At 28.7% G+C, this 120,360-nt stretch overlaps 6 protein-coding genes across 10 annotated transcripts; 4 read left to right on the forward strand and 2 right to left on the reverse strand.

The window, feature by feature from the left end:
• Positions 1-20,997: 20,997 nt before the first annotated feature.
• LOC111027550 lies at positions 20,998-57,792 on the forward strand. Of its 2 annotated transcripts, XM_022305953.1 has the most exons (4): positions 20,998-22,233; positions 35,947-35,994; positions 55,369-55,529; positions 56,180-57,792. In XM_022305953.1, exons 1-4 carry the CDS (start codon positions 21,672-21,674, stop codon positions 56,237-56,239), a joined length of 831 nt encoding a protein of 276 aa, XP_022161645.1. In that variant the 5' UTR covers positions 20,998-21,671; the 3' UTR covers positions 56,240-57,792. The 2 variants fall into 2 exon arrangements, with proteins under 2 accessions (XP_022161645.1, XP_022161646.1); XM_022305954.1 differs by lacking the exon at positions 35,947-35,994.
• A 14,793-nt stretch (positions 57,793-72,585) lies between these two features.
• LOC111027543 (protein max) lies at positions 72,586-74,280 on the reverse strand. Its single transcript, XM_022305940.1, has 2 exons — positions 74,107-74,280; positions 72,586-73,128 (listed from the first exon to the last, which is right to left on the reverse strand). The coding sequence occupies exon 2, from the start codon at positions 73,086-73,088 to the stop codon at positions 72,663-72,665; it is 426 nt and encodes a 141-aa protein (XP_022161632.1). The 5' UTR covers positions 73,089-73,128; positions 74,107-74,280; the 3' UTR covers positions 72,586-72,662.
• A 123-nt stretch (positions 74,281-74,403) lies between these two features.
• Positions 74,404-80,080, forward strand: LOC111027542 (kinesin-like protein KIF23). The gene is given in 15 exon segments (XM_022305939.1): positions 74,404-74,638; positions 75,303-75,857; positions 75,931-76,083; positions 76,143-76,335; positions 76,523-76,661; positions 76,718-76,926; positions 76,991-77,095; positions 77,158-77,258; positions 77,314-77,453; positions 77,571-77,674; positions 77,745-77,849; positions 78,011-78,157; positions 78,820-78,999; positions 79,069-79,320; positions 79,384-80,080. Coding segments are annotated over 14 exon segments (2,595 nt in total). The 5' UTR covers positions 74,404-74,638; position 75,303; the 3' UTR covers positions 79,597-80,080.
• Positions 80,081-83,463: 3,383 nt separating this feature from the next.
• Positions 83,464-88,142, reverse strand: LOC111027544 (BTB/POZ domain-containing protein 7). 2 transcript variants are annotated; one of them, XM_022305941.1, is made up of 11 exons: positions 87,947-88,142; positions 87,196-87,360; positions 86,333-87,118; positions 86,119-86,254; positions 85,888-86,051; positions 85,589-85,815; positions 85,208-85,527; positions 84,531-84,693; positions 84,288-84,466; positions 84,001-84,219; positions 83,743-83,934 (listed from the first exon to the last, which is right to left on the reverse strand). In XM_022305941.1, the coding sequence occupies exons 2-11, from the start codon at positions 87,342-87,344 to the stop codon at positions 83,743-83,745; spliced, it is 2,535 nt and encodes an 844-aa protein (XP_022161633.1). In that variant the 5' UTR covers positions 87,345-87,360; positions 87,947-88,142. The 2 variants fall into 2 exon arrangements, with proteins under 2 accessions (XP_022161634.1, XP_022161633.1); XM_022305942.1 differs by lacking the exon at positions 87,947-88,142 and having other exon boundaries at positions 83,464-83,934; positions 87,196-87,344.
• A 350-nt stretch (positions 88,143-88,492) lies between these two features.
• Positions 88,493-93,068, forward strand: LOC111027553 (protein SHQ1 homolog). 3 transcript variants are annotated; one of them, XM_022305957.1, is made up of 2 exons: positions 88,493-88,712; positions 91,624-93,068. In XM_022305957.1, the coding sequence occupies exon 2, from the start codon at positions 91,632-91,634 to the stop codon at positions 93,000-93,002; it is 1,371 nt and encodes a 456-aa protein (XP_022161649.1). In that variant the 5' UTR covers positions 88,493-88,712; positions 91,624-91,631; the 3' UTR covers positions 93,003-93,068. The 3 variants fall into 3 exon arrangements, with proteins under 3 accessions (XP_022161649.1, XP_022161648.1, XP_022161647.1); XM_022305956.1 differs by having other exon boundaries at positions 88,493-88,708; XM_022305955.1 differs by lacking the exon at positions 88,493-88,712 and adding an exon at positions 88,930-89,030.
• Positions 93,069-104,301: 11,233 nt separating this feature from the next.
• Positions 104,302-113,297, forward strand: LOC111027547 (myophilin). The gene is made up of 4 exons (XM_022305945.1): positions 104,302-104,600; positions 111,948-112,084; positions 112,480-112,684; positions 112,793-113,297. Exons 1-4 carry the CDS (start codon positions 104,547-104,549, stop codon positions 112,961-112,963), a joined length of 567 nt encoding a protein of 188 aa, XP_022161637.1. The 5' UTR covers positions 104,302-104,546; the 3' UTR covers positions 112,964-113,297.
• The last annotated feature ends 7,063 nt before the right edge of the window (positions 113,298-120,360 follow it).

A 120,360-nucleotide genomic window follows, 5' to 3' on the forward strand; every position in this document is an offset into this window, starting at 1 on the left:
AAATTCAACATTTCTTGTTCAAAGGATACATATTAATATTCGGAGACAAAACTCATCATTGAATACAAACGAAATACTATAATTCAGTTTATTCTACTTGTCGTCTCATATAGACAACATTCTGGTAGACAAGGTTGCAGTATATTGACAACAGCGGGCATTACTACACTTTTATTTTATTTTTATTTTTTTTGTATCCACTGCGATTTATTTTACCATAGTAAGCTATTCGATTAATTAATAATTACAATATTATGGATCAGCAAAATGCATTATTACCAGCAGGCCAAGCTAAAATAAGTCGGGGTTTTTGAAAAATATGTTGTATTGTATATAAATTAATCCAAGAAATAAAAAAAATTCAAAGTATTTCCGTTAACATAACCGCTCTGTACGTATACTTATAAATCCTTTGTCGGTTAAGTGGAAGTTGTATTGTGTAGTAGTAAGAATAGAGAGATTAGGAGAAATGAAAAGGTAAACATTAGACACACCACATACATACTGTATTATATATAACTGAATTACAGTTGTATATGAATGTATGTCTTTGGGTTTATGGTTCACAAGGTCGGTAGCATGCGTTGGAAGGAAGCCGCTTGGAAATCAATTTGATCGAAACTGATACATCATATTCTGCGAATTAATACACGTAGTATACTTACCTGTACGGCACTTTGAGCGGAGAGAAACATAATAAACACGCGAGAAATGAATACGATCCACATTTATGCATTATTTTATTGTATACGGGTAATTTACGGTGCACCCTCACCGTACGTGTAGAGCTAATAACAGACATTGTGGGCCGACGACGACGACTCATCTGCGCAGCGTCCAATCTCTTTTGATTTTCCGCCAACGCCGATTTTCACCCCCCCNCCCCCCCCCCCGACGTTCGTGATTTTCAAATAGTTTTACGCTCTCGGCCGATAAGCCCGCCGCTGTTTAATGGGACGTAGTATTCGGTTTTAGTCTAATTTCGATTATATTAGATAGGCAGGAACCACACTATCACAAAATACAACTTAATATTTAATATTTTATCATTATTGTATTATATTGTTCTCTGTTTACCCACTCGCGAATCATTGTTGGAAGAACATAATGTAATAAATTGTACTTATCTCCGAATGCGTCGTATACATGCGATGAGTATATATTATATATATATATATATCAGTTATATACTGTTCTATTGGTCAATTAAACTAATTTACCAAACACTGAAGTCCCTACCTACCTAAAGGAATAGAAATCCTATCGTTCTTACGTATATTTATTTATTAGATGACCCCAAGCAATTCTTTGCGGTTAAAAATGCCAACTCTTATAATATGGTTCCAACTTTCAAAAGTTGTTATTCAATATTCGGACTAATAATGGCATTCAAAATATTTTCTACTATTTCTATTATAATATGTAACCAGTAATAACAACAAATTAAAAACAAAAAAAAATTCCATTAACCATTATGAATTTCAAAATAATTGTGCAAGTACCACTTTAAAATGTGAATTTTGGAAAAAATATCTTAGTGCACACTTGCATGGTGGTACTATGAAATCAAGTCTTCAGCTGTCATTGTTTAGGCCTTTATGTATTATGTTGATCAGTCAGCGAGTCAGTCAGGACACGTTCGATTATATCATATTATAATTTATAACCATCCCGCCAGGCGTTGGTCGTGCCAAATAGGTGGCCTGTGAGATTCGTTTGTGATTACTGCGAGCACCGAGCAGCATATTATTAACCCCGCGAGGTACGTCAATAAGTACATAATTTCTAACTCTAAAGTTTTAAAGCTTTACCAAGTTTGTCGTTTTTACTTAATCCAGATTACGGTGGATTGGATACGCGATGTGCCATCGCTTGTACCGTGGTTAATTTTGATATAGCTGTATAACCCGACAACGCCCAAGAAAAAATGATCAATTAATACAAAATACGACTTTATAACCGTGTGTCTCGATTTTAGTGCACCCCAGTTCAGAAGCATTCTGCATTTGGTATACTTCCGAACGTGGTTTAAACTACTCTCTAAACTTTTCTGGTAGCTCTAAGGACAATCTAAAATATATTCGTTATAATCAGTAGTGGTTTTTGAATTTATAAGCAACAAACTTATGGGCGAATCATTTTATAAATAAGCTCTTATATTTGTTTTATGATATAATTGGTTTATTCGAGGCCATACGTGTGGCAATTTGATACACGACGTGTTTACCTCATCTGCCCAAGTAACCAATGACAACTTTTTAAATTTTAAAAAAATTCTAATTTCTACATTAACAATTTACCATTTAATCTGTAACCAATGGCAGCTATTTATAAAAAAATGTCCAATTTCCGTCTCAAAATCTTGGTTTGTGCACCTCTTTACAACGTAAATTTCAGAAAATCCTTTCTCGTTGCACATCTATGTTATTTTAGGAACCACTACTTCAAATTTCAAGTTCGAATACATTTTATAGTTTTTGGGATGTAGCAATAGCTGATATGTGAGTGTGAGTGGTTTTTGACTTTTACTTTTAAATATCAAGTGTATAGATTTATTTCGCTTGTGTGTATGTGTAAGTAAATTAAGTGATATAATATTGAGGGTCTTACAAATGTCTCCCGAATGAAGACCATAATAATCCGTACATAATCTCTATACGACATCGATTGATTTCATGATATACGTGGATTTTGTATTTTTATATTTCATGGAAACTGCCTTTATTATATCCGCTGTCAAATCTGTATTCTGCTGGCTGTAGTTTTCAAACGCTTTCATACTTCGATTATTGACAGATAACACGTTATTTCAATATCATGCTGCGGCTAAGTGGGCCAATTTTTGTGTTCACGAAAGGTTAAAACTTCAGATCGTGGGTAAACATAACTCCGATCAGTTGTTCGCTTGAGTGTATGACGTTTTTGTTATGCTCTGTGCCGAAATATACATATTAAGTTGTAGCTTGTAAGTACCACTTGTATCCGCAAAACTCAATAAAACTCAAACCCTTACTAGAGTATCTGCTGAGAATCTAAAATAATGATCAATAACAAGTACGAAAAAATGAAAAGTATATTGTAGTGTTTCATATATTCGCTTGTATCTAAAACGATTTTATAAAAACATACCATTTGAAAGTTGAGACTATTTTGAATTACCACTCTCCTACTCATAACGTTATAAAATATAATAATAATAGTAGGGTACACTCTACTGTGAATGACTAAACGAAAACCGTATAGCCACACTAAGCCATACAGCCGCAATAATGGCCTTAAGATACAAATTATATGTACGAACAACGGGAACAAATAGAATTGCACTGAAAAACAAGTTTTGATCACCAACCTTTATTATAATGGTATGCGTACAGGTGAATGACCAATGTTTTTATTATCCTCTACTTATTTTTTCGTACTAAGTTTGAAAAAAATCAAAACCGTCGTATATCTAAAATAATCCACATCTTAAATATTTGCATTTTACTTATTCCTTTACTTATATATTTTTTAAACTAATATAATAATAAAAATAATTAAAAATTGTGTATACAATATAACATTATAATAATATGTAATAATATGTATACAATGCTCTTTATAATCTTATAGCTTGTGGCTTAAGGCTAAATTTATTTTATATGGGCATATGGATGTGGTACTATGGCAGTGTACTATTATATATTCTGATATTTTATGTTTTCAAAACAAAATGTTTACATCTCTCTCTCTCTCTCTCTCTCTCTCTCTCTCTAAACTAAACACAAAAAACAATATGTTTTCGTAAAATTCGTTTAAGTCTTGTATGTTATAACTAAAGCTGGGATTTTGCCAAACACGCGTTTATTTAATTTAAACTAGAAAAATATTAAAAAATTAAATTAAATACCATATATTATTTAGTTGATACGAAACGCATTTATATAATATGAAAATTATCTTTCTATCACATGCTCTCCTCCAGAAAAACATATGTTACAGAATCTAAACCGTAGTTATAAGTTATAACTATTATTTAGTGAATATTGTGAAAACCGTTTGTTTGTAGGTTTATGAGGAAAAAAATTTAAAAAATCTTTTAGACATTATAAATATGATATTCATCAAACTTACAAAGCAGTGGTATGTTAAATTATATATCTTGTATTTTAACTACAACTTCCAAATATATCATTACTTTTCAGACTCACATAAACACAACACATTAACGCATTGAATAAAATCCAAAATTATATATTTATTCACCATACAATTTTTGTATCATAGTTAGGCATTTTTCTAATTTTTAGTACAATGCCACTCATTTTTTCCATTAAGTTCCTAGTTGTGTGATAGGATAATTAGAGTGATTTGGAAACCTATTATTATAACGTATATATTTCTGCAAAATATTCATGTTGGTTGTATAAGGCTAAGAAACAAAATATTACAATGAGTGTTATTCACAGAGTCTTCTCAGCCGATTCATAAATACAATTCGATGACATTTGTTATTATATTATACGCCGTATTTTTTAATGTAGAAAAAAATACCAATAGGCTTTATAGAGGTACACAATAGTAGACAGCACACGTGTGTTTAACACACTTCGATAAAATTACGAAGCATTCGTGGAAAAAAGAAAAATACCTACTGCCTGCTATCTATGAACAATAAACGAATAATGAGAAATCACATTTTTGATAGAATCAATCACCAAAGAATCTTTTCGGCCATTTTTCAACAAAACAACTACATAATTGACCGAATGATTACACGTCACACGACACTGATTTTGTAACATAATCTGCAGAACATTCATAAGCTAATTTGACTTTTAAAAGAATCAGAGTATAGTGGTTTTAATATCATCAACATGTCAGATGCCAACAAAATCATAACATATTCGAAGCGTTGAAATATAGTCAATTATATTCTATTTACTATCGCAATGCAGCTGCCATACAGTTATTATTAGTCATTAATCACGAGTCACGATTATCAACAAACTCTTAACCATTTTTTTTTATTATTATTTATGGTTCTATATTCGCTCTCTTGTGTTGGTACTCATAGGTATAACCTCGTTATTAATTGTTGTTATTGATGATCAGACTTTCTTTGTAACCACATTACCGCATGAAGTATCGATTATTATATTTCTAATCCAGAAGTAAGAAGTAAAATATTAAATTTGAATTAAAATTTCGGGCGTTATTAAATTAAATTTTTTTTATTCAATTATAACAAATTGTGATACAATTTTACCTTAGGTTTATGATGTCATGTTATTTTTAATCATTTATGATGATAAACAATATTTTGATTTTACACAGCGAACGTGATTTTTTCAACCCATTAAAAATACTGAATGTTTGTACAGGTTCTGACTACTATGGGACCAATGTGTTGAATCTCTGGGGCTTAATTTAATGGATTTTGAACAACATACAAATGTTATAATCCGTACGTGTTCTTCAGTCTACATATAAAGAGGTATTGTTTTTTTTAATTCAAACTTAATGCTGTATAAACTATATAAAAATCTTATAAAAAATTATAAATGTTGTGTAAAATATGATTTATATTATAATATAAGACTAATAAAACAACCATACAATTTATTTTTCAAATATAATACACGTGCAGTATAAAGTGAAAGCTCGGAGTTCACTCTCCTGTATTGTAGGCTTCAAGTGTACCTCGTCATTAAGTAAGACACTGTACTGTAGTATTTGGATCATTCATTTAAAAATGAATGCATTCGCGTTCATAATTCATAATGTATAAATTGAATGTACTCATGAATTCATTAGTTGAAAAATGAATGCATTAATTCCAAATACTGATGTACTGGACGTATAAAATTTGAATTGAGTGATAAATCATTGCATACAATGATCCATTCCGAGCTGAGTGTATCTAGTATTAAGTCTAAGGACCTAATTTCTAATTTAATAACTTATTTTTCTGTGAGTAATACGATATAACAAACTTATTTTTTCTAAAAAAATAGCATAAATGTTATTTATATTATATACATTATACATTATACCTAAACTTAAAAGTTAATACTGACGTCGTGACATAACTTGTAATGGTATACTAGCACTAAGATAAGATCTTGGTGCTCAAGTTTTTTTAATTAAATACAAAATGTTATCAACATTCAAAAAAAAACTTTAAGTAAAAAAGGTCAAATGTCTATAAATAGCTCAAAAGTACCCAAATATTTTTGAAATTGAATACATTATGATTGGAACATTTGATGAAAATTTCTTATATCTATATGCTATAGATAGTTTATTTGACTATTTGATTTGAACCACAACAAAAATATAAAATCGATTTTAGCACAAATTATGTTGAGCAAATGTTCCCGTTTATCCAGAATTTTCATTTCTTAAGTTTTCCTGTTAAAATTTAGAAGTAAAAGAAGATCAAATTTGTCACATGAAAAACTACTCAAAATATTGGAGATTAAATCATTTTTACTATTTCAAAACATCACGCTTTTGACAGACACAAAAATTAAAAAATTAAATATTAAGAATATAATAGTGGTCAAATGATTTTGTCAATTAAGAAGGAACATGGCTGATTTTTAACATGCACTATTTGATTATTAAAAATATAATTTATGGTTATCAGCTCTTAAACCTTGAAAAAAGGTCATGGGGCGATCTATCCCCCTCATCACCCCACCCCACGTTTGACCACCACTGGTTGTTAAACCAATACATCCATCGGCCATCGCTCCACACAAAATCTAAAATCCTACATACGTTTATGTGCATTTGATTAAAAGTGTCGGCTTTTCTTTAAACAACGGAATGTATTTAAATGTTTATGAATTGAGTTTTATGATATAAACAAATTCTTCACAAAGTAAATAGTAAATGTAATTTAATTTTGAATATTTACAAACATTTTGAAATTATAAGACTTATTATGTTTAGAGAATATTTTTTTATTTGTAGGTACGTAATACAATTCGTCAAGTTTATAATAAGATAATTGACATGTTGTACAGCGGGTTGCTACACGAAAGTTATTTTATATCCTTTGAAATTTGTTTTTATATTACCAACATTAGCTTGGCTCGTTTATAGTCGTTTTGCTGACGTCATATTTGGCAGTGAAGTATATTGATCGCGTTCACGCCAGGTAAGATTTTTAGGTGCAATGTACTGATAAAGACAAAGAAGTATATTAATAAATGTATGGATAAAATAGTGTAGTATTGGCATGTAGTGTATTGATAAAAAAATAAGTTAGTTTCAACTTACAAAATATCAATTTTATGATTTAACGCTATATAGTTCCTACAGTGGGAATAATTCTGGGTTCATTATATGTACTAGTAGTGAAAACGCTACAGGTGAGTGCTGAGGGAAACTAGTAAACTATTGTAATACATTTTGATTTGTTAATTTCCTTGAATTTTTTAATTCTTATAAATTTGACTATGGATAAATATATAGTATGCGTATTTAAGAAGGTATACAACAATAACAAATTATTAAGTTCATAAAGTATAAATATTTTCAAAGTCCAGTTTATTAGCTATACTTATTCCCTACCCAAGTAAGCTTTATCAAAATTAATAATTTACAAAAACTTGAGGTTTTATTGTTGTCGATGACTCACATGCATTAAAGTTTACCCTTCACTATATGATATCATATTATGAAAGCACTACAATACTGTCATGAAAAAAAATTAATATTCATATGAATGGAGATATTGTATTGTATTTTTAATGAAGACTGAAGTGTACATTTGTTTATTTTAGTTTTGTGTACAGATGTAATTTTTAGTGTACTAATGCAAAGTAGTTTTCATCGCTTCATTTATAAAAATGTATCTTGACTTTTTTAATTTATTAGAACATTATAATAGGTTGACTGTAATGATATTACACAACTCATATACTGAATTACGGAGTACAAATAATATACTCTCACTTATAACCTACCTACTATCCTTATAAGATATGACATAATTTATACATAAAATGATATGTTTAACAATGACAAAAATTATATAATAATGAAAAAATGCTCAGGTAAATGTAAAATTAATGGTATTTTAATATAGGTACACTACTATGCTTTTTATTCCCTATAACATACAATATGTTTATTTAATTAAAAATGAATTAATTTATATACAAAGAACACAATACTCTCAGAGATTTTATATAAATTACATTTAACAAAAATATTAGCTCACGATAAGATTTAATATTTACTATATTTTCTTGATGCCGATAAATAAAAAATATCAAAATATTTTTAACATCGTATTGTAATAAAACAGTTAATATATTATATTTAAAAATACATTTTTTTTCTATAATTATATTAAACTGAAGCAATGTCAGTTATAACTTAAAATTACATTTATTTTTAAAACTATGTATCAATCATTAAGTTTTTAAACTGTTTTTCATTTGACCTCCAAATTAATATTTAAAAAAAAACGATATTTAGTTTTTATTGATTTAATACAAAGTAGGAACTCTTAATCACGCGATATAATACAGTAAATATTTTGTTCAACAACCAATTTTTATTTTTTACAATTATTAGGAATACGTAAATCAAATACAATTTATTGTAAGTATTGCTTAAATGCAAAATTAATTTTTAAATAAATCAAATTCTTACTTTCTCACAAAAACAATAAACCAGTTAATATATCAAATACAATAATATAAATTGTACGTATTTCAATCGTATCAATCTGATCATACTCGATCTTCAATCATACTGTTAGTATTTATAATATATTCGAGGATTTTTCAGTACTTAAAAATTAATGTTTATCTACGGCAAAGACTTTTTTATTATTGAAAATTATTTTCAAACTAGATATTAAAATGTCATTATCTCATATACGCAGTATTTCCACCATCCAGTCCTTCTTTCATAACTTTTTTTTTTGTTCATATTCTCATTACCACGTGTAACGACAGCAAAACTACAAATATAAATTCTACTATAAAACCATCGTCATATCGTATCTGAAACAAAAAGTTTTGGCTAGTTTTGTTTAACTTTTTTGTTATGCCTGTCCATTAGTGCTTTTCAAATAAATTGCATCATTATTATTGAACAAACAATGAAGATATTATAAATTTATGATTTCAAGACAATCCTAACCTAACCATTATAGAGCCTAATTCAATATTAAAAATTAACAATTTAATAAAAACTTCTAAATATACAACCGTTTATTAGCTTTGACTATTTTTGACAATTTTCCCGAAAACTACTTTTAAACTATATGAGTAATTATGTCTTAAATTATAACTTTGTTTCATATTCTACGATACAATCGTACTATACATTACACTTTTAAAACTTTTTTAATTCATCAAAAGTGGAAAAGACTGAAAATAGTGCATGATACACCAATGTAAATAAATAAGAAATTCTTCGTTCAGAATTAAAGAGGGAGATAATAAAATACAATATTTTGTCCTTAAGCTGTCATAGAAAATGTTTTTTTGTTTTTATCGCTGGCACTCAATGCGGATAACAAATAATACATAAAAACCTAATATTTCTGATTTCGTACACGATAACAGATATTGACCATGTTAGTTTACTTCTTACAAATAGACACAGCTAAGACATATGCACTATATGTCTATTTAAAATGCTTAGACATCACTCCTTAGAATAATATGCTACGCTCAAGTCTGCCTAATGCGATTAATATTTAATAATATAATTTTGATTACACGGCGATATAGATAGGCAAATCGGATACACCACTATCTTCCATTGTTTCCGGAATATCATCATTATGATATTATTTCTACCCACCAAAGTATGACATACTATTATGTTTCTAATAGAGAAGAAAGATGAAATTAGGATATAGCATTCCTATAATAGCAATAATAACATATTATACCTCACAACCACTTACTACTAAATTAAATTTTAGATTACTTATAATTAATAATGCAGTTATTACTATCGATAGTTTTTATTATTAATTCTGGAATTTTATTTGAAGTCTTTAAAGGTTACCAAACATTTATTTTTAATGAATTTGATCTTAAAATTGTATAATATTTACTTCTACACTAACGAGACGGGTTTAACTAATTTCCATTTTTTCAAAAGATATTATTTAAATTAAAAGTAATTATTTCTGTTATATTTTGGTTTTGTACCTATGTTAACTCAACATTTGGTCTACCTACTTAAAAAGAAATAAATAATTTCGCTTAAGAATTAATAAATAAAACAACTCAATCATTCAGTTTACACAAAAATTATTATTATTTACAGCTAATATGAATTTTAAACCAAAATGTACTTCCCACGTGAAGAATGTTAGCAATCACAAAAATTAAAAGAGCTACTGAATAAAATTTAAACTTTAAGCTTTAAACTATAAACAACCTCCCACGTAACTTATAACGTCATTAGATTTTAATGTATGGAATACAATGTCATTATAAGATTTGTAACTCACAATTTGAATGTTTCCAAATAGATACTTAAATACTGTAGCCCAACAAATATTTTCACTCAATTAATGTTTATAATGAAGTGGCCAACAAATTTTTAAATGGAAAACCAAATCTTTATGATGATCATATTTACCGTTTTAGTATAGTATACGCTAAATGCATACAAAATAATTGGACCCGGACGTTTTGGCGTGGCCACCTTGGCTTGTCCATATTGGCGTGGCCACTTTGGCGTAAACCATTCTGGCATATATTTTGGTCTTAGACTAACGCCAAGATGTTCTAGATCGAAAATTAGTTCTACAAGTATGAAAACCGAGTATCAAAAGTTCATAGCTAATGTTAAATTAGCCTTAATGAAAGTTTCCAACTATCAAAACAACAAAAACTTTGTTTTTCTATTAAAAAGAGACCCGATGTATTGGAGTCGTTCAATGAAAATTTGAATAATTTCTTAAAAAAACGTATGTTCCCAATTGTTTGTAAAGTTAATTTTTGTTTTCTACATAGTTTACTTTACCTATACATTTATTATTTTTTTGATTTTATTTAGAATTTTGATCATTTTTTACTTTAAAAATTGTTAAAATTGTAAAATATTTTTCGGTAGGTACCTAATAACTTTCAACATTTTTGTAAACCGTAATGTTTAATGTATACCCCGGAACCAAAAGATTGCGAATACCTATGATCAAACGTTACAGTCACAAACTGCATATTATTGCATACTTCCACTTATTGAATAAATTGAAATATTATCTTAAACGGAGCACCATCAGTTTTTCCTTGCGATAATGTAAACAACTGAGATATAAAATATAAGCTACATAAAGTTTTCGATTTATAGGGGTGTTACATAAAAATGTTGAAGATTTTTAACTGCTCGGAGAAGAAAAATATAATGAATAATTTATAATGTTTATTTCTATGATTTTTATAACAAATAATAATTATAAAAAAAAATAATTTATCTGCTTATGAAAACATCGAAAGAACTGAAAGTAAACGTGTTACGTGTTACGCTTTTGTAAAATGATTTTCCAGCAGTTTTCTTATGATAATAATTGAAAAAAAAACAGGCCACTGCAGTTTTCATGAAAACCAAAGTATCTATACAACACCAATTTTTGACCAGATCGATTTTATTTCTTTCTTGTATTCATAAAAAATTAACCATAGAAACTTGAAGTTTTTACAATGTTTACCAAATATTTATATAAATATTTTCGAAACATGGCACAATTTTCAGGTATACCAGATTATCTATCAGCGCTAGTGTACGGACAATTTTAATGTAAAAAAAAAACTGTTGTTCATCGCCTCATCGAATATGAAAAACACATTTTTTCTAATTGTTCAACAATATTATAATACTACACAAGTATAACAATGTGACATACTGAATTATTGTTTTAAATTTAACAATTAAATTTGTTTTAAACATTTCAATTCAAAACGTTATTTATAAAACTAATATTTATTTATTATTTATTAATTAGTAACTAATTACATAACCTACCTGCTTATATAATTCTAATATTTTTTACAGTTGTTCATTTGTTCAGAATTCATTTGTTTGTCAACTGACTGATACTCATCTCTAAATCAAATGCAAAAGTAACATCCTCAACGTTATGACATGACATTTTCTTCATATTTTAAGTTTTATGTTTGATTAAGGTTAATGTGATCACTGGTTCATAAAATCAACAAATTGTTTGAAACAAAAAATAAAACGCAAACTAAATCGTACTTTACTATTGTGGTAAATTGAGGTTGACATTTTATTTACTAATAAAAAATCTTTAAAAAGACGTTTATGGAATCAACCGGTTAATAGAATCAAAATGATCTACACCAATATGATCACTGATCACATTAAGCTTAACTCACCCCATATAACTACAAAGTAATAACTCTTAGTCATATGTATTATATTAAATAGGTGTATCAGTCAAGATCAGTTAATTTCATATTTGCACGTGCCCACCACCCACGTGTCATCTCAGACCTGTGATATACTTAATTTATTTTTGTACTTTTATAGTCATTCCATTTTAATTATTTTAATGTACACGTAGAGGCACGTTATTTGGAAACTCTTAGAATGCTTTGTAAACTTATTAATTAATTAACCAATTTTTAATAGTTGCAATTAAAGTAATTAATATTGCATTATTTATAGCTGATTCCAAGTAAAATAAGTTAGCTAATGATTTCATAATAACGTATATTTTTAATATTTTTCTTGGAAAAAATGTTATACGATGATACAATTAATAAACAATGTATGCTTTTAATTTAAATATTCAGAATTTTCTGATAAGAACTTATTAAAATAATTATTGTATATTGTAACATTACATTATTTTATTGAAAAATACCATGAAAAGTATTTAATTTTTATACAATAATCACTAATTAAGGGGGGATGTTTATGTAAAATCAGTATTTGACAAATATTGATTGACAATTGATTTTGTTATTTTTGTGTAACTCAAATACGAATAACTTTGAGTACTTTTTTCGCTGAATTTGTATATTATCCTCCTCCATAAATGATATAAGTTAAAAATTATTTCGACCATTTTTGAATTTTGTATAAACATTTAAAACTTGAAATTATTCACAACTTGAAAATATAATACTCATAAGTTGTTCATTTATCAACTAATGATTTTCCAAAAAATTACATAAACACAATATTTTTTTAACACGTTAAAAGTTAGAGTTTGGACAAATTTCTTTAAAATTTACAAATTTGTTGTAGTTAAAAATTCATAAAAATTTTTCCTTATGTATCTAAGATTTAAAATTGTATTACAAGATTTCTCATGAGTAATAAAGTACCTATACTATTGTGTGGTTCAACAAAATTCCTGCCACAAATCTCAGTCAACAACAAATCCTTTTTGCACCTCCGTTAACCAGTTTAAATTCTTTAGTGATGTACTGTACCTATAGCCAAATGAGTCTTGATTACCAGCGGCCCGACAACTTTCAATGCTGTTCGTTTTCCGGCAATTACGTGCCTGCAGGCGATGCGGCAAGGTAGGATATGAATACAATTATACCTCTATTATTCGCTGGTTACTTGTGAGCCGTCGATAACTACAATTTCTGTAGTTATATATTTATAATTTAAACGATAAATTCGAGTAGATTTGCAAAACCCTAAAAGAACCGTGGTAAAATAACCACTTAACACGCCTTAACACAAGTGTAAAGAGGTAATTCTTCGCTTCATTCATAAGACGTACACAAGTCATGATGTTGCGCACAGGTTTGTGTATTACAACCTCAATGCGGTGGTGTGTCAACTAGCACAACCGATCCAAACTTAATCGGTATTCTGGCCAACATCAAAAAATATGTAGGTATGGGTATAAGTTGAGTAACTGGCAGCCTGTCTATAATTAATCCCACAATGCCTTGTGTCTCATAAATGTTTGATTAATAATTAATAAAAAAATATTTATAAATATTATTTATGTGTGTATAAACATTGAACATGTGTTACATACATAAGATAGTTAGGATTAGGTTAGGTTAGATGTGTGTACAGTAAATACATAATATATTTTATACACTGAGGTAATATTATAAAATATGTCATTTAGACATATTTTAGGTATATGACTATAACTTTTAATGTTCAATCAAAAATTTCCAAAAATTCATATAATGTGACAAGATGTTACCCCCTAATGGTAAAAAATATTAGTATTGTTGTGCTCACGCGTTTGATTACAATACCAGAAAATGTCACGTTATATTATTTGATCTAAATTCTAAAGGGTCATACCCCTTCGAACCCCAGCTATCAACACAACCATGTATTATGATACATAATAGTTAAACCACGAGATCACAGTGTTTAATTTATAACAATAATAAACGGTGTGCGTAAACATGCTTGCATAAATATCACTTAAAACTATGTACACTTCACATTATTATTATTACATAATACTAAACATGTTTCTATACATGTTTGTGATGTTTGTGTATTGTACGAATGTATATTATTACGCCAAAGGCCAAACCAATAATGATAATAATATTATACTGCGAATGGCTATTAATCTACATTCATCCCTTCGTTTCAATTAATCCGCTACATACGTCACCCGTGATATCCACTGGTTTGTTATAAATTAAAATTTCCGGAATACAAAAAGAAGACCTGAAATTATCAATAATAAAAATAAATTCTATTAATATATTTACAAAATAAGTATAAAGCGTGAGTAGTGCACAAATAGAGTAGTTACCTATAGCATAAATTGTTCAAATAACTGGATGGCATTTTCATTTTGACATCACAAAAACATTTTCTTTTAATTTTGATTTTAATGTCGTATTTTGAAATTTTCACTCAGCTCATTTATTATATAGCTACTAATATTTCAAACTTTAAGATGGAAATATTTGCTGACATTATTTTACCCTGAATTGTTGTTTATCTTAGGTAATGTATTTTGTAAATATGTTTAGTAGCCACAGTAGTATATATCAAAGTTAAATATAAAATTCTTGATTTTAACAGACGATGGTATATTTATTATTTGAAGATATGGGTGTTCATTACTATAAAATGTTAAACCAACTCATATAACATTTTAAAAGAATTATTATTATTGTTATTGATTACAGAATAGTTCAACTATAGAATTAAATAAAAACAATTTATTAAATTAACTATTATTTAAACAAAAATTTAAAACTAAGTTTTGAATTTAAAATAATACAAAGTTTCGGAAAAGTTATGTTACTCAAATAATTTTTATTATGATGTCACACTGTTTAGTGTGTGTAGTATTAATGTTATGTAGTTTTCTGTTGGTCAATTTAAATTTAGAAACATAAAAAACTACTACTTGGACACCACTGTCAAAAGTTGATAAATACAAAAACTAAATTTAAATATTTTTAATTTAAAAATAAAACAACCATAGCGAGCACTAAATAAAAACAGTATATTTATTTTATCTACTTTGAATACAAATGAATTCAAAAAGAAAGAAAAAAATTCCACCTTCATTTTTATGCTGGTTGTTATAAAAATATATTTTAAAAATTAAAAACTATTTTCTCCGGAAATTGACAGTTTTTAAGTAATTAATTATAATTGAATATTTATGCATACAGAAATTAACTCGTCTAAACTATTCAAATCACCCAAACTATTCAAATAAGTATTATTTATAAAATAATTAGTTTGAAATGTAAATAATTGTAAAATAATATATTATTGAATGTTGTGTCTTAAAACTATCTTTAATACTAAGTATGTATTTGAAGGTGTAGCTGTAAATACCCTCCACCTCCTCCCGAAATGACTGGTTAATCAAAAAAATTAAATGTCTTACATGTTTTTATATTACAATTTTTTTTTATCATTATTATATTATCCGCGGCCATTTTTTCTTAGAAAAATATACCACATTATACTCTTATTTGGTAGGTAGTGTATCGACTGTCAAAAACTATTACATTTTATATCAATACATCACTGGTATAATACGCATAACACAGCTACAATGTATTCAACTAACTGATAACATATGACCAATATTTTTTTAATAAAAAAACAATTTTAAAATGGCGTGATCATTTTACAGTACAATTGTTAACTAGCTACGTATTTTGCAGTGCTATTAGTTTTCTATATATTATATTCAATTTTAGGACAAGATATTTACAAATTTTGTTTAAAAATTATTAAACGATTATAATTAATTACAAATAAATTTTTTTAAATATATTTTTCAAACTTAATTTACCTCTGAATATGAAAAAAACAACTAGCCATAGACGACTAAGTCAAACAAATTTACCCTCGGCTCATATATTATCATGCTGTATTTTTGAATATTAATCATTATTTTTACTAGTCCCCCAACCTTGAAATAAAACTCTAGAAACGCCCCAGCTTTTTCCAACTTCAAAATCTCTACTAAAGAAACTCACTATAAAAATAAAACAGTTTCCTTTTTTTGGTTATTATCATTTTGGTGAACTTAAGATACATCCAATTATAACATTTCATATTGTCCTTATTTTTTGTATCCTTGAGTTTACAGTGAAAAACCAATATAAATAAATACATTTTTTTATTTATATGAATTTAAATTTAAATAAAGTTTAGATAAGAAGCTCATACAACTCGGTGTATCATAACTTTAAATTCTTATTTAAAAAAAAAATTAATTTGAGTAAAAAGTATAACAGTAAAGTTGAATTTTATATAATTTTGAAAAAAGATTGTCCCTCAATAACTAATGTATTTATTCAATACATTTCAGAGTCAACACCTGAGACTAAAAATTTACCTATGAAAACGTAGGTGACACGTTCACTGCTGGTCAGTGGCGTAAATAGGAAGTTTCATTAGCTGGGGGAGGAGGTGGATATAAATATATAATATATTCATCATGGCCAAGATAAATCGCAGGGTAGTGCCCCTTGCAATGCACTAATAGTAAATATAAGAAAAAAGGTCATGGAGGAATCCATCCCCAATATCCCATCCTGTTTACTACCATGCGGCGGATGACGCCAGATGATGTCATTTAACATCGTTTGCATATTATACTGAATTACGCCAATTGGCATCATGTACCTTGTTAACAAATGCAATAAAATTTTAACATAATAAGGATTAAATTATTCAGTTTTTGTTAACTTTTCATACAAGGTTTTAAGAATTATTTCATAAGTACATTGGTGTTTTAATTTTTCAACTATAGGCATATAGGTACTCAAATAAGATACCCTGCGAATGCGAATGATAAAAAAATGGCAGTAATCATATTATTACAACAAAGTTATTAAATCCACGAATTTTCAGAACCTCCATAGTTACGTTGATTGAATTAAGATTAATAATTATAATTTAAATTTATTATCTATTAATTATTTTATTACATTAGTATCAAGTTAGATTAATTGTAATTTTATAGCTACTGTTAATAATAATATAAAACAAACTACAAAAACACTATGGTTCGCTGTAAAATTATATTTTTTAATATAAATATAGATTAAATAATCAGTATTACACAGTGTGTTTAATCTACGGCAGGTAGTAAAATGTAATAACTATAATTATTATACTATAATATGTTTAGTAGACCTAACTATTTTATAGCCATCCCTACGACCTTTAGTAATTTTAAATTATGGCTAATATTACTATTATTAGAATGATATTACCTAACTGGGTTGTTATTTTTATGTTTTTAGAAGTTTTATTTTCAAGGTTTCCATACATTGTACACTTACTATACAAATATATTATACCATATTATACATTATATATTTTGTTATGTAACATGTATCGTGCATGCCATTTACATTCCTACTCTAAAAATATGGAATCTAAATAATTATGAATGGAGACAATGAATTAAGGTACAATAAATGTGCAAAAATTAAAAAGTTTTTAATTCAAAGTTAATTGTGTAGAACTAATTATTTTAAATATATTAACCTAACAATAGTTAATAATCTGAAGATTTTACACTCTTTCATTGTGACCCGAGCTAGTTTTTATTATCCAAACGAAATATTTTTATACTATTTACACAGTTACTACAATTATAAATAGGTATTTTAATTAAATATTTAAATTCCATCTAATATTTTAGCTGTTCTTCACGTCTTATTTCACGTCTTACAAAGACAATTATCATTTAAATCTGAAATAATCATAAGTAAAGTATTAAATAATAAATAACAAAAAGTATTTAACGATAAATATTTCATTTTTATTTATTTTATCATCCAAACAACATTTATTTTGACTTATAATCAAAAATAACATTCAACTTACTATCGAGGAAATAAAAAAATAATATAATTTTCAATTTGCGTAGAATTCTTAGCGCAATTTAAAAATTAACAGTCAATTCATACTTTTTTCTAATAATTTTAAGTTGATAATTTTAATTTAAGGCCCTGTGACACTTGGTAACACAATTTTAAATTTTACTTTATGTGTACCTACACTTGTATGTGCTCTAAAAATATTAAGTAGCATTACAAGTCAAAGTCATGTTGATAAGTACTTTAATGAGGTATTTTTTCGATTTTGTTGAATAACTTTTTTCCATGTTAAAAAATCTTATACATAAATCCTAATATTTTCTTTGTAATTTGGAATTAAAGAAAATAATTTAAGATATAAAAATATTTAGTAATTATTGTTTTTGAGAAAGAAATCTATAATTCAGATATTGTGTTACTTTATAGTAGGTTCAAGAAATATTTATATAAATATTATAATATTAAATTGTTTACTTATAATACATGTTAATTATTAAGACTTAATAGAACATAATATCATATACTTGATTAAACATTTGAATAACTATATCGCACTACCATAATTTATGATTTTCAGTCAAAGTAAAAAATAAGGCCGCTATAATTTCTCAAATGACATAATTTTTCCCTGTTTCTTAATCATAATATCATTCAAACCTGGTTCACCGCCAACATTCTCAAATAGGTACCCCGCAAACCATCCAAGCGCTTCGTTCCAATAAAACCTTTTACCTATCAATCTCTGCTCCATGACACAGATAATATTATTGCCTTTGCAGACTTAGCACTGTATATATAACATACAGCATACTTGCCAATGAACCAGAAATACGCATAAAGCTAAAATACCTACACTTAGGTCCAGAAAGTAAATTGAATGGCTCTTGACTGATTTAAATGGCAAGTACTGAACATCACTATAAAATAGAAAAAATATATTAGCCCTTCGCTCGCAATATGTTTTAAAATGATTGGTCCAGACTAGCTTTAGGTCCAGTCTTGTATATATCCTAAGCACAGTTAAACAATTTTAAATTGTATATCAATAAAATCGTTTTACTTTGGTTATAGTTATTAGTTTTAATACTTTGAAGTATTTTACTACATATGATTTATACTTCATTTTCATAACGTAAATATATGCATAAATATTTAAAATTATTGTGTTTAAAATTTAAATATTTCTTTCGATATACTTTTAAATTCAGAATAAATCACCATACATTTATTATTTATTATTATTGTTAATAAAACCGTTGATTATTGATTACTTTCCGTGAACTTTTTCATCATTATTTTTTTCATTACCTACTTTGAAGTTTGATTTTCTTTTCATCCTTATTAATAATATTAATCAACGCTTTTTTGTTTTGTTTAAGGTCATTAATAAATAATGTTGTTAGTTTTAAAACATAAACTCAGGATCTAAAAATGACTTGGTTATAACTCTCAGCTTTTAAATCATTAAATCAATTCGTTATAGTTTTGGGACGTGCATAATAATATATATCTACGAAGTTTCTTCTTTTTTATAATAAATGAAAATAAAATATTTTTAAATTGTCAAACAATACACTTATAAATATAATTCAGGTTATGTACATGTAATTACAAAACAAATGTGCTCATTTTAATTCAAGTTTAATTAAATATAATTTAAGCTATTTGTATACAAATTACCCCCACAAAATTAATTGGATGGTTGTACTTTTAATTTTATTACTTAAGTACCGACATTATACAAAAAATCAGATGTATTTTGTTATTATTTTTAAGCTTAAGTACCTCTAAAAGTATTAAATAAGAAAAAAATAGGAAAAGTAAAAGGATTTTTAAGTAATTTCACGTATTTTAAAAATAATATTTTTTGCCAAAAATGAAGGTGTATCCTCAAAAATAGGGAATACGTTCAGCCATAATACGTAGGTACACGTTAACGTTGAGCTGATTGCTCGACATCAATCACATTTGCTGGGTGCAGATATCAATGACAATAAACGATAGGGTACTTCAAAAGATAAAAAAAAAAATAATAATGGCAACAATCTAATAGGTAATAATAAAAAAAAAATGTATATATATATGTGTGTCTATGTACTATTCAGTGCGAAATTGATTCTAGGGTATTATTAGGTACCCACGGCGAGTTTGTATAATATCACACTGTGTGTTTATAAGTATTTTGAGACGGTCCATTCGATATAAATCCAATTAACTATAGCTTGTTAATTAACTTAAATTAACCCCGGTGATTAACAGTGTTGTCACGATACACCCACGGGCTTTTCTCGTCGGGCCTAATGTAGATAGTTCGTCGTTCGCACGCTCACCGTATCATCCACGGCTTGCAGAAAGGGTGCCGGCCGAGGAAACAGAACACAGGGCGAGAGAGAGAAAGTGAGAGATATGGACGAGTGTGTGCGTGTGCGTGTGTACGTGTGCGTGTGAGGGTGAGCGGGCGAGCGAGAGAGAAAGCGAGCGAACGAGAACGGAGAAAAGGAAAAAAAAAAATATATATACATATCTCCCACACGGATGACCCATTTCCTCACCCCGTGCGCTGCGCGCGCACACTGAAGCCGGGCAATTTTAAGGGATGTCGCATGCGAGTAGGGTGTGTGGGTGTGTGGGCCAGCGGCCTGCCGGCAACATGGGGCAACACACACGCAGAGTCGTCGTTCCTTCAGTCCGACACATTCCAAACGAGCCGGCAGACGCGTCATGCCAACGACCGCGAGCGCTCCGGAGGACATCTGTTGAAACCATCGTATACCCGCGATTTTACGAGTACAATTTTTTTTCTCTCTCCGCAGATTCTCTGTCCCCTCTATATCTCTTTATCTCTCTCTTTCTCGCTTCACCGTCGTTGGATTTTTTTTTACTATTGCCATTATCGTTATTAGTATCATTTCTTTTTCTCACGCTTTGGGCGCAAGTCACCCGCTCACCATCACGAGAAGAAATCCCATCGCAGCGTAGGTTCCTAATCTGCCGTTATTTACACGCTATAGCGAATAGGTATTCAAAAAGAGCACTTTCACTCGCCCCAGCACTCACGTATCCCTCTGCCGCCGCCGCTGCCACCCCGAAACTATAGTAACATCAACGCCACTGCGACTATTGCAGCATTGACACACCGCTGCGCGCGGCCACTCGGCGACAGCGGCGGCAGTGGCGGTGGCAGCCGGCAGTCAGTCAGCCAGACAGTCAGTCGTTCACACCGCGGGCCACGTAACCGTCGTGCTCCGCGACCAGTCTCCCACAACGGCGTATAAAATCTCACGTAAACGCCGTCCGGTCACAGCCGCCGCCGTCGCCGCCGCGATCTTCGGATCGCCGTCCCGCGGTCATAACAGCGGTCGCGACATGCTGCTAAACCGAAGATTGCGGCTGGGCGGCGGCCTGTTGGCGCTGGGCGTCGTGGCGCTATTCGCGGCACACCCGTCGCCGGTCAGGGGCGGTAGCTCGCACAACCTGGAGAGCCACCAGTACAAGGACTCCAGGAAGTGTCTGTTGCAGCTGACGGCCAGGACGTTGGGTTGTGGCGGTGGCGGCGGCGGCGGCGGCGTCAAGCGGACGATCGTGACGACCGTCAAACGTCGGCCGGACAAGCGCCAACGTGGTGGCAGCGATGACGACGACAACGATTTGGATCAGAACAATAATAGTTTCGATTACAATTACGACGACGACGGAGGTGGCGGCGGCGACGGTGGCGACGGTGCCGACTCCCGACAGACGTTTTACGAACCGCCTCTGATCACCGACCCGAGGGACAGGATGTTGCCCGTCATCTACAGCCCGAGGCCCATGTACGCGCCGCCACGCCATCAGCAGCAACAGCCGCAGCAACCGCAGCAGCCGTACAACAGGTACGACGACCAAGGCGTCGCCCCGATCAGCCCGTTCGAGGTGCCCATCATCATCGGTGAGTGTGTACGGCACGGACACGTGCGCTTCCGGTTCGAGCGCAGGACGAGCGCTCGCTTGGAAGCGTTTTTTTGCAGCGTTCGTTTTTATCCGCATATTACCCGCGCCAACCTTTACCACCGTCCAAGCGTTTACCAACCCACCTTTCGTTTCAGTTTTTGGCGCCAAACGTACGTGGCTTTTGCAAACGGCCAAAGTGTGGTTTGCAGTACATCTGTTCCAGGCGAATCAATCTTGGGAAAGTAAATTTGGGGGGGGGGTGTTAACTACCTATAATAACTCTATGGGCCTGGTGATGATTTAATTGGTAACATTTTGGCGCCAGCAATACTGAAACGACTCACATGAATTTTACACAACTATAATACCTAAATGCATACATTATATATAACATAATAATAAGCTATTAACTGGGTAGGTAAAGTATTAGCCAATACACGAAATCGACATGAACAGTTTATTTATATATGAGAATAATGTGATATTTTAGGATGGCCAGGACAGCGTCGTGTTGTTAAATTTAATGTTCCCTCGAAGCCAATACATCGAAATTAAAAATTAAAATACATGAATGTGCAAATTAAGTGACAGAATTAAATTTGAATTTTAAATTGGTAAAATGTAATGGTATTTACTTTCTCGAGAAATGTGACGATAGAAAAAAGATGGGTACTTTTTTTCTCGTACCTGTTGCTCGAGTAATATCAAAAACCAACAACGTCAAAACAACGACAATATTATTATAACCGTTATAACCACACTAATTTAAATTGAATATATTTTATAATAATCCTCAAGAATTTGCGTCTTTTCATTTATCGACGCAACAATTTATACTGTCTACTGTCTTATGCCTGTCAGAATAAAAAAATGTTCATTTATCACCAATAACGACGTAAAATAATTTACCAAGAAAATCCTTTTGTAATATTATACTAAAACGTTTTTCTGTCGTATTTGATATGATTTAATTATTTTTATATTTCATATTTGAAATGTTGTCCCAATATAAATATATAATATTAGACATTCATATACTATTGTTATAATAACAAAAGTAATTTACACAAATAAATTAAGTACAATATTCAGTTTTCATACAATGCTTGTAAAAAATAAACGAATTCACACAACCCTTATGCGAGTGAAACAAAATATATCCAAGATAATAATTTATATAGATTGTCACATATCCAAAAATGTTGAAATTGAATTGTATAAATATTTTAAACCCAACATGGTTGAATCGTATTGAAATATTTATTTAAAACGTCATGCACATTGAACCGTTTGACATTTGTTTATTCTAATAATATTGAATGTTGAACTGTATTACCTACCTAGTGGAAAAAATAAAATCACAAGCTGATTTTCAGATTTTTCCTCAACAATAGCGTACGTAAAGATCAACTTAACTGTCTTAGCTGTATTCAAATAAATTATCTTGTAACCTACTAAATAAAAAAAATATCTGCAAAAATTGGAAAATTCAAAATTCAATATAATTTAATTTTGATGTTTCTCGTGTGGGAAATTACAAACAAAATAGATTTTGTTGAAAATTGAAATCAAGTATTCCGCAAATTCAATTCAAATAATAATGTTAAATTTTAAAATTATCTTTCTAAGGTGTAATACATTAGTGAATACCGCCACCAAAAAAAGTTTTTAGATAAATATCCCAGGGTTCTTCTAACGAAGAGTACAAAAATCTAAATTTGTATTTTTTATATTTGATTTTAAGTGCATTGAGGAATAAAATTGTTTAACAATAATATTTTTTTTCTATAGATACTTTTTAAGGTAGTAAAAAAGGGGAGAATCAGTAGATAAGCTAAGGGGCTAGAGAGAAAACTTTGCATTCTCTGGACAATATTTAGCCCTCACCCCGCTCCCCCTCGAAAAAAAAGTAGACCGTGAAAAATTTTTCTTGTTATTTTCAAGTTACATGCAATTCAATTTATATTAAAAGTCAATGACAAAAAAAAAACAGTTAGATTATATACAGTGTCGGAAGTAATGAATTTTTGGATAGACAATTTCTACGATTGGCTTACTTGGCTCACCACGTTAGTGTCACGAACATAAAAACCAAACAGTAATTAATCACTCCTCCCAAAATCAAAAATATCTAATGTTATGTGGTATTGAACTCCCAATGGGTTATTTTAAGTTGACAGCCTTAGTAAGGGCTGCATCCCCTCCCCCTAATAATTTTAACCCTGGTTGCACTTATGTGTAGAACCCGATTGCATACTAGATCGAGTTTTGGGAGTACTATTACGTATATCTGTCGTATAACAAATGAATCTCTTAAATATGAAATTATTGTTTACTAAGTTGGCACTAAGTAGGCTCCTACGTTATCAGCGTTATAATTAATAATTACAAAAATAATTACTAATTATACAATTACATGATCGAGTTAAATGTTTTTAGTCGTCTTAAAACAAAAATCCAACAGTGTTGTAGAGGAAAAAATAAATTAATTTTACTCATTAATCAATCTCATAATACTTTAATTAACATCATTATTAAAATAATTAAAATGTGGAAAACGGTTAAGTATTGAATATAATAATATGCAGTGGCTTAGTCAGGGTGGGTGTAGAATTTTCCTCCTTATAAATGTATTATTTACAATTTACATACAAAAACTGTAAATCTTGGTTTAATTTATACTTAACCCTCCCTCCCATTTCATAATCATGACTACGCTGATAATATGGTTAGCTAAACTCGTTAAAAAAATACATTGTTCGGTTTAAATTTTAAAATAAATATTTTTCTTGGAATATATCTAGCCAATTAAAGACAAAAACATACAAATATTTATATGAATTTTACATTAAGTATATTATATTGATTGAAAATGTATAATTCCGTTTATCTTGACATTAAACACATTTTTTATCATTGTTTAAACTTTGATCTCCATAAATATTAATATCATTACATGCGTGTTGTGATAAGTGACCTGTATGCAATTAACTGATGTACATTTTGTATAAGAATCCCGGACCGTCCGTTGTCTAATATATTTCATTTATCTTTTTAGTTAAATAAAACTGTTAAATTCGTACGATTTGACAACAACCCTTTATAATAAAATTAATTTAACGAACGGAATCGTGATATATAAAAGGTACCACAGATAAGCACTGTACGCTACCGAATTCCACCCCAAAGGTCAAAAATATTTATGTATACCTATTATATTTTGGACATTTTATCTTAATGGTACTCAAAACAGATCTTTTTTAGATTATCTAAATAGTTTTTCTAAGCGTGAGGAAAAACTATTATGTTGGAAGGCAAAATACGAAAAAACGTTAAATATTCCTAACTCCTAAGTAACTACTGTGGTTCTAATCAGAATCGTTTTTCAAAAACAGTTATTTATCATTAAACGGCATTAAAACCCATTGGCCATTATTCTGCAGGGTCAACGTAAACTGTGAGAAAAAAAGACAAATTTCTAACAATAGTATTTATAACCTATATCCTGTCTAGCTTATTTTTTTAAGCTCAATTTACTAGTTAAATTAATTGATTTATTTAATTATTTTTTTTATTTTATCAATTTGGTTAGAATTTGTTTTATATTATAAACAAATGTCATTCACTGAATTTTAATTAATGTCCTATATTAATTCAGCATGTAGAATCAATAATGATAGAAATTGTACACTTTCGTATTAGCTGAATCGAACGTCAATATTGTTATCTATTCAACTCCCGTATACTATTTGAACTGCTTTTATCGAAATTCAACATAATATTAAAATTCAATATATCACTTAACCTTATAAAAATATTTATACCTAATATAATAAACAAATATTATTTGTTTCATAAAAATATAAAATACATTTGAGTTGAACCTATACCTATCTGGTCTCGACTTAGTTTTGAATTCAAGTTTTCCTCTATGATGCAATTTGCTTTATTTTGTTTTCTAAATACATATAAGCGAAATAATAAATTAATATAACTCAATGACTTTTTGAAAGTTTATAATTCTTGCAAGTTATTGTTTTGTAATGTTCCACTGACATGACGATTTTCTCATATAGAAAACTAATAATTTAACTCTAAAATAATAACTGAACATATTTCATTCATCGAAAACTAAAGTTTTTATTCTGACACAAAAACTTTTTACTTTCTAAAACGTTTTATATTTTTAAAATGTATAGAATTACATGTATGGATAATTTTTTAGGGAACGTTTAGACGAGAAGCAATAGTACCTTTGCGTAGTAAATTCAAGAAAAACCTTATTTTTCTAAAACAATTCAAAAATGTCACTATTTCTTTTTTACTGCAATGACATCTAAAATATATAGTTTATTTTCTCAACACAACAATTAAACAGTCCGGCAACTATGGCCATTAGCTGTTTGTATGGGGAAACGGTGGGTTTCAGAACATGTATTATGGATGTGGCAATGATTTTGTTGCTAAAAATCCTGGGTGGTCACCCATCCGAGGACTAGCAACGTCTGTCTGTACACTCAGAATGTTTCCGCAGATTAAGCGTACGACCGCGCCTCACCAAGCAACAATACTATATTACTTACCTTTATAATCTATATAATCTTATAACCTGAATAATTTAAGCTTATTTTACTGCCGCAATAAAAATAATTTGAATAAAATAATATTAACAAACCAATATATTTTTTACGATTTTTCCATTCCTACTTTATATAACAGTAATGCTTATTTATAGTATTAGATTTACTGTTTATTAGTTATTACGCTGTTTATGATAAAAATAAAAATTTGTATTCAAATTACTTTTCATGATTAAAATGCCATTCGCCCATACAAATTTCATAAGATGTTGACTTATCTAAATGCTAAACTAATTTATTGATTATTTATTTCTATTGTACTAAAACACATACTTTAATGTATCAACTTATTATCAAAACTAAATACAACATAAGGGACAAACATATATTTTAAATTATTCAAAAGTTCACTTTAAATACTTGAGCAATTAATCATAAATCGACTATCAACTAATATAAATATTTAAGTAGATTTAACATCGATTATTTCATATTTTTTTATTCTAAATTTAATTTCATAAGCTCATGAAAAAATATCAACAACGCCATAATGGAACTTTTCTCTTTCTTTTTATAATACCTTAGGAAACAAAAAACTATAACTGACGTCACTAAAGAAAAAAATAGATGCAAAAAATTATAGTACAACTCGACACGCAGAAAAACAGTAATTATTAATTTGTGTTATGTTAAATATATTTCTCCATTTCTACATTTCTTCATTTCGTTAGGTTAGGTTTCGTTATTTTTTCCATTAGAACTCACTGTGTGTATATTTGTATACAAACAATTTAAACTCTCGTATATGCTCATATTAACATAATATTACATTTAGTGAAAATATAGATAGTTAATAATAAGTTATACTTCTGAAATCTGAACAAAGTACCCAGGTAAAGTTAAGCTTTTCTTTTAAAAATAAAATTTAATTGACTAAATTTTAATTTACAACACAAAAGAATGAACGTCACTGATAATAGAATATCATATTAATATAAATGGCTCATCGTCTGAACATGACTCATATCAAAGCATATTTATCAAAAAAAAATGTAATACACACCTTAAGTATGACACTTAATATGAAATATTAGTTTAGACTATTTCCTGATATTAATAATAGACATACTGTATTTCACGTGTCTACTTTAATATTTATTTAATAAGAATAAACGTTAAGAAATATTGTGATTACTGAGTAAATAGTATTATTAATTGTGACTAATTTATAAATAAATAATTTTATTTGGGTTGGTGCCTTATACAATTTTTGAAACAAATATTAAAATATACCAAACTATATTATACTTAGTACAATATTACTTATACTGTACATTTTTCTCAATTCTTTTTTTTAAATAAATTATTACATAATATGTATACTAATTATGCAATATAACATATTTTATAATGTAAATCTTTATAAATTTAATAAATTTATAAACATTTGGTTCTTTTATTATAAATGTATAACCACAGAACACCGGTATTTACTAAAAAACAGTAAAATGTACCCAATCTGTAGATACTAATTTTTATTATTAAAAATAAAACCATGGTCTCTTAAAATTAAAAATGTCTTTTCTTAAAAATGAGTACATTTATAAAATTATGATATTATAGAAGTACTTTATTATGAACAATTTATAATTAATTATTATCTTTGCATTTACCTAAAGTGCCACGTCTTACTCGTTTTAATATTTGAGCCATACAAAAAAAAAAATGTACATTATTAAAAAACCTAATATCTGATATAAAACATCACATACGGATACGTCATATTACGTTACGTGTATAAATTACTAATTAGATCACAATGTTTTCAAATAAATACTTTTATACGTTAGTCATTTCACTGGATTTATAATTGTATTTTAAATAAATTTACCCATCCTAAATGCACATACTACATGGTTAAACCATAAATGGAAATAACCACATTTTACTTAACTTCTATTTATTCGTTTTTTAAACACAAATAATGAACAATAATTTAAATTTATTCCAACAATAAATTACCAATAGTATTAACGAAATTAATTAAACATTTATATAATCGTAATATACCTAAATTACACAATAAATCGCAAATACGAATTTTAAATACGAACACAACATGATGCTTATAATTTGATTATTTAATATACAATTTACTAATCTAAAAGTATACGATTACAAAACTTGGAAAATATTTTTGTAAAACAAAATTTATTTCTAAATTATTTTAAAGGGCTATAAACTAGGTATTACTATTGTATCTACTATCCTATTATCACTATATAGGTACTATGATAAAATAATATTTTCTTAAAATACATTGTATTAAAACAATATCAGGAACTACTATTTTCGTGTACAACATTAAAGGTAACAATTATCCTTGCAATATTTCAATAATTTAAATCTTTAAAAAATTAGTTATTGAGTAAGTTTGCGAATTTTTAATTTATTTATTAAAAATTACAGTCTAGTAGCCCAATGGCTTTATTACGATGAAATGACATTACAATATATACAACATATAGTACAAAATATAATAATACCGGAATAAAATGTACAAAATAATATTTTTTGATTTACAATAAAGAAAAAGTTGGTTCTACGTTGGCAATAATAATTATAATGAAATAATAAATTATTTTTATATAAATATGCAATTGATCAAAGTATTATTTAATATTGAATTTTATTAGCGTTTGCACATTTCACCCTCATCTCTACTTAAATAAATTTATTTCCCTTAGTAACGATACCGTTTCCCCGTAATCAGCTACATATTGTAAAATGTATATTATGAAATAATACTGATATTAATATATTACATAAAGTACACAAACCACGATAGTTTATAATAGAATAATACAATACTTTGATATTCATCAAAGAAGTCCGAGATATTTTTAATTTATTTGAACTAAACTAAATTGTATCGAAAATAGATATTGTAATCGAATGAATATAGGTACAGTAGATTAAATTATTGACATATTCTTGAGGACCGTATTCATTTGAGAAACAAAAATCAGATACTACACTAAATTTGTAAACGGGTTTTAAAAATGATCATTCCCATCATTTTTCCTCATAAGTTTAATGTTTCAACTGTGTGTAACGGTTTTATCTCACTTGTTGCTTTGGTCCGGGTGCCGCGCTCACACAATCACACAGACATTACGCAGGCCGTTGCGTCGCGTCGAACTTCACTCGAATACTTACCACAACCACTGATCGCATTTAATTTTTCGCCAACACTCGAATAAAATTCAATTTACTTAGAAAAATATAATATCATAAACACAAGTTGCTTATCTTCTTGACGTCAACGAAGAATAATATTAATAATAACAATAATAATAATAGTGATGATGATGATGATGATGATGATGATGATATAACGACCACGGTACGATAATATAAAACCTAAAATAATATATACCTAGCCTAAACCTACCCATCATAAAAAATACGAAACCAGCGAGCTGAAGAAGAGAATTCAATCAAACCGAATCGAGGTCAACTCGCTCACCTACTATATATCATAACGACGGGGATGTTTCAATGGTGTTATATTAAATTTATATTTTATGAAACACTTACGTTTGGTATATACATATTATATTTTATATGATATTGTGTACCTATGACGTAGGTATAATATCGCATAACATGCACGCGCCGTATATAGTTGCGATTTTGTACAAAGTGCCACCAAGGGTTAAAGATTTATTAAATATTATTAATTTTCGTAATTTTTCCGAAATCGCGTAATAATATACCTACCCACGTCACTGCGCACACGCGGAAACTTAACACCCGATTTCCTCTCGTCTTCGCGGCTCGCTGTCCGTTTTTATCGTCGAAATGCATGTGAAAACTATGACGGCCATAATAATATTATAACATAAAGCGTTTGTATTGTACGCGCACCGCACACAAACACATAAAACATATTATTTACTGTTGTGTTCACGAACATAAATACTTATACGCATATTTTCAAATGGTGGTGGTGGATTGTAATATAAAACGACTTCGAGTCGGGGCGGTGGATCGATAGTCGCGGGGAGGGGTGGGCAGACTTCGGTCTCGGGCGTGCGGGAAAGACTTTGCTTTCGGTTCGTTCCCGGCAAGTACGGCGGCGGCGGCGGCAGCGGCGGCGGCGGAGGCGGCTAGCTATGGTTGTACTCTTGCGCCACCACACACAGTTCTTGGTGCTATACGCGTCGTCATGGCCGTCGCCGTCGGTTCTCGAACGAACGAGACGACGGCAGAGGGACTACTCGGCAAATAATATAATAATACAAAACGACCGGAGATAACGACAGGCAATCGAATATACAGGAATGCAGCGTGTGAGTGTGTGTGTGTGTGTGTGTGTGTGTGTGTGTGTGTGTGTGTGTGTGTGTGTGTGTGTGTGTGTGTGTGTGTGTGTGTGTGATAATTCAAAAGACGGTGACGAAAAATAAAATAAAAAATAATACAAAAATAAAAACCCGTTCCACGCCGCCAGGAAATAATTTTTTTCTATCGTCCNGTCGGTTCTCGAACGAACGAGACGACGGCAGAGGGACTACTCGGCAAATAATATAATAATACAAAACGACCGGAGATAACGACAGGCAATCGAATTGTCGGAAAAATATCCCGCCCGTAATACCACCACGTCATGTGTGTGTGTGTGTGTGTGTGTGTGTGTGTGTGTGTGTGTGTGTGTGGGTGGGTGTATGAGATATAATTCAAAAGACGGTGACGAAAAATAAAATAAAAAATAATACAAAAATAAAAACCCGTTCCACGCCGCCAGGAAATAATTTTTTTCTATCGTCCCCTCTCGCGTTCCGTTCGATATTATTTCTTCTTGTTGTTTTACGATTTTCCGGCAAACATATAACGCAATCCGCAGACACGTGAAATTTAATGCAAACGCAATATTGGACAGCGAAACGTCATTGGAAAAACAATATAACACGCCATACGAGATAGACGGATGATTCGTAAACAGATACACCGACGTATATATATACATATAAGATATCCAGTATTCGCGTATGTCCACCAGAATTTTTGACTAGACAGAATATACAATGTATAAAACCGCATAATACCACACAATGCACTCGTAATCGTTCAGATTGTAAAACGTGTAATACTATGATAATGTTTGATCCCGACTGGATTTTAAATCGTTCATAAAATAACCGTGAATAATAATATTGCGGAGTTCATCTTTCAAAATATTATATTCTGCGCTGAGTCATGACGCTGTTTCGATTTATGTTTCGCAAAACCTATATACGTTATGGGTACACGTGTGTTCCACATGCGTTTCATGCATACATACATCACGTTACATTATTCAGCTCGGCACGCTTGTTCTGTTTATTGGATCGCGTGTATAATTATGCATGTATTTTTACACGTCATTGCGAATATTTCACAATCACCCACACTGTCACGGTCTTCTAGAGACATTTGCAGAGAATAATATTACACGCGTGCGGCACGCCCAAAGTAGGTTGTAAACGGCATCAAGTCGGTTCGTAAAGAATTAGAATAATTTCTTCGAGCATTTTAAATCAAACGAAATATGTCTTGAATTTCACTAAATTCTTATAACTCCTACTTGTCGTCCTTAATCCACGGTTCAGTAAACCATGAGATACCATGCACAAAATGTTACTCAACTCTCGAGTCCACGGATACTAAAGAAACTTGGAAAAATATTAGTGTAAATACTTTGAAATAATTCCCGTAAAAAACTTTCTTCGCGTAATCCTTTACTACTCAGCTTTCCTAAAACACTTTTAAATAATCCTTTTTGAAGATTAAATGAAACAAGAAATTATCATAATATTAAATTCAGCAGTTCATACAATATTAATAAAGTTCTTCATTAAGTTAATAATGATAAGATATATTTCTCTTCGCAATTATATAAGTTTTTATATATTGTACAACAGTTTTAAGTTTTTCTGGTGATCTTCGTGTTCATTTAAAAAATCAATAATTTAATGAACCCACTCACTCCTTGAAAATGTATCCAATGTGCAGCATTTAAAAAATATAAATATTAAAAGTACTGAACAAAAACATTTCTTATTTTCATAAAAAGTATTGTTCTCAATTAAATATTTAAATATTTTATATTTGGGAGTTCTATAAAAAGATTCATACAAAAGCAGTTTCTCATAGTCCGTTACATTTTTTTTCGCTGAAGCATCCTCTTCACTTAATCGCCACCTCTGTTTGTGTTTCGTATTTTTGTGAATGAATGCGTCAATAATATCGTCAATGGAGATTCATCCAAAAATAGAATTGTATCGTTATCAGAATTTTGCATAATATTACAAGCAACATTTGTCCTCTTGATCAATACTATTCGTTTGTTTTCAATATCATTTTTTTTTTTGTAGACAGTTAAATAACCTAAATCATTACAATATACCATTTTCCTAAGTAATATGCAATTGACACTAACACAAATCACGGTTATACAACTATGAAAAACTCTAAACTACACTTAAGCCATTAAAATATAAATAGTTATAATTTGAGCAATTTTTCTACATTTTTTTTAGTACAAATTAGATGGACACATATACTAATTAACAATAACAAAAAATTTATTTAGATTATGGAATGGGATGATGAACATCAAAAATTTATAATTTAACAAATGGCTAATAATAATTAAATAATAACTAATGATCGTGGTACGTGGTATTTCCGCTGTATAAATATATGATATATTTATTATTTGTTTTACATTATTGATTTATTGAAAAAAATATCTAAAACCAGTGATAATGTCGCTATGAGAGTTCCAAAAAAATTAATAACGTTCAAAATAAAATCTGTGTCATCGGTAATACATAAAAATGAATTAACTGTATCATTTAATAAATCGAAGCATGGGTTAGTAAAGGGTTGGGTTAATGGTGACTGTGCAAATCGATAGTAATTTATTAACTGCGAAACAATAAGTTTTTATAACAAAAGAACGTATTATTTAACAAAAAGTTAATGCATTTTCGTGTGGATAAAAATATTTTTTCTTACACTTGAAAATAGAAATTCTTGTTAATCGACTAAACAATATACTAAAAAAATGAAAACGTCGAAATAGAAAAATGTCACTGCCGTATAATCGTAATATAATACATAAAAATGAACGTCCATGAATAATATTTAAAAATGAATTATAGTATTGTATTAACCTATTATGGATGTCAGTAATTTATAATACAAAACAAATTCCGTAACACCTATGTATCAATATTGCATAAACAATACGCCGTCTCATTGATTTTCATTACGGTGACATTTCTCTTTGACTTATAGATCAGTAAATGTTATCGCTCAGTTGTTAAACACTCTATATTAACTAAAATTTACAATTTAATATTTTATTATAATTAAGGTCTGATTTATTTAAGTACAAAGTTTCACACCATGTGTGTACCTGTCGAAACGTGTTTGCCTTCTGAACTTAACAAATTATTAATACGGTATAATAGGAATCTATTTTAAATGTTTTATAATATAAATAAAATTATAAGATATTGATGAACGAATACTATACAGTTGTGTATAATATCATGGAGAATGCGATAATTATATTCATTTATTGTGTGAATGTCCATTATTATAGTCATGAAAGAAACAATTTCACCATGCGTGGAAAAATATAACATATTCATTTCGTAAAACGTTTTCCATGTCGTACTCGTACATACATTTTTGGCGTATACAAATTAATGTTAATTTTACGAAATGGACTAAAATTATCATCCACATTATATTAGGAAAAAAAACGGGAAAATCGATCTGCCGTTTGTGTTGACGTTGAGTAGTTGAGTGTACCCCACCATTGAGAATAGGTCACCATAATCGAAGTATGAAATTTAAATTAAATTTTAAACCATTTCATACGGAATACGATTCTGAACAAGTGAGCAGATACAGTTTTCAGCATTTATTTCTGAGGATATTTTATAATATATTTATAATGCTATTTATAATTTATTTTGTTGAACTGATTTTTTCCAAATACAAGTAGTATATCGTATCATATTTTACAATTATTAGTTTACTATTATTTCATATAGTAATTATAGCTCTAGGTACCAATAAAGTCGTGAAAATTCAATAATTCCACAATAATTGCATAAAACAATTAATATATACATATAGAAACCTTTATTTCGTCTTACAATCCACACAATCTTAAGTAGAAAAATATTAGTGGCTTATAGCATGAGTGATTTTAAAAAGAAGTAGCCCACTGTCAACATTTACAGGAATTTTTGCTCGTGTGCGATCGCGGTTAATTAATTTTAATGGTTTAGGTTTTAGGATATCATTGGCACTTCATTTGTTGAAGGATACGAAGTGGATTAAGAGTGGTTATAAGCTATTTTTTTGGTGGTGCTCCTAATAACTATGATTAAAAAAAAATCAAAGGCATGTCAGGGAATTTGATCCCTGTTATAAATCGGTTCGGGATTAAAATAAGATTTGAAGAGGTTTAATCATATCGGTGTTGTGTGGATGTATGGTTATTAGCAGAAGCTTGTGAGTAAAAGTGAAAGGTTCTGCTGTTCAGGTATATGAGTTGGTTGAGGAAGTTTCTGGTGAAGCAGTTTGTGCAACTGAAAATTTACATTTTGGGGATGTGGTTTTTTTTTAGGTTTGATGATGATATTGGAGGTCTTTGTGAGAGTTGGTAGCCTATACAACTAGCCAAGTAATTTCCCTTACATAAAGCTGGAGCTTCTAATTTTAAACAAGTAGTTGGTATATAGTTTTCTTACCCATCTTAGTGTTAGATAGAAACTAACTTTTAATTTAAAAATGTAACACATTTTCATACTAACGATTATCGATATATTATAATATATAATAAGATTAAATATAAAATAAGTATAAAATATTATATTTTAGTGATGAAACATAGAAGTTACTAATTATGTTAAGACTTTAAAACACAAAAAATAAAGTATCTAATGTATGCGCTAAATTAATAATGAAATCAAATATTTATTTGGTTTTAAACTAAGAATAAAAATTCTAGTAAATATGTTTTTAAACGATTTAGTGATTTTAATTGTACTATATAATGTTTCTAGGTAGTTATCAAAACGTCGACGTAAAATTGAATCAAGAAATGATCCCAGGTAATCGGTTTGAATGTTTAGGCTAACTAGTGATGTAAACATATTATGACCTTGTACATAATCCTTTGTAAAAATACACTAGATGAGAACCGTTTTTAAACGTAGTTCTGGTTTTAATTGATTATTTTATGTTAGTAGAGCGACTTGTGCTCTTTAGAATGACAATGTTCTGAATGAAAGCATGCCGATTTTTCATATTCCAACTTGCATACTAAACAAATAACTTGTACTTTGATATTTTATGATTTTTTTAGGGCCTATTCATAAAAAAAATGTTATGATTTAATTTTAGTTTATATTTACAGGTTAAGCTAAAAAACAATATTAGCATTAAATTTTCAAATAACGATTGATGATTTAAACAAATATTAACCATCATTCAAATAAAAAACCTCAAATGTATTGTCTTAAGCTAAAAATCTACATTGGACAATTATTTTCACAAATGTACATTTGATACTTATAATGATATATATTAAATCTATACTTTTAATGTATACATTTTATTTTTGATACAGTAACTAATTACAGTTATAACTTATAAGTATTCAACGTTTGGATGCTAGGAGAAGTGGAACGTCAATTTTGGAGCGTGGCTCATTTAAATTTTAAATATTTATAAGTTACAACTTTATAAGTGTTATAATTAATTAACTACCCGTTACAAAATTCTAGTTTTGTACATGATAATTCAAAAAAAAAAAATTCTTAAATATTATAATTGTTTTCAAAAATGTTGCTTCGTAATTATTCGAAATAAATAATAATATAAAAAAAAATTTCCAAAAAAGTGTAATCTTTTCCATAATAATAGTATAGTTTTATTAGTCAAAAAAGTCTCAAATGAAAGTCTCAGATAAAGCCTTATAAGTAAATTAAGGATTAATTAGTTAACATTCTGACATTAAATGAAAACTATGAAATAATTTAAGATATTTATTTGTAGAATCTAGTAGATTAAAAGTTTTTTTTAAAAATGTGCATAATTTACCATAGTTAAAATGTTAAAACAACGTCTATTTTTAGTCTTCATGTTTATAAGTGGCCAATTATACCCGTGTTACAATTATAATAATGATTCATCATTCATAATTAACATAAAATTCAAATTACAACAAACTTATTATTTTATTTTATTTTATAATTATAAAAACCAACACCTGTTGAATATATTTTGTCCCAATTTAAATCTTGTTTTCATTAAATTTAAAATTGATTTTTAGCCCATACTTTATCATAATTTTTTTAATAACATTTAAACATTTGAAATATTATTATGAGCTCATTTTGTAGACAAATATTTAATATTGAGACATATTTATATTTCATTTTATTGAACTATATTACAAAATTCTCAAAAGCATGATTAAAATATTAATTCATCAAATATCAATATAAACTTGTTTTAAGTATAGAGTTTAGACGCATAGCCAATGGATGAAGTTTAATTCATTTGTTGGCTATTGAAAATAAATATTTATAGTTTAAAGTAGATTAACCCAGTTACATCCAAAATAAACTAAAACTCTCTCTACTTCAATATTTTTTCTTTATGGCATCATAAAGTATTTATAGTAGACAAATTTTCGTTTCACAAAATATCCATATAACGGTGTTTATTAGTTTTTATATTTTTCGAACTTAAGTTAATACTTTTTGAGGTATATAATATCTCAATAAACTATAATATTAAATTTGATGGAATAACTATAATTTGTGTTTACTATTTTGTCAATGCTTTATACCTACCTAATAGTACTTATTTCAACTATAAATTTTTTTCAATAACCATTTATTTAATCAACAATATTCGGTAAAAGGTTTAGGTTTATTATTTTCAAAAGAGATAAATTTTAACTTCTATAGACTATAAGTAAAGTACTTAATTTTAAAATATTCTGTTGTTGTCTAGTGAGAAAATTAAAAATTAAAATCCAAGAAAACTTGTCTAGCACCAGTGCGCCACACAATAAAATATTTATAAGTTTATAACAATTAATAGCTTTAAAGGTTTGTAGAGATGAATGAGTTCTAAGAAGAGTATTTGAAAAAACTACAAACAAAACATTAAGTTCCCCGTAACAAATAAAGACCATTCAAATATTTATGTTTCCACTCATTCACAAACCATAAAATAACAAACAAACAAACAATTAAAATGTTTTGGTTTTTACTTCCGTCCTATACAAGTACATATAAATATAATTTCGTTTATCATATGTTTATGATTGTTGCTTGTGATTTAATAGCTTTTGTATGTCAACAAAAGAAGGTACATTACTACATTAGTCAATAATAGCTATACGACGTATGCGTAGAAGCAGAATGAGTAAACTACTAGGCTTGAATACCGTACGGTATAAATATAATAAAATTAAAATCATTCTTTCTGAGTAAACCTATGGAGTTATCCGCTTATGGGTGGGTTGCGACATACTGTTTAATAATATAATCAACTGAAATATCCCAGCTACGTTTATACGTATATAGTGTATACGTATAAATACAACGTCAAACAAAATATTTAGGTATGGTATTATTTTTTTTATAAAATTCCCTCGAGAGCTTATAGCTGTATATCCTACTTATATTGACCTATCCTAATAATATCTTTCTTTAATTCAAAATAGGCTATAATAAATCACGGAAATTCAACGACAAAAATACCACGGTGGTAGTGGGGAGAGGAGAAATAAGTGAAGCCAAAAATGTTGCACAACAACAGTATATTTCCGATAACCTACCCTTATAATAGATGTTATATAAACTAATTTTTGACCAACTATTTATAACCTGCTGTTTAACCCTTGAACAGGTAGTAGTAACGCTCATAAGTTATTCATGCGAAGCCTTTAAATTCTTTTTTCATTATATTTTTACCCCTGAAAACTAGTTTTTCATCAAATATAACAACATGACCCTTTTGGAATGACATAATTACTACTGCCGTTATGGACAATGGACTTAACATTTATTATCAACTATGTCAATGCAAACACTTTGCTAATTGCAATTACATGTGGTTAATAATGTGATCAACACTTATAAAATTCAGAAATTAGCATGACTTTGGCATATTTTGGTTTTTACAACTAAAATAAATTTATTGAATATAATTTTAGTCATTTTGCTGAAAATTTTGTCGTCTACCTATTCAGTGCGGGTCCTTCGGCAAGGCCCGTATGTTTGTTTCATACTTTCATTGTTTGTGTTTGTTTAAAAATAATAAAAGTAATTTTAAATAGTGTGAATTGTTAATTGTCATCTCAATTTTGTGTACCATTCGAAAGATAGGTATACGACAATTCCAACAAATTACCTTATCAAATATATTTTGTATTAATAAAATTTTTTTTTTTTTAATTTCAAGGAGAGAGCCCTCGGAGACATAGGCCATTGGGTTTTTGTGTTGTATAAGTTTGTATTGTAGGTTTTTGGAACGGTAGGGGGGAACACGTGTGTGTTTGATTTGGCAGAATTTCGAATGGGGCACCCGTAGGTTTCTGCCATGCCCCGGGGGTGGGGGATGGCAGCACTTGTTCTCCGGTCACCGCGACTTGTCCGGAGAAAAATGCCGCCCGGTGGCCGAGGATCGAACCGCGACCGGCTGCGTCGCAGCGGACGCGTCAGACCACTCGGTAACCTCGTCCCCTATTAATAAAATTATATCATTATTAAAACAAGAACTTACAATTTGAGTTATCAATTTATCATATAAGATATATTTAACGAACATTTAAAAATATAAATATTTATGTTTTTTTCATTATTAATATTAATGGTATAAACTGTAAAGTATATACCATTAATAATAAAAAAATGATAATGATAATTGAATTTGTTTTTATTGTTGTTATTACTAAAATCCAATAATTTTTGTTCAATCACTTAATTCAGCAAATAAAAAAAATCACTTCCTGTATAATTGCATCATTGCAAAAAGTAATAGGCATTAGGCACTCACACATTGTTGTTGATTTGATCTAATTCATTACTATATTTAAATATATGGTAATTTTATTTCAGCAATGCACAATTTATTATAAGAATGAATAAGTAATAAGCAGAACAATAAAATATTTTTACACCAATGATAGCTATATTTCAAATGTGATTAAATATTGAATATTCTAAATGAAATTAGTACGATTACCATATTATATTATACTATTACCAAAGTTCTTTAAGAAGTATATTGATTTCAATAAAGATTTTTTTGAAAGGACATTAGAGTAACAAATAAAATATAGATAAGTAGATTATATAATAATTTCATACTATTCTATGATCTACTTATAAGTTATATAATTAATATTCTCAAAAAAATATTATGTATAGGTGTATATCAAATGTATCATACATTTTCAAAGATTCAACTACCCACATACCTGAACATAAAATGTAAATTAGGTACAATAAATATATGACATGCAAAAATAATTTTAATGGTTACCCATTCTTACAAGTTACAATGTTTTCTCGAAACAAATAAAAATTATAACCTATAGTAGTTATTGTAGTTTTCCTTCAAACATTATTGATAAACTAAAGATACATATGTGCTTACATAATTTAAGTATTTTTTTTGAAAAATTTAAAGCTATACTGGAATATATTTTTAAGCTATAATTAACAGTGTCAATATAAGATGTTATACTTTGTCAAGTGACGATATTTCGAATAAACAACATTGGAGTACTATTCATTTTTAAATAAAATTACAAAATAACAATTTTAATCAAATAAGAAAATTGTATTAAAAACTTTTATTTTAAAGTATAAATAATTTTAAAAAAATACCGTTTAAATTAGTATTGATAACAAACTTTAAAATGTTTCCACTTTAAATAATATGATTATAGCTAATAATAAAGTACACAGTTAACGCTTTATATATAATATTATTTTCATTCCAATGTTAATACTCTATCGAAAAGGAATCAACATTTAAGAACATATTAGATATTTATCATACTATTAAAAATATATTAAAAATAAATTTCTAGTGCTACATATTCAAAATAATATGGTACGAATAATAACATCAAGCACATTGAAAATTGTAAATAATATAATTGACCTAATAGCATAACGTATGTCTGCATTATTACTAAAAATATTTACAATAAAGACCGTAAATAATGAGTAAATTTCCTGATGAAAGAAATCATATAAATATAGAATTGAACACTGGGGAGGGGTACCGTTCACTAGCAGAACCTAAATTTGGTTTTGAATTACTTTTTGAATTTTATTTTCTGGTATTGATTCCCTGTATATTAAAACGCGATGTTAATTTTTTTTTACCGTTTAGTAATTATTAAAGGCAATTTTGTGTTAAGTCATCAATTCTGTGTTTAATAATAATGTCAATAAAAGAAATATTATGGTATTTCGGTTAGTTAAAATTTTTTAGTGAATATGTCAATGTCAGGAGTGAAATAAATGGATTGATAAGAGTTTTAAATTCGTTTACTAAAGAACTAAATCGAACAGTTAAGTTTTTATTTCGATGTAAATAATTTATTATAGATATATAATATTATGTTGAGTGTTTGATATTTGATGTGTTATCCTGAGAATAAATAAGGTTAGGCTATAGAAAACATAATCGCAATTCATATTGTTTTCCTTGGGGGGGAGGGAGGTGCTGAACAAACATGGACCAAAAAACCCGAAAGGGGCGAAACCTAAACATAGTAAATTTCAACACCAAATAAGAATACAAGATACGAAATAAAATATGCTAGACCGCTGCCTGCTAGCTCAAATTAAAAATAAAATAATCGGTAATGATACGAATTAAGAGGATTTCAGTAATACCTTATGTTTAGTTTTCTCTCTCCCATTCTGATATAAGTGGAACATAGCACATTTTCGTTTAGTTGAATTAATTTTGTGTAGTAAAATTTAATATAAGAGTGCCATTAACGTATTATCAAACTTAAAGTTAAGAACATTAACTGTGTTTATATAGTATATACATTGGGTTCTTACGATAGTTCAATTTTTCTAAGTATAATGGCATTTGAAATTGAAATTTCTTTAAAAGCCAACGTTTCAACACAGATTAAGTTCTAAACTTAAAGTTTTGACAATAGGTCAATTCACCTCGTATTAAATCTAAAACAACACAAGATTGGTTCTGAATGCAAATGTTGCTCATAGCTCAGAGATAGAAAATAAAATGTATTCTTCTGGCTTCTTTTTAATTAATATCATAATGTTTTAATGACAAATATAAATAGTTGACAATTAACCACAATATGTTTAATTTATTTGTATCAATTGTAGTTGCAGTGTGTTATATTTGAGTGATATTGACAAAAAAATAATTCGTATACATTTTAAAAACTAATGGGCTACTACAGAATCTTGTTTTTTCCACATCTATTATGAACACGGTCTATTGTGACCATAGTTTTGAAAATTTAAGCAACGTGCTTCTTGTTTGTCTAATCTAGCTGCTTAAAATTTTATTTTATTAAAACAGAGATTTTTATTTAAAAATGTCTTTGTTTTCAAGAATAAAGGAAGAGGTATTTTTCAGAGATTCAGTAGAATATTTATAAATATATAATATTTGTCATTATTAACTTGTATTGTCAGAGTTTTTCTTTATAAATTTGATTTATGTAGTGGAATATAAGATCTTCAAGATTTTTACGCTTCTATATATAGTTCGTCTTATTTTAGTTGATATGTAAAGTACTTAACTTTTGATTAATTTTGATACTTGAAAAATATATCGATACGAGTCTTGTGAGAATGTATTTAGTTTGTACTTTGTATCCATGATAGAACATTTGCAAGTGAATTCAGCAGATGAATGGATTATTGTTTTACAAAATGTTTGATTATTTTGTATTCATAATTTAATAAATATTAAAGGTTGTTGTATTTCGATAATTATATTTTCAGTAGGTATTAGTTTCAATTTCAGAATTATCATTTTTGGAGATACGAAATTGTGTGGTGTTTTAATATGGTTATGGTTTTTGAGATAATCCAGAAGACGATTCGATCTTTTATGGTGCCTCGGTCCAATTGTTATCAAAAATATCGTTTACACTGGATTCATTTAAAAAGTTGCCAGTAATTAATTTTTGTGTGAAGATGTGGTTGGTAGTGTAACCATTTCGATTTACTAACGTCCCTTGTCACTTGTCACTCGTCGTTGAAGTAAGTATATAGTTCTTGTTACACGTAATATAAATGAAAGACCGTTAGATTATTAATTCAAACTTTGAATAATTTACGATTTTGATTTGTTGGAAAAGGGTTGACCCCTGTGGGAAAATAAGAGGTTTATTATAAAAAAGCACAATATTTGTCGGTTAATTTGACTTTCCACGCTAAAAAAGTGTGTGTGTAATGAATTGAATAAACTTCTGCAGTAAGCTTACAAGACTCTAAATACTTTATTGTGTATTAAAATACCACAAAGTATTTATTTATAATTAAAATGCAAAACAATATCTAAAAGTAACATTTAAAACTAGGTAATTTATACTTTATTATTCATGTAAATGTTATATAACTCTACTCGAACAAAAAGTTGTTTATTGTGAATAATGTTCAAAAAAACCATATAAATATTTTTGTATCTCACCTTCCTTATTACAATATAACAAATATTATACAAGAACAAAATAGTAACGTACAATTGGAATATTCTTATATTGTTTAAAGTGTAAAATTAAATTTTATCTTCAAAATCTGAGTTTATTTAAATGATTTTTAGAACATTGTCTTAAATGTAAAAATAAACACGCAGTTGTAATTTTTTGCAAAATGCTCATACGAAATCATCGTTTTTGCTCTTGTCGATGTGTCACACCTTTTTTTTTAGTCAGCGTTTCGAACGTGAAAAACGAGCGACAATCGAAAAAACGACGCCTCGGTCCGTAAAAGAATTTTACAAAAAATACAACCTAGACTGTTTATTTTTACATTTAATATAATGTTCTAAGAATAATTTAAATTTATTCAGATTTGAAGATTTTGAAAAAAAATTCAAAAAAATGTTCATTGAGCCATCACATCGTGTATACTCATATATTAGTGACATCATCCATTTCAGAAACACCCGTATATATATATATTTTTTAATTATATTACATTTAAAAACACTATCGAAATAACTGAACAAAAATCAAATAATACATAAATATAGTATAAGTTTTAATTTGAATACCCTTTCTATGTATAACAATAATAAAAACAAAAAAAAAACAAACATTTTTATGATAATATGAATAAGATATATTTAATGGCTTTAAATGATCGATTTTAAGAACATTTTGAATAAAATAACAGCGCAAAAAAATCTAAATTGAAAACGTCTAGACATTCTAGCAAAATCTGTGCCAACGTATCGTTTATTTACGATAATAATTGAGCATAAACTTCACAACCGTATTTATCAAACAATCATTCTGAACATTGCATTATAATAAAAAAGCTTTTCAAAATTATGTTGGTATCTTTTTTTTGTATTTATATTTATTGCACAGTAAACAATAAATTATAATCCATCATATACTTACTAATAAATGTAATTAACGACAATCGCAATACTAAAATTATTTTTTTCTGAATTCAATTGAATCAGATTAAAGAATGATATGTTTTCTAAAATGTAATCTGGGGTTTAAAGCTTTATCCACCCGCAAATTCGCGTCACTAAATCAACGGTACCTGCAGCATTTTCACTCTGCGGTACAACTGTGGCTTGATGTTTTCCACTTTGGCAATTTAGAACATAACGACATTTACTCGCAGTGAATATAATCCCATTAAGGTTGACATAGTGGTAGTGGTTATCCCGTTACAACGCTGACAAGTGAATTCGTGTCAAATGATACTAGATTTAGAATTATTAAGACACCTTGGACGTTTTAACAGTGAATCTTGTTTTCCTACCTCCGTAAGTTAGTAGTAGTTACACAAATGCACAGCTACTTTGTTCGTTATATTAAGCGATAAAATTAATTGAACAAATTAACTCCTTAGGTTGAAGGTATACAATAGTTATAGTTTGTATTGGCTTATTAAATATTGACCCACAGAATTGTGATACAATAAATAATATTAAATAGTAACATATTTAATACTTTTCAATTTATATTTTTAGATTGTTAGCAGTGAAATTGTATTTTTGGGGTAGAAAAAATTCAATAATAATTGAGAGAAACTAACAAAATACATAGGAATAAACACTAATTTTCAACAAAATCAATTTTGTTTTTTTGTTTTTGTATTAAAAAATAAATAGACTGTAATTTTTACAAAATATTACATAAACAATTTCAAAACATTTAAAATACAATTTTCAAAATATTTTTTCTCAATGAACTATTTGTCTAACTAAAGATTTACTATTCATAAGAGTTGATACATAAATTTATTAAAATCATAGAAATTCGTAAATTATTTTGTAGTTCAAAGTTTAGTGTCTTTAATTTTAAATTATTTATGCCATTATACCATTAATGCCGTTCAACGTTTCGTCGGTATTAACTAATAAGTTAGTCATATGATGTAATATCATAATAATAATTAATGACCATTGTTGTATGATATATTTATATAACAATAATTGTACAATGCTTTTGGAAAACACAAGTTCGTCCTACCCATGTTACTAATAATAGTATAAATAAATTATAAAATATCCTGTACAGAAATAGAGGTTGACACACAGTTTTTTCATACCTACACAATGATCTATCATTAAATTCAAATTTAACACATCCATTTCAGTGACCTATTTAATTATGAGACACTTCTACCGACTACTATACAGCAGAGCGACTTCACTGTTTTTTTAAAGTTAATTTACTTGTAGGTATGTCGTGTTTATTAATAACAATTTTTAGTTTTATGTTTAAAATATTAAATAGGTGGCTATAATAGTCTTAATGATGACAATAGTCATAATCATGGTTGTTCCTTTATTCACAATTTCCAATAACTATACTGTTTAATGTTAATATTTTATGAACACAAATATTATTTTGATAAAATAATGTTTCTTCGAATATTTATTTAATTATTATTATACTTGAAAAAATATTTAGATTTTATTATTTTTGTTCATTTATATACAATAAAAAAACGGTAACAGTTTTACCTTTTTAGGTGTTTTACTATTCAAACTTAAAATATTTTTAAATGGATATAAAAATGAAATGAAAGGATAATAAAAACAAACACATTAAAAAGATTGCCCTTTTAATTTTTAACGAAATTTTAATAAACACCTCTAGTTGCGTGAACAAAATATTAAATCAATTGCAAAAAAAAAGTATAATTTAAAGTGTAATAATGTATTAAGAAGGCACTACCCACATAAAAAATACCATAACTATAAATACTTCAATGTTGACTCATAAAAATTACTATTTATATTTTAATAGATCTGTAATTACTAACTTCCATAAGAATGTATATCAAAGTATTGATAACATTAACATTAGAATATCTGTTTACATAATCAAGTCAAGACGTGTTTAGTGTTGTTATTTTTTAATTAATATATTTCATGATTTAATTTTAAATATAAGTTAACTTGTGGTGGTGATGCGGGTGATATCTAGCCTAGGATGTATCTACTTTTTAAAAGACATCTAAAAAATAAAAATACAATATAGGTTGTAGACGTTGCCCATCATAATAAGAATATAATTTTTAAATTGTTAATTCATTGTCTGTGCTTTAGATACCACATTTATTTATTCCCCTGGAATAACGAAGTGTTTTGCTTTTTAAAAAAGTTTTAAAAATTGAATTCATATTATTATTGTTAAAACTATTTATTTTATGTTATAGATAACTCGAAATATTCAAATGTGTGATATTATATTTTATGTCTATGAAATTGACAGCGTAGGTACAGAATTGTATATTTATTAAAGAGTGGTGTTATTAAAAATGTATGAAACCCAATTTTTGTCGTGTTGATGTTAATTTTTAAAATTAAAAACTTAAGTGAATGTAATATATCGTTATCAGAGTAGCAAAAAATTAATGAATTTCTTGTAATTCAAAAATATTTTTATTCATAAGTAATTTTGTTCTTTAATTTTTATTTTTCATTCATGACAATTATATAAATACGTTATCGACCAAGTCTAACCTAGCTAAGTCACCGAAGAAATAAAAATAATTTAAAACAAAAAATGCATAAGTTGTTTTTAAATTCTAACATAGAAATTGATTGATGGTTCAAGTGATATTTTTTTGCATGTGACATGTAACTATATCGATCTCCTTCGTCTCAAACAAACTCGTAAAAAAATATTCATCATTCATAATGAATAAAATATTTTTTTCTTTTATCATGGTTGAATAAATCCAATAAATTACAATTTGATTTAATTCTTTTTAATAAGCCTTTAGTTTTCACAAGAATTAATTTAATTTCGAGATGGGGTTCTAATAATATCACAAATTAATCTATAAGTGTAAAATAGATTCATTATGGAAACACAACTGTAGACTGTAGTATAACTTAAATGTCTACTCCGCTACCCTTATCTCGCTTTATAACGCTATTTCGCATTTGTCTTTGTTTGCTCTTAAACGAGAGTTTCGCCGTCCTTTCACGTCGACGAATTCGGCCCCATCGACAACATCATGAGATACCGTTTGAAAACCACCCACATGTCGATGTACCAAAATTGCCTATATAACGCGCCGACCAATGGATATAATATATAATATACATTATTATCAATATTATGAACACAATAACATGTAACATATTTCACACCAAAACCAGACCAAAAATGTATAAGAAATATTTAAATGTATCCACACTATTACGTCAATTATTTTACTTAACAATATAAATCGAGTTTGCAAATACGTAATTCTTATAATTCCAAACTTTTGTTGTTATTTAATTTAATTTTGTTTTGTTCTCGTTAAAACTATACAATATTACGGTAAAGCTATAATGTTTTAATAATAAAACACACACACACAACGTAAAGCGATTCAGTTTCCGCGTAATAATTCTATATTGTCATATTCTATAGAATATGGACTGCATAATATAATATAAATGGACTCGCAGTGCTTCCTGTATAGCCTCAACTTCCAGAAAAATTATTCAGAGGTTATAAAATTACTGTTTCGATTATATAGGTATTTTTTTTTTTTTTTAAACCCACGGACGACTAAATATACATATTATGCATATTTTATTTTAAACCTCTATACAGTGACAACATATAAATATAAAAAGAAAACCGCATGACCGTAAAACCAATAGATTCGTCGCCCTTCCGTCGAATCCTCAAAACCGACGGTCATCGATAACACATAATACATATTTTATGATGTTTACTTGTGAAACAATACTTTTGCACTTAACCCCCAGCCTGGGGTGCACACGCCCACGCGTGAAGCTACGCACACAAACGAAAACAGGCGCGCACGCCGATCTGTCCTATATAACCCCCCCCCCCCCCCGGACCCTTCGCTATAAAATCTTCCCGACGACCGCGAGCACGATTGCCATACGTATTAATATTATTATGATAATTTCGCGTACTGCACACACGCATGTTTATATATTATACTCATCTACGACGATCGGCAAAGAAGTCGTCCGGGAAACGTGATGGAATAACAACTACTTATGCGGTACCGCGAAGGGTAGCTACAACAATAATAATGTGCGCGGTGCGATCTTAACGGATGCACGCGATACCCGATAGGTATAATGGTATAAAACAACAACAACAACAATAACAACAATAATAATAATAATAATAATAATAATATGTACTCACTATTATATTATACAGTCGCGCACACGCCGCCGCCGCGAGTTCACGTGATGCTCATACATATTATAATGTAGCGTTGACAAAACGCAGACGTACAGGCGGGTTCGGGCGTCGTCGTCGGTGGGATGATATGGGTACGCCGACACTTTATACTTTTAGACGAATCGAATGAACGAGCTCGTTCGCCCGAACAACCGAATATATCCTGCTACAACAGTATATATATAACACGTATAGATATTATTATATAATACAATACCTACAATAATATAGTGCACAGCCACCGTATATTTTATTATACGGTATAGTAGTCGTGACGTGTGGCACCTATATATACACATCTCACGCCGAACCCATTCGCGTTTCACGTATCGCTATATTATTATATTATTATATTATCCAACTCTATCGGGACCCTGCTCATCTACCCACCCTCCCCGCCCCCACGTCACATCGCCATATGTAACAACACCTGTGGCACTCACGCGTACGTATTATGTAACAATGAAAATGCTGCACGAAATCCACGGATGTCCCGGGTTTTCTTCGCCGGGCGTGCGAAACCCTTTCAAAAGCCCCTCGGAGTCCTGAGGGGAGCAATAAACGTTCTCTTTCGGAACGTTTCTTTTTCGATACATCGGAGGATATGACTCTGTTTAACGACGCCTGCATGATATCAAACGTTAAAATGTTTTTAATTTGTAAATAATGACGAATGTGACTATAATGATTTATAGCATACCATTGTAATAACTGTATAATTTCCCTGTCACGGGTACTTCCGACGTATTATAATATTATATTGTTACACATAAAAGCCGACCCGGGACGTTCCCTCGGAGTACTTACTGCAGGCGACTTGTTCGCTGTTGCTGTTTGTATAAAATATATGCAATTGTAACGGTAAAATGACGTGGATAACGCATAAACGCTTGATATTACTTTTTTCTGCAACGCCTAACATTTTCGATTTATTGTGCATATTAAACACTTGAAAAAAAAAATGTGACTCCTACAAATTATTATTACTACTGCGCCAATGCAGTTTTATACGTCAAAAAAATGTACTTTAAATCACAACCTACATCGATTGATAATTTCCATATATATTAATATACGATATAAGATATTAAATATTTTAATCATATATATGTAAATCATCAATCGACGAAGTGATTTTAATTGCATTTATTTTTTTTACTTATAATATGTTAAGATTAATTTCAATTGGACGAGATAATTAACAATAATTGAGTTAATTTAATCTATTTCAAATTATCATAACTTCCAATTATTTCACGTTAATATTTAAAATAAATATTAAATTACCAAATGTCTAATTAAATACCTACTGTATTGATATTAAGTATCGAAATATTTCGTATTGGCTCAATCAAACTTTGAACCACCAATGAAAATAATATCCACCCAAATATTATAAAAAGTTAAATTTATCAAAACGACAATAGAATTAATATCTGTTAAAAGTTAAAACAGACATCAATATTATAGGAAAATAATATGACTTGTATGCCATACCAACTATACGAGTCGTTAAATTAATGTTGTAGATAATACAATTTATACCAATGTGCTATGTACATTTTAATTGTTTCATTGCGATATTGTGAACAACAAAAACGCAAATTAGTATAATAATGTAAACTCACACACGTGCGTTCAAACAAATAATTCGTTTACACAATAATCAATAATCGGTTGCGAATTGTTGACGAGTGACAACATGGACGTGTGACGAATAAACACCAAAGATCAATGTGCTTATTATAGTCTGCAGGGGTCGTCTCCAAACACAAAACACCTACTTAGTTGTAGTAGGTAACAATAATAATTGTATGCATGTGTGTATGTGGGTGTGTCATGTGTGAATAAGGTTGGGTTACATGTACCATTGTAATATGTTTACCTGCGATGTTAGTAATGCTATATAGTAATTTAAACGGGACATTAATTAAATATTATATTGTAATTATGCCATTAGGTGGGAAAGACGGTTCGCAACTGAAACGTATTATTATTGTGTCGATACGCGAGCATCGATAACGACGAGTACATAGTTTAATAATAATATATTTATGGTATGCGTACACTGCACATAGTATGGTACATATTTCACAGGTACTGCGTAACAGTTTTTTTTTTCATGATTATTCACTAGCTGGTAGGTGGTGGGAATATTTTAATAATTTCGTTTAGCGACCAACACATTCATCGCCATAGTATACACGCGGTCACGCTCGGCAGGATTATAATTTCTACGATTGGAATTAAAAGCAAATAAACGCGAGTTTAGGTATGTCATATTGCGGCAACAGGTATTTGCATAAGCCGCTGGAGTTTTTTTTTTCTGTTCTTTCCGGGTATAATGTTATATTTTTTTTATTATTTTTACTATCTGTTTTTTTTTTTCATTATGAAAAAGGGAGCTTTAAAAATCGTAGTACTTTACGTTATGAATAAAATCACATGAAATCAACAACAGAATTTAATCACTCACCAACGATATTACTTAGAAATATTAAGTAATATATTATACAAACATACAGGGTGATTCACCAAGCACGATCATAGCTTTTTTTTGCTTTAATAATATGGCCGTTCAAAATAGAATTTTCAAATTTTTTAAATATTTAAACCCGTATTTTAATTTTTTGAGATTTTTTGTTTTACTTGATCCTCAAGTCCTGTGAAGATATGAACTTCGGTTTTTTTTAATGAGAAACACTCTTTTCTATTACAAATTATATCAAGAATAATTTTTCTGAATACCTTAACTCAACAAAACCAAAATTTGATTCAGTACTTTTGAATTACATAACTTATTTAGTTATATAATTATATTATAACCCTGAAATTTGGAAAATATGGTGGCTATATTGATTAGAAAATTTAAATAATTAGTATTAATAATCTAGAACAAGTACTAATTTGTAAACATGGTCCAAGTATAATAAATACTAAATTCAATATTACAGCTACTCAATATTTTTTTGTATAACTATTATATATAAACATTGCCAAAAAAATTATCCACTTAATAATTGACTGTAAAAAAGGGGAGTTTTCTTTAAAAAACAGAAGTTTTTATCTAATCGTGACCATCTAAATATTACAAAATATGGTTTTTAAGAGTATTTAAAAATTTCAAGAACAAGAATTTGATTAAATTCATCATTAGTGAAAATAACGGGGATGGTCGTGCTCAGTGAATCACCCTGTGTATATGGGTGTGTATACTTATCGCCCACCACGTTCAGGAGTCATATTGTTACAGGTAAAAAGTATAGGGAATGCGCATTTATTTACGATTAACATAACGGTATTTACTATTTGGTTAAGAAAATAAAACAGAAAAACACGGTATCCTTGGTATTATGGTAAGCTAAATCCCAGGGGAAAATCCGCCACATTTCACGGGACTATAAGCTTTGAAGAGATGTACGCGTATTATCCTACCTTTAGTATGAAAAGTATAAAGGGCCTTAGCACACTCGACTCTCAACATATACTCCTTCTAAAATGAAAGACAATTCTTAGAATTACATGTACTTGAATCCATTGCGTTAATACTCCCCTTACAACTAAGATTGCTCTCCACAATAAAACTATATGAAAACTAAATCTTGAATACAATCGTTTTTGTCCAATAGAAATAAAAACTACTTTTAGTAAAGCTACAAATATAAGACATATATTTAAAAACAAAACAACTCTCATTAAATGTGAAAAGAATAATGATACATAGTAATTTATAATTATGAAAATTAAGCCGAAAATAATCTATCAAAAATAATTTTTAATTATCCTAATTTGGTTGATATTTAATATTAAACCAATTATATGAACAGTGGACGTTTTCGGAACATATATATATTCACTGCTCAATTTGTTTTGTTAGGGATGATACGTTGTTCGTTATAAAATATTATTTTAATAATACCTTCACATACCTTATGTAGTTTTTATTTGGCCAAATTGTGTTGAATAAGATATCCGAGTTCCGTTTGATGGATTATATAACGTATTACAGTGATACTGGATGACAGCTATACAATATAATTTTACAGTAATTTTAAAACTATAAATTAATATGTATTTAATTCAGTAAAATTACGAAGATTTACTATTCTAGAATAAATACTTAATAATTTAGGCTAATAGATCGATTTCCCTCAGAATAGTTTTTTGTATGCAACAATTTATCATTAAATTTAAATTTAACATTTACATTACAGCGTGATAACACTCAATATCGATGCACACTTGACATCTACTGTACAGCAGACTGGTTACCTACTTTCTTCCTTTTTAATAATAAATCGTTAAATTATTATAAATTAAAACTTTATAAAGGAACAAACATATTCAGTGGTTTCTTGTGTATCGAGTACTGCGAATAAAAATATCCAATTATAGTTTTAAAGTTTTTTATATCTTACATTGATCACTAATTTGGTTATTTTTTACATTAAATTATATGTAATGAATCAATTTGTGTGGGTGGATTGTTGGATACCTTATCTAATAATATAAATTGGAATTGGAATTGAAATTATAAAAATAAAAAAATAGCAAGAAAAAAATATAAAGTATCGTTATACCGTTTTATTGGCTATTCGTCGTAGCAAAGGTGGCCGCCATTCAGCAGGGCACTATTTACTTTCCTTGCCGAACTATAAAATATTATGATATAGGTACATCATTATAATATGAAAGATGCAACATCATGGTACGAGAAAAAGGTCCCGTATATTTTTTTTTTAATTACGACGGTCCGGGCGATGATAAAATATAAAACGGTCGTTTTTTCTCTCTCTCAAACGCCCTAAAATCGAATGAAATAACATGTGCCGGGGTTCCGTCGGGGGAAAAAAAAAATTTCTCATCTCACCGTATTATAATATAGTTAAAGCGCAAAACGTTTAAGCCGGCGCAACGCGTAAGTATACAATCGTATATTATATAGGACCGTAATATAATTGCCGCTAAACCGTTACTAAACGTTTGGTGTGAATCGAGCGCTAATGACAGTATATATAATATATATTTCGTAAGACTCGGACATAAATCGTTTGCCCACTCGAACCTTTTCGGCAGGTATTGGTCGTGGCCGTTCGGTTCTCTCGTCGGCGTTGACTCTCCGTCACTGCCGTGCACCGTCGTCACTATCGCGATGTTGCAGAGGTTAGCGATTCCCGTCCGTCCGCATCAGACCGTGATCGAAATCGCCCCGGAGCGTTCGCCATTAGCTCCGAATTGGAATCAAATATTGTTCGCTTTTTATTTTTGCCCGACATTGTCGATCGGTCGTACCGCCGCACGCGTAAACCGCGAAACCCACGCAACGTTTACACGAGACCAATTATAGTTATTATTTCCCTTGTCGTGATGACTATCCCCGAAATAGGTATGCCGACCGATTATTGATTTTATTATTATTGTCTTCATACGTTGTTATGTGCTCTAGTTGCTAGTGCATTGTTGTACCCGCCTAACCCATAATATAAACACTACCTGTATAGGTATTGTTGTTTTGACTTGTTTGTGTTGCAAATTTCAAGACGTAGGTAGCCTAATGTATTATGCATACAAAAGCTTTAGTTTGAAACAAAAAACCGTTCTTGACGAAAATATTGTGGTCGAATACGTGCATCATTTGAATACAACCCAAATATATTACGAAAAACGGTTGTATTTACAAAACAACCATAACGAATTTAAACTTATAAGTGGGTACTGCCTTCCATCCTGAATCTAACGATTTCAAAAGTTCAATTTAATTCCAACAAAATTAAAAAACATAAATGTAAATCTATTACATATAAGTACCCACTTTACTCTTTTATAATTTACGAGTAAAAATAACGTTTGACATTATTTGAACCACTAGTATTTAATATATTATTGATATTTTTCACATAAAAATAATAATAGTTAAGTAAACAAATAATATTATCGGTCTTGTAGTAATATAATGTTTTAAATAGAATTAGTACTTTATTATTTTAAATTCTGAAAATATCTTGAAACTTTCTATAATTATATATGTGTGTGTGTGTGTGTGTGTGTGTGTGTGTGTGTGTGTGTGTGTGTGTGTGTGTGTGTGTGTACTGTACAGTGAAACAATATAACACTTCTGTGACAACTGGGATTTGACCTTAACGAGTAAAGAAGTATCCACAGACAACACTACCCTTGGGACTAAATTAAAATATAAGACCAAAACAAAATGGATATAAATTATAAATTGACCTTTTCACACTGTAGTTTAGAAAACAGAAATACTATATTATGTGTAAAATACTTTAATGTATATTGCGTTATATAGTTATATAATAGATATACTTAAGAATTTACCAAATTTAGTTCAAGAGAAATGTCGAAGATTATTTTATTAAATTATTAAATTGTAGTAATGTAGCAGTTGATATATTTAAAGTTCTCAACGTCTTAAAAATCCTTTCGATAATCCAGTATGGCTGTAGGATAGTTTTTAACGATTCTAACATAGGAATGTAATTACAAAAAAAATGAAAATATTTCGTTATTTCAGAGTGTCCGCCCACTGAAGATGGATTCGAACGGTTTGCTTGTCCCACTCCAGACAAGGAAGGACGGTTCAGGTGCATAGACGATCACGTTCTGTGTGATGGATACATAGACTGTCCAAATGGCGACGACGAAGACAGAAAGAATTGTTTCTTCTTCAAAACAGTAAGAACATAAATAATAATTACAAGCTTAATAGAATGCAATTTGTTTTGGGAGAGAGATGGTAAGACACTATCGCATTAATCAATTTAAGAAAGCTCCATTTTAACGCTAAAGTAACTTAATTACCTATCCTATTATTTAAGTTGTAAATTTTGAACATTCTACAAGATAAAAGAAAATAAGTACTAGTAGGGACGTTTAAATAAAAGAGTTTTTGTCAAATCCCTTCAATTTTAAGATAAAAAAAATATTCGGTATATTTTTATTCAAGCTTTTACAGGTTACTATAACTTAACTATTTATACATACCAATTACAAATAATAACAATTTGTAAACACTATTTAATTTTATTTTTCAATAAATAAATGTTATTCGCAGAAAAATACAATGAGTCCCATGGATTGAAAATATTCGATCAATAATATTAAATTAAGGTATAGAGTTAAGTAAAGTTTATAAATGAAATAACGTAATAAATTTCATAGCCATGCTTTTTTCACAAACTTTTATTTTGTGAAAAACTATTTCTAGTGCCTATATTGAAAGCAATAATATCTATTATACGGATACTGGGTCAGAACATTATATCGCTACATAAAAATAAAATATTTTAAAAATTTTAAAACTTTTAAAATTAAATTTTTTTCAGACTAAAGCTCATCTGGACATACTGGCAGACGCTCTTCTACGGTGGGCAAGAGGACGCTAATCCAAAATGTAATTTAAAATAATATCTTGATAAAACGCCTACGACAATTTAAATTCAAAACCCATAATTCAACAAAATAACTTTCCTTCTATAGGTTTGATTGAAAAATAATATTTTCCCTAGAAACTTGTTTAAGGTACTTATAAAAATTGTTCGCATTACATGCGTGCAAACAAACGACAAAAATAATTTACAGGATAAAATGGAGGCCTGGAAAACGAAACGCTTTTTGGCGTACTACTACTGATGTTACACCGGTAAACATTTCAAAAGTCTATTAAATTATATTAACCACGTTTTCCTCTTTTATGTGCTCATAACATTATGATTTCATTTTAATACTACCAAGTTCCTACAATAGTTGTTGTTACCAAGCATGTGTCATGTTGATGTATTTTCGTACGGGTTGTATATTAATTTATTGGTTTTTTTTTTAAACTCTATCTGTGGTCAATCAGATCTGTGAATGAGATCGCAATAAATCATTGTGTGTTTATTTTAATCGTGAATAATAGAACTTGTAAATATTATTATTACTATTACTATTATTATTATAAATATTAATATTACTACTACTATTATTATACTATTAATTTGATTACCTATATTTATTACTAAATTTTATTGTTCAACCTATGCTTCCGCATGTGTTTTTATTGTTTCCACGGCCTTTTTTCTAGATAATAATACACTATAAATGAATTTTAAAAACAGAATACAAAATATTCGTTTTTATTAAAATTATACACAACAGTTTATTAAAATTATACACGACTTTTTATGAAAAAAAAACAAACCTTACAACACTTCTGTGTTTATTATTATCATTTGTATTTATTTACCCCGACATTGCATGTGCCTGTTCTACCCGAGTTTGTGTTTAACCCTAATTTACCATAAATATCACATCACCTAAATCCTATTTATTATACTTTGACGGTACTATATAGCTTTGGATGTTTCTTAAATTGCACGCAGGGATGGACAAACTAAAAACACAAGGTATTCATGTACGTATTTTTAATGAACTATAAAAAAATTATGAAAATCCTCGTGAAATGATTAGTGCCCATCCCTGTAGTGTAGGTATGTGTATGATATTCAACCTGTTTAAATATAATGAGACATGCAGTTTGCACATTTTTACATAGTGATGAAAACAACGTCGTAAAGGTAAGTAACCTGTAATTTATTCAACAATTGCATTACATTTTGGTATTTTAAAGTTCTTATGTGCATCGTTATTCGTTTGTGTGTCCTCATAAGCGAAACACGCTAACAATACTTAGGTTTTCTTTATGATGATCATATTACATATTAGTACCTGAACTACAATTACATATTACATTACGGTTTTAGAATAATATATAATATAATAATAATAATAATAATGATAATAATAGTACACCATAAACATAATGAACTCAGAAATGACGAAAGATTTTTGAGTTAAGATGATTAAAATTCGTACTATTTAAAAACACATCTGAGTGCATATCCTTTACAAATTCTATTTGATGCACTGGCACACACGCATTACATAACGTTATAGTCAATCCCATTATACTACTTTTATATTTCGTTTAATCCTCCATAATATTATACATTTTTTATCATCTGTACTAACATTTAACGAGATTAAAATATTACCACTTCATAACATATTTAACATATTTCTTTGTCCTCCATAAATAAAAAATCACTGCTCTCACATCGTTTTATTATAATAGCACATTAGTACTAAACTCTTTTTCTCGTTTAACCATGTCAATAGTATAGTTGAAAATCAAATTATCGACTTCAAAGTTATTCTTTTTTCTATTTATAAAAGGTTATTAACAAACGTACTTTATAACGTAACACTACAAACATATAGTATAAAATATTTTATAAAACAATTTTATATACTATTATTATTATATGTAATTTTTAGATAATTTATATAATATATATATGATATGTGTGTACCTATACATAATTATATTATAATAAATCTGGCATCTTATAATCATAAATACTTATTTTATATTTATGGAGAGGGTATTAAGTAAGGCTTAACGTGACAAATATACTAATTATTAAAAATATGTTATTTTTTAAAATTAAAATGTATATGTCTTAACGATCCACAGAAGCAAAATACACCAAATATTATGGTTGTTGAATCCAAAAACCACACACTTACAATAAAATACGAGACAAAACCGCACACTTTTTTGAGATTCTTAAAAAGCCGATAATTGTATAATTACTTAAAAATGTATATATTTTTAATGTAAAATATATTATTAATTATTTATATATGTATTTAAATAAAACAAATATTAAATAAATTGCCATCAGCTAAGTACTCATCATAAAAGTTAAATTAGAGTTTTATATTCTTTTTACACGTTACAATAAGAATTTCAACTTATTCGTAAACATAAAAAATTGTTTCATTTTGAGTGGTAGAATATCATAATTTAAAATAAAATGTAGTGCTCCTATCAAACCTTTTGGTAAACTTTGGAAAAGTTTTCGACGTTCAGAATATATCTGGGCTGTAGATTAAAAATAGTGTGCGGTGTTTTGCTGTACAGTGAACCGATAAAGTGTGCGGTTTTTGTCAATCGACCTTTTTAGAGACAAAGTCGTAAGTGTACGTTTTTTGGGTGCAACTTTTAGTGTAGTAGATCACAAACCGTGTTTATTATAGTCTTAATAAAACAATTATTTTTCGTGAAATTAGTACGAATATTTTAATATTTACTTGTTATTAATTTAATTTTATCAAATTTTTTTTATTGAAATCAATAGGTATATTACTATGTTGTGAAACGTATTTTGGTATTTTAGTGTGCACTCTCGTCCGAATGTCAGATTGTGTGTACTTAACCCATTCAATATGTTTCTAAATCCATCCCAATCAAGTGAATAAACTGTCCACCATGCGACGCAATAACATGATACACGATTATTTCGTTGAGGAAACTGACACGGCACTTAGTGTTTACTAATTCCTACTTACATATTAACTTTGGTCACGCATGTTTTATTTAAGTTAAGCTCTTACCCACACGGTCCTACCCAATGATGTCCAATCACTGAGCTATACGCGCGATAGGGTGGGTGTAATTAAATGATTTTCCCTCAAGTTTAAGATATTCTTACCACGCAACTGCGGTGAGTTTGGCAACGTGACACAACGAAAATTAGTAGACGCCGTAAAGGTACCTTAAAGTTAGAGTAAAGATATTTTCTAATACTATAATACTATTATTGTTTATTATTGATAATATTATTTTGAACATTAATAAAAGCCGAAAATAGAGCTTTGGCGTTTCTCATAGATGACACGAGAGAATATTTTATACTCCGATCGATTTTGGTTGTTGGCCGACGATAAATTCAGATTTATTTTAGAAAACCCTTTTTAATCAAAAATTCATCACGAGTATACAATTGAAACTAGTAGTAAACATTATTATAAATTGTTATTACTCGTATTTACACTCATTTCATTCAAATTAAAGTAAATTTATTATCACAGAGATTTAGAATTTCAATATAACATAGCACACTTTATAGAGCCCATAGTTGTTAATAATAAATCATTTCTGAAAAATGTACAAGTTCTCCGCAATTTTTTTTTTTTAACGGAAAGGCTGTAAAAGTAATTTCGTCCAGAATTGTTTTTAAAATATGACAATAATGGCTTTTAAATTTAACAATATATTTCTAACCCATTTGTTTCAACGACAGGCATACTAGTTAAACTGTATGGTTATATAACACAAATCATACTAAAAACGTGTAAATTATTATTTATAATTATATTTGTATTTTTTTTTATTACCACTTGAACGGAAATGCCATAACTTACTTTGATATTGATCTTCAAAATGAACGTGAAATAAAATCACTTTTCAAACTAAATTCCAATTCCCATTTGCCATCACCAGTATTTAAATACATCTATTAAACATTCAAGTAATAACTAAATCGGCGCGGTGGCTTGAATTTTTAACTTTTTGTGTATACTGCTTATCTATAAGCTCACCTAAATATTTAAGCAATCCAAAACCTTATCATTAGAAACTTTTCACCTTAGGTAACATTCTCAAAACACTATATTCTCAATTCACAAATTTGTCTTCATAATTTACCGTATAAATATATAATATATAATTTACAGAAGATTTTTAAAAAGCTCGAACACTAAATTCCCTATTTGAAATATTCTTCTTGCTACATTACGGATCAGATTCAACCATTAATGAATTTAAATCACCCGATCTTCAACTTCATTAGTTTACACATTTTAATATTTCATAAATTGCAAGTCATTTTTCATGTTATTAAAAATAAGTGTTTTTTATCCTCGATATTCTTTGTAATCATTTCAGAAGTGCTTTGAGAATTGATACTTGGAAAATTATAGTGATAATTCTGACGGACACTCTGCCGTGTCTTCTTTTTTTCGTAATTAGTTTAAATATAATATATTAAACTTATTTTATTATTCAAGATATTTATACATTTTCCTTATACAAATATTAAATTTCAATTCCTGAACTTTGTCACAGGCTTAACATAATATATTTAAAATAAAATAGATATGTTCTTATATGCACAGATAAAATTATACACTTGACTACGTTTCGCAATTTATTCTAAATACCCAATTAGTTATAATCAAATTTGAAGTACCTATAGTGACACTTTTACGAAATCAATATTAATTCCAAGATGTTAACAAAAATAACGAATGAATGTGTTTTTGAATGAATTTATTACATGTATGATGTATCTAGAGAGGACCTTTTTTTATATTATAATATATTTTGGACCAAGCAATATTTCATAACCATTTGAAAGATTTAGGATATTTTACCGTTGTTTGAAATTTTAAATTACAAAAAAATCTAAACTTCTCCAACAAAATATTACGTTTTATTCCATACAAATATCGTAGAAAGAATTTTAACAACTTTTATGCTGTAAAAGACTAAAATGGTAATCTATATAATTTATTCCGGGAGCTACATAATATGTATTGCGTAGTATTAAAAATCTAATTACGATTTTTTCAATTAATTTGCGTTGACGTCCATAAAATAGTAGTTTATCCTAAGGCTGATTCAATTCGAGTAAAATAATATCTTGAATGTTACAATGAGATTCTATTTAATAATTTTATAAATGTATTTCAAACAATATAATATTCAACTATCCAACAACCAACACAAAATTTTACCCTATCAAAAATATTTCCAATTATACCAAAATTAAACTTCTTTTTTTTTTAATGCACACAGAATTCATAACACTAGTTTATAAGTAGACCAAATCGTGATATCCTTCTTGGTTATCACTAAGTACCTATAATTCGAAAACGCTGTCGCATAAACTGCATATGGCCCTGCAAGTATTCGTTTGGTCCATAATAATAATTAAAAATTTCGCCTATTTTTTTTAGAACAAAACTATTTTTGAATCACTTATAATAAATCGTGTTTTTAAATTAGCCACAGCTGCAAGAATAAGGGCCTCCATTAAATACTACATAGTATATATTAAGTGACTTTGAATGACATATTTTATTCTATAATACAATATAACTAATTATAATAATTTATTCGGGTTCTCAAACAAATAAAAAAGTAGTTAATGTATTATGTAATAGGCTGTGTAATCGAATCGTTTAGTTACCAATTTATCATTATAATATAGCACATTTTTATTATACACTCAACACGATATAAAATATTTATTTTTGAATACGACGATCGAGGTACACAGATTTTATCATGCACGACGTTAAAATACAGTTAAATACGATTGATTTGAATTGTTTAAATTGTGAAAGAACGTTTTGTCATCCTAGTGTTTACGCCGTACCTAGAAGTTAAATGTAGGTATGTCATTATGCGGCTATTATAGGTCCCTGCGTATCCAAAGAACTTTTATCAAATGGGTTCCGGAATAGGTAAAGTTCAATAATATTCAATATGTTGATATTTCTCTTCATAAATCTGATTTATTTAAATACGTTCAATATGTATTTCGGAGAGGGTCGACGGAACTTACTCAGAAAACTATTAATATTCCACATAATATACTGTTTATTATGTACACCTACAACAACACTAATTCAAGGAAAATAATAATACGCTATAATTGTATCCTACAATTATACTTCAATATTTTATGTAATTCAATTGATAACTAGATGGGGGAAGCAAAAAAAAAATATATTAATGTGTACAACTTTATTTTTATAATATAATTATTAACTATTAATATCGATGGCTTAAATTAAATAGATCAATTTTTTGAATTATCTTATTGAAATATTATAATATACCTACTATAAGTATAATAATTACTTATAATTATGAACTGAAAATCTGACTGAATTTGAGATTTACATGCGGTAGAATTGATTTAAACTAAAAAGTTCAAATTTCCGTGTCTATTCACTAAAGAGAATGACTATTATTATATTAACAAATTACGTCTGAGTATGTAGTATGTGAGAACAAAAATGGATAGTAATATATTAATTATTAATGTGCCTACAACTATGTAGTGAATCCTTACGACTATTTTTCATGAAATAATTTAAACGGCATCTACTATAGGTACCGAGGGTCGTTCAAAACCACACACTTACCATTCATAACCGTACATTTTACACCGTTCAATACCACACACATCTTGTCTATTGTTAAAAATGGAAATTTATAATGCTGGTGATTCAAAATCGTACACATTTGAATATTTGATTGACAGTTAAAAATCAAACATTTATTGATATTAAATAATACGTCATTAAAATAATGTAATATATAAGATCTTATAATTTTTATATTAACTAAAAATTATTTTATTTATAGTCAATTCAACCAAATATAATAAGAAAAAGTACATTGTTTAAGAGGATGCCACACATGCATGTTTTATTTCCGTCTTAAAAATGTACAACATGGTTAATTGTACGTTCACAATAATGCATTTTATTCTGTAAATTCTAAAATAAGAGTGAACTTACCTATTATAAAATTTAAAGACAAAAACATTATACAGGGCAAATTGGAGGATTTTATTGTTATTATTATTCTTGAGTAAGTTATGGTCAAGTTTTAAAACAATCATAACTTACTTAAAAATAATAATATCAATAAAATCCTCCGAAAAGCCCTAGATTATATTCTTGTTCTTAAATTTTATGATAGGTAAATTCACTCCAATTTTAAAAATTACAGAGTAAAATGTGAACTTAAAATTTTCCATGTTGCACGTTTGTAAGACGGAGACGGCAAATGCGTCCTCTTAATAAAAAAAAAATAATATTTAGAATGGAATAGAACTGTGGATAATCCCGAAAGTTTAATTTATTACATTGATTTTATTATTTTGTAATTTTGATTCAATATGACTAACTGGTGTGCGGTTCAAAACAGTAATGTGATTTTAGACAAATGTGTGCATTATTAATAATTATCAGTGTTTGCGGTATTGAACTGTATAATTTAGGGAAAACTGTGCGGAATTGATGCATAACAGTGTGCGGTTATGACGACCGCCGACATAGGTATACTCAAGCGGGCGCCACACCCACACATGTGTCGAATTGTCTTACAAACGTAGATACCTACTACATATCAACAAAAAATTTAAATACCGTAAAAGCCCATGAAAAACACAAATAATGTTATTTTATATTTGGTTTGATAATACGTCAATTCACTTTAATATTAAAACTTACTACACACAATTGGAACTAACGACAAATCGACAAATTTAACACCTACAACCCATACTCATGTTGTACGTTTGTAAGACGGGTACAACAAAGCGGGTGTGGCGTCATCTTAAATTCAAAAACGTCGTGTTGCCTAAGTATAATAGTATTATATTATTATCAAGCCGTCAAAATTATTTCCCTACACCATTTCATTAGACTTGCATGATAATAATCAATAAGCGTCATCCGTGACAAGATTACTTGTAAGTACGTATAAAAGGTGACAGATAATATAAATTGTATAGGACATGACTAAATAAACTTTATTCCGTCATGGCATGGGTAAGGTAGGTAGTAAGTACCTACTAAGTACCCATACGAGGACACGTGGAATGGGTCGCAGTGATTTCAAGTAGGTATAATATATATAAATGTATAATAGTTATATAGCTTATTTACTGTGTAGAAAATAATATTATAAAATATAAGTACAGGAGGACTTTTCTGCCACGGACAAAGTTAAGTAAATTTGAGTTTGGTAATTTCAAATGGTTTACTATTTTTTATCGAAACAGATTTTTTTATTTCATTTTTTGAATGACCTATATTTGTGAATTAGTGATTTATTGATTTCGAGCAGAATTTATTTTTTGAAAATGTCTGTGTATAAAATATCGTTTAGTGAATCAATAAACTTAGTATTTTATTTACTATAGTTGAAATTTATTGTTAGATAAAAGTGCACAAACGTCCAAGCCTGGGTATAAACGAGTTAAAAAGTTAAAGTTAAGTTAATTTTAACTTTTTAGCTTAACTTTCTTAAATTTAATTTTCATTAACTTAACTAACGTTTATAGATGTAAGCTTGATAAATAACGAGCTATTTTTAGTCAAATTCAATTTACATTAACTTATAAATAATTAAATAATAAATACAATAAAATTATTATTGATGATGCATATTACATAAACATTTACTTTTTATTATTTTAAACCATATCACAGGCTATTTATGTATTAAAAGAAAAAAGAAAACTTAACTTAATACGTTAATACGTTAAGTTGCTATATAAATTTAACTAAATCGAGTTAAAGAAAAATGTGGATAACTTTAAACTTTTTTTAATATTTTATATCAACTTAACTTAACTCAGTTACAAATTATCATTAACTTTCCCAGGCTTGCAAACATCTTTAGTGACATTGTCACGTTATATCCCACTCCAATTGAAAAATATTAAATGTTTAAAAAGAATTAATTACTGTGGTGCAATAATCATTATTTGCACAACATTTTCTGATAATTTTCTTTAAAGATACAAAATCAAAAATATGTTTTCATTTAAAAAAATTTGAACATTGCTAAAAATTGCTACGATTTGTACACACTGTTTTAAAAATGATTAAAATAAAAAGCTTAAGCGATTCTATAATGAAAGAAAAAAAACCGAAAACAAATGTACCAACCTAACATTTTCAAAAATAATCACTAATTCACGGTTCACAAATATTCTTTCTCTTTCTACACGATTATTCCAAATAATTATAACATGCGAAATAAAAATGTAACATTTCAACTAAAACATAACATTACGTATTATGTGTACCTTGCTAAATAAAATGACAAATTTGACAAATAAATTGTCTAGGATAAAGTTCAATATCCTTCAAAATTTAGAATAGGTACCTACTAAAGGTTTTTACGTTCGTTTCCCCCATCTGTTCGTCAATTATTACTAAGTACTTTGAATGTTATAAAGTATAAATATACGGTCTTAACCCATTTACAAAATGTGATTTAAACGTCCTAAATAGTATTTTGACTAATTTTATTATTCTTATTATTGTTATCAAATTGAAAAGTTTTATGTGTTTTTTAATATAAAAATTATCATTATATTAATTATTATTAACGGTAACATTTAAGTCATATTATTATTTTGTTTAATTATTTTTAATATTGTGATATATACGCCAAAGCATTATTACTATACAATATATTATATGCATATAATATTGTTTGTTAAACCTATACATATTCTACCATGGTTAGAGGCGAATTTATATTGCTATAGATATTTATTTTTATTTTAAAATTAAATTCTTTCGACATTAAATAATAGTAAATTAGGTAGGTAATAGGTTTATTATATTATAGGCAATAAGATTATGATCCCTGCTGTGATGTGTAAAATTAACCTAAGTGCACCGACATTAGTATAAGTATAATAATTATTAATTAATAATACTACTTTAACATATTATCATTTATATATTATTACGTAAGTACCTAGGTAGGTAAAAAACACATACCTATAGTGTACAAGGTATATTATCATGTATGTGCATTAGTTTTCATGATACAGCGTGTTATATATTTTTACTTGTAATTATTTCAACATAGTTTTAATAACATTTTAATATTTTAATTTGTAAAACAATGATAGACGCATATTATCATAATATTATAGTGACGTACAAGACAAGTTTACTGTGAATTCGCCAATAACCATGTGCAACTTAATACATATCAAGTCCCTCGTAAACATATCAATAATGGAATTTAAATTGTTTTTGTTCTTTAAAAAATTTAATTATAATATTAATACTGATAAATATTATAAATCGTATCATTATATTTAAAGTATTTATTAGGTATTTATGTATTATTGTATGTACTAAATAAAACAAAAAATGATAATAAATATTCAAACTATTACAACTGTGTATTTTTTTTTTAATGCTTATTGGTAAGTATGTTTTTGAATTTCTAGTGCGAAGTGCAGGTATAGTAGATGGGCAATTATATAAATCCTAAAATATAGTGAATAGTGAATTCTACAGGCCTAAAAATCATTATTCGTTAAGGTCATTTATAATTTATTCTCTCCTACATAGGTACATACGTGTGTTTCAGAGCAGGGTGGAGCTGCTGTGGAGGGGACTATAAATATAATGATCCGACCATTTTATGATTCATTAAAATAAACTATTTTTCTTTCTTAATTAAAACAAAATATGAAACCTTTGAAAATAAGGGTTGAATTTGAATAGTGTCAGATGAGCGGTGAACGAGTAGATGGAGATGCTAATTAAATTATTTGGTAGATGCATTATAATATGTTATTATATTATATTATAACATTTGTAAAATTAAAATTCATAATCGATTTGTGGGCAGGGCTTAACATTTGAATTAATTGTAACACGTAAGGCCGTAACACCCCTAAAAACCTTTAATAACCCGGTACCCGAAATCCATATAACTGGCTACTTAATTTTTCCCAATTTGAGAACTGGTGTTCTGTAATTTTGTACGTAATTACCTACAAACTTGTTTAATAAATAATATTAGTAAAAACCAAATAGTTTTAGAAGTTTAGAACCAATATAGCCAATGTAGGTAAATAGATAAATCGTAGATATTATTGTATTGATTATAAAACATTTGTCCTTATCAACATATTTTAACATTCACCTACACATTGGGTATTTTTGCTTCGTTCCGTCAATTTATTCAGACATTCAGTGGTATCATCTACCAAAATCTCTAAGGAATATCGAATATCCACTATAACCAACCTGAACAATTAGACGAATACATAATTATAGTTTTCAAAATAGTATTTTTTTAGTATTTCCTTAACTACCTAAAACCGTTTATTTACCCAAAAATTAACAGTTATAGAGAGTCTAATGTTAGTTTAAATTATTTATTCCGGTGATTGCCCGAATATAGAACCAGAAACCCGAATAAATGATTCGGGTGCAAAACCCCTGATTGTGGAATAGAAATTCTACGCATCTAGTTACTAAGGGTGACCACTATGACAACAACATCCAACCAATTGGAAAACAATTGTAGCCTATAGGTATCTAATTTTAGATGTTAGTCTTATCATTACACCATGTATGTCTTTAATGACTCAACATCACAAATCAAATAATTTATTTAAACGTTACAAGTAGGAAGTTCCAATCAGTACTTTTCTTGATAATTGGGAGCACCCAACAAAAAACTACAGGAGAAAGAGAATATCTATGCAACAGTGCAACACCATTTTTTAACAAAATTGATTTTGTTTTCTTCTTGTAATTACGAAAGAAATAACCATAGGGACTTGACATTTTTCCCAAGAACCTACATCAACATTTTCCAGACATGTTAAAATTTACAAAATATTTCCGCTTTATTTGACAAATTATTGTCTAGTCATAAATGTCTATATTTTATTATAAAACTATGGTGACTGCAAGTGGGTGTCTCGAATTTTGTCGGACTCAAGGCTCAAGCGCCTCAAGCCTTCAAAGGTAAGAAAATGTTCACCACGCCCACTACTGGGCGGGTATATAATATTATAAGTTATAACTGTGTCTCAACTACTGACATGACGCCCCTAAGAAACATGTGGGCGACGGGCGTGTTAAGGCTGTTGAAAGCAAATCATTTTTAAAGGGTAGAATTTAGGCAATAATCTCTATCCTTCGTCAGTCATGTGTGACTGTGTGTGTAATGACTTTGTGAATTTCTAACCTAAAATAATTTGCAAATTTTCGGGATTTTTAAGTATTTTGTCGAAATTTGAAATTCAGACGCACATATAAAATTATTGTGGACTAACGCTCAACTTTTTTTTTTGATTTCCACTAATCACAACATTTATGAGGAACCTCGTACTATATTTTCAAATTTTTTTTTCAGCTTGTCCTTTTTTTTAGAGTTACGCTAAAAACCAAAACCGATTTTTTCAAAAACTGTTTTCTTTTTATGAAAATTAAATTTAAAACATTTTGGAGGGGGTAGGGGTACACATAATATTGTATATTATTTAAACAAAACTTGAATAAACTAAGGGGTGCTTCTTGCCGATCTCCTGATAATAGGTGTAACGATATTTAGGTTAATAAGGCCGATCAAAATATAGATTTGTCTAGCCAATTTCCTGATTTTGTTCTCATACCTAATTTTCGTACAACTTGATACACAGTTGTCAATGGTTGTTAATGTTGTATTACATGTGACAGAAATAATTATTTATCAAATATATCCGTTTTTAATATTAATAGTAAATAAAAAATGATGTGATTTCTAATTAAATCTTACATTTTTTAACAATTACCTCACACAGCAGCATATTTTTTATGAAAATAAAATGGCATACGAGTAGAGAGTGTAAAAAAATGTCAACGTTCTTATTACTATATATGATAGTGCAGTAGTGAACGTACGCATTAACTCCGTGTGATGCGTAGACGTATTAAAAAAAAAAAAAACAGAATGTGAAGTTAATAAATAAATAACTGATTAGTGAATTAGTCTTAAAATATTTGAACTTGTAAGTACTAGCCTAAGAATAATTTAAGCATTGTGCACAATAATAATGTAACACTCGCCGAACGTAAAATAAATATACCTACATACACAAGTATGTATATGTATATATATATATTTAGTTATTACCTAATAAGTTGTACGCCGGTAGTCTGGGTAGTCATGCTATTATAGTTGCCAATAGATAATAGAAAATCATTGTTAATTTGTCTCACACGGTTATTCATAACTCTGAGTGTACGCTCTTATACACGATGTTTGATTTTGAGTACGAAGAAATTCGATCAATTTGTCGTATTACAAGCGGTTTAATGACTATTAAATGTTCTCTCGATGATCTCGAAACTAGTACATTTGAAGTCTTGCGATAGATCGATACGATTTAACAGCATACGATGTCCGTCTTGAATGGTCGACTTTATAACTATATAGGTAATGTATTTTCAGATTGATACACCATTTAGATACTAGACATTGAAATTGATTCGGTTTCTAAAAATAAATGTCGCTTATACTTTTCCGGTAGATCGAGGACGATAGGACGAATGATAGAATGTTTCCTTATAAGTGATAAGTCTGAACATGCATTTTGAGAAAATTGACAGGAATATTCAAAAAACAAGATGATGTTAATATAATGTGAATCATAGTATCGAATTCGTTAGTCGGATCGAGTACCAAGTTTAAAAATTCGCGATCCCTAAAGTCTACGATTAAATTACTGGATTCGATGAGATTTGCTGGCGGAGATAGCGCGTGAGTTCCTCGGACGCCTTATGTAATTAAAGATTAACTATGGCTAAGATTCTTAGAAAACAGTACCGTACCTACGTGCAGTCACACGCCAATATATTTCGCGATCAAAAAAGTTTCAACATGAAAGTCCCGAAAAGTGGAAGAAAAATTCATCCAGTTCCAAAAGCCCGATTTTAATTTTGAAAACATATTTGAATTCCTTATTTTCTTTTCTAGGTTATATAATAAATGGAATTTCAATTTGTTTGTATTGTTTAATTAGTGTAGTACCAAATGAATTTTCTTTTTTTTTAAATTCACCTTTTCTTTAGTGAAACAAAAAAAAATCGAAAATCCATTTATTACATAACCTAAATAAGGAATTCAAATATTTTTCCAAAACTATAATTGGACTTCTGGTGGTATATATTTCCTTCCGCTTATTGATCTAAATGCACGAAAAAACGACGAAATAACGACCGCTTTCAACATCATTTACATGGAAAATGGGAAGTTTCAGGATCAGGAGATTAAAGTCAGCAATATTGTAAAAAATACCACTCAAAAAAATAATTTCCGTACTTTAAAAAAAAATGAAATGTGCAAATATAAAAAAATAAGTGTTTACAACTCTCGCTGTAATTACATAGATAAGTAAATGTGTTAGAATTGTTGGATAAGTAAAAATTGTATGGTTTATTGTAATTATTGGACATATATATGATTGTCTTTTTTGTTATAGTAGCTCCACTGATAATCAATACATTGATAAATTTCAACATTTAACACTTTGTCCTAGTTGTTCCTAATTATTGAAACCATTACTCATTGGTGCGTGAAACCAAAATTTGAAAAAGTTTATGTAAAACCACATTGCACTATCCTTCTTTGAATATTTGAGTAGGTACTTAGGCCTGGTTGCATGAACAATCACTGAACATTTAAAGAATCATTAGTAGGCTAATGGTCCCTTAAACATGATTTAGTAGCCCATAGTGATTAGTCTATTAAATTCTATTGAACCATTAAATAAATACATTTATCATGCAACCATGCATTATAATTTACAATTTATTATTACAATAAGCAATATTGAAACCTTTGAAACACATTAAATACTTATTCAAATTTAAAAAAATTGTTAAAAACAAAATTCAAGACAGACATAAATTTCTGTACAAAAATCAAGTTTTTATTAAAATATCATTAAAAAGACTTGATTCTGAAATATTTTAAACTGTATTCAATATAAAATGTATTTGAATACTTTATTACTTAAATAATGTACAACAGACTTATACGCTATAAATTTAATTTATAGGTCTATGATTACAACAATATATTTACTGAGGCGGTGGTAACTGCTATAATTCTCAAAAATGAATACAAACAATATTATAACAATTGAATGATCAGAATTTAGTCAAAAATAGGAAACAAAAAATGTATAAAATCAACCATCCATTTTTTACTGATTTTAGCATGTGATTACAATTGTTTTAAATACTATAATATGAGAATACGACATGTATGACATAATATGATTTGGTGAAACTAAACTAGGCTAGTTTAAATATATTGCAATGTTTATTTTATATTTTATAACAATTATCAAATATTATAATATGCTTTAAAACATTAGTTTGAACCAGCTACTTAAAAATTAATTTTTTTTAAATTTACGGTTTGTACAATGTTAGTATATTTCTATGTAATCATAAATGTGATACAAATTTAGAACAAAAATAATAACTAACAGCCTAACATATTATATTATTAATAATACATAATATAAAAGCTTAGATATAATTAAAAATAACAATGGACAAAAAATTGTTTAGTCTACACTTCAAGTATTTTGTAATTATAAGTATGCAAAATAATATTTTTGAATAGCAACTTTTAATACATAAAAAAAAAATAACGAAACTAGCTAGTTATCAACACATAAGGACATTTTATCAAAAAACAGAAATTATACCAATATTAAGCATTGTAAATAATAAATTTAAAATATTGGATTGACCTAGCATGCAATACAAATAATAACAATTTTATATGAAGTAAATTCATATTAAATCTAAAAACCTAAATTGAATTTAATGTAAAACTATGACATTTTCAGTAATGAATAGCTATGAATAGCTATGAATGAATTATTAAATGTATACCTATAATTGAAACCATTTATTTTATGTTCATTGCAAATCCAAATTTAGAGTTCAAATTTTATTTTGTCCAACACTTATGATTTTTTAGATTTATTTTAAGTTATTAAATTAAGAAATTACATCAGACACAGTGCATGTTGATAAATTACAGTAGTCAATGGGTTACATACACCTTTTTTAGCAATTTTTTTTTAAATTAATTAAAGAAAACACACAATATCAACTGTGGCAATCAAATCAATTTATAAATAATTATTTTTTATTTTGTTCACAATAATCTGTAAATATTTTCAAGACGATGTTTCATATAAAAAAAATATATAACAAACAAAATCATGATTTTCCTTAAAATGTTAATTTTAAAATTTGTACCAAATAAGATACTATTTAAATATTAACCTACCTCATACATAATAAATACGTACAAAATTAGACATTAATAGAAATTTAAATCTAATAACCAAACTTTTGCTTTTTTAGTCTTCTTTTAGATTTTTGGAGTTCTCCATCTGATACATCAGAATTTTCTGACCCCGATACATCTAAAGCTAATTCACTAGATTCCATAGCATAATTGCCAGTTGCCTTAGCTCTCTCTAACGTTCTAATCTGAGATTCCAAAATATTATTCTGCCGCTTGAGATCATCAATATCTTGTTGGTGGGAAACATTTTTGCGTCTCATAAATTGTATGTAATCAGCTGCTTTTTTTAATATCTGTGCACGGCTAGCAACTTTTTCACCTTGTAGTGATGGAACTGAATCTCTGAGACTTGTAAAGCTGTCTTTGATATGGTCACGTCTTTTGCGTTCCAAAGCATTATGGTGTGCACGCTTTTCTGCTGTCTCTAACTCAACATCACGGTCATCATCACTCATCTTGAGTTTATGTATTCAATATACTCTTTTGGAGCAAAATCTAAATAAAACAAATCCTAATTAATATAAAAATATGTACCTAATAAATAAATGAATAAAGGTAACCCCACAAGGGGGTGCCATAGCCCCATCCCCCACTAAAATGTTGGTATTAATTATTTTATCATTTGAATTATAAAATAATAATATATGCTGCTGTATTATCAGATTTTTGACATTGCCAGGCCGTCTCGCCCTTGCATATATTTGTTGAATGAATAGCGTTTTGTGAAGTATTAATACTCAATACTACATGATCATTTTATGGAGGGAAAGTAAAATATTTCACCATATAAAACTAAGTATAAATAATAAATATACAAATAATCAGAAACCATTTCATTATGTTAGAAAACGTTTTAACAAAAATATATCTATAATATTGTATAATTTAACAATGTTATGGTAAAGAACTAAAAATAACTTTATTTGGTGATCATAATATCATATTATTACTTATCAGTTAGCATGTATCTTCATAGTATTATGATAATATAATAGATTTAGGATTGTTTAATTATATATTTAGTATGATTCGGTTATACCCTGTACTAATTTCTGTATTTTTTCTTTCTAATCACGAATGAATAAATCGTAAAATGCGACGGGACACAATATGCGAATATCAATAAACGCAGTTGTAGGTATGTATGAAAATGAATCACGTAATCAAAACATACATTCATAATACATAAACATAAACACGTAAGATAAAAGTAAGTAATCGTTTTTCTTTTATAAATTATAATAACCCTGCTATCAGCTATGGTGAAGATGCACAGAGGTTTTTGGACAACAACACAATATATAGGTCAAAGTTTTATTTCCTCTCAGCGATAAACGATTACGACAATAAAAACGATTAAGCAATACTGTGGCACGGTAACGTATCAAGCCCATGATGTATGTGTCTTCCAATTGTCATTGGCATTGAAACACGCAAGTACACAACAAATGAAAAAATTCAACAAACACTTACATCAGTATTGTCACCGACGAGGCCGCTGCGGTCGAACGATACTGATTATCCACTGGAAAGCCGTGCTGTAGACTGCTACGCTATTCGAAAAACTGGCGAAAACGACGAGAAATATTGAAAATGATTCGGTTTTGAGTTGTAAATAAATAAAAGTACTAAAAAATATCGCATTTAATTTTAATCAACAAACATTGTTCTTATCATAATATCATCATACAAAAGAGCAACCAGATTACCGCATTGTGTATCAACATCTTACCGGGCTGACCACATTGGAGGTGTATTTAATACATTTCGGTCTTTCCGTTTTTTCGTTTTCGACTTGTTGTCGCCACTGGGCACTGAACCAGCGCGGAATGTGAACAATACCAACCGCTGTCCCCTAGGTACTGAAGGCCGAACCGCTCGACTGCTCGAGCCCGTCAAAATAATGATTATGAATTTAACGGTCGTTTACTCGTTAGTCGTGTTTCAAAATCTCACAAATTTTAAATTAAGTATCTTATTAAATTAGTTTATGATCAACACCAAAGTAAGTACACACCGATAACATTATTCATTTGGAACATATAAAGTTAAATTATGATATTGAAATATCCATTTTATACTTAGTGTTCACATTCAATATATTCATATATATTTAAATATTGTTATGACGTAGTCATCCTATACTGCTATATCTCGACAACAAGGAAAAACAAGTTTGGTATTGTTTAAGTATGACAAGATAGGAATGGCAACCATAATTTTCCAAGCATTTGAATGCATATTTTTAAAATGTATGCAAAAATTGGTTACCTTTACATATTCTACAATATTTGTATGCATAATAATACAGGACCTATTGATTATTATTACTGCTTCTGAATGCCTTAATGTAGATTTCATTCTCTATGATATTTACTTAGTAAGCTACCAATACAATTGTAACTTAGTATAATTATAAAAGTATAAACCTATATACATATCTGTAACTAGGGGGTGCTTGAGTGGGCTTCAGCCCTCCGCAGAATTTCTTAACTCTGTGAGGGCAATTATGTTCCCACAGGTACTTTATTTTGCTGTAAAACATTTTTAGAACCCCAGCTCCCACCCCTCCTGACTTGTAGAATTAAATACATCTATGTATGTATAACAAAATGTATTTATGATGTATAAACAATTCCAATTATATTTGATGTTATGTATTAAAATAGAATGAAGAGAGTTGGGAATCAACCAGCTAAAATTCAAAAGAAGTATAGAGTAGAAGATGATGCGAAAGATCCTATTCAAGTTTATTGTCGAATACGCCCTGTACAATCCAATTTAGAATCGTCATGTATCAAAGTTGTATCTGACACTGAAATACAAATATATTGCTCACCAGATGAAAGAGGCATTTCTAGAGAAGGACAATTCAGTTACAAGAAAATATTTACTGAATATGAGTCCCAAGAAGTCGTCTTTCAAGATATGGCATTGCCGCTCATTGAACAACTTTTGACAGGAAAGAATAGTTTAATATTTGCATATGGAATATCAGGTAGTGGCAAATCATAAACAATGACTGGTAACCAAGAAGATGGTGGTATTGTTGGAAGATGCTTTGATGTCATATTCAATTCTATTCAAAATTACCAAGCTAGAAGATTTACTTTTAAACCCGATAAACTTAATGGATTTGATGTACATAGTATGGAAGACGTTTTGTTTTATTCGTCTGAGGAATTCAAAAACAATGTTAAAAACCCTATAAAAACAACAAAAAAGTAAGATTTATTAAATTAGTTTCATATCTTGAAAAATATTTAATATATATAACAATTTAAATAATAATTCTAGAAGAGATGGAGATGCAGATCGTATACCATTTAATTATAAAGTTACAGATATAGAACAAGATGTAGCATATTCAGTGTTTATAAGCTATGTAGAAATATATCATAATTATGTTTATGATCTTTTAGAAGATGTATCTGAAGGAGAAATAAGACGGTAAGTAATAATAAATTTTATATCTATAATTAATTTTAATTTATCTGGCTATTTAATAGAAACAGTAAAATAATAAGAGAAGATGCTAATGGAAATATGTATGTGCATGGAGTAAATGAACAAGAAGTAAATAATGCAGTTGAAGCTTTTGAATGGTTAAGAAAAGGACAATTAAGAAAGCGTACTGCGCCAACCTTTTTGAACATGGACTCCAGTCGCAGTCATACAGTTTTTACTATTAGAGTTGTACAAGTGAGTTATTTAAAAAATATATATATATTAAAATAATATTTTGTTAAATGTAAATTCAGAATATTAATTGTTTGCACCTTTGTAGTGTATAAAAAATATTACTGTGTTTCTATAAATATTATGTATGATATATTTACGTGTAAATCAATATTCATTTATAATTTAAACTATGAATTTATTTTAATAGGCACCTTTAGATACTGATGGTGTAAGTATTATTCAAGATAAGAAGTATACAGTTGTAAGTCAACTGTCTCTAGTTGATTTAGCTGGAAGCGAACGAGCTGGGAAAGCAAAGACAACTGGACAAAGACTTCAAGAAGCTGGTAAGAATTTTTTATTATTTTATGTTATACATAATTTTGATTTTACATTTTTATAGGAGAAATAAATAAGTCACTATCAAATTTAAAACAATGTCTTAAAATATTATATGAAAATCAGTCTTCTAGCAATTTAAGGAATATTGCTGAGAAAATCCCATACAGAACATCTCGTCTTACACATCTGTTCAAAAGTTTCTTTGAAGGTTCTGGTTCAATCAGAATGTTGATTTGTGTTAACCCTACATCTGAATACACAGAGCTTTTGGTAAATAAAAAGCAAATTAATTTTTTTAAATATATATTTAAATAATTTTATTATCAACATGCAGCCTGTATTACAATTTGGTGAAATGTCTGGAAGTGTTCAAGTCAAACGAACAACCCCGTTACGTATGGATATAGGTTTGACTCCAGGAAGAAGAAAAGTTATTGATGTATGTGATAATGCTTAATGTTAATTCTAAGATATCTGTTCCTAATATAAGCACAATTTTAGATTCAATCTGTGAACCGCATCCCGTGTGTAATTGAAGAAGATACTAGATTTCCACAGGACAATAAAATTAATTATGAATCAAAAGAAAACTGTTTTGGAAGGTAATTTCAATTAATTGTGTGTTTATAAAAAATGACTTATGTATTTATTTTTTAGTTATTTTAATTTGGGACCTCCGTTGCCAGATTTAGAAGTAGATGATTTACTAGATGATGAGAAGAGACAACAACTATGTACTGCTCTTGATCAGAGAATTAAAAAAAAGGATGAACTTCGTGAAATATTGATAAATCAAAGTATGATCAAATTTATATTTATCTACCTATTACTTTTTATTAATTTGTTTTTTATTTTAAAAATATATAAATATTTAAAATGATAAAAAAAATAGCATTGATTCTTTCTTTTTGCAGGTAATGATATTCGATCACAAATAATATTTCTAGAGACCAATTATGCTGGTGCCAAACAAGAAATAAATTCTTTGCAAATTCTGAGAGACCAAGATACCAACAAAGTATTAATAACCAAACTTATTTTTAACACTGGTGATTATTACTAATAATATGTTTGTTTTTTTTATGTAGGTTAAGCAATATCAAAATAAATCATTTTTGTTAGAAAATGAAATGGCATCGTTAAAAAGAAAATTAGAATTTATGGATAATGAAAATAAAAGATTAAAATCAGATGTAAGTTCTAAAAAAATACTTAACTAAGACTATAAATTGACCTAACCTATTAACTGTAGAGGCGTAAATTAGATCCGGTCTTGCTGTGTTTTATTCTCATATCATACCTCTTGCCTCAAAAAAGTTCATCAATTATTTCTGTTAATTTTTTTAATATCTAGTTAAATGCAAAAGATAACATGCTGAATCAAGTATCAGTAGATAAAGATCTATTAAAACAAAAGTATAATACAAAAATTGTTAAAAAACAAGAACAGTTATCCAGAGAGTTCAAGGATAAATGGAAGGTTCAAGAAAATGAGTTTGAGGTTTGTATAGTATTTTTTATTGTTAATTAACATTTTAAACTTAAATACCCACAGTTCAATTCATTAGTTTATACAAAGATTTTTGTCTAGTTTTTAAATATACAAATCGCTAATTGTCTCCCAATTTTAAATGAATACCCTTATACAGAAATTGAATAACGCTGGTTAATAATTATTGGTGTTAAAGCCAATTAATTAAGTGGTAAAAATTGAGGCTATTTCAAGTTCTGTTGTGTGGCGGCTATATAATAGACTGTAGGAACTTCTGAAAGTAAAATCATACCATTTCGGCAATCAAAAATACATCTCATTACCTGGCATGTTTTGATAATAAAAAAAAATTATTTAAAACGAAAAATTTATTCAGGTTGCATTGAACTCTGATTTTGAAAGTAGCTTTAAATAACCCCAGAAAAATTTTTGTACATTTGTGATTATTTTGACATCTATTACAAACTGAAAATAGTTTTAAAATTTGATTCACTGATGCAACACCTGTATAAAGTTTTCATCTTTCAACCAAAATGTGCATACATATTTCAAGAGGTGCACTTTTTCAGTGAGTCAATATTGTCTAGTAAAAACGGTTTGGTTCCTATTCCCTTAACTTATTAAAATTTCATTCCTAAATTTATTTTTATTTATATATATTTGATTTTTAGGCAAAGTTACAAGATAAGAAACGCAAATTAAGACACATCAAAAATATAGTGGAAAGCACAGAAAATATTCCTGGCCATTTTTCCAGGCGTATTGTAAAAAGAACCCTGTCTGATGAAAGCTTAAACAAAATACAGCCAGTTGTAAACAATGATAAACCCTCCGATTCAAAACAAAATGAGGTAACTAAACTATTGTAAATAATTGTTCACAGTTGTCCTCATAGAACATTATAATTATTTAATATTTAGCCATCACAAGCAACACTAAGATACTTACGTTCAAGACGATCTAAATCATGTGACCCACATGAACGTTGGATCGAACACAAACCTCCAGTGCCTACTGCTTTGCAAACTATCATGCAACCCAAGCTGAAGAAGCGCAAATCCGTAACCAAGTTGACAGATGCCAAAACAGTATCAAACAATGGTGCATCAAAATATTGTTTATTGACACAGGGATCAGATGAACAAGGCATTCCAGAAGCTAAACTATATAAAGTACTTAATACCAATTTTAATAATAAAAGTTGTCAATTAAACTAATATAAATAATTTTGTTAGGCTGATATTATACAAACCATGGGTGGAGGTGCTCAAGTGGTGTTTAATGATGTTGAAACACTGAAACAGGATTCGCCTCTGGGTGGATCCCCGGTGAAAAATCGTATCCAGGCATATAATAATGAACTAAAGGCTCATAGAGGCGGTCCAGCTGATGATATACAAGCAAAATGTTATGGAATACAAGGAGGGTATACTCCTTCAAGAAAATAATTTAATAAAATATTATTATCCCCATTACAAAGAAAAATATATTAAATGTATAGAGAATTGGCTAACGTATGTGATATCAATTTTAAATTACTTTTTCTATTATTATTTTATATATATTTAAATGTAGATTGTACATAACATTACTTTAAGAGTTTTATGTAACTTACTATTTGTAAACAGATCAGAACAGGAAATTGATATAGCTTAATTTGACACTGTAAGGAATCAATTCCATACGAAATGCCATCTCAATAATAGTTTCAGTTCTACTTCTATGTCAAGTATGATTTGCTATTTATACATTTGAATGTTAACTTTTTTATTCACTATTCAAATTGTTTTTTGTTTATTTTTTTTTAAATTTTTGTACTATAGTTTTTTGGCATTGTATAACTATTATTAATAACTAAGTTTTGCCTGCAGAAATGTAGTGACTAGATAAAAAAATTTTTATAATATATCATACTACATTTTGTGTTTTAAATTAGTGTTTCACAACTCAATAAGTATTGTTTTTTCTTGAATTTTTTTCCAAGTAAATATTAATACTAGCTGACCCGGCAATGCTTCGCTATTGCAAGATTTCCCAGATATTAAATTAGTATTTATTTTCTGGATGTTAAATAATTATTTTTAGTTACATCTCCATGGTAATTTATCCATAGAAATTTAGCTTCGCCACCGCGGATTCTTCAAAATATTGAAAAAAAATTATATCGTCTTTTTTTGGTTACCAAGGTTATTAATAATAATATAATTTTAAAATGTTCATAGTTATCTCTCTTGTTTTAAGAGATACAAAATAGAACTTTTAATTTTCAATTTTGACCTTTCAAGAGTCCAACTAAATATAATTTTCTACCAGAAACCTCGATTGATTGATTATAAATACTAATAATAGATACTCAGATAAAATTATTTGTTTTTTTTTTTTTAACTTAATAATTATAATAATTGTTTATTATTCCACATCAATACCGACCTGCGTAGAAGCATCTGTGGTTGTCGAGTTTCATTGTTATTTATTTTCAGCCAGCAAATATTTCTTACTAAAAAAGGTAATGGTGTACAATTTACACGATTATTTTAATTATTTATTAACTTTATCGAACTAAATGTATGCCTAAAAACCTTATCTGTGATGTCCTTTTTAATTTTAAAAAAACTGCACGACTATTGAATAAGTCATTTGGGAGTTTATCCCGAACAAAAGAAAGCGACTTTATTTTATTTTCAATCCGTGCTCTTGGTGCTCTCGGCATGATGATGAATTGGCCACTTACCTGAAATTTAACTCTATTAGCAATCCCAATAAACCTTCATAAATATAATCAACAAAATTTTATCAAACTAAGCACAAACTATCATAGATAATATTACCTATGCAAACTATGCACTAACAATAAAAATTGTTGCCGGATAAAGCGAGAGATTTTGGCTGTTATTTATTTTCAGCCAGCGACTATTTCTTACTAAAAAAGTATAGGTATACAATTTACACGTAAATTTTAATTAACAATAACTATACTTATTTTTTGTTGAGAAAAGTGATGTTATAACCTTCAGCAGTGTCGGGTATAACTAAAAAATTTCAGCCAAATTGGTTCAGTAGTTTTCTCGGTAAGAGCGGTCATAGAAAACCCCTTACAATTTTATGTAATATTATAGATATTATATTTTTTAACTTTACTTCACATCTAGGGAAAGGTAAAGTATGGGAAGCAATACTTAGATGTATTTTATCTTATTTCTTGTGTTACAACTTACAATTGAGGCCGATGTACCGATGTTGAGTGCTGAATGTCAAAATGTGAAAAAGGAACATTTTAAACACTATTTTCTGTATATGTATTTTAATCACAAAAACAAATTTATTGTAACTAACATCAAATATCGACAGAACAGGTTTGTACAGTACACGATAATGATATTGTTTCAAATAGTATATAATATACAATTTTAACTTAACCTAGTCCTAAAGATTTGTTTATCGTCATCCGTATATTTTAGAACTATTATTAAATGAAAATGTATACCATATTAAAATAAGTTTAAATTAAGTACAATGATAAAAAAAAACAAGATGGTTCTATTAACAATATAAAGTTTTCTTCCATTAAACACCATACAATTAATGATAAAAATTAAATTCTACCGTAATTTGAAATACATACATTTTTATATAATATAACAGACCATAGTTGAACAACTATGGTAACACCCGTGTTAAGGAATAAATTAACAATAGATATCGTAAGCTAATAATAATAATATATTGTGAGGCCGGTTTTCATAGAAAACGACAAGACTAGAATCACAGACGGGCAAGGAAAATAAAATAATATCTAAGGTATACACAGAAATGTATAGGTATATAATAATATTAAATAGCTAATTTAATATCCTTAACTTAATTTTGTTTTATTGTAATGTACTTTTTTTTTTCGATTTTTAATGAAAAGACGGGTTGTTTGGTCCCTAAGCATTAAAACATAGATAAAATCAATTTTTTTTTTGTTTATATGTTATCTTTACATGTAACGGTCAATTTGTTTTGAGCGCAAGTTTAGTGTATTACATTTGTTAAATATTTTCTATGACAATTGAAGAAATATGAAATGGGTTCACATTTTTATGTATTATTATTTTTTGAACAAAGAAGTAGTAAGGGTGAACCCTTGATTAGTAAAATTACTATCCGTAGACAAAGAAATTAACAAGAAATATATTATATAATATATATACAGTTATTGTATAAGATGAACTCCCAGGTCACAAAACACAAGGTCAGTTTCTAATCGACATTTTTTTTTTTTTAATTCGGATTCCTTTACACACAGTTGTGACTTTAATTTTAGGAATAATTTTCCAAATTACTACCACCTTGTTTACAATTTCAAAAAAAAATACATCGATTAAAAACTGATGTACTTATATAATATATGCTATCATGTTATCGCCACTTTCTGGGATGTTACTTTGAAACTGTGTATATACAAAAATAAATTAATTTCAGGATCTCAATCAGGTACAATATAGAAAAAGAAAAAAAAAGGATAAAAATAATTGGTATTAAATAATTTAGCTATTCAATTACAAATTTAAATGTATATATCAGTGCCGGTGTTATAGCATCATTCTTGAAAACTTTAAATTAAATACTCTTTCATTGCGTGCAAAAACTAAAGAGAATAAAATTGATTTTAAATTGATTTGTGTACTAGGCAGCTGGCAAGAATAATCGTGGACGGAACGAGCGTCGCACTCATATTTTAATACAAAGTATAGTAATATATTTACAATACACTAACACATGTGTCATTATTGAAAGAGATGAAGAATACTAAAAAAAGTATAAAAAATTATTCGATTCGCAAAGGCTAATAAAAAAACTATAAAACATAAAAAAAACAATAGAAATTAGTTAACGACAGTAAAGAAGACTTTGTACCACTAGCGACGGGTACAAAATAAAATATAATAAATCTATTTAACTGAAGAGAAACATAGACGTGCAACTCAGAAGATAAGCAGAAGAAACACATTTATGCAACATATGAACACAATAAAAGTTATATAGTAAAAAGAATTAAAACAAATGAGAAGAAGTGAAAATATTCAAAGAAAATAAAGTTATAAACTTAATTTTTTCAGTCAACTGAATTTTAAAAAAACATAATTGATACGTTATTAATTATAAACAATAATAATGAAAAATGGTAATAATAATAGTAGCAATAATACTCAATTGAAATCTATGCTGCTCAAGTATGAGAAGAAAATAATTATATATTTGAGCTTGGTAAAATTTGAGAATCAGCAGCTAATGAAATGTATACATATGAAACTTAATGAGATATTATCAAATTATTGACTAACAATTATCCATGTTAAACAACTGTTACTCAATTAGTATTGCACTCCGAATGAAGAAAAAGGCATTGATTATAAAAAAGCTCATACTATTTATGATCAAAGATAATGTTAACAGAAAATGTCTCAATTCCTCTGTAAAACTAATACTATAATACAATTGGTTTGAAATTGTTTGCTCCCCTCCCTTCATTATTAGCTTGCAGTAAAATTAAAATTAACTCTACAAGCTATAACAAGGAATCTTACAGATAAAATTACATTTAGTATAATCTAAATGAAATGTTTAGGAGGAGGAGGTGTTTTATATGGCGACTGATTGGGCGAACTATCACCCAAGTCTAATCTCAACTCAACTTCGGGGCCAAGAATTGGACATATGTTTAACTGGTCCAAAGAAAGTGACACGGCTGCAACATCAGGCATGATTACTTGCTCTCCTCGATCAAAATCATCATCTTCATACTAATAAATTTGATTGCCAAAAATAAGTAGAAATAAGAAAGATTTCAAAAGTCATAATTTACTTACTCTAATATTATTTGTGTATCGTAAAGATGACGCCATATCATTTAAAACATAAGGTCTATGTTGTTTTCTCAATTTCTGCTGTGCGTACATGGATGGTAAGGTGCTAGTTCCTAAACCTTTTCGTTTTTCTTTTCTTGTGCGACTACTCCGAGACCTTGTACTTTCTTTTGGTTTATCGTCAGGACCTCCACCACAGTAGCATACAGAACTAGCAGCTTTCTAATTATTAAACATATTGTGTTAAAAAAATGTTGAATATAAAAATTTGATTGAATTATTGATAGTACTTCTAAAAGATAAGCAACAGGGTCTGGCAAATTGAACTCTCGAACAACTCTTAGTCTTATTTGATGATTGATTTCTTGTCGACTAGATAAAGGCAGTGATATTGCTCGTTGGCAACCAGGGGCAGACCTCAGTTTCTGGTCACGTTTAACCATAGCGTTCATGGTTGATACATCTGGTGCTGGATACAAATTATTGTTATTAAAAACAACTGAGAGATTTAAAATAATATATTATTATTTTACTTGGTATTGAAGCTGTTAGAACATCAAGAGATGAAAGACCATATGATGATGGAGTAGGTTTTTCTTCAATCATATACAGAGTGTCAGGTATACCATCAGGCATATATCTTGTTCGCCGTACTAGCTCCTCATCCTCTCTTAACATCTGATCTTCAAATAATGACTAAACCAAACCAAAAATCCATTTAAATTTTAAATGACAAATTCTATTAAAATAAACTTTAATTAAATATAACATATTAATATAAATATCAAATTACATTGATGACGAGTAATATAATTATATTACTTGTCATCAAAGACATTTGAATTAATTTAAATTTTAAAAAGTCTCAAATTTTCAATGTAATATAATTAACATTTCAAATTAGTTTGAGTTCAAGTAAGAAGTTTATAGAATAGAACCGTTTATTTTAATTTGAATTGCAAAAACAAAAATAAATCATGTTAAGTATAAAAATATCCAAGTTACATGACCTAACCTGAGGTTTAGTCTTATCAAATTTTTAAGTACTACCCAATAAATAAGTCAGTATTTTTTATTATTTATAATAAATTTGCCGAATAATATAGTTTGATACAAATAGCTTTCTTTATTTATGTCTTTAAAGTTAATAATGAACAATACCTAAAATTGTCAATTGGCAAACTAAATCTCCGTTCTATTATTAACTTACTTTAATTTCATCATAGTATGGAATAAATAATCTAGGTCGCACATAAAGCCCAGATGGATGTCTAATCCAAGCATTGATTCTGGACATATGATGAGACAATATTGGTGAATCATTACCAATCATATGGCTTGGAGGTGAACTCACTAAACCTCTTCTTATTGCTTGGGTCAAAGTCTCATGTTCTGTGGGGATAACATGATCCATACGAACCAAAGGTAAGAGTTCAGATAATATTTCACGAAGTTCTACATCACTTAAATCTCGTTTCTTTACACCTTTTCGGCTAACAGAATGTGTTGTTTGACTAACTAAATTTGGTTCTGAAATCAATTGAATAAATTATAAATCAATTACAAAGTTTAAACACTTGATATTTAATACCTCTATCTTCCATGCGTCTAATCAATTCATGTTCACCCCATTTGAGAACTGCCTGTAAAACTTCAAGCTCACTTGTTTGCAAGAAATTACTCTTTAAACAGTCTATTAGATGAGCTTTGTCAAGTTGGTACAAAACAGGACTATTAGCCACTTGAGAAAATTCTTCACGTAAAAAATGTTTAGCTTGACGATGAACCCATGCTGAACCATGTGGCAAACTTCCCCACCTATTAATAATTTTTAATATTATTAAATAATAAAATGAATATATCAACATCATAATATTTAAATAAAATTACCTAAGTACTCCTGGAAGTGACTCTAGAGAAAGCCATTCTAGGATAAGATCCTCACAACCCTGGGATACTATTTCTAATTCTAAGAAACGACCAATCTGATACAATTCCATAGCTTCGTCTAAAGGACTTGGCCTAACACGTCCGGTATTAGTTAAAGCTTCAACCTAAAACAAAATATAGTCTTAAGTATTTTTAGGCACATAATAGTGTATAACAGTGTACTATATTTACTTCACTTAAACTGCCAGCAGAAGAACCACACCCAGAACCCCTTAGTATGAGAGACAAATCAACTGTATCTAAATAAATTGCATGTAATAGGACTCTTGCATATCGTTTTGGAATAACTGATTCATCTAGCACTATCCTAAAATATTTGAAAAATAAATAATATATTAATAACAAATAGTTGTTGATAAATAGGTATAAAAATAGTTGTTCAAACCTTGTAGGAATGTGTAAAGCTCTTTCAGTATGTTCTTCGCCAGATTTAGTCCTTCGTTGAATAAGATTTCTAAAAAATGGTGACCTAGCACTAAGAATAGATTTATGGCAAGGCAATTCCAGTTTAGGTTGAAAACCATATTCAGATCCAGTAGATTCTGGCCTTCGATCTGAATATCCTTCTGGAATAAACACAAGTGCAGCATCTGCATAGTCACCGGTTTCCAACAGGTATCTTAAATCATTTTCTAACACATTTGGTGTACCAAGTTCATCACCAAGCCTCCTCAATAATGCTAAGTCTATATCTCCATCTCTTGGAGCTATATCGCCAGTGTATAAAAAACGTAATAATGCTGAAAACATTTCTATATCCACACCAGGTGTCCTCAAATCTAAACAAATACGCGCCCCGTAACCAGGACATCCTAAAAGCAATTCACGGAAATATGGACATCTAGCTGACAGTATTGCTCTATGTACTGGGAAACAAACACCACGAAAAATGAGATCGACGTCTGTACAATACTTATGGTCATATAAAGTAGACAAATCTTGTTTAAATGTAGCAGCTGGAGGCCTTGCTAATTCTGCTTGTACAGACAAGTCTTTAAGGGCAGCCAATGCTTCATATTCTTCAAGTAAAGCAGTAACTTCAGCTGGTGACCAATCGGATATCAACTCTCTTATGATACGACCATGATTACACACTTTGGAATACCGACGACGCTTAATAAGCTTCTTTCGCAAAGTAGCAAAACCAGACATACGCATCTTACGTCTCTCCCTAAAGATATAGGTAAATATAAAATTAAAGTAAGAACTAAGAACAAAAATATTTAAAAAAAAAATATTTATACTTACTTTATAATAACTCCTGGATAATTTTGAACCTCCACATTTGGATATTCATTGGAAGAAACCCCGGCACCCATTCTGTCGTCTGGCCAAATCCTTTTCGTCATCCCATCATATGACCAGACACAAGGTAACAATGTGAAACATAAGTTCATCACATAGTTATTTTCTCTAAAATATACAAGTTAATTTAATGAGGAAATACATTTCTGGCTAAAATATTAATTGAAGAAAGCTTTTGTTCCTTTCTACTTATTATCATATTCAAATACTCTACACATTTTTAATAAACATAACTTTATGGGGTTAATAGCAATTCAACAACATATTCCAAATTGTATATGAATTTAAAAAACCTATTTACTTTATATTATATTATTGTTCAAAACAATGGACTAAGGAGGTAATTATTAGAAAGTATGGCTATAATTTACTCAATTTATTCAACTACCTATTGATAAAGTATACAATGAAAGTGTAATATTTCAAATAAAATCATAGTTTCATAGTACATTATATAAATTTAAATGATAAATTAATTCACATTCAAATTGGGTCAAGTCAATAAGTTATTGTATACAAGAAACAGTAGTAATAACAACATAAGGAAATCAAACAATAATTATATTTTGTATTATTTTAAATCAAAACATTGTATTAATATTACAAGTTCACAAGAAACAAAAGAAATATGTAGTCAAAAAGTACTTCTTGAATAGGTTGTTTTGGGTGTCTAAGAAAAAAATTAGCCACTTACATAAAATGGCCCTTTCTTGACCTGCATTCGTGAAATCATCGAGATGAATTGCACTGTTTGAATACTTTATAAAACTAAAGCTTCAGTAGCGATAACTATTTAAGTGAAATTTTAAATCAAAACAAAATTTGTAATGGAAAAATCTGAGATCTGAATACAAATTTTGCATAGCTGAGAATATTTTGTTCTATTGATAAAAAAAAAACATCAACACGCCTACAAAAATGGTTATAATGTCTTTGGAAAATAATTTCCTTGTGAGAACATAAAATACAAATACCCACGAAAATGAAAATATATTAATTATTCTAAAACTAATAATTTCACAATTTAAAAGTATTGTGATTATACGACAATTTCATCTATACCACAATTTAGTTATATTTAAATTTAATTTGACAGTAACAGTTAAGTATTGTATTTTAACTGAATCAAGATTGCATAATATGAATCATGATTCGTATTCGCTTTGGAAATCCCAATCAAACCAAACATATTGATAACGAAAACATGTGATTAAAGATTAGACAAAACACGCTGATAATTAGAATGATAACTTCCATTTTCTGTGTGTGAATGGTAGTTGGGAAATTTAAAATTTTGTAGTTTACTTTTACTTGTTTGATGTTAAAGTTGTAATGTCAGATTCATGGTTACAATAAATACAGTGTATTAAGAAATATTCCTTATATACACCAAATTACATTTTTTTTTTTTTTTTTAATTGATCCTGAGCCCGGCAACTGTGGACATTAGCTATTAGTAGGTACTGTAGGTTTTTTGTATTGATGGTTTTGTATGTTTTTTGGTACGGTAGGGGGGAACACGTGTGTGTTTGTTTTGGCAGAATTTCGAATGGGGCACCCGTAGGTTTCTGCCATGCCCCGGGGGTGGGGGATGGCAGCACTTGCTCTCCGGTCACCGCGACTTGTCCGGAGAAAAATGCCGCCCCCGGTGGCCGAGGATCGAACCGCGACCGGCTGAGTCGCAGCGGAAGAGTCAGACCACTCGGTCACCTCGTCCCCCAAAATTACATTTTATTTATTTAGTTGTTCACGTTTTATTCAATCAAATACTAACAGTTGTAAGTATTTTAACAGATTAAATTACATTGTATACAAACTAAATGTAAGTTGTACTAAACTAATATTATGTATTGGTTGATGAGTGCAAAATTTAAAAAAATAACACATACGTGGTTAGGTAATTTGTTTATAGCCTTTGAAATTTGAATCATTAATTTGTTGTTTAAATTATTTTCATTGGTTGTATAGTGAAACTTTTGTATTCCTACTTATATGTTGTAATTTTACAATAATAGGTAATACAATTATTAAATATAACCTAACTACTGCAATTTATATTTTAAATTATTTATAAATTAGATACTGTCATTGCCTTGTCTTTACTCTGTTCAAGTTAAGAAACATCTATTTGTCACCCCCACCCAGTCACTCATCTGTATAACTGCCGTATAGTATTGCAATGCTCTTACGCATAAGTCAGCTGCCGACTACTTCTCTTAACTCAAACAGCGTATATAGATTCGTAAAATCTTAAAACAAGTAACAAATGTATGAATAACTTATAAGAATTTGACTTTTTTTCTTTATTTTTTTTCCAGTAAACATAATCAACACATAAGTATTATGGTAAAATTTATAATATATATTTTATTTTATTTTTCAACTGTAGATACATATTAACTATAGTTCTAATTTTTAGTTACAACTGAAGAAAATACATAATTTGTCACACAATACACTTCTTAATATTGTAAACAAAATCTTATAAGTTATTGACCATTAAAAATAAATTTCTAATTTCCAAAATATAATATGTTGAAATTATAGTTAAAATAGTTTTATTTGTATCGTAAAAATGTTTTTCCCTTGGTGAATTTCAAAAAAAATACTATAAATTGTTATTTGTTAATATTTAAAAATTCTCGTTTAGAAAATATTATACTCCTCTAAAGTTATTCACTAAATTAAATAATATTGTCTGGATTATTAGTCATTAATAAGTATTACCTTACCAAATTTAAATTAACCAGGTAACCCACGGAGGAATAGCTTAATATTCTTTACTATTTAAAATATTGTAGTAACGGGTTAACCATACGGCTTACATGAAATACAGAAAGCCTAGCTAAAAATAATAAACAATTCATAACAGGAAATCCCATTTTTTAAGTTGTTTTTAAATATTACAATTTATTTATTACTATAATCAAAACATTTTCCTTACAGCTTAAAATGTGTATAAGGCAACATTTTTATATTTAGAAATATGTATTGTAAAATTGTAAAATAATATTTTTAAAAAAAATGTTGTCCACCAATGAGTTTGGGCGGGCAATGTCTGTACACAATTTTGACCCAATTTTTTTTAATTTAAAAAATCCAAAATTATGGACATCTTTCAATCAATAAAATTGATACATTACTATAACACTATATTATCTTTGTCCATCTATAGTACATATTTATATTAAATTACTCTAGCATTAAATTATGTCTATAGTTATTTAAAATGGTATTTGGACGTTTCCTCCCTGTGGATTTTAGAGATACCGGACATTTCCTCCCTGGCCCCCTTTACAATATTAATTTTTTTAGGTTTTTTGGTTTTATCCAAAATATACGATCATCATATCGGCATCTTTAACAATTAATATAATTATTTAAAAAAATCTTGTAAACAGTACATTTATTTATTTGCATTTGTTATTTTTATATTGTTTAATATTTTGAATATTTATATTAGTGCATTTTGTTTTGGCAATAGTGTTATTATGACTATTTTGAATTCTATTTAAATATTAATTAAATCATTTGAAATTTATATGGTTAGGCCCATCTATTGGTATATTATTGTTTAATTTTTTATCCGAGGATAAATTGTCCAGCTAGGGTGGGAAACCTTCAATGATTAAGGGGGGAACGTCCTAGATTATTTTTAAATAATTCAATAAAAATGCATGGGATAAAAACCGAATTAATATGTTTAGTTCTAAAATTACATACATTATTTTTTTTAAATATGTATAATGCTTATTAATTATGATACTTACACAAAAATGTAAACTTATTTGTCAGGAATAATATTACCCAAATTACTAGTTAGGTATAACAATTTGTCAAGTATTCACAAAAATATTAAGTAGGTATGGTATGGTACCTACCTGTTGTTGAAGTTTGAATATTACAAAACACGAATAATATTAATTCAAATTATCTTATTTATTATCACAGAAAGTAATTAAATTTATGTTTTTATTACAATTGTTTTCATGGTTACCTTAGGTAAAGGTAACCTATTATTGTACCTAATGAATAAAAAAAGTGAACATTTTATTGCTACTTAATTGTTTAATTGTTTAATTTATAACCTTGTCTTACATCTATTTTTAAATTAATTAAATAACAATACAATAAAATGGAACATAGATTTAGGTGGGTCACTAAGGCAGCAGCTATGATAAATCATTGTATTAGGACAATAATTCTGAGCGGAGTTTGGATTTTTATTGTATTTATAAATAATGTGTATACCTATAACAATTACAATGTTATGATCCAAAAATATAAATCAATTTATTTGCGATTTCTAAGTGAACTTATATCAATGTTTCCTGAGTATAATTTTAAATTAATTATTGTTTACTTTTTCAGTTTATACAATGTTAACTCCAAATTTTGAATTGGATCAAACTGATGATTATTTAATTATAAAAATCAAAGCTAGATTTGCTAATGTCAATGATACAGAAGTTGATGTTAATGGTACTCAAATCACATTTCATTCCTCACCATATTATTTACGTCTCAATCTACCTGGAGAAGTGGAAGAAACTGATTCTTCATCTGGGTCTTATGACTGGAATTCATATGTTTTTACTTTTACATTAAATAAAGTAAATCCAGGAGAACACTTCCCAGATTTAAATCTTATAAACAAATTTCTAGCACCAAAAAAAAATACTCAAACAATTAATCCGTCTATTGAAGTTCTTAATGAAAATTATCATGATGATGATGACAGTGTTATAGATTGTAACTTTTTACAAAATCCTGTATCGGACGACAATATTAACTGTATGAAATATGGATTTGCTAATCAAACTCAAAATGGATTTAATAACTTTTCTGATGAATTCTTTGAAATTATTGAAATTAAAGATCCTGACAATTTAAATCTTGGAAAAAGAAAATCGCTGCAAATTGCATCAGAAATTTCAGAATTTTCTGATGATCATTACTTAGCAGATTTGATGACTGAACCCGATGAACTTAAAGATATATTAAACTTTAAACCATTTTGGTTTGATACAACATGTACCTTAAACGATTCTCATACAGATATTTTAAAATCATTTGGTAATAAAGAATACTTATTGAGTAAAGATGATAAAAAATCAGCCTTACTGTCGTTAGTAGATATCATGTATGCATATTGTTATTGTATTCGAACAAACTTTGGTGAAGAAAATTCTGAATCACCTTGGATAATCAATAAACTCTCATCTACACTTTCTTGGTTTCGTAGTTTTGAAACATTTGATGAGACAGTGGAATCGTGTATCAGACGAAGTTTGTGTTACCCTCTGTACAGGCAATGGCATTTAAGCATTTTAGTGCTCTCTGACGTACGTAGAGTATTTGAAAATGGATGTGTTTGTTTACTTACGTGTTTGTTGGATATATACAAGTTATTTAACTCAAGCGAACCCAGATATGTATTGAATCAATTGTACATTAAAGACTATTGTATATGGATTCAGCAATTAAAAAGTACACATTTTGATACCATTGTTAAACTCTTTGATGAAAATAAAATCAACAAAGGACATTTACAGTTAGATTTAGAAGAATTGGAAGTGGCTGCAATGACTGTAGAAGAAGATATAGCGCTTTTTAAATTGGAACTTGCCCAAAATGATAACAGCAATAGTATTGAGTCTAAATTGGAAAAATTACAAATTTCAAGCTCCGAGAGTAGTTTAGATTCTGATGACGACGAAGAAGAATCTTCAGAAGAATCTTCAGAATGATATTTTTTATTTATATAATTTTGTGTCATGTTAATGTCTATAAATAATAATTTCATTCATTTGCTATTTGTAATAAATGTATTTATTATTTACCCCACATTTTTAGTCGAATATTAATTTTTAAGAATCCTAAATTCAATTCAAAAGCCCTCATTACATTTTATTGCAATGCCTAAAAAATTAAAATTACTTAGTTGCATCATTGACTTTAACTACTAGTGGTTATAGTTAGAAATACAGTGTTGGGTAGTAACGTAACGTGCGTTACTCGTTACTGTAACGTAGTTACATTTTTCAGTAACGTTATGGTAACTTTGTTATTATTATTTTTGGGTAACGCAAGAGTAACTACGTTAATTATTTAGAAGTAACTTAGCAAAAGAACGCATTACATTATAAATTAAATTTTTTTCAGGGCTGGGATACTATCGTGGTGCTATTTCACGGGACAGTCCTTCACCTCGTATCCGCATCAGAAAATGTAATTATATTAATAATTTAAGTAGGTATTTATGTAATTACAAAATTTTCACAGTTTAATCTAATATAATTTTATAAAGATACGATTTTGTGTTAATATTATTTTCAATTTAACTGATTTTAACCTAGTTTCTGATCAACCCTATGGTAAAGTGGAGCGCTATTATAATACAGTTTATACAGGCGATTTAAAAATTTTAAATAGTTTACCTATGATGAAACAAATGTTTGTAAAGTTTAATACGTCACTCCCTTCTTCAGCTTTTGTTGAAAGGCTCTTTAGTGTAGCTGGAGACATTTGTACGAAAAAACGAGCAAGAATAACTGATCAAAATTTTGAAAATACATTATTATATAAAATAAATATAAAAAAAGATTGATTTAAAAAAGACTTTTTTTTTATGAAACTTAAATAAGCCAAGAGTAACGTCAATGTAACTATTTACTTTTGAGTAAAAAATGTAAAGTGATACATTACTTTTGTACTCGAGTAACTATCAAGTAATCTAGTTAAATATTTTATTTTGTAACTTGTAACGTAACTTAGTTACTTTTAAAAAGTAACTTACCCAACACTGAATTGATTTCAAGAGTCGGTAATACATAAACATTGGTACGTGTAACATGTTATTACAACATAAATGTACCTATATAGTATTTACTCCGAGAAGAGCTGTGATCTTCGTCTCACGATAACCAATACTTTCCTATGCATACCACACGTCCATACTTGTCTACCAATCTACCGTAATTTCAATAGGTCATAACCTGTTATTGAGTGATTTCATGGTCATGAGTCATGACTCATGGTCCAACAACAAATTTTATTATTGATGACATTTTATTACGGACGTAATATATACATTTATGTTAAGGAAAACATTATATTACCCTGACTAGAAGTAACTACAACTGTAAGGCATATACCGGCATATAAGTACCCATAATATTGTATAGATGTATTACGACCGTATCATTAAATACCTATGTATTAAAATGATCGAAATGAATAAATTATTCTTAGCTTAATTTCTCAGTGCCATAATAAATTAGAGTACCTACCTATTATATTAAAAATGCTTTCTCTTTTCCGAAGAAAAAACACATGGAACATTTCCATTTTCGTAGAACCTAAGCGTAAGCGATAAGCATATAATTAAAGTATGAATTCATCATTGTAAACTAAAATTGAAAAAAAGAAAAAAAACCCGTGTTCTAATTTTTAATCGTAGACGTACAGAACGCAGTAGTCAACATTTTTAAATTGAAAGCCGAAATTACAATTATTTTTTTAAAATACTAAAAGACAATTTTCATTTTATCATCTAAATTCACAGACATATAGATATCGTATTATGTAGTATGTACCTGTATGAATATAATGTGTCTGGTGGCCGTTTTATAATATATACAATACTATTACATGTATACTAATTTATTGAATGCCAAAAGGCAATTCGATTGTGATGTATTAAGTACACCTTGAGGTCCGAGGCCTAAAATAGTGAACAGTAGCAAATACGGAATGTGCGCAATAACAAAATTTATAGTAATGTACACCATTACAGCTCGTAATAAAGAAATGTTATATTAATTATGGCCGTGATATCATTTAAATGATAATAATAACAAGAGTTTGTGTACTTTTTTATTTCGGAAAAAATGTGTTTCTTTTATTTTGGATTAGAGACTAAGGTTATTTGAATATTGGATGTAATTTAAAACACAACTACATATTATATTACAAATATATATTTTATTATTATTGTTATGACAAGAACAAATTTAAAAAACTTCAAAGTGCCTATTTTACATAATCTATGATGGTACCTTAAAATTCCCTAAAATGTACAATTTACCAATGCAGTGATGTCTTTATAAAAATGCATTAATCTAAATATCTAACAGTGCGTACTAGTATCGAGTAATCAAAAGCGCGCTATTGCTACCTACAATCAAACCTAAAGGCAAGAACATTATCACTGTTTGAATTTTGTTTTCTTACGATATTTTTACTTCGAAGTGATCCGTGGAATGAAAATATTAAAATATTACAGTTTAAAAATGCTCATACCTATCATAAAAAACCGACCAAAGTAGGTACAAACACTCATAATGTTCTCACCTTTAAGTTTGACAATAGCCAATAGGTCAGTCCACTCGAATGTTGAAACAAACAACAGTACAACACAAAATTGAAAACTAGAAAACTGTCCTGCTGAGAGCCAAATTGTTATGATTTACATTTGTAACTTTGTGAGTCGGAGACAACGCGTCATGCGTTAATACTGTTGACTGTTTGGGAGCTGTAGAAGCTATAAATACCTACTAGTTTTTTTTTATTTGGTATAAACAGATAATGGTACCGAATAATTAGTTATGGTGTTCAAGGCCATCTCAAGATTTGCAGGGCAAACAGGGCCTTCACCCCGGTTTTTGACATATTACAAGTAGTTAGGTAGGTATGCTGCAAATTTCAATACGTACCTACTACCTATACACAAACTAATTTTCAACAGTGTAATTTTTAGCTAATTATTTAGGTATATTTTCAACTAAATAATATGGTTGATAAACATTTTTAAAGTTACAACTATTGAATTACTTGGTGCTAAATACTATTTTGGATATCGCATCATATCTGCATGTGTTATCTCCTAGTGGCGCCATCCTATAAATTTAGTGTAGAGAAAGTAAATTATTTACACTGCTATTATAGTACCCAAGTACCCAACCTCAAATCACAGTTTGATAAATAGCATTAAATATTAGAAGTTTTTGCCAAATATTTCTCTGTATTAGCATTTTTTATTCATGATAGAGTTATTCAATATTTAGACTATATTTGAGTTATGAAATGCATACACATGTTAAATTACTTTTAAACATTTTTTTTCAAGAATTGTAGATAAAAAAATGTTCTGCTCTGCCAAATAACTTAAAAATTCAGTATAGTAGTAGTAAACTAGTAAATACTATGTATATGTATATAAATATATATGGTTTATATAAAGTATATACAGTATGTTTTAACATATTAAATAATAGTGATTCTCTCAAATACTTTGCCCGATTGACACATTCAATTGACACATTGAAACTTAAAAGCAGTTCTTTACTTCTTCCGTCAGTTTTTGGAGCCCAAAACTCTTGAAACACATTCATGTGGGCTCTGAACTCACATCTAATTGGATTGTTCAACTTGAGACAATGAGGTGTTACTGTGTTGGGTATATAAAAATGTTCTTTGAAAATCGATCTCTTCGTCTGCAATGTAAATCGATAACTGTATCGCCGACTATTCGTCGTTTTCATTGAGCCCATCCAAATAAACTAGGGGTCACCGCCAGATTGCTAAATACCAGAAAATCTTCAAATTTCATTCATTCTTTCATTTTGAAAACCTTATAAAAAATTAAAACTGAAAATATGGTCACGATGTATATGTAGGTATGTAGTTTATAAGAATATTTGTGTTTTACTATTTTAAAGATATATCTTTACATATACATATTAAAAGTTGTATTTATTTTTACTAAAGTTTGTATCAAAATCATTTTTCAAACCAGTTAATTGTTATTATTTTTAAAATTATTTAACACTTCGATGGGATATTATTATTATTATTATTATTATTATTATTATATAAATGTAATCTATAAGTACCTACAATATTAATTATTGTGATAAATAATAGTATTGCGCACATATTACTATGGTAATTTAATTAATTAATATTTTTTTTCGGGGGGAGGGGGTTAGATAAAAAAAAACTACGTGTAAAAAAAATTACATAATATATATTTCAGGCACTTCAAAAAAAGGTACTCATCACGACATAATTTGGGTTGACTATTTTACTCTAATTAATAGGTAATAAAATCGAGTTTTTTCAATCTTCATTTTTTGACAATTCTTCAAACTTTAAAGTATATTAAGATAAAAAACTTAAACAATTAAATAAAAATTAACTATAACATGTTTATAGAAGCACTTTGAATGAAATATAATTATACACTAGATTATTGTTAACCTTATTAGTACACAAAAAAGTTGTTTGTAATGTTTGTTTATTATAGATAATTGCATAAAACAACTGCTTGCCATAAAATCAAGTATTTTTTTTCATTGAAACTAACGTATGAAAACTAACCATCAATGGACAATGATTCAAAAATAAATCGTATAAATGTAGGTCATAGAATGTGTTTTATTATAAAAATAATTATCGGTTTTTATGTGATGATCTATTGTATTAGTATTTAGTATTTACTTCGAAATTAATTGAAAACATTGATAAAATAAACTGCAGTAAACCTTATCATTATTTTTTTTCTATACATACTGTTTTATGTAACGTAAGACTTGAATATACTAAATAATATATTCAATAGTAATTTTTGTGGCTATAATTCATTTTGTTCCCGTTTTTGAAAACAATTCATTCCCATTCCATACATACTTGTAGGACAGTATCAAGACTCAAGAAGTGTGGTTAAAAATATGATGATGGTTTTATGGACAGTAAATTTTACTAATTAGCGTTTTATAAAAAGTCATATAAGTATTATAATTTATTAATCATAAATTGAGAGTAAAGTATACATAAGTAAAGTATCAAATTATAAAGATTAACGCTCTAACTTGTCAAAATTGTTTAATTTCATATCCATACAGTTTTATAATAAATTATTATTTAATTGTTCAATTCAGATTTAAAAAAAATAATTTCTAAAATACGAGCTCGATTTTGAATACATATAGCTAATTATAATTTGTAATTCTCGTGGATTATGTATTTGTTAATACAGACTACAGTTAATAACTTAAAACCTATATTGGTACTTAAGACTTACTTATAAGTTATAACTACTTAATCGGTTTTAAGTTGTATTACAGCGTCTAAATATAATCGTTTCATTTCTTACCTACCAGACAGTCATGTCAATAAACTGAAAATCATATTTTCCATAGAAGAATTAATAAGGTTTATTAAACAATACACATATCCGATATCAAGTGTAACTAATTAATAACTATAAAGTTTTAAGTTGTAATGTATATTGCGACATTCGACAATGATAGGTACCAGTATCTACATTGCTATACATATACATATTACATATGCAAATGTAGGTACTAGGTACCTATATTATGTTACTGGTTACGCCAATTACTGGGTAAAGGGTAACATTCGGATAATGTTGACATTAGACAGTTCATGTAACATTAGCCTAATATTAACATTATCCGCTAAATGACCGCTATATTAATATTAATATTAAAATCTTAGCTTATGTTAACCATTACCGGATAATATACCTAAAATTATTACAGTAACTTGCAAACTCTTTTGGATAATGTCATAAATGATATTTTACGATATAGTTATGAATTACCTGCCTAATGATATTGATATATTATAACGATACTTACATTTGGGATTATAGCATCGAATATTGGATAAGCTACTTAGCTACATAAGGTAATGAATATGGACCATGACCACGTCCATTTAATCTTTGATGGTTTATATACTTATGAAACTAAATTAATTGTATTGAATTTACCTACTTCAAAGCATAATAAAATATGCACAAACATATTATTGATAGAAAAAAAAGATTTATTTAATTTTACACATCATGCACTTGATATTATGCTTTCGAGGCATTTTGAATTGCACAAGATGCAATAATGGATGATTTATATAGGTACTTACACAGTCACACCTATTGGCTATTAGTTAATAGTTATTACTTATATTAGCATCCTATATGTGTTTCTTTGCAAGAACACCTTTTATAACCTCGACAGCTTGACCACTAGTGACCACTTCTGTTTGACATAAAGATCGACATTTCTCTAAATGATTTAGAATCGTGTGACACACCTCATCCAGAGATATAAAAGACAATAGACAAATGCCAAACTGGTTTCTGGTACATATGTAATTGTGGCAAAGTATCAGATTTATTACCAAGTCTATAGAATTGTTCATCCTCAATTCACAATTGACACGACATCAAATATTATGTTTCTCGGGTCCACTCGGATTCTGTCATCATCTGGTAGAGACGTAGAATCACAATCAAGATGTCTCCAATGTTCTCTGCTGAATGGGAGAAACTTATGGATTAGGTTAAAACTCGTTATTATTTGACAATCGTGCATTCACATTAACGTAATTCGATGATGTTATATAATACAAAGAACCAAAGAGGTATCAGAACCAAAAATAAAATATCTTGAAAATGTTTAATGTCTTTTTATATTTTATAGCATAAAAAGAGCCAACATAATTTGAAAATTATATCATATCTAGAAAATACTACTTGGTGAAAATATCACGTTTCTACGATTATTTATTTTTAAATCACAAAAAAATTGATTTGCCCCGAAAATTAGTTTTGTGTCAATATAATTAACGTTTTTCAGAAATATTATTTTTATGTTTTTACAGATTTATAAAATTTTTGACCCATCTCCTCCCTCCTAAACAGGTACTAACTAGATCCAATTAGCTAGGTACCAGAAGTCAAAAACGGCAGAAACTACCCTCGAAGTGGAAAATTAAGGTATTGTAAGGCTCTATAATGGTGATGACAGATAAAAAACATTTTTATTTTAAAAACACAATATTGTAAAACTAATAGGTACATTCATCGCTAGGTCAGTATCAAAAAATAAAATTGTTTGAAAGTCATTTTTTTAACCAGGCCTATCCTGGGCATGCTTCTACTTTTTAAAGTACTGGCCATTTTACTATGTTGAACGTGGATTTAAAAATATGCTCATACCCTGTCTAAAACACCACTCGTCCCGATTTCAAAAATTCAAAAATGCTTAAAAACATTCTGTTATACCCATACAAAGTACGAAATAAAAAATTTCAATGACAGATTTTTTTCAAAATGTTGAATTATGAATTAGTTTACGAATTTATTTAAAATTTATTTAATGACCTCAAGTTATGTAAAAATAACATTTTCAAAAAACATATACGTTTACTGATTACAATAATCACTCTGTATACACGTGTATAATAACTTTATTATTAGGCCGTGTCCGAATGAACTAAATTTGTATCCTTTAACACTATAAAGTATAAAGCTATTACAATAATATACTAATATAATATATTACACGGTTAGGTTAAGTATGCAGAGTATATAGCGTATTAACGTCTTGCTACTTACTTATTATAGGCTATAGCAGTGGCATACTGGCATCAGTCGGGTATACAATTACTAATGTTAGTACTAAATTGTAATCTATATTGACATTTTCAATTCGATTAAATCCAATTATAGTTTGTAATGTGAATATATTACATATTATACAGTTGTATGACCCGTGAAAAATAAAATACCTATATATTTAGACTACATAATTTATGAGAAGTTTAGAACTATATTTTAATATAATATTCGTATATTTGTATATAAATCAATGGGAATTTTTCCTAACTCTACCTGCTAGGGATTATTTTATTCTACAAATTAAAGACATTCTCAACCGTACAGTGTACACTATAATATTACAAAGCTGAAGACGAAAGTGAAACATATAATTCAGTGCTATAGCTACACATATAAATACATATAATATATAATACACACACTTATAATGTATTGATTGTAACTTATTATGCCCATTTTTGGCTCGAAAATTAAAGACGCCATAAGCCAGAACTCCAAGGACACTGAAAATATTAAATATTTATTTAGAACGGACTTTACAATTTTCTTAGTATTATTTTAAGTGTGAAAAATATGTTTAAAACAACGTGTGATTAATCGCTGGTTAAATGTATACAAAAAACATTATTTATGAATGAAAGTATAGTAACAATAATTATAAGTACCTTGGTATACCTAATTCATATTATTTCTAATAATAAGCTAATGAAATATTTTAAACAGAATACTAATAAATAATACTACAATAGGATTTATTTTCCAAGGCCACGAAACTTAATCAGAATTCATTTTAAAACAAATATTTAAATATTTTTTCAAGCTTTATTAAAAAAAAAAAAAAAACAGGTCGTCACTCACGTCTTACAGCTTACAACAAGTATATCCAATAATTCGAATACAACTATCTGTATACCTAAGGATTGAACTCAGATTCTTAATTATTACTGTCAGAATAATTTTTTTCTCGTACGTAAAATATGCTTATTTTTCGTCAAGCTCAAAGTTTATAGCATGGAGGATGGAGGTCGTCCACTGTAGAATTGTTTTATTTTTACAAAAAAATAAAACATATAATAAAACCTGTAACACTATATGGAAATAAAAAGTGCCTCGAATGACACCAAATAATACTTTGTATAATGTGTCATAATATCTATATATTATACTATTGTAAAAAAAAACGTTTATTCAAACGCTGAGTAAATAATAACCTCGCCTAATCCGTTTTTGTGTGCGAGTGATATTGTGTATATATGTGTTAAAGCCAGTTATAGGTACAGGGTGACTCTTTTAAATGTAAACAGTACAAACACTAATATTTTCGAATAGTCATATGTAACGTTTTTAGAAATATCTTTTTTTAGATAATTAGAAGTCATGACAATACAACATTTTATTTTTTACTATTTTTTTGATCATTATATGCATGTATATAGTGATTATGTGGCACCTGTGCAAAATGTATGTCCACTATAGGTACTCTGCGCTCATCAACACTTTAAATACCTATTATACCTACTTATAACGTATTAATTACTCGTTTAAAATTCAATTTGTATACATTAAAACACTCGGAAAAAAATTCTGCTTCGGAATATTAATTAATATGTATGTACGCTGCCATTAAAAGAAGTAAGAAACTCAAAAAATTTAAATGATAAGACCGTTGATTCGTAATGACTTCAAATTGTCTGAATAAAATATTTCCAAACTTTTCACCACTATACATTTACATACTATAATATGTATCGTATACTATCGTCCGCAGTATATACCTACACTATTATATGTTACATAGTTACCTACATAATATTCGGCGGTTACGCACATCCTATGTACCTATATAATAAAGTTTTAAAATATAGATAGCTATTACATTAGGTTTTATTAATGTATATAGGTTATAGTATACTTCTATAGGTATTCATTCGTAATTCGTATACAAACTCTTCAGTACTTCTACTTTGTTGCGTACAGACGAATATAAATAATAAAACATATAATGTAATATTTATACTGCTGCAGTTTACCGTAAACACTATGTCTATATAAAATGCGGCTTGTATATATACACATATCACACCCGAGTACAATACGAGTATACGACACACGACTGTCGAGTTTAATTTATAATGAAATACTATGAATGAAATAATTAATAACCATATAACAAATATAATGTATAATAATACCTATATGTATTATAATATATTAGTATGTATTATGTTCAGATGCGGAGGTTTCTCGTGAAACGGCATCGTGCTGTGGTTGCTGAAAAGAGGGCGGCGAGACCACATAGAATGTAATGCTTTCTGTGTGGTGAAACGGTTAAAACGGTGGGACTCATCAGTAGGAGTAACTTTTTTATGATGGACGCGAGCACATAATATAGACGGACTACAGACGTTTCTGGTCGTACGTATATAATCTAGTGGGCACAAGCTGATTATTTAGTTGGTAATATACTATTATATACTATGTTTTGGATTAAAATATATACCTAAGTAGCAACTACCTATACCAAGGCGAATCGTCCACCTTTATTGAGGATTCGAGGAATACAAACATTGAACAGAGAGTGTAGGTAATACTGTATATTTTGTAGATCGAAAAAAACGTAGGTATGACTGTATGAGTATAATAATGCGAACATGATAAAACGTCGTCGTCACGGATGACGGCTGAGTCGGGAACCCGTTGAACCCGAGATCTATATAAAGTATTCAAACTTTTACAGATCTTGCTGGAACCTATTTACACACATACCTAATATGCATTATGCATGTATGTATGATCATATATGTAAATATTGTGAATATGCAATAAGTACTATTTAATATTTATATTGTCGTGGCGGCGTGGAGCGTGTTAATAGTCAATTTATAATACAAACTTAGGTATATCTTATATCCGTCGTATATTACACTATATATACTGATGTCAGCTACTTCATTTATTATGTGTGATACTGTGATGTCCGATGTCTGATGTGAAAGTAAATAGTAACACCTTACAAATATATTATTATAATTATTATATATTTATAAAACACAACTTTTGTATAATATATGAAGAGGATACACTCCTGAAGTACTCTGAAGTAGTACACTATCTGGTCCAGTATTAAAATTTAAAAAACGTTTATATACCTATTGCAGACCATTTGAAAATTTGAAATATTGTACAAAAACCAACTTACAAACGTTATGTTCTGAACTTAACTCTGACAATACCTATAGGTAAATTCACCATATTCTTATATAATATTAAAGTTGACAATATTGCACAAGATTGGTTCAGTTGTACTCTAATTGTCCATGTTAAAACCGGGTCAGAGAGAGAGAGAGAGAACAAATGGTGCACCGACATCGCATAAGCAATAACTGTACAAGACGTATGGGGAAAAATATCGGACACTGCAGCCAATAAGCACCTAACAACTACAATAAATAAATAATAACAATTTTGAATATTATGGCTATGGTCGTATCTCGCGAGGGAGGCTGCTGCGAGCGATGTGTCGCCGCCGCCGTAGTCATCGTCATCGTCGTCGTCGTCGCCGTCGTCGTCGGTAAGGTTCGGCTCGCGACGAACGTAATAAAACCGTACGGAACAGTCCGGTTCGCACTCGACAACCCGCCGCCGACGCCCGTCGCCCAATCAGTCGTTATCTTAGACCAGTCTTGTACGAACGTCGTCCGCCGCAGCTCCGATCGTACCCCGTCACAGCACAATATATTAGAATACTATTAATAACCGTCGATCACGGGCGTGCATAAAAAACAATAATCGAAACACTCGTCGCCGTCGACGTCCGTTTCGCTCAGTTCCATTCCGATATCCTGAAGATTCTCAGTCAAAAATGGCAAACAACAGGGCCACCAAGTCTGGTTTCGCCGCCGAAGCACAACGCAAAGTGAGTAACCACCAGCTCGTTATTTTGGTATACATATTTTCCAATTAGGTACTAGGTACTATGGGCAGTGCACTCGCGCTTGCTGGTACCTGTACACAAATTATTATTTTAATATTTCACTACGATTTACGCTCCGTGTGCAGTACAACACACGATTTGCTACACTGTACATGCAATTAATTCCGTGTCGACGGTGCATGGCGCGTTTAATCACGATATTGAGTGGTGTACAGCGTAAGGTATAATGTGCAGCTGCCATATTATTACAACACATAGGTACGTTCATTTTAGGTAACCTCTGTACATCTAGTACACCTGTTCGATTCCGACAAGTGCCGTCCATTACTATTAAAACGTACACGTAATAATATTATTATACTATGGTGTTTGGCGGTAATAATCATTAACCGTACTGTGTAACGTCTGTAACCACCGTTTGAATAGTGTACATGCAAGCGGGGCGTACTGTAACTTTCGAGCCGGTGCCACTTGCGATTTTCGTGTAAAACATATTCAGAAACGCGGATTCCGTTCACATGATTGATGCCGATTAGAGAAAGAATTTATAAGTACATGTTCAATGTTGGCCTCGGTATAAAAGCGTCCTAAAGAGTACAGATCCCCAATAGCGTAGGTTGGCGTTTTAGCCTTTTAGACAATTCTATCGCACTGGACAGTTCGATTTTATGTACGCGTCTGCATTATTGCATTATATCCTCCCTGCAACCCTAGAGCAGTACAACACAGATCATTTATACCCCGTAGGCTTTACTACAGGACATCGTGTCCACCGGAACCCCACTGCTGCGGGTGCAATTGATCGTTATTTTACCAACAAAATCTATTATTGTAAATCGCAACCAAGGTTGGTAGGTAGTCAAGTTTTATTTCAACCGTGTAACAAAAGAACACGCAACGGTATGACGAATTTTTTGTTTTCCGACCTATACCGAATTCCAAGGTTTCAAATTCATCTGTGCGATGTAGATACGTATAATGTATTATGTATAAAATATTTTATAGAAGCATTTACGGCAGTTCATTTGATAATAAATATTATTGTTGGGCCATAGTGGTGAGATCAGGTCACACAACGTCTCCCTCTTTCCTCCTCGCCGATGCCTGTGGGTTGTGCACGGAAAAAAGTTACATGTTATATAGGTCAAACGCACCCAGGACTCGAAGTCCACGCTCGTTCCGGGCAAATCCAATTAATTAAATTTGTTTACATGCTGTGGGTAAATTGGCTTGCGTATGCACTATATTTTTTTATTATTTTGTAGGCCGTTGCATGTTTCAAATTGAACACTATGACGAAAAAAATGTATTCCACGAATAATATAGAATCAAGTTTGAGCATAAATATATACATATACTCATAAACACTGTATCGAATTAAATAAGTGTATACATATATAATATGATATACTTATACAGTAATGTTGTTTTTACATTACGCATTGTTTGTCGTAAACACGTAACCCGTAAACATTGCGGTAACCCGATAATCGAATTGAATCCAATTAAATGAATTATTTCGCATCGTTCATTACTCCATTTTGTTTAAGTATATTATGAAAATACTAAATAGAACTTTTTACTCTCGTTTTTCGATTCATATTATAACCACATTCTCCGTATGTACTAAGTACCTATTTAACACATAAAACTACCTTTCATAGAAAATATATTATTATAAACAATTACGTGATTTCAAAATATACTTAAATAATTATTACCTTAAGTACTAATCAGTGAATTAGGTACGCGTCAGATGTGGTGGTAACGGATGGAAATTCGATGGGACTAAAATTCCTATGCGTTGATTCATGACTGTCGATAAGTTAATCGATTCTACTCGCTCACCACGTGCTACACGTATTTTGTAGTGTGATTTACAACTAGCGATGTCCGACAAGAAACCTTCGTTTGCAAAACGAACATAAAATAGCAAAATATTTTTCAGCGGAGCTTTGAATCGCGAGACTGCACATATTATTATTATTATACTAGTATTATACTTGTATTGGTGCTAGTATATTACGATTCCAAAACTACCGCCAAGTTATTATACTTATTAGTTATTATTGCTATAACACTTATAACTTATCAGTCATTTTATTGCACACGTACCTAATACCTATACTATATTATTATTATTATTCACTCGCTTTGAATTACGTTATTTTCTTTATATAAGATCCGGCAATATCCCAAGAATACAAATTAGTAATATTACGCTGCATAAATACGGTTTTTTTTAAATGTCTATTGAATATTATTCAATATTTATTGTGTGTCAATATTCCGTATGATAAAATATGTTAGAATCATACTATATTTGTAGACGGTAGGTACTTGGTACTTACCTTCTTATATACGACTGGCATACCTCGCCGATAAAATGTCGGTTAAGTTACGTCTTTTCAGATAATTCCACTGCACCTACACTCACACAATTGTGCTTGTAGCGGAGACCGAACCGGTTTTTCCTTCCAACACAAAGATAACGCGTCTTTTTCGAATAGCTATTAACTCCTTGGACATACCAAAGTTAAAAAGTCATTGCGTAGGCGTAATTTACATCTCTACATATTTACCCCGTCGGCCGTCTCACGTCTATCGTCATGGTTGTACCTAATTAGTCTGTACATAATAAAATATGTAATAGACATATAAATAATAATAATAATGATGTATGAAATTATGATCTTGGTTTTTGTCTCGGTCAATTAAATATTTAAGACTTAAATATAAGTGTTGCAAATTGTAATCGTGTTGGGAAATTTTCTTTAACACTAAACGATTGTATTCGATTTAGAAACATGACGCATACGTACGTCGCCCTACCATTTAGCATTCCATGCGAAAAAATAATTTTTTTATGAGGTGTTGTTTTTTTTAGACATACCTGTAAACTATTATAATCTTATAATTAATACATATTGATACATCTGGAATAACCAAAATGTGTAACCATAATTATGATCATTAAATATATTAAATTAACATCTTTCGGAATAAACTATAGAGTATGATTTATTTTTTTTTGAAATTAGTGTGCCGATGAATTTGTATTATAGCTGGGGTTTTAAGTTTTTTGCAATGCTTCGGATGGTCTAGCGTAACTTCAAATAATAATTATAATTTATAATGTTAAATGTACGAGTTCAGCATATATTTCAGCTTAAGAATGAGTTACTGACTGTGTTGAGACTAGAGACCTATATAATATGTAGTGTTTGTTGGTTTTTTAATATTTTAGTATTTAACTTATCTTTGATTCACATAACATCTTTATTCTAAACTGTAATTAGCACTTGCCTTAAAGATTTTATTCTAATATTTGTATCGTATTAATTATAACACGCGACAGTGTTCAGTTATAACATCTGGTACCTAAGGTAATTATGTTGACGCGTTTTGTAATTAGGAAATAAATGTATGAATACATATAATTAAACTGTTCGATATAGTTCTTTGTGCAATTCCTTATTTAGCTAAATATTGTTAAATTATAGTAATAACCAATTATATGTGATGAAGGGTTTTTTTGACGAAATCCTTGAATCCAATAAATGTATAGTACAAACAGATGGCCTCCTGTATCAATCGATGATTCATCTCTGTGTTTCTTCTATATATGGCCGTGTCGCTTTTTCAAATAAGATACCGTATATGGCCAATGTGGGTCGATTGGTTGTTGTCCGTTTGCGTTGCCATCTCGCTATCACGTGCTGTATATATAAGTCAATGGGTTTTTGAAAACTAAAGGCTAAATGCCTGGAATCGTGTGATGACCGATGAGAATATAAATCTATGTTATACCGGAATTTTTACTTAATAGATTAAAATGTATACTAAAATATGAATTTCACATTAATGTGTTAAAAGTTGTCTGTGTGAAAATGTTTATGTACAGTACAACCTGTATATTAACAGCTGAAATAATCAATTTTTAATGTAGGTTGTAGGTATTTCATTTTTTTTAATTATTTAATTTTCTAAATAAATTAAACTGTATTCATGACTAAACACTACTAACAAGTACTCGAACTTTGAAACTTATTTTGTTTATGGAGGTGGAAACTGATTAAAATGTTATCATTCATTTTTAAACTGCACAACATCCGACTTAATGCAAATAGTTATTAGTTTATTACATAATATCTCTTGAAATGTTGCTAAATAGTTTTTTTTTTATTATTATTTGAACAATTTAACTCAACTAATGACAAATAAGTCATTATTATTGATTTTAATATAGAAAATATAAATAAACAAAAGGTTAGATGAAGAATGATAAATGAAGGGATATAATGTTTTTTTTTTTTTTTGGAAGAGCGTCTGATTTTCAAGAATTTAAACGAATATAAATCGACACAAAATACTGTCAATTCTATTGGTAGTAGGCATCTATGTTATTCAAAAATATATTTATAAGTATCGACTGTACGTCTATATATATATGTATAAAGTCATATAGATTAATTTGATAACTTAAATGTAAAGACATAAACATAATATAAAACCATAGTGTACTACATTATTATTTTTTTTTTTTGATATCACTGAACTAAGATGAAAAGTCAGTGTTTTATACTCTATTTATGTCAAGTTAAAATGAAAAAAATAAAAACTTTAGTAAGAACGATCAATTCAATACGCAATGGGTCAAATTATTTTAAATACATCAGATTAAGAGAGAAAACCTCGAGAAAACAACTGATAGAACGTATACTTTTCTTGCCATAGTTAATTTTGTTGTAAATGGCAATAGTTCAATCCCACGCACATAATCTTGAACAACTTATTAGTATTGTTTATCATTTTATCATTGATTACAAAGTGGAGTAATTATTTTAAGAAATTGGCTTAGCTTGATCACTATTCCCTTCAACTCCATCCCAGAACCTGCCACTCGTTAAGAGTAGAAAATCTTTTGAATATTCACGGATTACAGACGATTTAAATAAGGACAATAGCTATCAGTAGACAGGTTTTAATAAGAATTGGGGGCAGTAAGTGGAGATGAGGAATATGATTTTGAAATATTTATTACTTAGTACTATGTATAATAATGTATAGTAATAATTTAACCTTATCATGTACTTATGGCAATTGTCATCCTTGTGTCTAATGTAATTAAGCCCTCACAACAGTTATTACTGAATAATATTATCAAATTTCTATGATAATTTCCAAAATTAATACAAAAGTGTATACCACCTAGAAGAATTAGAAAAAATAAATTTAGAATTTAAACCAATTTATTTAAACACTTTGTCCTCTTCGGCTCTTAGTCTTAAAATAGTTTGCTAGTTATTTCCTCTAAAATTGAAATAAAAAAAAATTTACTTTATTAGTCATAAAGTCATAATTTGTTTTTAGATTGTAGCATATTATTAATTGATTAATCGTGTCATATTAATTAAAACAATTATAATTAATACCTACCTTTATTGTGTTATGGTAGATTATTATAAAAGTATTAAAATGTTTTGAATCATATCTCAAATGTTCATTGTTGTGTACTCACGATTTCGCATATAAATTTACGTAAGATATACGTGCTTCCTTCTTGAATCTTGATGACTAGAAATTTAAAATAATAAACAGTAGGAACGAGTTTTTGTTGTTGGCTGATTTTAGCGATGACATCAGCAACTAATTATTCCACGTTCGGCACATTCTCGATAAATGTACTGGGCACTTGAATATAAATTATTCTCCATTGGCCAGAGTTAAAAGGAATAAGAATAAATACAAATACTTAATATCGATGTGATAATCGTAATCGTACTACACAAAAATGTTTCAAGCAATAATTTGTAGAGAAACCTATTAATTGTTTACATTTTTAAATGAATCGTTAATATTTTATTTATTCAGTTGTTATATCTATAGTGAGATAATGTGAAATACATTAAAAAAATGTCTATTTTGTGAATTTTGCCTATTGGTTATTGTTCTTACTATTTGTATACTTGTAGTAATTTGTAATTTGAACATACAACGGTTTTTTTGATGATTCAAAACCCAAAATAGTTGTATTGAATATTTTCAAAATAGATTATTATCTAAATAATTATTTAATGCAAAATTACGATAATATATATGAATACATGTTGAAAAATGTCATTTCCGCTGAAAATACTACTGAACAAAAAAAATATATAATATGATTTTCAAGAATTTACTAAATAAGGGTATTATAAAATGTATTTGTTTAGAGCAATGAAATAGGAAATAAATCAGGAATTAATTTAACAGTTATATATATATGTATTTTATGTCAATTTCATAATATTATATATCGCTGTTGTAAAATATATTAAATATTATCATAAATTGTTATTTCCACGCGATTATATTATTATAATTCAGTTATTTGTAATTGCCGTCAGTCCGCAGTCGTCAATATGTCTGAACAAATAAAATAAGAATATATTAAACAGATATTATAATATAATTTTATATTTGACTGTAGCCTGTAAGCGAGTAACAAAATAAAAAAATATAATTTAATGTATAGTTAGTTTATAATCTATGAATACGTCATATTAATTCAGAAAAAATATACCAATATATTATAATATTCTACTATTCTACGAGATAGTTTTTGTAACATAAGACACTCAATATTTCTAAAACTAAACATTTATGAAAATTATTATTTTTACGTAATTTGGAGTCTTTAATAAAAACATTTAAAGTTTTGATGAGTGGACTTTTAGTAGTGGACCAAAATTGTGCAAGGGTGCTCCACTGCTCCTATTTCTATCCTATATTCATCTAACCTTTAAGCACTTAAAGTTTATACGCTGAGTCTTAACTTATAACAACTTAATTAATAGATTTTTTGAAATTTCATTTCTACACATCAAAATACTCCGAAAAATATTCTGCTTTTAAATATAAAATGTATAACGTACATATCGTCATTCCGAGAAGTTAAAAAGTTAAAAAATGATTATTATAATAAGTAAAAATGTTAATAGTTTTTGAAATATATAATGAGTGCATGTATACAACATTATTGAGTTTTATTATTTACATAAATAATTATTTCGATAATAATTCGAAAATTATTCGATAAAAATAATTTAAAGGTTTAGTTCATTGAAAGATTTCAACCTAATTTATTTTTACATTCTCATTTGGTTTTCTCTTCATCGATATTTACTAGCAGTGAATTAAAAAAAAATGTTAATTGTAAAATATAACCACAGTACTGCGTAAATCATGAGAACAATAGAAACAATGTAAACATTTAAGATATGCTTTTTATCATGTTCATTGCCTCGAAAAATAATCTAACCTTTAAAACATTTATTTTTTTTATAGATCAACAGCAAATACAGTGAAGAGCTAGCCCAAGAATGTTTAGAGTGGGTGAGCAGCGTCACCGGTTTGCCATTGAACACATCTGGCGATCCAGACAACTTTTTTGAAGTCCTTAAGGACGGACAAGTATTGTGCCAGTGAGTCATATTCTACGTAATAAATGAAACATTACTTTCGAACTGATAAAATATATCCTTGAATTGTCCATAAAGATCTCCCATCACTTTCATATCGTTTTACTTCAATTAATCATTAATTTATGTGTGTTATATACAATATACATATATGTCCTATAGTATTATTTACATAATATGTGTATAATATTCTAAACTAATGTATACCTACTATCCATTTTTACTAATCCAAGCACGAAATGTAATACATACTTCTATTTATTTTTCTCGTGCTACTCGCTCGTATATTAAATAATTATCTATACATTTGTATACAAAATATGCGTTTATTTATAATTATTTCCCTTTTTACATAGTTTCCGTTGAACACTTCTAAATAACATTTTTGTTTATTGTAGATTGGTAAACACTCTAATTCCTGGATCCGTTAAGAAAGTGAACACTAGCGCGATGGCTTTTAAGTGTATGGAAAACATAAATAACTTTTTGGCTGTGGCTGTATCCATCGGCGTACCTTCTCAAGAAACGTTCCAATCTGTAGATTTATGGGAACGTCAGAACTTGAACTCTGTGGTGATTTGCTTGCAGTCATTGGGTAGAAAGGTATAATTGAGAATTGTTTCTGATTATCAATATATTTATGTTTATTATATAAATATTGAGATAAAATGTACTGCTTATAAAATACATTAACGCGTGCACTTTATATAGGCTGGTCAATTCGGTGCTCCAAGTATTGGACCGAAAGAAGCAGAGAAAAACATTCGTAACTTCAGCGAAGACAAGCTCAAAGCCGGCCAAACTATCATCAGTCTGCAATACGGATCCAACAAGGGAGCAAATCAAAGTGGTCTCAATTTTGGAAACACAAGACATATGTAAAGGCTCGTCTTATCCTCCACAACGTTCCATGCCCAAATTTATATACAAAACTGATGCCGAATTCCCCAATATTCTCAGATTTTATACACAGCAACTATAGCAAGTATACTCATACATTCCAACGTAACATTTTAAACTTCCTTCCATATCACAATCATTCCACAATACCAGTATTATTACGTATTTACATAGGTATAACCTAATTATTGCATCTTCCACAAACAATATACAATTTCATTTTGGGCATAAACTCTTCTGTTATTATAATACGCATTACAGTTTTGAAACAATATGATGATAAAACGATTTTTCCCATTAAAGATATTATGGACATTTTCGTTTTTTTAAATAATTATTAAATAAATTAACAAGTTCATTATTTTTATTTATTTATTTTTTGGTACATAGTTGAAATATTTATTGTGTTTAATATTATATTATACCCGTGTAAGATTTATGCATTTGTTCGGCATTTTTTAATACTCGAATGATCTATATGATAAGTTATTAAATTAACATTGAATAAAAAAATTATTATTTATTTTAATTATGTGTTTACGCTTTTTTGTATGAAACCAGCATATTGCATACCTATACATTTTATATGTATACTCTGTTCGGAAAGAGAACATGCTGATTCTGTATCCCCCCACTTCATCATAGGCATAATTTCTTAGCACCCCCAATTTTGAAATTAGCACCCCTAAATTGTTTCATATTTTTTTTTTTATTGAAATTTTGTAATTTACAATTAATCTCAACAATTAAGTGTACTAGTGTACGTGCTATAGCACCCTCAGTTTTTCATTGGAATTGCGCCCCCTGCGCTTTACCCTGCCATCGAAACTGGTTCTCCTATGACAAGTTATCGCATTGGGATGGGCAGAAAAACTGATTTTCGTCGGTCCACGGCGTCGGTCGGTCGTTCTTTCGGTGAACAAATTATAAGTGCATAAATATTATTGTTGTTTATATTGTAGCAAGGTGGTACAATATTATTTATAATGACTAAAATATTGTACATGCGGACTGTGATTGAAAAGTTAAACTGGAACACAGTTAACATATTTTATTCTATAAAATAATATGGATATAGCTAATAGAAAAAAAAAATCAAAGGTAAATTAATTAGGGCAAAATTAAAAATTCCCAGTACCTACCTAGTTTTCAAAATGATTGGGAAACAGGAGCTTATACTCAAAACTATTTTTTGACAAAATTTTTTTACTTTGTCGTAATTCAAAAACATTTTTTTTTATATACATATTTAAATAAATATTTGAATGAAATTAGATATTTAAACAAATAATAAAAGTTTTAATTATTTTGTTGTTATATAAATATAAAATATAATATAAATATATAGTATTATATTTTATACACTCAAAAGTCAAAGACATTTTCAAATGCAATATTTTCAGTAAAAATGTCAACTTAATTTTAAGGTATTCCCTATTTACAACCATATTACTGTAGTAAAATACACTTTAATAGTAATATAAATCTATAAATAATAAAAAATATTGAAATATACCAGGTATACTATAGGCTGATAGTTGACAGGCCGTCTTCGCTCAGAGTCGTTTTTCAAATGCAATTATTTATCATTTAATTAAAATTTAACACATCAGTGGCACGAGGTACACTCGACACCTACAACAGTAAAGCAGAGTGGTTTACATATCCTTTCCCTTTTTTTTTCATTTTAAATCGATGACGGAGTATCAGGTTTAACCATTAATCATTACTACTCCGCTTGTCGCATTATTGCTTATTTTAATTAAAAAGTATACTGTATGTACAACATAGTTGACCTCCCTAACAATTAATGTACGGAGGCTCTCAATTGTTATACGTACATCAGTATATGGACCCGCATTTTGATGCCTTCGGCAATCGGCCTACATTAATTTGACTCAGTTGCGTAGCTAAGTGAGAAAGGGCCCCGGATCAGTAAATGAACTAGCCTCCCCAACTATAGTGAAATTTATAAAAATTCAAAATATACCCACGTAATATTGTATAGCACTGCCCCGCTTTGCCCTATGATAGCTGCCCCACCGACCTGACTAATCATAACATGTCAATATTTGTGATGTTCGCCTTACGGATTAATAGAACCAACTTGGAATCTTGTATAGGTACTCTCATCTTCTAAGCCCATTGTGACTGTAAAACTTATCTGCTTTATTGTAATATTAATTTTAATTACAACTAGCTGAATAACCCGGCTTCGCTAGTGTGTAGTTATTGCTTTCTCTAAATGAAATTCTTAAATTAGATGTTTATAATAATTCAATTGTGTATTATAAATTCAATTTTTGCGCAACTATGTTAAGAACATATACTATATACTGTTCAGAGGGATGCTCAGAAATTTTGAATTGGCGGGGGGAGGGGGGAAGGAACATAATATAATATAGTATAATATAGTCAATAAACGTTATGAATTATAATTAAAATTATATGTAAGTACCAAGTACATATATATATTTGTCAAACGTCCTTGGGGGGTTAACCTAAGTTGACCCTCCTCCCTATCCCGATACCGTTCACTTATTCACAATATTCGAATAAACGCTTATACCCAGTATATAAATGTAAATATTATAACAGTATCATAAATCTAGTTTATTTTAATATTTTAAAGTATAAATTTTATCAGTTCCCAACAAATAATAATAGTATGGTCTATTCAATTAGATACCTACTCATAGGTTAGTTATATACCTATTGTACTAATACCGTAATTTATTCCATTTAAATGCTTAATATCAACAGACAACAATAAACCAAATAAAATCAATATCTTTATAAAGACATCTTTCAGTGAAAAAGAAATATTCATAAATACTTTTCAAAACTAACTATATCAAAAATAAAACCAAACACCTCTGAAAAAACTTAATATTATGTAGTTTATAAATTATACGGCAGTCGGTTTAGTATATTAATATATGTATTAGTGTATTACATAAGAACAAATCATTTAGTTTTAAAATAACAGACCCTTGTTAACTGGATATTTTAATTTAAGAATAACTATAAAAGCATATAGCAAGACCGCCATAGAATACATCTTTTATAGGTACCTAGTACCTACTATACTCGGTAGGCTATAATAGAACAATTTTGAAACACGTAAACATAAGAAAATATTTTATAGACGGTTTTATTGTTGAATGGCACTTATAAAAAACCGTTGACATATTTATCACCATAAATATTTGAGCGGATGATTATGTTAGTTTTAAAAGGGCGTTTTTCTTGTCAATCATTTTTTACTATAATTCTATTTACAGTTTGTAACCATAACGATTTGACGTATATAATATGTATAGTAATTAAACTTACAAATCTCATTGGCTCTGTAAAAAATAAAAGTCTGAGACACTCGGGGACTGCCACGGCAAAGCTATTGCGTAGAAATGTTGTAGCTGTGTATCATGTATTTTGTATGATATTAATTAAAGTTACACTTTTTAAGCGCGGAGAACCGAAAAAAAAGAAAACCTTACGACTGACGGTCACACTTTTTCGTTACGAAAAATATTTTTTCAGTCACCACACAAGGCCCGCGTTAAAAGCTATGCAATAACTTAATAAAGGAACCAAGGCGCTCAAATGCTCTAAATAAATCGTCACCACACAAGTCTCCTAACGTCCCAGAGTTATACAATAAGAAATTTGGTAAAAATTAATGCTTCAAGAGTTTAAGGCACAAACCAGCCCTGACAACGGACACTCGTAGATACCTAAACAATTTTTTCCATATTATATGAACATGATGGCTATAAGGCGTTTTTGGTAAGCAAGCCCCTCAAATAATTACATGCCTACCTAACATAATATATGTTTATTGTATAATATTTTATATTATGGTGGATTTATAATTCTATACATGTATCCTATGTAGATGTTGTAGTTCTGTTTTTGAGATACATTCTAAGTTTCCCAGCTGAAAATTCAATTTAATTTTAGTTCATATTTCATTGTGTAATTGAGTATGTGAATAACACAATAGGTACGTTCGGAACGTTTAACTTACACAGCAAAGATTAAAATATTAATTGTATTGGCGTATCGCAAAAAAAAATATTAAAACTTAAATATTTTTTTGTTCGTTGGAGCGTCGTATATATGTAACCTCATAAAATATCGTTTTAATTTCATCAGAATGACAGAATATCAAATAACTCAAAATCTAAACATTGAATAGTCATATACTTCAATTATACTTATATAATATATTATAACAGAATATATCATCAGCTGACATTCTGACAACAAATTTTCGACACATCAGATCAGTGGCGTATCTAGGATTTTGTTGGGAAGGGGGGAGATGTTACCAATATTTGTACCTATATAAATCTATAATATATAAATTAAAATATATTTTAGATTATAAAAAAACGATTTTATAAAAACAATTAGCCAATCAAGACATTCATATACGCATATACATATATGGAAAAAATAACATAACATCAATTATACGTCTTAACCGGACAATTACAAAATAATTTATATTTAACACATGCCAAAGGGAGTTATCATAAGTAACCCCAAACACACCCCTGCTTGTATATACCATTGTATTAAATCTTTCTTAATTCTTTTTAGTTTTAAATTAATTTAATAAAACTATTTTCAATGTAGTAATATATAGTATAATATACTACTATACAATCGAAAAAACAATATCAATAAATATTAGGTAATTAATATACCTATTTCTAATTTTATTTTTGAAATTTTGCATTTTTTGTACTTTTTTAGCATATAAAGTCTATTACACCTAACTTCTGTTTCTTCCATACCTTAGTTATGATATGAACAAATAAAATGTTATGAACAAAAATTATAAAATTACCATGTTTCTCGGTACTGCAGTAAAGTGTAATGTTGTATGAAAGTATATACCAGATACCTACCTAGCTCCGATAAGCTGTCCATTGCTGCCCGAAGGTTAACACATAACTGTCAACACTGAAGTATCAATGTCTTAAATTGAAGTGGGTAATATTGTATTATCGTGTATTTTTATCATACCTAATGACAGGTATTGAAAAATATTATGTACGGCTGTACGATTTTTACCTACTATAACTTATAAGTTCTTAAAAACAATGATAACCACACTATTTATTCATAAGCTTAAAAAAAATTATATTTATTGATGATATAAAGAATATAATAATTTATTACATTATATTATTCATTATTATATACTTTAATACTTAAAGTAAATATGTATGGACAGCGACAGGGCTTCAAAATGTTGTAAATAACGTTACAACGGAAATAAATGAAAAACGAAAATAATTGATTACAATTTAATATAACATATCATTTAACACAAATAAAGAATACTCTAGGACGGTTTAAATTAATTTAACCTGAACAAAAATTTTACTAATTTCATAATTCTTACATAACAGTGTGGTCGTGTGGATAATTATGCTACAAATACAAATAAAATGTATTGGAAAAAAAAATGGAAAATTAAAATAACATTTCAACGTGCAATAATTTGACACATTAAAATTGGATAATGTTTACACAAAAACGTAAAAACAATATTTTTTAAATTTTAGCCGTGGTGGCGATTAAAATAACGATATTGCTCTGTACCTATATATGGCTAAATAAATAAACTATACACTGTATATGTACCTCTTACCTACATTATGCATACAGCTATACAACTGGGTCAGTGGCGCATACAGGATCTATCGATGGTGAGGATGTGTACATTATATTTATACTTTGTATATTATGATATACACATATAATAGTGTTAGTGTACACATAAAAAAATCAATGATATTGAGCTGTTAAAATAAACCATATATATACGTAGCTATATGCCACCGAACTGAGTACCTAAGTACTAAGTATTAAGCAATAACCTGAGTTTTTTTTTTTTGTTCAAACTAAGCATCCCCCTCTACAAACAGCTAATGGCCTAAGTTACTGGGCTTGAGATCAATAACAATTTATATTTATTTGATTTCTTAACCGATTCAAAATTAAAATATTTATGGGATATGGACATATGGTTTTATACAAAATTCAATATATAGGTTAGGTACAATATATAATAAACACATCTAACATACCATTACGTTTTTGCTCTCCAATCATTATTATTATTTTTTTGTTTCAGTTTCATGAAAACCGTCAAATAATAATAGTGTTCAACCGTCTATATAGCAAATTTGAAAATAGATTAGAACAGACACCTGTCGGCTGTCAACCAATACATGTTTGTTATGCGACTAAATGCGAGCATATTATATACATAATACATATTAATATATTATACATTTATATACCTACCTATCGGCTATTACTGACACGTCATATTACACATTTAAACTACATATATAGTAATATACTAATGAATAAATTGCAAACACGCGTCCATACTCCATATCCCAATGCTTTAAAAGTTTAAACTATGAACAATATAACATAGTCTATTGTAGTTATCCAGTTAGCTTAAATAATGCAAACACGTATAAAAAAAATTATAATATAGGTAATTAATTATTAGGTATACAGTGTACACTGAATGTCTGAATACATTAAAAGATGATCCTACTCTATTCATTTTGCTGGTCACATATGTAAGACCTGTGTGTTTGTTAAATGGAATTAAAAAGGCCATTTTATAGACTAAATAGGCTATAAGACAATGTAAATAACTTTATCAAATTGTAATTTGTGTAGGTATAGGTATGTATTGTAATATTGTACTATAGTATTTACCTACTATTAAACATTCGTGCGAGGAGTGAGGACCAACAATGCACATCCCTACACGCCTACACAGCCTAACCTAACCTAACCTATACGGCCTACACGGCTACACCATCAATAGTTATCTCAGTCTTACAAGATCATATCATTACATAATACTTTATTATACAAATTAATTTATATTCAGCAGTTCGTGTTACGCTCCGTTAATTTTGATGATTAGAGTCCATTGACCTACTATATTAAATGGTAAAAGGTAAAATAGGTAATTAAAAGGAAGGTAACAACTAAACCACATTGGTTATCTTTTCTCTCTTCTCTGTGTTTTGTATATACCGATTCCCAACTCTAGAACTCTACAAATCCCGTTGTAGGTACAGAAGATTTGTTTCTTAATTAATTAACATAATATTATCGCCCTAATGATTTTATTATTATATACATCAGAGGCGTAGACAGGATTTTCTTTGGGGAGGGGGGCGAATTTGGGGGCGGTTTAACCGAATTGGTTTAACAAGGGTCTCTCATAAGTTCAGAGTACTGATGCCTAGGGTTTATTTTAGGTTGCTGTTCCTGTGCCGGCTGTACCAACGGTTAGGTTACCTACGGGCTACGGCTATAATACAAGT

The sequence above is a fragment of the Myzus persicae genome, unplaced genomic scaffold (assembly GCF_001856785.1).
Source record: "Myzus persicae strain clone G006 unplaced genomic scaffold, MPER_G0061.0, whole genome shotgun sequence".
Lineage (NCBI taxonomy): Eukaryota > Metazoa > Arthropoda > Insecta > Hemiptera > Aphididae > Myzus > Myzus persicae.

Excerpts from the sequence above, each read along its gene's own strand:
- LOC111027550 (XM_022305953.1), top strand. The coding sequence starts at position 21,672 with ATGCTGCTAAACCGAAGATTGCGGCTGGGCGGCGGCCTGTTGGCGCTG. Across the intron at positions 35,995-55,368 it reads GAATCAAGAAATGATCCCAG|AGTGTCCGCCCACTGAAGAT; the intron begins GTAATCGGTTTG and ends TCGTTATTTCAG. Across the intron at positions 55,530-56,179 it reads ATTGTTTCTTCTTCAAAACA|ACTAAAGCTCATCTGGACAT; the intron begins GTAAGAACATAA and ends AATTTTTTTCAG.
- LOC111027543 (XM_022305940.1), bottom strand. The coding sequence starts at position 73,088 with ATGAGTGATGATGACCGTGATGTTGAGTTAGAGACAGCAGAAAAGCGT.
- LOC111027544 (XM_022305942.1), bottom strand. The coding sequence starts at position 87,344 with ATGAACTTATGTTTCACATTGTTACCTTGTGTCTGGTCATATGATGGG. Across the intron at positions 87,119-87,195 it reads TATCCAGGAGTTATTATAAA|GGAGAGACGTAAGATGCGTA; the intron begins GTAAGTATAAAT and ends CTATATCTTTAG. Across the intron at positions 83,935-84,000 it reads GATACACAAATAATATTAGA|TATGAAGATGATGATTTTGA; the intron begins GTAAGTAAATTA and ends CAAATTTATTAG.
- LOC111027553 (XM_022305957.1), top strand. The coding sequence starts at position 91,632 with ATGTTAACTCCAAATTTTGAATTGGATCAAACTGATGATTATTTAATT.
- LOC111027547 (XM_022305945.1), top strand. The coding sequence starts at position 104,547 with ATGGCAAACAACAGGGCCACCAAGTCTGGTTTCGCCGCCGAAGCACAA. Across the intron at positions 104,601-111,947 it reads CCGCCGAAGCACAACGCAAA|ATCAACAGCAAATACAGTGA; the intron begins GTGAGTAACCAC and ends TTTTTTTTATAG. Across the intron at positions 112,685-112,792 it reads TGCAGTCATTGGGTAGAAAG|GCTGGTCAATTCGGTGCTCC; the intron begins GTATAATTGAGA and ends CACTTTATATAG.